This window comes from Eulemur rufifrons, chromosome 16, assembly GCF_041146395.1.
Source record: "Eulemur rufifrons isolate Redbay chromosome 16, OSU_ERuf_1, whole genome shotgun sequence".
NCBI classification, from domain to species: domain Eukaryota; kingdom Metazoa; phylum Chordata; class Mammalia; order Primates; family Lemuridae; genus Eulemur; species Eulemur rufifrons.
The window spans coordinates 7138138-7258599 of NC_090998.1; the positions used below are offsets into that span (position 1 = coordinate 7138138).

The 120462-nt window shown below is 52.3% G+C and overlaps 10 protein-coding genes across 20 annotated transcripts; 8 read left to right on the plus strand and 2 right to left on the minus strand.

Annotated features, from left to right (window-relative positions):
* The first annotated feature begins 1313 nt into the window (after positions 1-1313).
* PTMS (parathymosin) lies at positions 1314-5872 on the plus strand. The gene is made up of 5 exons (XM_069490245.1): positions 1314-1692; positions 4592-4663; positions 4873-4951; positions 5108-5169; positions 5341-5872. Exons 1-5 carry the CDS (start codon positions 1648-1650, stop codon positions 5389-5391), a joined length of 309 nt encoding a protein of 102 aa, XP_069346346.1. The 5' UTR covers positions 1314-1647; the 3' UTR covers positions 5392-5872.
* A 2110-nt stretch (positions 5873-7982) lies between these two features.
* Positions 7983-13487, plus strand: LAG3 (lymphocyte activating 3). Of its 2 annotated transcripts, XM_069491048.1 has the most exons (8): positions 7983-8040; positions 8514-8661; positions 9034-9293; positions 9894-10157; positions 10547-10822; positions 12393-12635; positions 12904-13034; positions 13324-13487. In XM_069491048.1, the coding sequence occupies exons 1-8, from the start codon at positions 7983-7985 to the stop codon at positions 13480-13482; spliced, it is 1539 nt and encodes a 512-aa protein (XP_069347149.1). In that variant the 3' UTR covers positions 13483-13487. The 2 variants fall into 2 exon arrangements, with proteins under 2 accessions (XP_069347149.1, XP_069347150.1); XM_069491049.1 differs by lacking the exon at positions 12393-12635.
* A 14393-nt stretch (positions 13488-27880) lies between these two features.
* CD4 (CD4 molecule) lies at positions 27881-52090 on the plus strand. Its single transcript, XM_069491717.1, has 9 exons — positions 27881-27929; positions 28038-28214; positions 46520-46675; positions 47127-47360; positions 48382-48717; positions 50398-50598; positions 51179-51291; positions 51604-51671; positions 52060-52090. The coding sequence occupies exons 1-9, from the start codon at positions 27881-27883 to the stop codon at positions 52088-52090; spliced, it is 1365 nt and encodes a 454-aa protein (XP_069347818.1).
* A 2444-nt stretch (positions 52091-54534) lies between these two features.
* On the plus strand, positions 54535-60007 carry GPR162 (G protein-coupled receptor 162). 2 transcript variants are annotated; one of them, XM_069489521.1, is made up of 5 exons: positions 54535-54606; positions 56141-57417; positions 58065-58254; positions 58809-58966; positions 59249-60007. In XM_069489521.1, the coding sequence occupies exons 2-5, from the start codon at positions 56551-56553 to the stop codon at positions 59786-59788; spliced, it is 1755 nt and encodes a 584-aa protein (XP_069345622.1). In that variant the 5' UTR covers positions 54535-54606; positions 56141-56550; the 3' UTR covers positions 59789-60007. The 2 variants fall into 2 exon arrangements, with proteins under 2 accessions (XP_069345622.1, XP_069345623.1); XM_069489522.1 differs by having other exon boundaries at positions 56141-56416.
* An 808-nt stretch (positions 60008-60815) lies between these two features.
* P3H3 (prolyl 3-hydroxylase 3) lies at positions 60816-72030 on the plus strand. The gene is made up of 15 exons (XM_069489520.1): positions 60816-61355; positions 62199-62351; positions 62713-62917; positions 63007-63138; positions 63623-63759; positions 64231-64320; positions 65404-65456; positions 65554-65621; positions 65736-65860; positions 69002-69103; positions 69405-69555; positions 69813-69930; positions 70034-70109; positions 71182-71322; positions 71483-72030. The coding sequence occupies exons 1-15, from the start codon at positions 60849-60851 to the stop codon at positions 71648-71650; spliced, it is 2226 nt and encodes a 741-aa protein (XP_069345621.1). The 5' UTR covers positions 60816-60848; the 3' UTR covers positions 71651-72030.
* A 1057-nt stretch (positions 72031-73087) lies between these two features.
* Positions 73088-78827, plus strand: GNB3 (G protein subunit beta 3). The gene is made up of 10 exons (XM_069489836.1): positions 73088-73203; positions 73448-73533; positions 73794-73832; positions 75043-75149; positions 75228-75291; positions 75423-75585; positions 75689-75755; positions 75850-76051; positions 77119-77335; positions 78240-78827. The coding sequence occupies exons 2-10, from the start codon at positions 73477-73479 to the stop codon at positions 78344-78346; spliced, it is 1023 nt and encodes a 340-aa protein (XP_069345937.1). The 5' UTR covers positions 73088-73203; positions 73448-73476; the 3' UTR covers positions 78347-78827.
* Positions 78828-79871: 1044 nt separating this feature from the next.
* On the minus strand, positions 79872-82073 carry CDCA3 (cell division cycle associated 3). 2 transcript variants are annotated; one of them, XM_069489839.1, is made up of 6 exons: positions 81759-82073; positions 81412-81541; positions 81047-81066; positions 80526-80727; positions 80288-80391; positions 79872-80169 (listed from the first exon to the last, which is right to left on the minus strand). In XM_069489839.1, exons 1-6 carry the CDS (start codon positions 81876-81878, stop codon positions 80014-80016), a joined length of 732 nt encoding a protein of 243 aa, XP_069345940.1. In that variant the 5' UTR covers positions 81879-82073; the 3' UTR covers positions 79872-80013. The 2 variants fall into 2 exon arrangements, with proteins under 2 accessions (XP_069345940.1, XP_069345938.1); XM_069489837.1 differs by having other exon boundaries at positions 81047-81141.
* Positions 82074-83030: 957 nt separating this feature from the next.
* On the plus strand, positions 83031-96498 carry USP5 (ubiquitin specific peptidase 5). Of its 7 annotated transcripts, none has more exons than XR_011235690.1 (20): positions 83032-83204; positions 86300-86425; positions 86678-86744; positions 86941-87074; positions 87222-87367; positions 87630-87814; positions 88261-88355; positions 89074-89267; positions 89935-90006; positions 90313-90400; positions 90529-90654; positions 91129-91282; positions 91624-91798; positions 92750-92838; positions 93458-93649; positions 94109-94252; positions 94361-94472; positions 94678-94831; positions 95111-95195; positions 95840-96498. XR_011235690.1 is itself a non-coding variant. In XM_069489477.1 (20 exons), exons 1-20 carry the CDS (start codon positions 83094-83096, stop codon positions 95931-95933), a joined length of 2577 nt encoding a protein of 858 aa, XP_069345578.1. In that variant the 5' UTR covers positions 83032-83093; the 3' UTR covers positions 95934-96498. The 7 variants fall into 7 exon arrangements, 5 of the variants coding, with proteins under 5 accessions (XP_069345580.1, XP_069345578.1, XP_069345582.1 ...); XM_069489477.1 differs by having other exon boundaries at positions 94327-94472; XR_011235691.1 differs by having other exon boundaries at positions 83033-83204; positions 93458-93580.
* A 790-nt stretch (positions 96499-97288) lies between these two features.
* Positions 97289-100717, plus strand: TPI1 (triosephosphate isomerase 1). 2 transcript variants are annotated; one of them, XM_069489738.1, is made up of 7 exons: positions 97289-97517; positions 98682-98805; positions 98918-99002; positions 99077-99209; positions 99454-99539; positions 99811-99898; positions 100026-100717. In XM_069489738.1, the coding sequence occupies exons 1-7, from the start codon at positions 97292-97294 to the stop codon at positions 100142-100144; spliced, it is 861 nt and encodes a 286-aa protein (XP_069345839.1). In that variant the 5' UTR covers positions 97289-97291; the 3' UTR covers positions 100145-100717. The 2 variants fall into 2 exon arrangements, with proteins under 2 accessions (XP_069345839.1, XP_069345838.1); XM_069489737.1 differs by having other exon boundaries at positions 97370-97463; positions 98736-98805; positions 100026-100367.
* Positions 100718-100736: 19 nt separating this feature from the next.
* SPSB2 (splA/ryanodine receptor domain and SOCS box containing 2) lies at positions 100737-103077 on the minus strand. The gene is made up of 3 exons (XM_069489736.1): positions 103018-103077; positions 102022-102767; positions 100737-101072 (listed from the first exon to the last, which is right to left on the minus strand). Exons 2-3 carry the CDS (start codon positions 102683-102685, stop codon positions 100945-100947), a joined length of 792 nt encoding a protein of 263 aa, XP_069345837.1. The 5' UTR covers positions 102686-102767; positions 103018-103077; the 3' UTR covers positions 100737-100944.
* Between the last annotated feature and the right edge of the window lie 17385 nt (positions 103078-120462).

Sequence of the window (120462 nt, forward strand, 5' to 3'; positions counted from 1 at the left end):
AATGATCAATCAACGTGTGTTTTTATTCATGAAATTTATAAAACAGATGAAGAATAATGACAATGACAAATATGGGAGTGTACACACACCAAGGATACCTTTTTCGCAACCCCAGCCTTCCACCCCATTCACTTTCCTGACCTTTAATCCACACTCCAGCCCCTGTTCCCTCCTGAAATCCCAAGCTTCTCAAAATGACTCAAGATAGGGAGGTGGAGGGCAAAGAGCTGAGGATGTGTGGAATAGGGTGGGGCTGGAACTCCAGACCTGGACCTGTGTTATATATTTGCAAAGGAGGCAAAAATAATACAGAAAGGCTGGGGAAGATGGCAGCAGAGGAAAGAGAAAAGCAAAGAGAGGGAAACTGTAAAAAATGAGGACATCAAGAGGAGTTGAGGAACACCAGCTAAGAATATAGGGCCAGGTGACTGACTCAGATAAGACAAGAACAGTGTTGTCCGGGAGAGACAGGGAAAGAGACCAGAGGTGGAAACCCGAGAAGAGGGTGTAGGAGAAGTGATAGAAGAATGAGAGAGATGCGAGATATAAATGGTTGTGAGGGAGGGGTCTGGGTAAGATGACTGAGGAGGGAAGAAGAGAAATAGAAGGACAGAAGAAAGGTCGAAAGTGGGGAGAGGTGGAAGAGAACCAAAGGAGACCAGAGGGCCTCTGACTACCCTCCCATCACAGCAAAGAGCCAGGAAGGGAGGGACCCAGCAAGGGTCACAAATGTCAGTCTCGGCAGGAGACAAGCTGGGCTGCCCTTTCTGCCCTCCCATCCCTTCTGGAGGCCACCCAGAGACTGGATGGAGGATGAGGGGAAATCCAGCGTGATGTGGAAGTAGCTCCCCAACCCTCTTCCTCTTCTTTAAGCTTTTGGTTTCCCAAATACCTGCCCTGCCTTTCCATCTGCTCCCCCCGCCCCACCACTTGGCAAAATCTCAGCGCTTTTTTTGGGGTCAGTAGGATTCTGGCCGCCTCTCCTGTCCGCCCCCGAAAGACACACTCCACATTCGCAGGCAGTGGGTTAGGCTTTGGAGAGGTGCCTCCGCGCAGGAACCCCACCCCTTCCCACCTCCTCGCCCCACTCCTCTTTCTCCGTGGCCGTCAGTCTCTCCATTTCCCCCTCCGGGTCTAGTCCTCCCGCCCGACTCTCGCTCTCCCTCCCCTTGCTTTCATCCTCCTATCCCCACCTCTCCAACCTCCTCTTTCATCCCCCTCCCCTCTCCTCTCCTCCCCGCTCCCGCCTGCCCCACCCCTGGGAAGCCCCTCCCGTCGGACAGCGCCGCCTTATAAGCGGGTTCCCTTCCCGGGGGCGGCAGCGGCTGGTCGGCGGCAGCTCTGCTGGTGCGGGGGCGGCAAGCCCGGGACCCAAAGACCGCTGCCCAGCGAGCCGGCCACCGCCTGCACCGCCCTTCCGCCCGCCCTCCGGACGGCCGCAGCCCTGCGGGTCTCCGCTCCAGACCCACCCCCGCCCCACCCCGCGCGCCTCAGCCGCCTCTTCCAGAGACCCAGCTGCCGAGCGGCCGCCGCCGCCGCCGCCGCCGCCACCGCGCCAGGTTCCGGCTGCGGCCACCCTCCGCCGTCCAGGGCCCCTCCGTCTCGGCCCCGGGACCCCGGCTACCCGCCAGCCCCGGCCCCGGCACCATGTCGGAGAAAAGCGTGGAGGCAGCGGCCGAGTTGAGCGCCAAGGTACGGGCGGGGGCGGCGGGGGCCGGACCCCTCGCAGGCCGGGGGCCCACCGCGGTCCTCCGCCCCCGACTGCCCCGCGCGGCCCTCGCACCCGGGTCCCGGCGGACCCCACTCCGCCCTCCCCCCACTCCCCAGCCTGGCGCTGCCTACCCCGCTTCGCGCGGCTACCGCCAGCGCCCTCTAGCTTCTCTGCGCGCACCGCGCCGCGGCTCCCGGCCTGGCGGCTCGGGTAGGCGCCCGGCCCCCGCCGTGGTCCCCACCCCGCCCCGGCCCCACCTCGCCTGCCTCTATCCCGGCCGCTTTCCCGTCGGAGCGCTCTGCGTCTCACTTTACCGGGCCCCGTCCCCGCGGCCCGTTCCCCTGTCTCGACTTCCAGTCTGACCTCACCTTTCCTCTGCTAAGCGGTTTGAGATCCTCAAGTGTAAACAGGACTCTCCCGGGAGGCTACTCCTCCCGGCCCCTCCCCTCGCGGCCCGATCGTCTCTTGCTTCTCTCCCCGGACGGCTACTGCTCCTCTTTTCTCATTCTCTTCTTTCGGTCCATCTACATCCATTTCCTCTGCTCTACTGGCTTTCAGCTTTCTTTTCTCTTCATCGCCCCCCCCCCCACATACACATTTAAAGAATCTCGAATTCCTAAAAATCAGAAGAGGGGTGCGGGTATAGCCTTAGTAAAAGCTGAGGCTGGGCATTGCCTGGCATTGCATGGAGCTGTCCTTGCCCTCGTCAGCTCCCTTCCTGGGCCTCATCCCTTCGCCCTTGCCTCTCTTCCAGCCTTTCTCTAATTTCCCTGGGGAACCTGCAGAGTGTCGCTTTGGGAAATTAATGCGGCCAGGGTTTGGGGGCTGGGAGCCCAATCTTGGGGGGGGGCTGCTGAGGAGCCGTCATACAGGTCTCCCGGAGGCCTGCGAAGGGAAAGCAGGGAGCCAATGGGATTAAAGGCAGTGGGAGAAGGGATGTGTGTGAGATCCGGCAAGGTGTGCCTGTGTGGCCCTCCGGTGGGCTGTGCGGTGGCATGTGACTTCACTGAGTAGGTGTCTTTGTATGTCTCAAATCCAGCGAGCATGTGGGACTGCCCGTGTCAGTTACATGTGTGCGTGTGGAGACGTAGATGTTCTGGAGCCATGTTGTCGTTTGTGAGTGCTCAGTGGCTCCACTGTGCTCTTGTGCTGTCTCAAGAGTGTGTACCAGAATGGCCAAACACCAGGCCGTGTGTCTCCAATCTCGTGGGTGCTCCTCTGTAGCTGTCTGTGTGAATTGGTGTCAGCCTGTGTCAGTGCATGTGCCTGTGTTGAGTAAATGAGGCCAGAGGGCTGCTTAGCACAAGACCCAGAGCCTAGGTCACATACCCTCCTGGAAAAGGGATCATGGAAGGACAGTGACCAGAAGGACAGAAGAGGGGAGGAGAGGGCCCGGCCCCTTGGACTTTGGTCCCTGGTATTTTCCCTCCCTCCCTCCCTCCCTCCCTGCAACAGCCCAGATGGGAAATTCAGGCCATACAGACCTGGTGCTGGGGCCCCCAGAAAAGCTGACAAGCCCCTGGCTCTCCTGGCCCAGGATGTAGGGAAAGGCCCACCAGGTAGTAGAAATGCCATGCCAACCTTGTGGCCAAGAAATGAAGACAGTGCGGTGAGATGAAAAAGAAACCTAGCTGGAGCAAGAGGGCCTAGTGTTCTGTGCTCCCTTTAAAGGGAAAAAGGAATTGAGTGCCTCCCCTCACTAGGCCTGCCATTTTGCACCAAGCCCCTCTCCTATCCCCAATCCTGTTCTAGAAAGGACACCCCCTACTCACACAGAAAACTTTCATCTGCATGGAGTCAGATACACAGAGTTGCACACCAATGCCAGATCCAATCACACAAGGACACCTACAGTGCTGCTCCATGCCTGCCAAGGGGTGGGATAGGGGGAGGACTGGAATCTGAATTGGAAGGCTGGTGTAGTGGTGTCCAGAGGGGACTCCCACATGAGCATGTCAGAATAGGACATCATGGGCATGCCTGCCGGGATCCTGGGGTGAAGGAGATAAGGGGTAGTGTGGCAGCAGAGTCCCCAAGACAGGTGCCTCCCCCATCTACATTCCCATCCCACCCCAGACACAGACCTTGTGTGTGGCTCTCTCTTCATCTGCCATGTCTGATACTCTTTCCCTTCCATGTTCCCTTTTTCCTACTTTACCTACATTTCACTGGAAATGGCTACTTTTACTCCATTACACCAATGCATGCACCACAGGAGGTAGGGAGGAAGAAACTACTTGAACTGTTTTGGGGTCGGGAAGGGGGTGCTGGGAATATGTCAAGGTGCTCTCCCTATCCTGTGGTATTTGGCCAAGCGGAGCATGGGGATTGGGGAGACACAGACCGGGAGAAACAAAGGCCCTAGAAGCTGAAGGGGAAGCTGGGAGGGATGCCCAGGAGAGAGAGTACTCAGGAAAAGGCCCTAGAGGTAGACAAAAGGCAGAGCTGGCGGGCAGTGGGGGGGGGGGGGGGGGGCAGGCAGAATAGGCGGAGGGACATGGAGAGGGGGTGGGGCACTGAGCTGCCAGCAGATGGAGGGGATTTGCTTTGCTGAGCTGAACTCTCCAGCCAGTGAGGTTTGGGAGAACTTGGAGGGGGTGGGGATCAGTCCCCCCCCCCCCCCCCCCCCCCGCCTGCTGCTCCCCTTTCTCATCACTCCCCCACCCTGCTTGGGTCTTGGGGAAGGTGTGTCTGGTCTCAGCCCCTTTGTGGCCCTAATGTAAGGACCCTGACACCTCTGTTCGGTCTCTAAGCTGTGGCCACCTTCTCCATTTCACACTCCTCAAAGCTCACCACAGTGGGGGAGAAGCAGGGCTGAGGGGACTTAAGAGCTGCACACAATTTGTGGTGAGAGAAGGATGACCTCTTTCTCCCTTACAGGACCTGAAGGAGAAGAAGGAGAAGGTGGAGGAGAAGGCAAGCCGGAAAGAGCGGAAGAAAGAAGTGGTGGAGGTGTGGAGGGGTCAGGCGGGAGAGGAACCCCACCTGCCCTAGCACTTTCCCCTCCAGTTACCTTCCTGGGGGCCTCAGCCCTGCCCTTCCCTGACCCCTTCCCTGACCCCTGCCGTCCTCACTGCCCTACCCTGGGGCCCTCCCAAGTCCTCTGGTGGTGCTGCCAGGGAGCTGCGGCCTGATGGTGCTTCCTCTCCTGGTCCCCACAGGAGGAGGAGAACGGAGCTGAGGAGGAAGAAGAAGAAACTGCCGAGGATGGAGAGGAGGAAGATGAAGGGGAGGAAGAAGGTGGGGAGGGGCAGGGAGGCTGGGCTGGAAAAGTACAGGCTTAAAGGCTCAGAGTCAGGGTGGGTTCAAAGACCAGAAGCCAGGCTGAGGGCGACCACAGGGGGTCTCTGCGGGAGCTTCCTGCCCTTCCCCAATCACCCATTTCTGGCTCCTCAGATGAGGAAGAAGAAGAAGAGGATGACGAAGGGCCCGCGCTGAAGAGAGCTGCTGAAGAGGAGGTTTGGGCTGGGTTGCGGGGCCTGAGGGGCTGTCAGGGATGCTGCAGGGGCTGGGAGCCCTTTGGATTTGGACCCAGATCCCTGTGGTGGCACGGGCGGTGGCTGGCAGGGGCGGGACAGGGGACAGTCTCCTCCCCATTTTACACTACCAGACTCTTTTCCTCTCCACAGGATGAAGCGGATCCCAAGCGGCAGAAGACAGAAAACGGGGCATCGGCATGAGCCCCCTGCCAACGGGCTGGGGGTGGGAGGCCCCTCAGGGCCTGGAGGTGGGGGTGGGAACAGACAAGTGCAGCCACTCTTCACCTGGCTCCTGCCCTGGGCCCTCGCCAGCGGTGCCACCCTCTTCTTCCTCCCCAGCCTTCTCATTTCCGCCTCTCCACCCTCACTCTGCCGTGGTCCACCTCCTGACCTGCTCCATCTGACCCCCCAGCTGGTCCCTGTTGCTCCTCTCTCTCTTTTGCTCTCTTCCTCCCTCCCCCACCAGTCCCACCCCTCCTCCAGAGGCCTCTTCCCTAACCTCTGCATCCCCCAGCCTCATGCCCTGCCCCATCCTCTCCTGCCTGATCCCGGGTCTCCCTCAGATCCCCTCCTCTCAGACAGCGCCAGGCCGGGGTAGGGCCGGGGTTGGGGCCGAGCCCCACAGCTGCCCCCCTCCCCTCCCCTTTTTGTATAATTTAATAAAGAAACGGTCGCGCTTCTGTTTTTAACCTGTCTCCTGCTTTCCCGGGGTCCAGTCAGTGCAACAAAAGGGTGGTTGACCTCACACTCTGTCCGGACCCTTCCCATCGGAACAAAAGTAGCAGCACACTCTACCACTGGCGACTCCACGAAGACAAGATCAGTCCTCCAGGGAGAGCCCAGCTCTTATGAGAGCTGACATATGTCCTGTTTTGGATTCTCTGGGATGCTCCTCCCCAGCAATACACACTTCCCTGCTAACCCACACAAGACCTAGACACTGCTGAGCCCAGTGGAAAGCCACCAGCTCTATTGTGCTGAACCAGGCACACAGAAACAGGAAGTCCCGCCCCTGGACTGGGAGAGGGCTGGTAGGCCCGGGTCTCGGCCTCTGTCTGGCAAGGAGGACACGAGCTCTGGTCACGGTCACGGTCGTGTAGGGGAGAACTCCAGGGCCTGTTGTGATTCCCGGGTCTGCTGCATGTTCTTGTCACCTGCCCTCCAACCCTCCCAGGGTGGCTGGGCTGGGCTGGGCTAGGGCAAGAGTTATCTGCCTCTGTCAGTCTTCCCTAGTCCCTCTGCTTCAGTTTTCCTTGAGTTCGATTTGCATTGCACGATTCCTGCATTTCTCCATCCACATATGATCCTTGTGCTACCCTCTTAGTTCAGAACCTCTGGATTGGGGGAAGCACAGGGGTCTGAGCTGAGAGGGAGTGGGGTTGACTCACTGACAATACCATTCTTCCCAGGAGACACCTGAGACTCACCCAAGGTCAGGACTACAGACACACACAGTTTTTATCTTCACATTCCCTAACCTTGGCAAATTATTTCATCTCTTTGAGCCTCAGTTTCCACATCTGTACAATGGGGGAATATACTAGATTTCATGAGTTACTATACGCGAAGCATCCAATACAGTGCCTAATGCATAATGAAGGCTCCATACGATATAGCTATTCTTCCCTCGCACCCACTTGGCATGCTTTTCCCCAGACCTGCCATCTTTTTTCTTTCTTTTTCTTTTCTTTTTTTTTTTTTTTTGACAGAGTCTCACTCTGTTGCCTGGGCTAGAGTGGCATCAGCCTAGCTCACAGCAGTCTCAAACTCCCAGGCTCAAGCAATCCTTCTGCCTCAGCTTCCCGAGTAGGTGGGACTACAGGCATGCGCCACCATACCCGGCTAATTTTTTCTATATATATTTTTTAGTTGTCCAGCTAATTTCTTTCTACTTTTAGTAAAGACGGGGTCTTGCTCTTGCTCAGGCTGGTCTCGAAATCCTGAGCTCAAGTGATCCTCCCGCCTCGGCCTCCCAAAGTGCTAGGATTACAGGCGTTAGCCACTTTGGCAGCCCAGACCTACCATGTTCTAGGATGCAGTGAAGCTTCCTGTCCACCTTGTTGCCCGGAGACATTGTACAGATGGATGGGTGGGGAACAAGTCTGCCAGGGTGATGGAGTTCTGAGAGATTAAGTGCAGGAGATAAATACCAAGGAAAGAGCATGCGGAGAAAAAAGTGTGACTACAAAAAAGTGTGACCACGGGGACTGAGAGGCAGCTTAGAGATGGGCAAGGGGGTTGCTCCAGGAGAGCTGGTTGGTGGAGGAGGGCAGAAGGAGCGTGGGGGAGGGGGTGGTGGGGAGACCCAGGGCTGAGGAAGTAAACAAGGGGAGCGCCACCACAGAGGTGGAGGGTGATGCTGCTGGGAATCAACCCCCTCAGACTTTCCACTGCGAAGCGAAACCGTGAGCCCTGGGGTGTGGGGGGCGGCGACAAGGAGGGGAAGTGGGGAAGGTGGAAGGAAAGCAGAAGGACAGGGCAAGGGCCCAGGAGCAGCAGAACGGCAGGCGTCGCACCTTACAGCCACCCTGACAGCCACTGTGCCTCCATTCTGCTCTCTGCCACTGCCCTGCCCATTCCCTGGGACACCCCATCCCCCCAGGCTGCCTGGTCTGACCAGCTTTGCCCTGAATTCCAGCCTCTGATCATTGTCCCTCCCCACCCTCTCTCCAGGCCTCCCCCTGTCCCCCTTCCTCCACCTCCCTCTCTGCAGAACTTCTCTTTTGTCCCCCTCCTTCCTTTTCTGACCTCCTCATTTTGGAGGGCTCAGCGTTGCCCAGGCCATAGGAGAAATGTGGGAGGCTCAGTTCCTGGGCTTGCTGCTTCTGCAACTGCTGTGGGTGGCTCCAGGTAAGGTGGGGATGGTGGGAGGAGGGTTGACCTCCAGACCTGTAGGAGGGGGCAGCAGGGATCTCTCTATGGCCTCAAAGATCCTGAGGTCCTTACTTGGGCGTGGTAGCATGCACCTGAGTCCCAGCTACTCAGGAGGCTGAGGTGGGAGGATGGCTTGAGCCCAAGCAGTGAGCTATGATGGTGCCACTGCACTCTAGCCTGGGCAACAGACTGAGACTTTCTCTCTAAAAAAAACAGAAACAAACAAACAAAAAACACCTCCCAAGGTCTTTAGCTCTGTGGTGGCTCCTTCTAACTCCTTTCTTGGGGGCAGTCCTTCCACCCTGAAAGCCTCTCTTGGGTTTCCTCCTTGGCAGAAAAGGGATAGAAACCCAAGCTCTTCCTCCACCCTGTCCCTCTCTCAGGAAACACTCAGGCTCCTTCTCTAATCCTAAAGGCCCCTCCTCTTGGCCTCTCTTTTGCCCCCCCAGTGGAAGCTCCAGGGCCTGGGGCAGAGGTCCCTGTGGTGTGGGCACAGGAGGGGGCTCCTGCCCAGCTCCCCTGCAGCCCTACACCCCCCCTCCAGGATGTCAGCCTTCTGCGAAGAGGAGGGGTCACTTGGCAGCATCAACCGAACAGGTATGTGCCCCAAACTTGAGCAATGCAGCACCAATGGCAACCAGACTCAACCCAACACCCAAGCCAGCCTTCTGTCCCCTCCCCTCAGGTGTCAGTCCCTTTGAAGCCAGTGACTCAGCCACCCCCCCCCCAGAACCCTCCTGCCCTTCCTCCGCAGACTGCCCCCACCTGCACCCCACATATGCCCGACTCTCCAGTAATGGATGGAGCGGGCCCCAGCCCAACGGGAGAGCGTCAGGGGTGAGGGGACGGTTGGGGGTGGGTCAAGAGGTCTCTTGGTGGGGGCGTCCTCAACCTCAGAGTGTGACTGACTGCATCTTCTGGGGCTTCTTCCCCCTCGAGCTTCTCAATTCCATTCTGTCTCCCGCGCAGCGGCCCGCCGGCCCCGGGCTCTCGCCCGGCAGCTCCCTCCCGCTACACGGTGCTGAGCGTGGCTCCCGGAGGCCTGCGCAGCGGGCGGCTGCCCCTGCAGCCCCGCATCCAGCTGGAGGAGCGCGGCCTCCAGCGCGGGGACTTCTCGCTGTGGCTGCGCCCAGCGCTGCGCGCCGACGCCGGCGAGTACCACGCCGCCGTGCGCCTCGGGGACCGCACCCTCGCCTGCCGCCTCCGTCTGCGCGTGGGCCAGGCCTCGAGTAGGTGGGGCGGGACGAGGGGCGAGGGGCTGGGAGGAGGGCCCCCCCGTTCCCCGTCGCCCTGAGGCAGGAAGGGCTGGGGCAGACGCTGCCAAGGCCCCCAGAAGGGTAGAGGAAGAGGGTGGGGAGCCTGATTGAGGGGAAGGTGCCCCCAAGCACGAAGAATGCGTATGCGAGGAGGGCCCTGTGGAGAGATTGTGTCACCCCTTGAGCTCCCCTTCCCCCTGCCCCCACTGCGGGAGTGCCCTGGTGGAGGCCCGGAGGCACTTCTGCGGGGGCGGGCAGTGCGTGCGGGACTAGAGTGATTCATTTCAGACATCTGTAGCTCAGGGGTGGGCTCAGTGGGGATCCTCATGCTAGGCCTGGAGAAGGGGGAGGGTAGATGATGCCAAGTGAAATTGAGGTAGGGGCAGAGGAAAGTAGTCCGGGGTCTCTGGGGATCCACTTTAAGCACCTCCAGGTGTCAAGCACTGAGCTAGGTGGGGGGGAGACAAATCTAAAGTAAGGTCCCTGTTTCCAGGAGCTTCCAGCTTGGTTGGCTTGCTGTATTGGGAAAGTGTTTCCAGTAGGGCTGATCAAGTCCTCTTTATCCTTGCACAGTGACTGCCAGCCCCCCAGGGTCCCTCAGGACCTCCAACTGGGTCATTTTAAACTGCTCCTTCAGCCGCCCTGACCGCCCAGCCTCTGTGCACTGGTTCCGGGGCCAGGACCGAGTTCCTATCCAGAAGTCCGGGCATCACCACTTAGCCGAAAGCTTCCTCTTCCTGCCCCAAGTCAGCCCCCTGGACTCTGGGCCCTGGGGCTGCATCCTCACCTACAGAGATGGCTTCAATGTCTCCATCATGTACAACCTCACTGTTCTGGGTAACTCCTCCAGTCTGCCTTCACACTTGACCACAACCCCTTCCTGCCCCCTGTCACCTCCCCTGACTTCTGGGTCCCCAAACCAGATTCTCAGCAGCTAGTGCTGCCTGTCATTGATTACTCTGGGCCTGTCTGACCCCTTTCAGCTGCCCTCTCCCCTTCCAGCTTTTCCCCTGGCCTCCCAGCCTCACTTTCTCCTGCACCCACTGGCCCAGCCCACTTTCTGGGTTTCTGAGCATCTTTGGTTCATCCACCTTATTCTGCTCCGTAGCACTCTTCAGAGCCAGACCACCTCTTTCACTCTTCTGCCTCCCTCCCCTGCAGTCCCAGGCTCCAACCCCACTGCACCCCCACCCCAGCTTTAACTTTGGATTCCCTTTTCTCTCCAGGCCTGGAGCCCCTGGCCCCCTTGACAGTGTACGCTGCAGCAGGTTCCACAGTGGAGCTGCCCTGCCGCCTGCCTCCTGGTGTGGGGACCCAGGCTTCCCTCACTGCCAAGTGGGCCCCTCCTGGGGGAGGCCCTGACCTCCTGGTGGCTGGAGACAATGGCAACTTTAGCCTTCGACTGGAGGCTGTGAGCCAGGCCCAGGCTGGGACCTACAACTGCTGCATCCACCTGCAGGGGCAGCAGCTCACTGCCAGCGTGACTTTGGCAGTCATTACAGGTCAGCTCCAGGTGGGGAAGGAGTGGCTCCCATCCCAGGGGAGCAAGGTCAGGGAGGGACGACTGGCTGGGCAGTGACTGGGCAAATCCACTCCATGATGCCAGGCCACTGGGCACAAGTTCCAGAGGCTGCCCATTGCGTTCTCCTCTTTCTCACCCCCATTATAAACAACTGAAACTGAAAATCTCCCCTTGAGTCACAACATAAATGTTCCACTGTTCTCTCTGGGACTCCCCTGCTCTGAATTGGCTGGAAGGTCTGGAAAGTTAGAAGGAGAGGTGACAAAAGTTTGACTGGTTCAAGAAAGATGGAATGTATTTGTAGAATCCTGTCTACTTTGGGTCCAGGGCTTGGGTTAAAGTTGCAGGAAATGGCCTGGATTTGGGAGGAGTTAAAAATCAGTCCCTTGGTCAGCAAATATTTACTGAGCAAGGGTTTTCCAAGACAATATAAAACAAATACGGAAAAAAGAACAGTCAGAAAGTATGTGTTGACTCATTGGTAACTGTCAGCCATGACGGATCAGCCACGTCTGCAGCACTCACCTGTGGCCACTAATAGTAACACCACATGGTAGGTGCTTAATAATGTATACGGAATGAATAAATGAACATGCTAACAAATAATACGTCTCCTGAGGGCCAATCCTGAATTTCCACCCGCTTTCTGGAAAGCTCTACCTAGATATTATACCACCCCTCAGCCTCACCCTGGACCCTGTCTTTTCCTCACACCAATCCTGTCAGAAAGTGACTCCACAGGTACCCCACCCACCCTGAAACCTGGCCTCCCCCCTCACATCAGGTCAGTCACCACAACCCACCAGTTCTCTCAGTCCAGTGACTTCTTGAGGGTCAACTGCTCTGTGTACAGCAACTCTACGGAAGAGATGTTGTTACCCTGTTTTAGGGAGAAGCAACTTTCTCAAAGTCACACACAGCTGGGCACGGCCAGACTCACGGTCTGCACTCGGGTATCTCTGTCACCAAATCTTCACTCTCCCTGTACACCACTCTCAGTCAGATCAAGGCCCTGCACCCTTTGTCTCCTCTCACCCACCTATCTCTCACTCTACAACTTCGAGAATGCTCTGTGTCCACACCAGTGGGTCAGTTCACTGATCTCTATACTTTCGGAAAGGGGGATAAGTTCATTCAGGGGGCCCCACAAGGCCGGGGCACTGGTGTGAGCCATGTGATGGGAATGGGAAAATTGTAAGGTAGATTGGGGGTCAACTCGTCTGACTGATATTAAGGGTTCTGGGCATTTGCATGGAAAGTAAGGTAAAAGAAGCTGAAATGGTATTTCTTATGTGGTCCTTCGGGGCGAGTTTGAGTGTGAACAATGCCCTAAAGGCAATAGGGAGCCCAGAAAATTTTTGATCGGGGGAGGGAGCTGACCAGAGCATTGTCTTGATAAGATTAATTTGGCCATGACCCCTGATCCCCTCCCCTAACCCTACCCAATCAGAACCCAAGTGAGTGCAGGGTGATTGAGACTAGGGATTGAACCTGTGCCACCAAGCAAGGGGGCAGGAACCCGAAAAATCTCTTCCTTCTAATTTTTTCAGTGACTCCCAAATCCCTTGGGCCACCTGGCTCCCCGGGGAAGCTGCTTTGTGAGGTGACTCCAGCATCTGGACAAGAGCGCTTTGTGTGGCACCCCCTGGACAACCCGTCCTGGGGGAGCTCCTCAGGACCCTGGCTGGAGGTGCAGGAGGCCGGGCTCCATTCCCAGTCCTGGCAATGCCAGCTGTACCAGGGGGAGAGGCTCCTAGGAGCACCGGTGTACTTGCCAGAGCTGTCTAGCACAGGTCTGAGGCCCCAGTGTGTCACAGCCCCAACTCCAGAGCAATCATCTTGATCCCCTTTCCAGAACACCCCCCCCCCCCCCCGCCCCTATCCCAGTGCCTGTCTTTCCAGTCAGGGACCTGACCTTGAGCCCTTGTCTAGGACTGACCCAGTTCTGCCACTAATTAGCTGAATGACCCCGGACAAGTCCCTTAAACTCTCTGGACCCCACTGCATCTGTGAGGGGATAGCAGCCCTGACCCTGTGCCTAATCCTGTACTTTCTTCACAGGTGCCCAGCACGCTGGCAGAGCCCCAGGTAGCCCCTCCACAGGTCACCTCCCTCTCTTTCTCATCCTGGGTATCCTGTGTCTACTCCTTTTGGTGACTGGAGCCTTTGGCTTTCACCTTCGGCGAAGACCGGTGAGCCAGGGACACGTGCTTGCTCGCTGGCTGCCCCTCTCCTCAATCTTCAGAGTGCTGTCTGGCACCCTTCCTCGGGAAGATGACCAGCAGGGACCCTGGACTTGCCTTCAGAGCCTCCCTCTTCATAAGCCTCTCACTCCAGGGACCCCTTGTGCCTGGGGGAGGCTTGAAGGGGCTGAGAGAAGGCTGGGACCAGATGGGGAGGGCAGGGGGGCTGAGAAAAAACAGATGGACTCCGCGTCCTTCCTCCTCCCACCTCCATCTCTGTCTCCATTTCTTCCCACAGTGGCGACCAAGAAGGTTTTCTGCCTTAGAGGATGGGATTCACCCTCCTCACGCTGAGAGCAAGTTAGAGGGGCTGGAGCAAGAACCGGAGCCAGAGGCTGAGCCCGGGGCCGAGGCGGAGCCGGAGCCAGAGCTGGAGCTGGAGCCGGAGCAGCTCTGACCTGAAGCTTGAACAGCCAGCAGATCTCAGCAGCTCAGTCCAAATAAACTCCCTGTCAGCAGCAAGCCTGAGTCTGACTCCTTCTTGTCCAGTGAAGGTTCCTGTCTCTCCCCAGCCTCTGGGGGCTCCCTTCTCCCACTCTAGCCTCCTAACCTACTTTCCCCAGCCAGTCTCCCTCATCTTCCCCTTTTCTGTTTCTGGTCGCTTTGTTTCTTCCGTGGTGTGTGTGTGTGTGTGTGTGTGTGTGTGTGTCTGTCTGTCTGTGTGTCTCCCCTGGGTAATCATTTTTCTGAAGCTCCAAAAATCCCTCGCCCCTTACCTCCTCAGCCCCCTCCTCTGTCTCCACCCACGGCGTGCTGGCTGCCCTGGTTTCCTTTATATTTTTGTCCTTCTGGCCCACCCCATTCCATGCTCAGCTGCACTTCAGCACTTGCCCGGAGCCCCCTGGCTGCAGCAGGTGTGCACACATGCCCGCACGCACGTGTGCACACTCACACACATGCACACACAGCATACGGAGGAGCCCTGCCGCGGTAAGTCCTCCAGGAGATCCGGCAGCCAGCTGAGGTACCTACCTCTGCCCCACCCCCCACGTTCCTCAGTCCTTGGTGACTTTTCTGGTCCCAGGCATGAGAACACACTGCCACCCAGTGGTCACTGCTTGTCACACCCCAGCGGAGGTCACTGGGCTAGCTGTGCCAGGCCCAAGGAAATTTAACACTGTAGTGGACAAGGTGGAGCACAGAGTGCGGTGTGTGTGGGCAGTGCCTCGGCACACTCTGTGTGCAGCATATAAGTGTGCACCCTTCAGGAGAGGGACTGACCGATGCATGCCTCAGGAGACACAGCCCTGGCCCTGGCAAGGTTATGATCCAAATGTGGCAAAGGGGAGGGCTGTGAACAAAGGCCTAGGCGAGAACAGCCAGCCTGGCCGTTGCTGCAGCTATGGGAGCCAGGAGCCCTGACTTATTCCATCTCTGCTGATGCAACCATAGCCAATCTCCCCGAGCCTCAGTTTTCTCACCTGTCTAGTGGGATAATGATGATAACCCACTAAAAGGTGTTGTTGCACATATCGGATAATGAAAAGGCTTTGGAAACGTGTGGCGTACTGGTCTGATTACCCATTAGTGAAGGAGGAAGCAGCCTAATAACAATACTGTCGGCCGGGCGTGGTGGCTCACGCCTGTAATCCTAGCACTCTGGGAGGCCGAGGCGGGTGGATCGCTCGAGGTCAGGAGTTCGAGACCAGCCTGAGCAAAAGCGAGACCCCGTCTCTACTAAAAATAGAAATTATATGGACAACTAAAATATATATACACAAAAAATTAGCCGGGCATGGTGGCGCATGCCTGTAGTCCCAGCTACTCGGGAGGCTGAGGCAGTAGGATCGCTTAAGCCCAGGAGTTTGAGGTTGCTGTGACATAGGCTGAAGCCACGGCACTCACTCTAGCCCGGGCAACAGAGTGAGACTCTGTCTCAAAAAAAAAAAAAAAAACAATACTGCTAATAACGATACTGAAGACCCCAGAGCCCGCCTGTGCCCCTCTCTGTTTGCCTCTCTTGGAGTGGGGATCCACCTGGGCCATGGTGATGGCCCTTTCAGCAGAGCACACATGGCCTCAGCAGCACCCTCAAGTCCGGCAGAGGGACAGAGACCTCCACCTGCAATGGTATGGGTCCCTGTACTTTGGCCACAGACAGCTCTGCCAGGGAACCTCGACCCTGTACAGGAGGACATAATCCTAAAGCAAGTGGCGAAAAGCCTGTTGAACAGGAGGCATGTGCACATGGTGTCCCACTGGGCCTGTGTGCTGTGCGCAAAGCCACACAGAGAGACAGACCATGAGGCTGAAGACCTGTCCCTGTGGAGACCAATGGCCAGGGCTTGGGGACAGAGAATGGAGAGGGGACACCTTTGCTCTGTGCAGAGCCTTAGGAAGAGAGGGCCACCTTCTGAAACCTGCGTAGTGAACCATTTAAGGCTATCTGAGATTCTGAGCCTTAGGATGTGACTCTTGCTTTGTCACAGGTAGAAAAACAGTAGCACCAGAAAGAGGAAGCTCTGGCACTTGCTAGGGACGATCACACTGTCAAGTGAAGTCCTGAAGTCCCCTTAGAAGCCTCCAAAGCATCACTCCCACCCTTCACCGTGGGTGGGGACAGCTGCTGAGGAGACTCCTCGGCTACCCCTCAGGACCCCCCTCTCCACAGCCTTAGTGAAGGTCCCCATGTTTTAGGAGGGCAGGGATTTCCTGGAAAGTTCTGTGGGCGGCATTTTTCCTTCTACTAGATAACATCCTATGCCCTTTGGGCTTATGAGAGTAGTCACTGAAGAGTCACTAGGGCCTGTGCAGGGACTTCCCCGTGCTCTTTCATGGAGGGGACAAGGAGGGGACAGAGGCAAAGTGAAGCACCACCTTGTTCCTCCACCCCCTAGAGAAGCGAAGAGCAAAGGCAAGAGGAAGAGGGGCATGAGGGCTGGTGCATAGAGTGCTTCTCTGTGGGATCTCTCCTGGGGTGACACTCCTGCTCCCAGGCCTCTTCCCGCAGAGCCCCACTTCCCACCCAGCAAGATGACCTCCAGCCCTTTTCCTGTCCTTTAAAGGTCCCCAGGAGGCTTGGTTAATTTGCTGGGTGACTCCAAGTTTATCTGCACACCAGCGATCCAGGCTGGGGTCCTGGCAGGGAAGGGACATCAGGGGGCAGGAGCTCAGGGAGCTTCAGGGAGTGGGTGGGTGCGTGGGTGGGGTCCTTGAGAAGGAAGGGGAGTATAGGAGTTATCTACTGCTGCATAACAAATCACCCCCAAATTAGTAATTTAATGGGGGAGGGGGAAAATTAGTAATTTAAAATAATAAACATATTGTCTCACGTGGTCAGGAATCCAGGAGCACAGCTTAGCTGAGCAGTTCTGGGACCTCTCGAAAGGTTGCTGCCAAGATGTGGACCAGTGCTGCAGGCATCTGAAGGCTGGGCTGGGGCGGAGGATCTGCCTCCAAGACAGCTCACTCAGCTGGCTGCTGGCCAAGGCCTTAGCTCCTGCCAATGTGGGGGTGTCCATCTTGCAGCCTGATCTGAAATAAAGGCCAAGAGAGGGGAGGGGCATCTCTGAGGATCCCCAGCCCTACCAGGGGGGCCTGAAAGCCCCCTACTGTTGGCTACCCAGAAGTTCCGGAGGCCAAATGAGGTCTAGGGCCTTGGCAAGTCAAGTGTGCCAGGCAAGAGGCCATACTGTGCCCTCAAGATCTGTGGTCGCATTTGCCAGGGCTTCCCACCCTGACCTGGTCTTCTCAGCTCCACAGGGCAGGGCAGGGGCCTGTGTAAGCCCAGAAAGTTCCCTGACCCACCGCCTCTACCAGGCAGAGGTGCTGGGGTTCAGGCCTGAGCCCCTGCTGCTACCCCGCCATCAAAGGAGGCAAGCAAGGAGCTTAGGGTTCCCCGCACAGGCCCAGCCCAAGGTGGAGTTCCTCCTTTGAAGAGAACGGGGTTGGGGTGGGGAAAGGTTCTATCTGCTCTGCTATGTGGCTGACAGTTTCTCCAAGGGGCTGCAGGTGTCAGCTGGCTGAGCTCAGGCTGGGCTCTGAAATGTACCGACTCAAACCTCCCATAGAGTGGGGGAAGCCCAGGGACCACCCTCTGAGAGTGATAGAAAGTGGTCCTGGAGCCAGGGGAAATGAGGCTGGGGTAGAGATGGGGTCTGCCCTCCTGGACTCTGCTTCCCAGAGAACAACCCCAGAGACCCCTCTCCAATTCCCCACCCCAAGCCCTGCCCCCAGTCCCCTTGGCAGAGGGTGTCAGTGCAGCCAAAGTTGCTTCTGGTAAGGAGGCCACCACAAGGTTGCACCTGGGTCTTTCAACTTTCCTACAACACTGGCTGCCCTAGAATAACCTGGTCTCCAGTGCTCTGCCAGGAGCCCCTGAAGCTAGCTTCCCCCTGTGCCCCAACCCTTTTTCTCCCCTCTCGGCCACCTCCCCCTCCTCCAGCCTGGAGACCCAGCATTCATGCAGCAAAAATAGCTCTCGATCAGGAACCAGGAGACCTCTGGAAACCCCGTGGTCCATGCTTCCAGTCATGTGGTGGGGCAGATGGCTTCATCTCAGTTTCTTCTTCTGTAAAATGCCTACCAGAAAGGTCTGGCATGTGCAAGTGCTCTGAAAATGCACAATCATCCTGGGGGTGCTAAGCCTCATGGCCCCTCCCTTGCTGTGGGAGAAGACCCCTCTGAGCCGTTGCAATGGCCCTTCTTAATGCAGAGGACAGGCAGTGCCAAGAGGGGGACAATCCGGGCAATGGGGTCCAAGCGGGTAAATTCAAATCCCAGTTCCACCAGTTATGGTTACTCACTCTGCGACCTTTAGCAATTTTTAAAAACTCTTCAAACTTCTGTTTCCTCATCTGTATGGTCTGGAGAACACGACCTATGCCCTATCATTCGTGTGAGGCTTAAACAAAAGACACAACCATGTAAAGCATGCAGCAATTCTAAATGGTGGCTATAAACGCGCGCTCTCTCTTCCTCTTTTCTTTTCCTATTTGGAAAGCCAGAGGAAGCGCCAGGTTCTGGGGGCTGCTGACTCCCAGGGGCCCATCTCCACAGGCAGCACAGGCCACAGCCCCCAGAGAGCTGGGCAGCCTCGCACGGTCCATCTGGTCCATAGGTTGCAAACCGGTGGGCCTGAAGGTAGAGCCAGCCCTTCGTGTGCTTTGTTTGATCTACCCAATGTTAAACAAAATCATTGCCAACATTAAAATTAGGAGATATTACATAAATGTCTGGTTTTCCACCTTCTCTCAAAATTTTGGCACAGCTGGCAACTCTGCATTCGCGTGCTGGTACAAGCTCTACCGTCAACTCGGCCGGAGCCGCCCTTACAGGATGCTGCTGTACTCACCAGTCCACCTGAGCCCCCACCCTGCCCTGCTGCTCACAGCCCACCTGCTTTTCTATCACATTACCTGGCAGGCTCCGGTTTAAATCCGTGGCCCTGTCCTCTTGCTCTAGTCCAAACCTCTTCATTCAAAAAGTGTTCAGTAGCAGGGGCTGGGGGGAAGGCGGAATGAGGAGTTAGTGTTTTGCGGGTACAGAGTTTCAGCTGGGGAAGATGAAAACCTTTCAGATGGTCGCACAACCATGCGAATGTGCTTAATCCCACAGAGAGCTGTACATTTAAAAATGGTTAGGCTGGGACACGGTGGCTCAGGCCTGTCAACCCAGCACTCTGAGAGGCCTAGGCAGGCAGGATTGCTTGAGGCCGGGAGTTTGAGATCAGCCCAGGCAACACAGTGAGACCCCTTCCCTACAGAAACCAAAAATACTAGCCAGGCGTGGTGCTGTGCATCTGTATACCCACCTACTCTGGAAGCTCAGGCGGGAGGATTGCTTGAGCCCAGGAGTTCAAGGTTACAGGGAGGAGCTAAGATCACACCACTGTGCTCCAGCCTGGGTGATAAGACCCTGTCTCTAAAAATAAATAAGTAAATAAAAATGGTTAAAATGAAAAATGTTATGTTGTGTATATTTTGTCACAATTCATTTAATATCAATAAAACGTAATATATAAAAAAAGTATTTAACCAGCATTAAGGGTCTACCAGGGCCAAGGCGCTCTGCTAGGGTGCTGGGGGTAGAGTGCTAAGAAGACAGACGCGGTCACAGCTCTAGCCTGTGAGCTAGACACTAAACAATGACTAACTTCATTACAATTGGACCCGTGCTACAAAGGAAGAAGTGCAGGGTACTGGGAGATCTTATCATGAGGGAAATTTACTTTGACTGGGGAACCTGAGTAGCCTTCTCAGACTATCGGGAGGAAGTCACGCACGGGCAGATGGTCGGGCAACAAGATACAAATAGCCCCAACTGGGGAACAGTGGGGCGCTCCCTCGCCCCTGAACCACCCACCTCCAGACTGTCTTCCTTTGCTTGCTTGCTTTTGTTCTTTCTTTTCTTTCTTTCGTCTTTCTTTCTTTCTTCTCTAACCCCGTCACAGATTATCGGACTTCTTTCATGTGAGCAATAACTTCCATCTTCCTTAAGCCTCTGTTTTTTGGGCTTTCTTTCCCTTGCAGCACAACCCAAGGCTCCCAGATACACACTGCTCCCCATTAACAGAAGGCTCCCTTGTGCTGAGATCTCGCGGCACTCTGCGCGTCTCCCTCTGTAGCGCTTGCCCAAGTGCAATGAAATGATTCACGGTCTAGTGTCTGTATCACAAGCTAGAGCAGTGACCGTATCTGTCTCCCTCAACGTCACGTCCCTAGCACCTAGCAGGGTGCTGTGCGCTGGTGGACAATTAACACTTGTTGAATATATGAATGAATGAATGGAGAGGTTTGGACTAGAGCAGGGCTCCAAGTGCCTGCAGGAGCCTTCTTGGGACTGTACACAGGAAAAGCAGGCTGGCTGTGAACAAGAGGGAGGATGTTTGCTTTCCAGCGCACCAGAAAAGAAGGGTTGTGGAAGGGCACACGCCCTCCCTTTAAGGAGCAACCCAGAGGTTGCACCTACCACTTACACTTATAACCATTAATCAAAATTGAGTCACTTGAGGCAGGCTGGGAAGTGTATCTTAACTCTGGGTAGCTATGAGCTCAGTAAAAAGTTGAAGGTTCTATTACTCAGAAGAAGGAGATAATAGATTTTGGGGACAACCAAAGAAAAAGCTAAGATCTTGACGAATGAACAAAAATTATCTAGATCAGTGGTTCTCAAAGCTAAGTGTGGCCCGCAGACCCTTGGGAGTCCCTGAGACCCTTTCAGGGGGTCTTCAAGGTCAAGCTATTTTCGTACAAACAACAGGGTGTTTTTGCCTTTGTAACTATGTTGACATTGCAATAATGTTGCAAGAGCCATCTGGGGAAAACTGCTGCCTTAGCACAAATGAAGGCAGTGGCGCCAAAATACACTATAGTCTTTGCATTCTTCACTGCCAGGTATTTGCAGTAAAAAAAAAAAAAGAAAAAAAATTAATGCCAGTTTCACTTAAGAATGCCCTTGACGAAGCAGTAAATATTAATTTTATTACATCTCAAATTTGAGTACAGCGTGTCATGAAATGAGAAGCGGCACACAGCACTTCGGCTGCAAAGGAAGTGCAATGATTGTCTCAAATAGAAGCACTTGTGTTAATTGTTGGCGTTGCAGGCTGAACTAGCTACTTTTTTCAGACTGGGGAATGGCATGCTCCCATGTGCATCTTTAAATGATCACCCAGCTGCGGTGTGGAGGACCGCCCAGAGGAAGGCGGATGGAGGGCGGACCAGCAAGGGGGCAGGAGCCGTAGTCCAGGCAAAGGATGATGTTGGCATCTTGGATTGGAATGGGGGCAGTGGTGCAGTGACCTAGATAGATTTGGGAACCATTTAGAGGTACTATCCACAGGAATTGGTAAATAAATGCATGGGAGTGGTTGGGTGGAGGGGGAGTCAAAGGTTACACCCAGTTTACTTGGCTTGGGCAACTTGGTGGATGGTGAAGCCCTCACCAATTGGGAAACGTGGAGAAGTAGTTTTGGAGGGTCATCATAGGAAGATGGTAAGTTAGCTGGGGATGTGTTGAGTCTGCTGTGTCTGGTGAACATCCAAATGGAGATGTCCAATGAGCAGACGGTTACCTACATCTGGAGCTTGTGTGAGATACAGGCTAGAGAAGAACATCTGAGGCTTGGCCAGGACTGAGTCCTAGAGGAACAGAGTCTGGTTCATGACCACTCTGGTGTCTCAGGTGTCCTCCTAGGCCCTGGGTGCCCCGGAGGCACCCGCTGAACAAATGCCCTCAGAGCCCTGGCGCACAGCACTCTTTGGGAGCAGACCACAGCTGCTCTCACGCCCCCACCTGCCTCCCACTCCTTTCCCTGCAGCCCAGCCAGATCTGGCGGTATCACTGATGCAGTCTTTTTCCTGCCACCCAGCAGTGGCAGTGACGCTCTGGGCTCCCGCCTGGTTCTACTTCACTTTTTCCCTTAACTTTGGCATTTTCACTTTGACATCTTCCCTGAGAGACAGGGGGGTGGGGACCCCAGCCCCACATGGTGACGTTGGGGGCCGGCCCAGGCCTAGGGTGTGGAGGAGCCTCCCTTCGGGCTTCCTGTCTCTCTCATTTAAGCACCTCTCTGCAGAAGTCACAAAGCCCTCTCCCCAGTGGGCTCCCGGTTGCAGAGTTCCAAGGCCTCACATAGACACACCTGTGCGAGAAGCAGAGTGGAAGAAAGACAGGAGGTAAGATAGTCAGCCTGGGCTTCATTCCTTTCCAGGAGCTGGGAAGGGGAGGGAGCGTGGCAGATGCGCGGGAATGTGCTGGACTCTCAGTTCTCTGCCCACAGCTCTGGCTGCCTTCTGTTGCATTTCTCTTGGAACTGGTCATAAACAGTAATCTCCTGCTGGAGCCGTGAGCTTCCAGAGGCCAGGGGCAACGCCATACTCCTCTCTGCGTCCCCACCATGCACAGCTCGGCGCCCAGAGCAGCGGGTGCTGCTCGGAGGAGTTTGGACCTGAACTGCAAGACCAGAAAGGGATGGGGACTGGAGAGGGTCCCCCAGGCTGAGAAAGGCAGTGGGAGGCAGCTGGTCATGGGGCAGTGGAGGACAGAAGACTCGAAGAGGGGAAAAGAGGAGAAAAAGAGGGAAGGAAGGAAGGAAGGGAACAAATTAGAAAGAATAAATAAATATTAAGGTGGGAGGAGATCTATTAAAAAAATGAAAAGAGGAAAAAAGTAAAAGCAAGAAAAAGCGAAAGAATAGAATCCATCTAGAGATAATTCTCCCAAAATCAATTTTCCTCATAATGCAATCACCAAAAATTCACACCAAAAATTATACCTGCAAGCATTTCATAAGCCACTGGATCTATGCAGCTTATTTTAGCTGTCTTTTGCATTTATGTGTATTTTTAAATTTTTGTCTTCTTTTGTGCTTTTTTAGGATTTTTGAACAATATGTCCAAAGGCACTTCTACTCTAGTTATCTTTAAAATGATGAATAAAGAGGGAGAGCTAAAATTCTCAGAAAGTGTTGACACTGAGCTCTTACCTATAAAATACTGTAAAAGTGATAGATACATATTTTTAGGTAAATATGTCATTAGAAAAATTGATTCCAAGAGAATTGATTTCAGGCGTCTCAGAAGGCCGGGCGAGTTAGAAGAGGATTTGCAGACCCTCCTGGGCCTGGCGGAGTGTGGGGGAGACCGAGGACTCAATGTCCCTCCCGATGGGAGGCCTGGTACAGTGCCGGCCTCCTGCCTCCACACCCTCAGTCCTTTCCCCACTCTGAAGACCTTGTGGCCTTGAAGCCATGCTGTCCCCCCGTGTCCTCGGCCTTCCCTTCATAGACTTATTCTGGGGGAGAGGTCTCCTGGGGTACTGTCTGATCCCTCAAAAGAGACAGGCTCCATTCTTGAGAATTCAAAGATTTCACTCTGAGTGTGATAGCTATTCCAGAATGTCCTGCTCTTGTTGGGCAAATTTTTAGGGGTGCAAGCATGAGAGTAGGACCCGATGGGGGAGATCGCGGCTACTTCACGTTTTGAGGGACAATTTCTTGTGCTGTGTCAGATTCTGTAGGCTGATACAAAATGGCCGCCCTCAACAGCAGATGAGCGCGCCGCTGAGGAGTGTCGGCGATACTCAGGAGATGTTTCCCCCTTCCACTGCGAGGGCACTTACGCAGAAGGGGTCTACCTCTAAGTAAAAAGTCCCCCCCCACCCGGTTCCAGGCAAAGTCTCGAAGCAGCCTTAGGCCCTGACCGTAATGTAGGGGTGGCGTTGAGGGGAGGTGGGTAGGCCAAGGGTCTTGAACACTGTTGACACCCAATAAATGCTGAATGAAATAACTTTGATGAGGGTGGGGGACCAGATACCTGGGTGCTGGGAGGGGGTAAATGGGTGGGGGTCGGTGTTCACGAGACTCCAAAGTTGAGCTCCGTTCTGCATCTTTGGGGGGACGGGGGAGGGACCGAGGGCACAGCCACCCCCGTGTGGGCGTCTGAGGCAAAGGAGAGGAGGTAGAGGTTGCAGCCGCCGAACCACAAGGGTTCTTAGAGGGGTCATGGTCTCTAGGAAGTTCGTGGGAAGCCAGTCAGCAGTAGACGGGGTGTGCTGGGGGTGCACATCCCGCAGCTTGCTTGAGTGGGCTGCTTGGAGGCTACGGGGAGAAGATAAAAGTGCCCGTGGGACCACAGACTGTCGCTGTGGTGGGGCTGTGCCCTCTTCCTCTCCCCAGCCTCGCTCCTGTTCCATCCCTGGGGGCCAGGGTGAGAGCGGCAGGAACCTCAAGGGCTTTGAGAGAACATGGGGTGCGCAGTGCCGGTTCGCCCTCATCTCTTTCTCGTCTCTTTGTCTCTCTTTGGGCCTATTGCTCTGTGCATCTGTCTCGCCTCCCAGAATTTCTTCGTTTCTTTTCCTCTTTTTTGTGCTACCCTGCACTTTGTGTATGACTGTGGAGTGTGCTCTTGTGTAGCTGTTGTTTTAAGGAGCTGCTCCAGGTCTGTCCCTCCCCTCCTCCCCTCCTCCCTGGAGGCCTCTGTGCCTTCTTGGGAAATCTGTCCATTTCCTTTTGTCCACGGTGTCCCTCCCACCCTGCAGCGTCCCCCTCACATTCTCCCTCAGCTGCGGGCCGGGCCGAGCTCTGCGGGCTCCCTTCACATCAAAGCTTGTCCAAAGCCTGCGTTGCTGCCAGAGGCCAGGATGCCTGTGTCCGGGCCAGAGCAGAGCTTAGTGGCAGCTGGAGTGGGGAAGGATGAAAAAGGAGAAGAGACACCGGTGTTCCAGGCACCCGGGAGAGGCAGCATGGCCTCCTGGCGTGTGAGGCAAAGCGGAAGAGAGACACAGACATGGGCAGCTGGAGGCTGGAGCACAAGCGTGGGGAAGCACAGACGCAGAAATGCACAGATATGAGCAGAGAGACAGGCAGAGGGTGGGGGGAGAGAGGGAGGGAGGGAGGAGGGAGGAAAAGGCGCCAGGATCTCCTCAAGGGATCAGCGAGCCCTCCCGTCTCTGGGTCCCTTGGGGCCTTGGGGTGATGGTATTCAGGATGGTACTGTACTGGGGCAGAGCATCTCTGGGGTCGCTGAGGATGTGGGAACCAAAGGCCAGCTCTCTGGGGTGGCACCGGAAGCCCAAAGCACCAAAGGAAGCAGCAGCTGGAAACCCACAGCCTCCTCCCCTAAGCTGCGCCCTGGGGTGAGAAGGGCGGTGCAGGGAGCTGGAGACAGGGAGGTGGCTCTCTGCTCCAACTGCAGGACTTGGGGTGTGGGGACTCAAAGTGGCCACCATATGGGGAAGGGGCAAGATGTCCCCAGCCTTCCGCAGGCATCTCACCAGGGTGAGCTGAATCAGAATATCCCAGAGAAGGGTGATCCTGTATGGAGACTTTGTCCTGTCCTCACTGCTCATCCAGTTCAGGCAGTCTGGGATGGGGACAGTGGCAGTCACCTTGAGTGGAAGTGGAAGGCTGCCCTTGCCCCACTCTTCTCACCCAGCCTTCCCCTGAGCGCTTCCCGTGCCCCAGGCTAACTTGTAAACAACCTCACTGTGACTAGGACTGGTCTCCCTCCCTCCTGTCCTGGAAACCCCCTTCCTGACCTCTTATGTTCCTACTTGCCGGGTTTAAACAAAATCTATCAGTCAGGCACGGTGGCTCACACCTATAATCCCAGCACTTTGAGAAGCTGAGGCAGGAAGATCACTTGAGGCCAGGAGTTTGAGCCCAGACTGGGCAACATAGTGAGACCCTGTCTCTACAAAAAATAGAAAGATTAGGCAGGAGGAACACTTGAGCCCAGGAGTTGAGTCTGCAGTGAGCTAGCATGATGCCACTACACTCAGCCTGGGTGACAGACCAAGACCCTGTCTCAAAAAAAAAAAAAAAAAAAATCTGTCTGTCCGTCTATCTATCTATCTCAAGCACCTACCACGTGTTAGGCTGTGGGTAATTCCTCTTCCAAGCAGATGGAGTAACTGGAGGGGCTTTTTTAATCTTCTCCCAAACCTCAGTAGGAGGACCAAGCCCCCAGCACGTCCCGTGAGTGCTACATCCCTATCATGGGTTGTGTATTAGTGAGTATCAAAAGAGGAAATCAGTGATTTAAGTCAACTTGGTTTAAGTTAACACGAGTCATTTCTCTGTGCTCCAGCTGGGGTCAGGCCTGCAGTGGCCTCTCAGCCGGCTGGACCATCATCTCTGTCCTCAAGGGGCTTGAGCTGGTGGGAGAGACACGGGAACTCAAGTCATCGCAGAAGGCAAGGCATGCCCAGGGAGAGGGTGCAGTGGGAGTTCAGAGTGGGCAGGTCACTGCTCAGACGGCAAAGGTGCCACTAGGGGAAAGAAAGACCCGGGTTGGGAGAGAGAATCAGAAATCTGGAGGCAGGATCTCATCTCAGCAGCTCAGGACCAGGTGCTTGGGGAACCTTCCCCGGACAGTCGTCTCTCTGAGGTCCTCTAATGGCCTGGGTCTGGACTTCAAAGACACTTGAGCCATGCACCTGCTTTTTTTTTTTTTTTTTTGAGACAGGGTCTTGCTCTGTCACCTGCGCTAGAGTGCGGTGGCATCACCCTAGCTCACTGCAGCCTCAAGCTCTTGGGGCTCAAATGATCCTCCTGCCTCAGCCTCATGAGTAGCTGGGATGATACAGGCGTGAGCCACCCTGCCTGGCTAATTTTTCTATTTTTTTGTAGAGATGAGTTCTCACTATGTTGCTCAGGTTGGTCTTGAACTCCTGGCCTCAAGTGATCCTTCCACCTTGGGCTCCCAAAGTGCTGGGATTACAGACGTGAGCCACTGCCCTGGCCTCCTGCCTGCCTTCGAGGTGCTTTCTGGGTGGCCTCCCTTCAGACCCTACTCTAGTCCCATGTCATCTGGTTCCCAGTTACCACATCAAGCTTCCAGAACTCTATATAGACATGTCACATCTCTGCTCAAAGATCAGCAGTGGCTCCTCGTCACCTCCATGACAGCACTCCGATCTGCCTGTCAGGATTAACAGTCAGACCCCAAAGGCCTGTCCCACCCCAGCTCCCCAACCTCCTCCCTGGAGCCCTCTCTCCTCCCCAGCCTCCCTGCACATCCCCACCGCCTTTGCACGCCAGAGAGTGGCAATGCTTTCCTTTCCATCTAACTTTGGTTTTTGGTTTTTTGTTTTTGTTTTTTGAGACAGTCTCGCTCTATCACCTGGGCTAGAGTGCAGTGGCGTCAGCCTAGCTCAGAGCAGCCTCAAACTCCTGGGCTCAAGTGATCCTCCTGCCTCAGCCTCCTGAGTAGCTGGGACTACAGGTGTGCACCACCATGCCTGGCTAATTTTCCTATTTTTAGTAGAGACAGGGTCTCACTCTTGCTCAGGCTGGTCTCAAACTCCTGAGCTCAAGAGTGCTAAGATTACTAACTCGGGTTTTTAAACTTGAGTATGATCAGTCACCTGGAGGCTTGTGAAAACACAGATGACTAGACCAACCCCCAGTGTCTGATTCAGCAGGTCTAGAGCGGGACTGAGAATCTGCATTCCTCACAAGTTCCTAGGGGATGCTGCTGCCTGACCCGGGACCACACTTTGAGAATCACTCCTCCAGCATTGCTGCCCATGCCTCTCGGTCCATTCAGAGCCTTTCTGCACTCTCCCTCCCCACCCCCAGCCTTGACTGTCTTCCAAGCCCACAGAAACCGTGCCTTGCTGTAAACTCTGGAATAGCATTTTCTGCTTGGTCTGCTCAGAGGCCTAATAGGGTTGGGTGGATGTTGGGCAGGGAAATGACCCTCTGCTCTTTCTCTCCCTGATCCCTCTCTCCCTGAAGCTTGCACCAGGCCCAGTTTCCTGGGAGCTTTACTTCAGCACCGTCCACTGTCCTTCAACTCTTTTCCCACATCCCTGCAGCCACGACCTTAGCTCAGGCCTCATTTTTTCTCACTGAGATAGTTGCAGTCCTGCCTTTGGTGCTTCACCGCCTCCAGTTCATCTTCCATACAACAGTGGAAGGGATCTACTTTGCAGATCTAGTCATCGGCCCTACGTAAACTCCTCCACTGGCTCCTAGTACCCAGGATCAAGTCCCAGCATCTCAGCACGGCATTCCAGCGACTTCACGTCCTAGCCTGGCTCCATGGTTTCAGTCCCCGCCAATTTGCCGCCACCTTCTCCGTGAATCCTCTTGTGATCCCACCTGGCAAAGAGCCCACTCCTTGCCTGGGCACAGCACTTTGTGGCATGTCCCGCAGGGTGTCTGGTTAGTGGTATGCAAGTGCAGTTCACTGGGCTGGCTGTAAGTGTCCTGAGGGGAGACTGTCCCCGCATGCCCCGGGCCCAGTAATGCCTGCTGACTCACGATCAGTATCTCCCTCAGGCCCTGCCATTTCTGCAGGCTGGGGTCCCTGATGGCCCAGGCCCCTGCCTACCTCAACAAGGCCACAATGAACCGGGGAAGCTCTTTTAGGCACCTGCTCCTGGTGCTGCAGCTGGGTAAGTTCTCAGACCCGGGGTCACAGTGCAGATGGCATGGGAGGGAAATGCAAAGGGGGGGGTGGACAGTGGCAGCGCTGAGGCCTGACTCCCTTCTTGTCCACCCAGCACTGCTGGTGACCCCGGCAGTCACTCAGGGAAAGGAAGTGGTGCTGGGGAGAAAAGGGGATACCGTGGAGCTGCCCTGTAAAGCTTCGCAGAAGAAGGCCATACCCTTCGCCTGGAAACACTCGAACCAGACCAGGATTCTGGGAAAACAGGGCTCCAGCTCCTTCTGGACTACAGGTAGGGTTGCCTGGCTCCCCGTCCAGGGAGGAAAACATAGTATGGATCAAACATCCCTGGTGCCGGAGACCTGCTTCTAGTACATTCTGGGATCCCAAAGGGCTTGGGTTGACAGAAACCCAGTAACACTCTTGCTGGAGGCCCAGGGAGTGGCTTTCAGTGGTGTATTAATTTGAATATTTTAATAGTCATGAATTATTTTAATGAGTTTTGATTAATTAGTTTATATATATATGTGTGTGTGTATATATATATATATATTTTTTTTGAGACCGAGTCTCCCTCTGTTGCCTGGGCTAGAGTGCCATGGCGTCAGCCTAGCTCACAGCAGCCTCAAACTCCTGGATTCAAGCAATCCTTCTGCCTCAGCCTCCCAGAGTGCTAGGATTACAGGCGTGAACCACCTGTCTGGCCTTAATGAGTTTTAGAAAAATAACTATCACATAAAACCTATGATTTCTCAAATATTATTACTACAGATCCATGTAGGCAATCCATTAAAACCAACAGAATGATATTTTTTCTAGCTTTTTTTTTAAGTTTTTTTAAAAGAGGTCTTGCTATATTGCCCAGCCTGGAGTGCCGTAACTACTCACAGGTGTAAACATAGCATACTGCAGCCTCCAATTCCAGGTCGTAAGTGATCCTCCCGCCTCAGTCTCCCAGAAGCTGGGGACTACAGTCTTGTGCCACCATGCCTGGTTAATGTTTCTATTTTTAGCAGAGATGGCTACTTTTCTATTTTTAGTAGAAATGGGGGTCTCCCTCTTGCTCAGGCTGGTCTTGAACTCCTGACCTCAAGCAATCCTCCCAGAGTGCTAGGATTACAGGCATGGGCCACCACACGCAGCCAACATTCTTTTTTTTTTTTTTGAGACAGTCTCACTCTGTTGCCCGGGCTAGAGTGCAGTGGCGTCAGCCTAGCTCACAGCAACCTCAAACTCCTGGGCTCAAGCAATCCTTCTGCCTCAGACTCCCAAGTAGCTGGGATTACAGGCGTGCCCTACCATGCCTGGCTAATTTTTTCTATATATTTTTAGTTGTCAAGCTAATTTCTTTCCATTTTTAGTAGAGACTGAGTCTAGCTCTTGCTGATCTCGAAATCCTGACCTCGAGCGATACTCCCACCTCTGCCTCCCAGAATGCTAGTATTACAAGTGTGAGCCACCGCGCCTGGCCCGACATATTCTTTTAATTATGAAAACTTCCAACATATATATGAGTAAAATACTTATGTAATGAACCTCCATGCATCATCACACCCAGCTTTGACAATTATCAATTTGTGGCCAATTTTTTTCATCTATATCCCCAAACCCCACCTACCATCACCATATTATTTTGTAGGAAATACCAGATGTTGTATAATTTAACCTATAAATACTTCAGTATGTATCTCTAAAATGTAATGACTCCTTTATAAAACATATCCACAGTATCATTATCACCCCTTAAAAATTAAAAACGCAGAGGCGTGGTGGCCTATGCCTGTAGTCCTAGCTACTGGAGAGGCTGAGGTGGGAATGATCACTCAAGCCCAGGGGTTCGAGGCTCCAGTGATCTATGATCAGGTCTCTGTACTCCAGCCTGGGCCACAGAGTGACGCCCTGTCTCTGATAAAAAATAAAGAGAGTTAAAAATAATTCCTTTAATACAATAACTACCCAGTCACTATTCAAATTTCCCCAGTTGTCTCATAACATTATTTTTACATTTGGTTTATTTGAATCAGTATCCAAATGAAAATTCATGCATTGTATTTGGTTGATATGTCACTTAAATCTCTTTGAATTTATTCTTTTACTCTCCTTTTTTATTCCTCTTGTAGTTGATTGCTCAAGAAACCAGGTGATTGTCCTGTTAGGTTTTGCATGTTCTGATTAGGAGCTGGCTGCATTCCCATGGTGTCATTTAACAAGTTCCACTGTCCTTTGAATCTCCTATAGATTGATGGTTCGATATAGAGACTTAAGTTTACATTCAATTTTTTTGCCAAAACATTTCGTAGGTGGTTTTTGTTTTGTTTTCTTTTCTCTTAAGAGAATTTCTTTTGCCAAAGGTAATGTTTTACTTCCAGTTTTATCATAGCAGAAGTCATAGAAGGACTGGCACTCTTTTTGTACTATTAAGATTAATCAGAGGGTTCAGCTGTTAGTTTTAAGAGAAAATTACAATAACATTGTTTTCAGGTTTTTTGTGGCTAATCTTTGTGTTTGGTTTGTTTGTTTTATAGTGGCTTTCCTTTTATTGCAAGTAATACTGACTTTCTATTCATCATAGTGATACAAAATTTCTTTTTAAAATAAACTTATTTAATTTTAAAAAGTGAATCCATCTAAAGATGTTAAATAAACAAGACAGGTAGATTTAGCTAAAACCACGGATGAACTCTATGAACGGTTGAATTCTGGAAGATAAGCCTCCAGTCCAATCCTCTGCTTTTACTGGTGAGAAAGCTGAGGCACAGGGTGAGAAAGTTCCTGTCCCAAGCTTTTGTGCCCACTGAGAGGCAGAGTTAGGGCCAGAGTTTGGTCTTTTGACTTTCAGGGAGATATTAGACAGATATTTTGAAGACTGTTCTATATTCATACATATATGAAAAAATATATACATATATCCTACCTCATTTCTTTTCAGTAACTGCATAGTTTCTTTGTATAATTACATACTATGACTTATTTGAATATTGTTGGACATTTAGGCTTTTTAAAAATTTATTTATATATTTTTTGCTATCACTAGAAATTCTGTAGTAAATAACCTTTGGACACATGTGCAAATGTCTTTGTAGGATAAATTCATAAAGGTGAAATTGGTGAACCAGGTCAGCTTGATCTTTATTTTTTTTGATTGTCAAATAATAATTATACATATTCATGGGATATTCAGTGATGTTTCAATACCTGTAATATATGGTGATCAGATCAGTGTAATTAGCATATCCATCATCTCAAACATTTATCATTTCTTTTTATTGGGGACATTCAGTATCCTCCTTCTATCTATTAGAAACTATCTGTCATATTATTGTTAACTATAGTCATCCTTCAGTGGCATAGAACACTAGAACTAGTCCTCCTATCTAGATGCAATTTTGTATCCTTTAACAAATCTCTCGCTATCCCTCCCTTCTTCCTACTTTTCCCAGCCTCTAGTATCCTCTGGTCTACTTTTTACTTCTATCACATCAATATTTTTATCTTCCACATATGAGTGAGAACATGTGGTGTTTAATTTTCTGTTCCTGGCTTATTTCACGTAACATAATGTCTTCCAGTTCTGCCCATGTTGCCACGAATGACAGGATTTCATTTTTAATGGCCAAATAGTATTCCATGGTATATATATACCACCTTTCCTTTCCTTCCCTTTCCTTTCAAGACAGGGTCTAGACTCTGTCTCCCAGGCTAGAGTGCAGTGATGTGATCACAGTTCACTGTAGCCTCTATCTCCTGGGCTCAAGCAAGCCTCCTGTCTCAGTCTCCCAAGTAGCTGGGACTACAGGCATGTGCCACCATGCCCAGCTAATTTTTAAATTTTTTTTGTCGAGATGAAGTCTTGCTATGTTGCCCAGGCTGGTCTTGAACTCCTGGCCTCAAGCGATCCTCCTGCTTCAGCCTCCCATGCTGTTAGGAACGTAGGTGTGGGCCACTGGGCCTGGCCCCACATTTTCTTTATCCACTCATCTGTTGTTGGACACCTAGGTTGGTTCCATATCTTGGCTATTGTGAACAGTGCTGCAGTACACGTGAGGGTGCAGATATCTGCTCAATATAATGATTTCCTTTACATTGGATAAATTCTCAGTAATGGGATTGCTGGATCATATGGTAGTTCTATTTGTAAGTTCTTGAGGGATCTCCATAATGTCTGTACTAGTTTGCATTCCCACCAGTGTATAGGACTTCCCTTTTCTCCACGTTCTCACCAGCATTTGTTACTCTTGTGCCTTTTTGATAACAGCCATCCTAACTGGGATGATATGATACCTTATTGTGATTTTGATGTGCATTTCCCTCATTATTGTGATGTTGAACATTTTTTCATATATTTGTTGGCCATTTGTATGTCTTGAAAAATGTCTGTTCAGATCATTTCCTCATTTTTCAGTTGGATTGTTTGTTTGCTGTTGAGATGTTTCAGTTTCTTGTATATTCTGGATATTAATCCCCTGTCAGGTGAGTAGTTTGCAAATATTTTCTCTAATTCTAGAGGCTTTTTTTTTTTCTTTCTTCCTTTTTTTCTTGGAGACAGGGTCTTGCTCTGTCATCCAAGCTAGATTGCCGTGGTGTGATCATAGTTCCCTGTAACCTCGAACTCCTGGGCTCAAGTGATCCTCCCACCTTTACCCCCAGAGCATCTGGGACTACAGGTGTGCACCACCATGCCCAGCTAATTAAAAAACATTTTTTTATTAGAGATGGGCTCTCACTATGTTGCCCCGGCTGGTCTCAAACTCCTGGCCTCAAGCAATCCTCCTGCCTCAGCCTTTCGAATAACTGGTATTACAGATGTGAGCTACTGCACCCAGCTGAGCTTTTATTCATACCCAAACCAATGTCCTGAAGTATTTCTCCTATATTTTCTTCTAGTAGTTTTATTGTTTCAGGTCTTACATTTAGGTCTTTGATCCATTTTGAGTTCATTATTGTATAGATTGAGAGCTGGGGGTCTAGTTTCATTCTTGTGCATGCAGATATCCAGTGTTTCCAGCACCATTTATTGAAGAAACTATCCTTCCCCCAATGAGTGTTCTTGGCACCTTTGTCAAAAATCAGTTAGCTGTAGATATATGGATTAATTTTTGGGTTCTCCATTCTGTTCTATTGGTCTATGCGTCTGTTTTTATACCAGTACCATGCTGTTTTGGTTACTACACCTTTATTGTATATTTTGAGGTCTGGTAGTGTGATCTTTTTACTCAAGATCACTTTGGCTATTTGAGGTCTTTTGTGGTTCCATACACATTTTAGGATTTTATTTTCTATTTCTGTGAAGAATGCCATTGGTATTTTGATAAGGAGTGCATTGAATCTGTAGATTGCTTTGGGTAGTATTGTCATTTTAACAATATTAATTCTTCTGATCCATGGGCGTGGGATGTCTTTCTATTTGTTTGTAGCCTCTTCAATTTCTTTCATCAGTGTTTTGTAGTTTTCTTTTACCTCCTTGGTTAAATTTATTCCTAGGTGGGTTTTTTTTTTTTTGTAGTTGTTGTAAAGTAATTGCCTTCTTGATTTCTTTTTTAGCTACTTCATTGCTTATGTATAGAAACACTACTGATTTTTGCATATTAATTTTGCATCTTGCAACTTTACTGAATTTGTTTATCAGTGCTAAGAGTCTTTTGGTAGAATCTTTAGGTGTTTCTACATATAAGATCATGTCATTAGGTTTGGAATGTGTTGCTGTAAAAAAAAATCATGTCATCTGCAAAGAGAGACACTTTGACTTCCTCCTTTCCAATTTGGGTGCCCTTTATTTCTTTCTCTTGCCTAATTGCTCTGGCTAGGACTTCTAGCTTGATCTTCAGATATCTTTTTGTTACACAAACTTTGCTAAAATAGCATCTTCTATAATAAGGTTTGACTCTATATTAATCTACATTTCCCAATATATTACTTCCTTTATAAAAATTTTATTGATGTTACTGTTTTTTCTCATGATTTAAAAACTATTAGTCAGACATGATGGCTCACACCTTAATTCTAGCACTTTGGGAGGCTGAGGCGGGAGGATCACTTGAGATCACGAGTTCAAGACCAGCCTGAGCAAGAGCGAGACCCATCTCTACAAAAAATAGAAAAATTAATTGGGCGTGGTGGCATACACCTGTAGTCCCAGCTACTCAGGAGGCTGAGGCAGGAGGATCGCTTAAGTCCAGGAGTTTGAAGTTGCAGTGAGCTATAATAATGCCACTGCACTCCAGCTCCAGCAACAGAGCAAGACCCTGTCTCAATAAAATAAAATAAAATAAAAAAGTATTACATGGTCATTACAGATATTTGGTATGTGAGAAAAAAATAAGGAAGAAAATAAATGTATGAATACTTCTATTGTTCAGAGATATCCTCTGCTAACATTTTGATTTATTTCCTTCCAATCTTGTTCAGTGTGGAAAATATAATATATATTATAACATAAATGATGTCATATTGTAAATACCTTTTATCCTACTTCCCCATTACATTATAATGGGATTATCAATTATTAGAATAACTTTTTAAAGTAATCTGGCAATATTTGAAGTAGGTGCTCCATCAGTTTCCCTGTTTTTTTTTTTTGTTGTTGTTGTTGAGACAGAGTGTCATTCAGGGTTCCTGGGTAGAGTGTGGTGACTGTAGTCACTGGAAGCTCCAGGTCCCGGGCTGTGAGGGATCCTTCTGCCTCAGCCTCCTGGGTAGCTGGGGCTACAGGCGCGACTACAGGCGCACACCACAATGCCTGGCTGGGTTTTGTGGTTTTGTATATTTTTTTGTTTGTTTCTTTTCTCTAGAGACGGGGTCTCACTGTACTCAGGCTGATATCGAACCCCTGAGCTGCAGCTATCCTCTCACCTTGGCCTCCCAGAAAGCTAGGATGACAGGCATGAGCCACCATGCCTGGCCAATCTGGCAATATTTAATAAATACAAACTTAAAAACCCTTGATCTATTAATAGTTATTCTGGAAAATATATTTCACAGAAATAAAATTGTGAATACTTAGTAATATCTGTGGAAGGACATTGTTGTAAGAAATGCTTTGCAAGTTGATTAAGAAGTTGAATAAGAATTTTTTGTGGCCGGGCGCGGTGGCTCACGCCTGTAATCCTAGCACTCTGGGAGGCCGAGGTGGGCGGATCCTTTGAGCTCAGGAGTTCAAGACCAGCCTCAGCAAGAGCGAGACCCCACCTCTACTAAAAATAGAAAGAAATTATATGGACAGCTAAAAATATATATAGAAAAAATTAGCCGGGCATGGTGGCGCATGCCTGTAGTCCCAGCTACTCGGGAGGCTGAGACAGGAGGATCGCTTGAGCTCAGGAGTTTGAGGTTGCTGTGAGCTAGGCTGACGCCACGGCACTCACTCTAGCCTGGGCAACAGAGTGAGACTCTGTCTCAAAAAAAAAAAAAAAAAAAAAAAGAATTTTTTGTAATATCAGAAATAGAATTCAACCTAATGTCTATCAATGAGGGAAGATTTGAACTATGGTACAACTGTGCGAAATTCAAGAAAATGGAGTGGATATATGTATCAGTCTTCTAGCCATGCCATAGCAAAATATTAAATACCATAGACTGGGTGGCTTACACAACAGAAATTTATCTAGGCCGGGCGCGGTGGCTCACGCCTGTAATCCTAGCACTCTGGGAGGCCGAGGCGGGTGGATCGCTCAAGGTCAGGAGTTCGAGACCAGCCTGAGCAAGAGCGAGACCCCGTCTCTACTAAAAATAGAAAAAAATTATATGGACAACTAAAAATATATATATAGAAAAATTAGCCGGGCATAGTGGCGCATGCCTGTAGTCCCAGCTACTCAGGAGGCTGAGGCAGGAGGATCGCTTGAGCCCAGGAGTTTGAGGTTGCTGTGAGCTAGGCTGACGCCACGGCACTCACTCTAGCCTGGGCAACAAAGTGAGACTCTGTCTCAAAAAAAAAAAAAAAAAAAAAAGAAATTTATCTATTATAGTTCTGGAGGCTAGAAGTCTGATTTCAGAGTGTTAGCATGGTCAGGTTCTGGCGAGGGATCTCTTCTTGGCTTGCAGACAGTTGCCTTCATGCTGTGTCCTCACATGGCAGAGAGAGAGAAAGCAAATTCTCTCGTATCTCTTCTCATAAGGGCACTGATCCCATTATAAAAGTCCCATACTCATAACCTCTATCTAAACTTAATAATCTCCCAAAGGTCACATGTCAAAATACCATCACATCAGGGGTTAAGGCTTCAACACATGAATTTGAAGGGGGACACAATTCAGTCCATAGTATTCTGCCACTGCCCACCCCCCAATTTATGTCCTTCAAACATGCAAAATACATTCATTCCATCCCAACATCCCCCAAAGTCTTAACTCATTCCAGCATCAACTCTAAAGTCTAATGTCCAAAGTCTCATCTAAACATTACCTAAATTAGATATGGGTGAGACTCAAGGGACAATTCATCCTGAGGCAAAATTTCTTTCTAGTTGCAAATCTGTGAAATCAGGCAAGTTATGTGTTTCCATATGTGGATAGGCATGGGGCAGACATTCCCATTGCCAAAGGGAGAAATCAAATAGGAAGAAGGGGTGATGGGTTCCAAGCAAGTCCAAACCTTAGAAAGGCAAAGTCCATTAGATCTTAAGACTCAAGAAGAATACTCTTTGGTTTGCTGCTCTGCCCTCCAGGCCCACCAGACTGGCAGCATTACCCCCACAGCTCTCTGTACCATTGTCACAATTTTTCTGTAAATATAAAACTATTCTTACAAAGTTTGTTACAAAAAAAAAAATGTTCAAGTAACCCCTATAGGCCAGGAACGGTGGCTCATGCCTGTAATCCTAGCACTCTGGGAGGCCAAGGCGGGTAGATCGTTTGAGCTCAGGAGTTCGAGACCAGCCTGAGCAAGAGCAAGACCCCGTCTCTACTAAAAATAGAAAGAAATTATCTGGACAACTAAAAATATATATAGAAAAAATTAGTCGGGCATGGTGGAGCATGCCTGTAGTCCCAGCTACTCAAGAGGCTGAGGCAGGAGGATTGCTTGAGCCCAGGAGTTTGAGGTTGCTGTGAGCTAGGCTGATGCCACTGCACTCTAGCCCAGGCAACAGAGTGAGGCTCTGTCTCAAAACAAAAGTAACCCCTATGAAAGCAGGAAAAAAGAAAAGAGAAAAAACAGAAAACAAAAATAAAATGGCACCCTTAAGCCCTAACATATCAATAATTACATTAAATGTAAATGGTCTAAATACATCTATTAAAAGACAGAGATTGAGAAAGTGGATTAAAAAGCATAACTCAACAATATGCAGTCTACAGAAACTCACTTCAAATATAATGATATAGGCAGGTTGAAGGTAAAAGGATGGAGTAAAATATACCATGCACGTATTAATCAAAGGAAACCAGGAGTGGATATTAATATTAAAGTCAACTTCAGTGCAAAAAAAAAAAAAACTGTCAGAGACAGAGAAGGATGTGATATAATGATGAGAAGATCAATCCACCAAGAACACATAGTAATCCTAAATGTGTACGCACCAAACAACAGGGCAGCAAAATATGTGAAGGAAAAAGTGATAGAACCTTTTCCTTTTAGAAAATAGATAAATCCACATTGACAATTGGAGTCACCAACAATCCTCTCACAGCAATTGATAGAAAAACTACACAGAAAATCAATAAGGATATAGAAGAACTCAACACCACCATCAACCAATAGGATCTAATTGACATTTATGGAACACTCTGCCTACCAACAGCAAAATACACATTCTTTTCAAGTGTCCACAAAACATACACCATGATGGCCCATATTTTGAGCCATAAAACAAACATCAGTAAATTTAAAAGAATTGAAAGCATACAGGCCGGGCGCGGTGGCTCACGCCTGTAATCCTAGCACTCTGGGAGGCCGAGGCGGGTGGATCGCTCGAGGTCAGGAGTTCGAGACCAGCCTGAGCAAGAGTGAGACCCCGTCTCTACTAAAAATAGAAAGAAATTATATGGACAACTAAAATATATATATACAAAAAATTAGCTGGGCATGGTGGTGCATGCCTGTAATCCCAGCTACTTGGGAGGCTGAGGCAGGAGGATTGCTGGAGCCCAGGAGTTTGAGGTTGCTGTGAGCTAAGCTGACGCCACGGCACTCACTCTAGCCCGGGCAACAGAGTGAGACTCTGTCTCAAAAAAAAAAAAAAGAAAAAAGAAAAAAAAAAAAAAAGAAAGCATACAGAGTGTGTTCTCTGGCTACACAGAATAAAATAAAACAGAAAGAAATACTGGAAAGATAACAGGAAAATCTCCAAACACTTGGAAACAACAACTTTTAAGTATTCCATGCTCAAAGATGAAGTCTTAAGAGAAATAAAAAAAAATACACTGAGCTGAGTGAAAATTTAAAAAGCATCTAAAAATCAAAAAATACAACTAACATTACACTTAATGGTGAAAGACTGAATACTTTCCTCCTGAGATCAAGAACAAGACAAAGATGTCTGATCTCACAACTCTTATTCAACATAATACTGCAATCCCTAACCAGTGCAATTAGGCAAGAAAAGGAATACTGATCAGAAAGGAAGGAATAAAACTGTTCCTATTTGTAGATGACATGATTAGTTATGTAGAAAATCTCAAAGAATCTACAAAAAATCCTCTTAGAATTAATAAGTAAGTTCATCAAGATTACAAAATATAAGATAAATATACAAAAAATCTATTGTATTTCTATATATTAGCAATGAGCATGAGTACATAGAAATTAAAAATACAATATCATTTATAATTGCTCAAACTAAAAAGAAATACTTAGGTATAAATCTAACAAATATGCATAGAATTCATATGCTAAAAACTACACAATGCTGACTTGAGAAGATCTAAATAAATGGAGAGGCATACCATGCTCATGGATTAGAAGACTTAATGTAATAAAGATGTCAATTCTCCCCAAATTAATAAACAGGTTTAACATAATTCCTGTCAAAATAGCAGAAGGATTTTTTGTATATATAAATAAGTCTATTCTAAAATTTATTTGGAAAACTACAGGAACTAGAAGTGCTAAAATAATTTCAAAAAAGAAGAATACAATAGTAGAAATGAGTCTGTTGGATTTCAAGACATTATATAGCTAGAGTAATCAAGACTGTGTGGTATTGACAGAGGGGGATAGACAAGTAGATCAGTGGATCAAAACAGAGAACACAGAAAGGCTTCCACATAAATATGTCCAACTGTTTTTTTTTAAACAAAGATGCAAAAGTAATTCAGTGGAGGAAAGATAGACTTTTCAATAAATGGTGGCTCTAGCACTTGCATATCCATAGGTAAAAACAAGAAGAACATAAAAGACAAACGTTAAGTCCTATATCTTACTTTAAAATTAAGTCAAAATGCATTTTGAACTTTAAAAATGTAAAATGTATAAATATAACACATAGGAGAAAATCTTCAGGATTTAGTCTTGGCAAAGAATTCTTAGACTTAACATCAAAAGCACCATCCATAAAAGGAAAAATCAACAAATTGGTCTTCATCAAAAGTAAAAACTTTTGCTCTGCAAAGACCCTATTAAGAAGAAAAAAAGATGATTTATAGAATAAGGAAAACATATCCAAAAACCACATATCCAACAAAGGACTAGTATCTAGAATATACTAGAATATACAGACAACTCTCAAGACTCAACACCAACACAAACAAACAAACAAACAATTCAATTAGAAAATGGGCAAAAGACATAAACAGACATATCACCGAAGAGAATATGCAGGTGGAAAATAAGCACATGAAAAGGTGTTCAACATCATTAGTCATTAGGGAAATGTAAATTAGAACCACAGTAAGAGATCACTGCACCTATCAGAATGGCTAAAATAAAAAATAGTGACAACACCAAATGCTGGTGAGGATGTAGAGAAACTGGGTCACTCTTTCATTGTTGGTGGGAATGTAAAATGATACAACCACTCTGAAAAAGTTTGACAGTTTCGTAAAAAATGAAACATGCAACAACCCAACAATTGCATTCTTAGGTATTTATCCTAGAGCAATGAAGACTTACATTCACACAGGAATCTGCACACAAATGTTTATAGCAGCTTTATTCATAATATCCAGCAACTAGGCAACCTAGATGTCCTTCAGCTGGTGAATGATTATATCCATACCATGGAATACTTTTCAGCAATGAAAAGGAATGAATTAAAGTACACACAACAGACTGTCCCCTGCCCAGGCAACAGTGCACAGGGAGCTGTGCAAGCACTGAGTTGCCACATGAAGAAGCCAGTTGTATCGCTGAGCCATGGCACAAGGACTTCTGCCTACACAGTCACCCAGACCCGCAGCAGACTTTGTATGAGCAAGAAATAAATTTTGAGGTGTTGGCCCACTGAGGACTAGAGCTCCCTTGTTACCACGGTGTAACCCAGCCTATTCCGACTGATGCAGGTAGATGTTATTTTCATGCCCACAAGGACTCTAGGATCCAGAGAGGTAGGGTTCCTTGCCCCAAATCACACAGCTGGTAGGTGTCAAATTCAAGATTTGATCCTAAGAAGGCTGGCTTTGTATAATAGCTCACACTTTTTTTTGAGACAGAGTCTCACTTTGTCTTCTGGGCTAGAGTGCAGTGGCATCATCATAGCTCACTGTGACCTCAAACTCCTGGGCACAAGTGATCCTCCTGTCTCAGGTTCTTGAGCAGCTGGGACTACAGGCATGCACCACTACACCTGGCTAATTTTTCTTTTTTTTACAGAGACAGGGTCTCTGTCTTGTTCAGGCTGGTCTTGAACTCCTGGCCTTAAGCAATCCTCCAGTCTAGGCCTCTCAAAGTGCTATGATTACAGGCATAAGCCACCACGTTTGGCCTGTGGCTCACAATTTTTTTGTTTTTTTTGAGACAGAGTCTCACTCTGTCACCAGGCTAGAGTGCAAGTGTGCAGTGGCATTATCATAGTTCACTGCAACCTCAAACTCTTGGGCTCAAGTGATCCTCCTGCCTCAGCCTCGTGAGTAGCTGGGACTGTAGGCATGTGTCACCACACCCAGCTAATTTTTTCCTATTTTTAGTAGAGATGGGGTCTCTTGCTCAGGCTGGTCTCGAACTCCTGACCTCAAGGGATCCTCCCACCTCAGGCTTCCAGAGCGCTAGGATTACAGGCGTGAACCACCATGCCTGGCCAAGCTCACATTTTTAATCCTCGCAATTTGTTGCCTCAATGACATTAATGTTATAGTGGTTTTAATCAATAAATTCCCAATAGTCATAACTAACCCTAACCTTGCTAGTGCCACTCGACGGCTCAGTGGGACCAGGCTGGGTGACTGCGTGGTGGGCATAGCTTGCCAAGGCTTTTTATAACCCTCTGAAAAAGGAACTAACACGAGAGGAAGTGGATGTTCAGAGAGGTGGAGTCATTTGTCCGAGGCCACGCAGTGGATGGGAGAGCCAGGTTTGAACCTAAGCATGGCTGAAGCCAAATTGTCATGTGATTACTAATCCAGATACCTGTTCCTCCCCGGCGCTCCCTTCAGCAGGTCTGAGCCACTGCTGTTCCCTCTGCTCTCACCAGGCTCCCTTACCGCCAGGCTCTTGCATGGGCTGTGACTCTGCAAAATCACCTCTCGCACTATTTTTGCTTTGGAGTTAAGCACCTGAACAAAAGTCTGTGGTTGGCCAAACCTTACTCAGCCTTCTGGATCTTCTGCTAGGCGCATCTGTGTACTTCCTTGTAAAATCCAATTTTAGCAAAGAACCCTGCTAAGTCAGTTTGGTAAGAACCCCCGTCCTCCATATCTGACCATCCTTGATATCTGGTCAGGTTCCTCATTCTCCACCACATCCCCCAGGTGGTGTCTGGTCACCCTGCCTGTCTTCAGCGAGAATCCCATTAGGTCGGTTTAACTAGAATCCCCCTCACCCCTGATGTTTCCTCTTACTGATTTTCCTTCCACTGACCCCCACCCTGCTCCTTGGCTGTAAATTCCTACTTGCTCGTGTTGTATGCTGAGTTGAGCCCGATCTCAACGCAAGCCCTTATTGCAGCGGTCCCTATACCTGCAGTGGTCCTGAATAAAGCCTTCCTTACTGTGAAAAATAAATAAAAAATAAAAATAAAGCACACACAACAACCTGGATGAATCTCCAGAGAATTGGGCTGAGTGAAAAAAAAGCAATCTCAAATATACTATATTAATCCATTTATGTAACATTTCTGAAATGACAAATTTGCCAGGAGTTAAGGGGGAGAGGGTCCAGGAGGGAAGAGAGTATGGCCCTAAAAGGGCAATATATTAATACTTACGATGCTGGAAGTGTTCTGTATCCTGACTGTGTCAATGTCAGTATCCTGGTTGCGATATTGTGCTATAATTTTGCAAGATGTTACCACTGGGGCATACTGGGCAAAGGGTGCAGAGGAACTCTCTGTATTATTTTTTACAATTACATGTGAATCTCAAATTATATCAAAATAAAAAGTTTAACTTAAAAAATCAGGTGCATGCCTACCGGCCCAGATACTCTGAGGCTGAGGTGGGAGGATTGCTTCAGCCCAGGAGTTCGAGACCAGCCTGGGCAATGTAGCAAGACCTTGTCTCTTAAAAAAAAACAACCACCCCAAATAAAGATCAGTTTTCATAATTTCAAAACCAACCAACCAAACAAAAAGAATGAAGAAGCTCCACATATATATGCTTAGAATGATGTCAAGGATTTTTTAAGTGAAAAGAGTATGCTATATATGTAACATAATCCCATTTAAATTTAAAAATTCAATGTGTGTAAGTATATGTTTGCATGAGCAAAGAAAAAGCATCAAGGGAGACACATCAAACCGTTTATAGTAGCTGGGTGCAGCGGCCGGTGCCTGTAAGCCCAGCACTTTGGGAGGTTGAGGTGGGAGGATCACTTGAGGCCAGGAGTTTGAGATCAGCCTGAGGAACATAGTGAGACCCCATCTCTACAAAAAATAAGAAAAATTAGCCAGGCGTGGTGGCGCATGCCTGTAGCCCCAGCTACTTGGGAGGCTGAGGTTGGAGGATCACTTGAGCCCAGGAGTTGGAGGTTGCAGTGAGCTGTGATCACACCACTGCACTCCAGCCTGGGTGACTGAGCAACACCCTTTCTCTAAATTAAAAAATATGTATATATACACATATATATATGTATGTACAGCAGTATTAGAAGGGTGAGCAAGGGAAGAGGAAAGTGTTGAGTCTGTGTAATTTTTGTAGTTCCAATGACTAACCTAAAAAGCAAAGATTATCTGAAAACAACTTTTAAAATATATATTACTACTATTTTCCATTTCATTAAATATTATTTGTAAATATCATTTTTGGTGCCAATCTAATATTTCATCAAATTAATGTCCTCTAATAGCCATTATCCGTTGTCTAACATTGTGCCCTGTTAACACCACTATTATTTTTCTATATTGATATTGGTATGCATTTTTTAATTATTGTTTTAAGGATAAAGTTCTAGAAATGAAATTAAGGATATGACTTTTAGAAATAGTTGGTACATACTGCAAGATTGCTCCCACAAAGATTGTCTGTCTATGCCAACTCTAGGTAACGTCACTGTGTGCCTCTCTCATGAGCACACCTTGCCAGCACTGAGTACCATTATTTAAAACTTTCTTTTTGCTAATTTTATAGTTGAAAAATATATCATTGTTTTAATTTGCATATCGTTGATCACCTGAGAGATTAAAACAATGTGCTACTTTCTAAAAATTCTGAAGTCTTTTGTGTGGATGCTTTTGTTCTGTCTCTAAGGCTCTGCTCTGCCTCTGGAGCAGCTCCTTTCCCAACTCCTGACTCTAGCAATGGTATCTCTCTCCTCGTAGCCCCAATTTCTGAACCACAGAGTCAGATTTTTTTTTCCCTGCTTCAGTCCCTGATTTCCCATCAGTCACCAACTGTGCCCATTCCTTTCTTTGAAAGTGTTTGGTTTCGTCCTCTTCTCTGTTCCCATGGGAATGCCACCTTCACAGGCCGAGGCCCACATTCCTCCCACTGGCATTACAGTGAGCTTCCTGGTGATTGTCTCTGCTACCAGCGTCTCCAGCCTGGATTTCTCTTCCTGCTGCTGCAGCGCTGACTTCCGCAAAGCAATGCTTAGCACACGGCTCCCTAGCCCACTGGACTAAACCGAGACCCTCTGCCGGACACTTGCCCTCTCAGCACCACTGCTCACAGCTGCCCAGCCAGAAACCTGCAGCCTGCGGTCCGCAGCTTGCCTGTGCTGTCCACCTGGCGCTTTCTCCCCTTCCTGGAAGGCCCTTGCTGCCCCCCTCTCCTCTCGTCCATGGCCTATAATTTCTTTTAAGGCTTCGTTCAATACTGGTCACCCTGAATTTGTCCCAGACTCACCCACGTGGTTAGATCTTTCACACTGTCTTGCCGTCGCTATTCCAAAGGATGAGGCAACACAGACAAGTGGCCCGTGGTTTTCTTCCTAAGAGAAAAAGAGAAGCAAGGAGGCAGAGTCATTTCAGGAGGGGCCAATGCATTCGTTTTGAACCAGCTGTGTTTGGGGTGCTGGCAGGCTGTGCCAATAGCCTTGTGCTCCGGGCCACTGGGAGCTGGGCAGAACTGAGGGGAGGCCACAGAGCTGACAGGGATGCAGAGGGGTTTAGAATGTCTGTGGAGCCGGGCGCGGTGGCTCACGCCTGTAATCCTAACACTCTGGGAGGCCGAGGCGGGTGGATCACTCAAGGTCAGGAGTTCGAGACCAGCCTGAGCAAGAGTGAGACCCCCGTCTCTACTAAAAATAGAAAGAAATTATCAGGCCAACTAAAATATATATAGAAAAAGTTAGCCGGACATGGTGGCGCATGCCTGTAGTCCCAGCTACTCGGGAGGCTGAGGCGGTAGGATTGCTTAAGCCCAGGAGTTTGAGGTTGCTGTGAGCTAGGCTGATGCCACGGCACTCACTCTAGCCCGGGCAACAGAGCAACACTCTGTCTCAAAAAAAAAAAAAAAAAAAGAATGTCTGTGGAAACGGGCAGAGACCCAGACACAGTCTGGGGCAACACCTACCTCTAGATGTCAGAACAGGAGTCCAAGGTGAAGAAAAAAGAATGATGCTTAGACGCAGAGGAGAGAATCAGAGGAGGTGGAAAAGGAGGCAAAGCCAGAGTAGGCTACTCTTCCAAGAAGTTTGGTAAAGGAATTGTGAAAGGAATGCAGCGAGATTTCAGAAAAAACTGGGGTGCTAAACCAGTGCGGAGATCCAGGGAAAAGAGCAAGCAGGGTAGGAACTATTTAAGGGACAAATGAAAGGGGAGACTGGGCGAGTTCAGGGTGGGGAGCAGGGAAACCGGGAGCAGGTGTGCCCAGGCTGCCAGCGAGGCTGGACGGGGGGAGCCTGCAGTGGGGAAGAGGAGAGAAGGGAGAGTGTGGCTGGCCGTGTGGCTGGCGTGGCATCCAGTCTCCTGCACCAGCGCGACGCCCAGAGAGGCCTGGGGGTGCTCAGGGAGGAGTAGGCAGCGCCTGTGCTGGGGCGGGGCTTTAATCTCAGCCACCTTTGCCCCATCCCTCCAAATATACATTCTAAGTAAAAAAAAAAAAAAAAAAAAACCCTCCGTGTTTGTGAACTCAGCCCCTAGCACTTCCTCCACAGGGATTCTGGAGCTGCCACTGCACCCAGAAAATGGCTCTCTGAAGAGAAGAACTTCCTTGTGGTGATGGTTGTTAGATACTAAAGGAAGAGAGCAGAGTAGGCCACACATCCATGCCAGAGGAACTTGCCAGAGATGGCATTACCTAGTGTACCCAGCTGGCCTAGGTTTTAACCCCAGCTCCACCTCTCAGTGGAGTCAAAATTCAACAGGGTGAAAAGTCTTCCTCCTGCACCTGCTTCCTGTGTATTCACTTCCTCTCCCCAGAGGCAGCCACGGTTATCATTTTCTTATGTTTACTTCCAGAAACACTTTTTTAATATAGAAGGCATATATTTTTTCTCTTTTTAAACAAATAGTAGACAGTTTAATCTCTTGCTTTCTTCAGTTGGTGATGTTTTTTAGATACTGTTCTATATCAGTATATAAAGAGCTTTCTTATGCTTATGGCTGCATGGCATTCTACTGAATGAGTGAACTGTAATTTATTTAACCTATCCTTTCTGGTGGACATTTAGCTTTGTATGTGCATTTGTAATTCTGATAGATACTACAAATTGCCCCCCAAAGAAGTTGTACTGGTTTCTACTCCTACCAACAACGTGTCAGAGTTTGGGCAGTTACTTAATGTCCCCGAGTCTCAGTTTCCTCATCTGTAAAATAAGCAAAACAGTACCCATTTCTCAGAATCACTGTGGAGATTACTTGAGATGATGCACGTAAAGTGTTCGGCACGTAGGAGCTGGCGCTCTCCAAATAAGGACATTATTTTATTTCGGGTCAGAGAGATACTGTCCCAGACAGGTAAATGGCTATGGTGGGATCTCCTCGCCAGCCTGGGGCTCTCTGATGAGGACAAGGGGCAGATTCTGCAGGATATTAGCAGCTCAGGTCAGAGGAGTTGCGCACATGCTCCTGCCAGGGGCGCCTTGCCTCCCGGGGACCTCGACCTCACCCTTACGGCTTCTACTCCCAGGTCCTTCCATGATGAAAAACCGCGTTGAATCAAAAAAAAACCTGTGGGACCAAGGATCCTTTCCCCTGATCATCAAGAATCTCGAGATGAAAGACTCAGGGACTTACATCTGTGAAGTGGAGGACAAGAAGGAGGTGGAACTGCTGGTGTTCGGACGTGAGTGGGGCCTGCCAGAATGAGCATGCCCGGTTCCCGCCCCTCCTCCCACCCCACACGCAAACCAGCCTGAGCTGGCCACGCTTCGCCAGCCCAGAGAGGAATTGACTGGCCAAGTGTTCCCTCAAACCCTCCTTGGGCCTTGGGTTAGGCAGGGGAGGGAGGAAAAGGCCTGGAGAGAGGGAAAGAAAAGGGAAGGAACCAGAGGAAGGAGGAAGAGGCCCTAGGGAAGGGGGGAAGTGGGGAGAGGAGGAAAAAGACAGAACGGAGGAGGAGGAGGAGGAGGAGGAGAGAGGGTGGCCCTGCCTTGGCTGGGGTAGGCAGCTGGGAGCTGGAAGGAAAGGCAAGGTTGGTTCAGGGGATAATGCAGAGACACTCTTGGTTTCCTGTCCTTTTCCCTTCTCTGTGGAGATGGTGTGTGTGTGACACAGGTGGCCTGTTCCCTCCACAGTGACTGCCAACTCGGGCACCCAAGTGCTGCATGGGCAGAGCCTGACCCTGACCTTGGAGAGCCCCCATGGTAGCAGCCCCTCAATGCAATGCAAGAGTCCAAGGAATAAAAACATAAATGGGGTCAGTGTCCTCTCAGTGTCCCAGCTGGGGCTCCAGGACAGCGGCACGTGGACATGCACTGTCTCCCAGGACCGGCAGACACTGGCATTCAAAATACACATCTCAGTGCTGGGTAAGAAGGGCCCCTCCCCCTGCAGCCTCCTCCCTACCTCAGGGCTGGCAGCCCCTCTTCTCTCTCACTGCCCTCGTCCGGGTCTGGTGCTGGGGGACCAGGAGGCTGGATCCGGACCCCCCAAGGGCTGAGGTCTCTCCCGAGGGATACACTGGGCCCCTTCATCCTCAGCATGGTGGACGTGGCCATAGGGAGGGTTGGCGAAGGTAAGGAGGGATGTGCAAGGCCCCAGAGACCCCTGGGGGAGGCCCCCGAGGAGGAGTGGCAAGGGTGTCTATTTTCTTTGCTGTCTCGGCTCCCCGCCCCACCAAGTTGGCAAATCCACTTACTCAGGGACACTAACACCAGCACGCCAGATCTGAGGAAATTCTACACTGTACCTCCATAGCCCTGAGCGAGGCACTGTGGGGAGACCAAGGTCCCACCCCAGGTCCTGTCCTCTAGGTGCCTACGTGCTAGTTTAGTGCACGGACTATGAAATCCTGGCTCTGCCACAACCATGTGGCCTTGGGCAAGTTACTGAACCTCTCTGTGCTTGGTTTCTGCATCTGTAAGATGAGGATAATGCTAATTGCGATAGTACCTACCCTGTAGGTGCGAACTGACTTCTGTAACACACTTAGAACAGTGCCTGGTGCACAGAAAGCCCTGTTGAAGTGTTGGCTCCTATTTTGTGAAGGGTGAGAAATGCTGCTTCTAAGGAGTGGAGGCAAAGTGGCGCCCTGCACTCCGGGGATCTTGAGGAGGGGGAGGTCCCCCAACCCCCCCTGCCCTGTGGCTGGGCTGTTCTGTGAAGGTTTCTGGAGGAGGGAGGTGGGCTGCCCAGGAATATGCTTGATGGAGAGATGGAGAGAAGATTGAAGAAGTAGGAGTGAGTTTAAGTACCTGAAGTGACAAGCTAGGACTAAGTTTCTGGTCCCCTTTCCATCTCTTTGCTGCCCCTGCCACAAGCCTACGCTCCCTGTACACCCTCATCTTCTTAACTCCTTCTCACCCAGGGTCTCTCTCTTCCCACCTCCAGCGTTCCAGAAGGCCCCAAGCACCATCTACAAGAAAGAGGGGGAGCAGGCAGAGTTCTCCTTCCCACTCACCTTCGAAGAGGAAGACCTGGATGGCGAGCTGAGGTGGCAGGCGGAGAGGGCTTCCTCCCCCAAGTCCTGGATCACCTTCTCCTTGAAGAACAAGAAGGTGACTATACAAGGGGTGACACAGGACCCCAAGCTCCAGCTGCATGAGACGCTCCCGCTCCGGATCACCCTGCTCCAGGCCCTGCCCCGGTATGCTGGTTCTGGAAACCTGACCCTGGTTCTTGCCAAGGGACAGCTGCACCAGGAAGTGAAGCTCGTGGTGATGAGAGGTGAGGGGCTAGGCTGAGGAGGGGAGGGCAGGGGAAGGAGGTGGAGAGACCAGGCCGCTGGGAGGATGCTGAGGCCCTGGCTGCGGGATTGAAGTGATCAAGGGCCGTCTGGGTTTGGCGCTGGTTTTTTTTTGGTGGTTTTTCTTTTCCTGTTTCAGCTCATTATGGGGGTACAAAAGTTCAGGTTATATGTATTGCCCATGCCTCCCCATCCCCCCAAGTCTGAGCTTCAAGTGTGTCCATTCCCTAGACAGTGCACATTGCACTCATCATGTAGGTATGCACCCAGCCCCTCACCCCACCCTCATGCCCCCCAGTCAGAACTTCAAGCGTGTCCATTCCCCAGGCAGTGCGCATGGCACTCATCAAGTAGGTATACACCCATCCCTTCCCCCCAGCCCCCACCTCTGTCCGATTGGCGCTGGTTTTGAACTGACTCATCCATAAGCCCGCCTAGGGCTGCTCCACTGAGACTCCCCAAAGCACCTGGGCTAAGAACCAGGGTTCTTTTTTTTTTTTTTTTTTGAGACAGAGTCTCACTCTGTTGCCCAGGCTAGAGTGAGTGCCGTGGCGTCAGCCTAGCTCACAGCAACCTCAAACTCCTGAGCTCAAGCGATCCTCCTGCCTCAGCCTCCCGAGTAGCTGGGACTACAGGCATGCGCCACCATGCCCGGCTAATTTTTTCTATATATATTTTTAGCTGTCCATATAATTTCTTTCTATTTTTAGTAGAGATGGGGTCTCGCTCTTGCTCAGGCTGGTCTCGAACTCCTGAGCTCAAACGATCCGCCCACCTCGGCCTCCCAGAGTGCTAGGATTACAGGCGTGAGCCACTGCGCCCGGTCAGAACCAGGGTTCTAGTTCTGCCTGTGCCCAACAATCTGTGATCCTGGCGCAGCCCCTACCCACTGTGGGCCTACTTTCTCACCTGTCTACTAAGGATAACAAAATCTGCTCTTTGCTTGCTAGTAATGACGACAATGTCAAACTCTGCTGAGTTCTATGCTTCCTTATCTCCTTACCGTCATAACAACTCCACAAATAATAATGGCTGACACCTGATGCTTAGCACACGCCAGACCCCAAACACTTTACATGTGTTTGTGCATTTAATTATTGTCCAGGGCACAGGTCATTAAGGGAACTTGCCCAGGGACACACAGCTAGTAAGCAGTAGAGCTGGGAGTCAGATCCAAGACCACTGGACCCCAAAAGCTGTTTTCTCTCTTATGATTGCATGAAAGCATGCCCTGACAGGCTAAAAGAAGGCCGTCCATGTAGAGTATTATTTTGTGGGTTTTTTGTTTTTTGTTTTCTTGAGACCGGGTCTCACTCTGTCACCCAGGCTAGAGTGCAGTGGCGTCATCATAGCTTAATGAGGCCTCAAACTCCTGGGCTCAAGCCATTCTCCTGCCTCAGCCTCATGAGTACCTGGGAATACAGGTCCACACCACCATGCCTGGCTCATTTTTCTATTTTTTGTAGAGACAGGGTCTTGCTCTTGCTCAGGCTGGTGTCGAACTCCTGTCATCATTGATCCTCCCGCCTCAGCCTCCCAAAGTGCTAGGATTACAGGTGTGAGCCACCACCAGGTCTAGAGTATCGTTTTGATTGAGAGCTTGAGGCTGCTGGGGACCCGGAGTCCCAGGCTCCCAGTCTCAGCCTCTCGTTCCCCTGCAGTGACTCAGTTCCAGAACAATTTGACCTGTGAGGTGCTGGGACCCACCTCTCCTGAGCTGGTTCTGAGCTTGAAGCAGGAGAACAAGGAGGCAAAGGTCTCAAAGCAGGAGAAGGCCGTGTGGGTGCTGGACCCTGAGGAAGGGCTGTGGCAGTGTCTACTGAGTGACGCGGACCAGGTCCTGCTGGAATCCAAGCAGGAGGGTAAGGATCCAGTTCCATGGCCTGACCCCAAGCCTCTGCCTCCTCCCTGTGGGAACTTCCTGTGGTTGGCAGAGACCACCCAGGGTCCCAGCCCCCCAACTCCTCTGAGATGGAGGGGCTATGGGCATGGTGGCGCGGAGACGCAAGGTGGAAAGGTGAGATGGGGCATGGTTCTGGGCTCTAGCCCGTTTGCAGTCCTGCAAGTTCCCAACTCCCTAAGGTCTACAGCCAAGGAACAGGGCCCAGCTGACCAAGGCCCCCCTCCCTGGCTCCCCTCCGAACCCAGTCTCTCACGCGCGCACGTGCGCGTGCACACACACACACACACACACACGTGCACATACGTGCTCACACGGGGCCCAGGGTCTGGAATGTGGACTGCTGCTTCTGGCTCTCCAGAGTGCCCTGGAGTCTCTAAAACACAAAACCCCTTCCCCAGGTCTGCCCTGCTCAAGCCCTGGCTGGCCTTGGAGAGCCCCGTGAACCATGCCCCCCTCCCAGCCCTGGGACCAGGCCGCTGTGGTGGGCCCTGTGCCCCCAGTGGAGGACAGCGGGCCAAGCACCCCTCTCTCTCTTGCAGTTTCGCTGCCACGGTTCCCCCAGGTGCAGCCAATGCTCCCGATTGTGCTGGGTGGCTCTGCAGGCCTGCTTTCCATTGGGCTCGGCATCTTCTACTGTGTCAGGCACCGAAGGGTGAGTGAACCTGCCCAGACCCCACCACCCGGTCCCCAGGGCCCTCAAGCACCTGAGTCCTGTACCAGGGTGTCCTGCATGTGGGGCTGCTTCTGGTCCAGCTCCCTCCGCCCACCCCAAGTGCCCTGCTGCCCTATCTAGACCCCACACGGAGGGAGAGACAGGAAGGAGCAGAGAGTTCATTCCACGACAGATGGCCTCAGCCACAGTAACTGCTTCTCCTCTCCCAGCTGCCCCCACTCCCTCCTCCAAGGGGCACCTCCCTTCTGGAGGCCTGGGACCCTTATGACTCCCTTCCTTGTCCCTGGACAGCGCCAGGCACAGCGGAAGTCTCAGATCAGGAGACTCCTCAGTGAGAAGAAGACCTGCCAGTGTCCCCAGTAAGGATCTGGGTGGAGGGGGTAGAAGAGGGGAGAAAGGGAAGGGGAAGGAAGGGGGATGGAGGAGAGGAAAGGGGAGGAGGAGAAGGGGAAAGAGTTGACAAGAGAGGGGGGAGGGGAAAGAGGGAGGGGGAGGGAAGAGGGATGGAGGTGAGGGGATGGGGCTAAAGAGGCGGAGGAGAGGGGTGGAAGGGGAGGGCAAGGAGCAAGGAAGGAGGCAGAAGGAAGAGGGCGGAGGGGAAGGGGCAGCAGGTAGAGGTCTCTTGGAGGGCACTGCAGCTGTGGCCCAGAGGCTGGCACTGCACTGGCAGAGAAAAGCCACAGAGGTCCTGGAACACACAGGGGTTGCAGTGGGTGGACTTGCTCCCCTTATATTTTGTTCCTCCAGCCGGTTCCAGAAGACACGTAACCTCATTTGAGGTCCGAGGCCAGAGGGGCTGCCTACTTGCAGCCTCCCCAGCTGTCTGCCCTGCGTTTTCCTGTCGGGCTCAGGGCCTGTGGACCAGATGAATGTAGCAGATCCCAGGCCTCTGGCCTCTGGCTCCCCCTCTACAATTCATCATTGTTTCTCCCCTTCTGTTCCCAACCCCTGGGTGAGGCCCCAAAGCCACTGGCTGAATCTTGCTCCAGAGCCTTTATCATACGATTCCTTTTCCATTTCCTTTTCCTCCAAGCCCTACCCCTTCTCTGATTATTTCTCTTTGACCCTGTCCTCCACTGCCCACTCGGATCCCAGGGAGTGCACAGGGCCAGCCCCGCCTGGCACGGAGGGTGAGGCTGGGCGTCTGGAAGCATGGAGCACAGGGCTATCATTTTACAGGAGAGGGCACTGCGAGCAAAGAGGGCAGGAACTTGCCCAAGATCACACAGCTGGTCAAGGAAGGATGCAGTTCCAAAGGCTCCTGACTGCCAGCCCCCGCTGCCCCACGCTGCCTGCTCCGCAGCCTGACTTGGCAGGGCCACAGCCTCACGTCCTGACCTTGCACAAACGGGCCTCCCAGCCACACCCCATGCACACAGCCACACACTTGTCACACACACAATTCCTTATCACCCAAGCAGCACATCTCAGTATATAAACCCGTTTCCTATCCTCTGTCTATTCAAACCTTACAAAAATCCTACAAGGCTGGCAATGGTAGAACCGAGATTATCACCTGCAGGCCACAGGCCAGAAAGGGAGCTGTGGCTCGTCACAGGACCCAGTATGCACCTCTGGCTTCACAGGAGCGCCCCACCCACGGGGGGGCCTGTATCAGAGAACTCACGCATGGAAGAAGGCCTGCCTGCCTGAAACCACTCTTTCATCACCTGCTGGTGGCAGAATCCTGTTACCAGAGTACAAAGCTCTCAGTTCTCCTAATCAGAGCACAGGCTGAGAGCAGAGGCCCTGAGGGAGAGAATGCCCAGTGACCAGCCACTCACCCTGTGCAGAACTTTCTGGAAGTGACTTTGCTGGAGGAGGTGGGGAGCTAGCCTAAGACTGAACCTCTGAGGGACCCCTGTGATACCTGGGACTCAGTGCCCCTGGCCTGTACCCTCCTCCAAACCACTAGGGCCACAGGGCAGTCAGGGATACAAGTTGTCTTCTTCCTCCTCTCTTTATGTTTCTCTCAGCACCCTCCAGCCTCCTCTGCCTCTCTCTCCTTTCTCTTCTTCACCACCTCCCTCAGTCCCAACGCCTTTTCCCATTTCCTTTCTCCCTCTTTCTTCCCAGCTTGCCTCTTCCAGAAAGACCACCCAGTGCTGCAAGGCCCCCCCCCATTGCTCACTTTGCAATTCTGCCCACTCCCCACCCCTGCTTCCCTGAGCTGAAAGAAAGATACAATAAACTTACTATAAAGAAGATGCTCTTTATTTGTGTGTGTGTGTGTGAGTGTGTGAGAAACAGAGAGAGGTGTGGAGCCTTCTCTGGAGACCAGAATCTTCTGGTCTTTGGGGTCTGGGGTCAGATCCAAAGGAGGGGTCAGGAGGCCTGTCCCAGGAAGGAGATGAAGTTTTTCTGGGGAGGGAAAACCTCCCTGGAGGCTGAGTGCCCACCTGGACACCCCAAAGGGCTCTGTGTGGGCCCCGTGAGTGTGAGGCTAAGACTATGTAATTACACTGTGTGACACACGGGGAAGGGGAGACTGCAGGAGAGGTGTGGGCTCTCTGGTGTGTATGTGTGCCGTGGGGAGGGCTAAGAGAAACTGTGTAATGTGTGTGCAAATTGTCTGTATCCCCAACATAAGTGTGTTTGTGTTCCAGGGAGAGGGAGCAGTCTGTCTGTGTGTGTGTGTGCGCGCTGGTGCATGCACCCACATCCTTTTAGATCCCTGCACACCCATCCCAACTCCACGAGCAGCCCGGGTTGGCATCGCAAGCCCCCTCACCTCCAGCACGCCGCCAGCAGTGGCCCTCAGAGCTACACCCAAGGCACAGCCCTCACACACATACACACAGTGACACACGCTTCCTCCTCCCCGAACAGCTAGCTCCTCAGTACCAAACAACACCAGCTGCCTCCTGGAGCTTGTGTTCGTGTTGAAAACCGGGATGGGGTGGGGGCAGGACACGAGCCATTTCACCAATGAAGCCCGTCCCCGCCAGCCTCCTCGCCCCCTCCCTCTCGGCGCCTTTCTTGCCCCTCCTCCTCCAAGTCACCACCGTCCAGTTCCCCGCCCTACACTCGTCCCCCCACCCCCCAAAGCTGTCCCTCGGTCCCCCAACCCCGGCTCGCAGGCGGGATGAGCCCGGGAGAGAGGGGCGCGGACTGACCGAGCGGGGCAGAGACCGAGAGAGCCGGGCGGAGCCGGAGGCCGGGACTGCGGGGGAGGAGGGAGGCCCGGAGGGAGAAGGAGGGAGGAGGGCGGGCGAGCCCGAGCGGCGGCGGCGGGAGCCCGAGAGAGCGGCGTCCGGAGCGCGGTCTCCATGGCAGTGCCGGGCACAGCCAGAGGTAAGACGACCCCTGCCCCGTCCTCGCGTGGCCTCCCCTCTTCCCCCCAGCTGCCTCCTCTCCCCTCCGGCCGCCCCTCCTCCCCAGCCACCTGCTGTTTCTGCCCTGGCGAACCCGGTGGGGGACAGGAGGGAGGAGCCGCCTGACCTTACACCTTCGCCCCGAAGGGCGACGGACCCTGTAGGCCACGGAGCGCCCCCAGGTCCCCCTCCCACGTTCTTCTGATCCCTCTCTGTCCTTCACCTCCTTCTTTCTGTCCTTCACATCCTTCCTGCCTCCCTCCCTCTCTCTGACTCCCCATCTCTTTCTTCCTCAGCCCACCAGCTGGGCCTGGGTGGGTGGGGAGGGGTCCAAGGCTGCAGGGGAGGGTAGTGGGGGGTGCTCCTGACCAATTCTCTCCACCTCCCTCAGACTGGCCATTGCCATGGCAACTAAGGTGCACTGGGCTGTGGAGGGAAGACAAAAGTGGGGGTGGACTAGGACCTCTTGGGGAAGGCAAGGGTCTGAGGTTCTTCCACGGGGAAATAGCCCCTCTCCCTGCAGGGCCTCATCTTTGCCCAATTTATCCTAAAGCCATTATGCCCCTCCTTGCAGCCTCCGCTCTGTTCAAGGTTTCACAGATTTCCTCTTAACCCCCTCCCCAGGGCTCACTGGAGCTCAGCATCACTAAAATGAGGACTATCCTTCCTTCCATCAGAGGGAAACTGAGGCTCTGGGCCAGGGGAGGAAAGAATCAAGGTCTCCCAGTGGGAGTCAGACCCTTAGTGAGCATTTGGCTTTTCTCCTGGCCTCCCTATTCCCTGCTCCCTACCTCCTCCAACCCCTCCTCCCTCCAAAGCCTCTCCAGGGGGTTCTGAGCTTTTCCTTCTATTTTCAGATACTACCACTTTGCCCCCTCTTTCTCTTCTGCTCAAACTCTCCTCCTTCTCCCTAGTTCCCCCTCTTTCCATTTCTGGATGTTTCTGATGTCAGCGGTTTCCCCGCCTTCAGATTCCCTAGCCCCCCCTCCCTTCGGTCCCAGCCTCCTTTCTCCCATTTTCCCAGATCTGGGCAGGCTTGGGGGAACAGGGCTGAGCTCCAACACCACTGGATCCAGGAGACTGGCAGGTAGGGGTGGGGGCTGTAATACCATATTCCCGTTTACTGTGACCCTCAAGAAGAAACAAGTCATGAGTCTGGCATCAGTAGCTCTGAAGAAACATTTAGGGACAGGAAGATAGGGTGGAGCAGTACTGAGCAGGGGACATTCTAAGGAGGAACCTGGGAGTTCCAGAGAGAGGAGAAAGGGCCAAAGGAGACAGGGAGGTAAGAATACCTTCTTTCCTGGAGGTCTGGAAGAGCGGGAGCTCTTTCTTATCTGTGCGGGGTGTTTGGGGATCTGATTTAAGGCAGAGGAAAGTTCTGAATGACCCCCGGCCCCTAATACTCAGTCATTTCTATATTTCCAAGAGAAGAGGGCACAAGAAGCCATTTGGAGACCAGCCTAGGCCCTACCTTTGGCCTCCCCCTCCCACATCTCATCTTTCCCTTGCAGCTGGTCCAGAGGGCTGAGTCCCACCTCCAAATCCTTGGGGCATCCAGAAGATTCCCGACTGGTCAAGAACCAGAGGAAAAAGAGACCCAGAAGTCCCAGCATGGGGACCAGAGCCCCCCAGCCAGCCTCATAGTTGGGAAAGCAGCCAGCTTGCCTCTGCCATCCATTGCAGGGGTACTAAGGAAGGCCCTGCCCACCATGAAGGCTGAGGACTGCCTCTGCTGACCCTCCACATCTGCCCTCACTGGGGCCAGTCATGCAATGCTGAGCAGCAGCGTAGGCCTGGGGGCAGCCTGCCTCTCTGCAGGGCAAGGACTGTGGGCACCATGGGGGTGTGTGTGAGTGGGGCTCCTGGGTGAGACCTAGCCCCCGCCCCCAGGAATTCAAGGGGGTGGGGGGCTGAGGATAGGATGGCTCGGGGTGGGGTGGGGGCGGAGGAGGCCTCCCTGCGCTCCAGCGCATTGTCCTGGCTGGCCTGCGGGCTCCTGGCGCTGCTGGCCAATGCCTGGATCATCCTCAGCATATCGGCCAAGCAGCAGAAGCACAAGCCGCTGGAGCTGCTACTCTGCTTCCTGGCGGGCACGCACATCCTCATGGCGGCCGTGCCCCTCACCACCTTTGCTGTGGTTCAGCTGCGGCGGCAGGCTTCCTCCGACTATGACTGGAACGAGAGCATCTGCAAGGTCTTTGTGTCCACCTACTACACACTGGCCCTGGCCACCTGCTTCACAGTTGCCTCGCTCTCCTACCACCGCATGTGGATGGTGCGCTGGCCTGTCAACTACCGCCTCAGCAATGCCAAGAAGCAGGCGCTGCATGCTGTCATGGGCATCTGGATGGTCAGCTTCATCCTGTCCACGCTGCCCTCCATTGGCTGGCACAACAACGGCGAGCGCTACTATGCCCGTGGCTGCCAGTTCATAGTCTCCAAGATCGGCCTCGGCTTTGGCGTCTGCTTCAGCCTCTTGCTACTTGGGGGCATCGTCATGGGGCTGGTCTGTGTGGCCATCACCTTCTACCAGACGCTGTGGGCCAGGCCCAGGAGGGCTCGGCAGGCTCGGAGAGCGGGGGGAGTCGGGGGGGCCAAGGGGAGTGGGCCAGGGGGCTTGGGTACCCGGACAGCTTTTGAGGTGCCAGCCATTGTGGTGGAGGATGCCCGAGGGAAGCGGCGGTCCTCACTGGATGGCTCCGAGTCTGCCAAGACGTCCCTGCAGGTCACCAACTTGGTCAGCGCCATCGTCTTTCTCTATGACTCGCTCACAGGGGTGCCTATCTTGGTGAGATCAGGGTCCTCCCACCTATTGTCCCCAATATCCAGGCCCCAGCATCATCACCTGACCTCCAGCTCCATCAGCCATACAGCTCCGTCATCTCTCCTCCAGCTCCATCATCCATCTTCCTCTCCTCTACCCGTCCCCCACTCCATTTGTGAGCCCCCATCTCTGTCACCCATCCTCTAGTCCCACTATCCCATCTCCCCCAGCTCCACCATTGCCCTCCAGTTCCACTACCTGTCCTCCAGCACCCTCATCCATCCTGCAGCTCCTCCGAGTCTCCCCCTAGACCTGTCGCCCAGTTGCTGAGCTCCCTTCTCCATCCCCTCATTCCCTCTGGAGACTGCGTGGTCTCTGAGCACCCTTGGGTGGAAACCCCACAGGGCTCGCCCCATCTAGTCCCTATTCCTGCGTTTCTCTGTCTTCAAGTTTCCTGCTCCACCTCTGTTCCTCTTTCTCCTGACCCCATGGCTTTGTCCCCAGCACTCTCCTGGGGACAACGTCAACCCCCTCCCTCTGCTCACCCTGCCTCCACCTCCCACTTTGCCTCTGTCCCAGTCACAGGGATCAGGCGCTCCTTCCTGACTCCTGGCCCACCAACTGCACCAGGATATCTGGACCCTGACCCGGCCTGTTCCATCCTCCGCCAGGTGGTGAGCTTCTTCTCCCTCAAGTCGGACTCGGCGCCCCCCTGGATGGTGCTGGCTGTGCTGTGGTGCTCCATGGCACAGACCCTGCTGCTACCCTCCTTCATCTGGTCCTGCGAGCGCTACCGTGCCGACGTGCGCACAGTGTGGGAACAGTGCGTGGCCATCATGTCTGAGGAGGATGGCGATGACGGTCAGAGGAGGAACTGGGTTTTGCTTTCCTGGACATTATTCCCTTTTCTGCCCGTTTCCACCGCACCTTCTCTGAGAGGATGGGCTGCCCTGGAGTGCCCCCTGCCGGGCAGAGCCGGCACCACCCGCTCCCCTTTCCCTGTGCAGGCACCCTGCAGCCCACTCCCGGCTGCCTCCTCTGGGCCTAGGCTCCCCTCCAGAAGCCCACACTGCCCAGTGCTGGCCCCCTCCAGGCAGAGTGCCTGAGAAACAGTCCAGAGTCCTAACACAACCCTAAGAAAGGCTGTGGCACTAAAGGAAAGCTGGGCTTCCTGAGAGAGACACCCAGCTATAGGGACAGTTCTCGGGGGAGGGCAGGTAATTGTTTCAATAAATATGTTTGTATGTGTGAAGCACTAGGGATTCAGCACCGAACAGCAAACGCTACCCACTCTCACTGTCCTCGTGGAGCTGACAGATGAATGGGAACCAAAGGGGTCTCTGGGACCTTATAAAAGGGAAGTGGGGGGGCAGGCATTCCCTACCTGTAACCACTCTGCCCCTTTTCTCTTCTAGATGGGGGCTGTGATGACTATGCAGATGGCCGAGTGTGCAAAGTTCGCTTTGATGCTAATGGGGCCACAGGCCCAGGGGGCCGGGACCCCACCCAGGTGAAGCTGCTGCCTGGAAGGCACATGCTCTTTCCCCCTCTTGAGAGAGTCCACTACTTACAGGTATGGGACTGGGGGATACATCTCCTACCCTTGGTGCCCCTTACCACTTCTCTAGAGTGTCCTCCCTAGCCCTGGCCTGCAAGGCAGCATGAGGGTGGGTGAGAGAAAGGCACGGTTTGAGAGGCTCCCCTCTAGACCTCTCAGGACCGGGTCTGCCCTCGGAACAAATGTTCAGAAGAAGGTTGACAGGGTGGAGCCCTCTTGCAGAGTCCCACTGTTGGTTCTGCCTCCACCTCCTTTGTCCCTACAGCACCTCCAGGTGTTACCTGCTCCTCTTCCCAGGTCCCTCTGTCCCGCCGTATGTCCCATGATGAGACCAACATCTTCTCTACCCCTCGGGCACCAAGCTCCTTCCTGCACAAGTGGTCATCCTCTGATGACATCCGGGTCCTCCCAGCCCAGAGCCGGGCTCTTGGGGGCCCTCCTGAGTACCTGGGACAGAGACACAGGCTGGAGGATGAGGAGGAGGCTGAAGGTGGGGGACTGGCCAGCCTTCGCCAATTCCTAGAGAGTGGGGTTCTGGGGTCAGGTGAGGGACCCCCACGGGGTCCTGGCTTCTTCCGAGAGGAGATCACCACCTTCATTGACGAGACACCTCTGCCTTCTCCGACTGCCTCACCAGGGCCCTCTCCTCGCCGGCCCAGGCCACTGGGCCTCTCATCCCGACGACTGTCCCTTGGGTCCCCTGATAGAGCCATTGGACTACCTTTGGGGCTAAGTACAGGGAGACGCTGCTCCCTGACTGGGGGTGAGGGGAGTGCAAGGGCTTGGGGAGGATCCTGGGGCCCCGGCAACCCCATATTCCCTCAGCTCACCCTCTGAGCCCAAGTGGGCCTGCTGGACTCCCAGGAGGGGGCCTGGGTGAGTAACACCTCATTCTGGCCCTGAGCCTGGGACAGCTGCCTCCAGACTCCAGGGAGATGGGCGCTGGATCCGAGGCTCTGGAGGCCCTGCTCTCTCCTACCCAAGTGACCAGATGCCCTGCTCACCTGCCACCATCCTTAGCAAAATTTATTAAAGTCTGAAGTGTTGCCATGGAAACCTCAGTGTCCAGTGTACAGTGATGGCAAAGTGTACCATCAGAGGCTTAGTGGGTGGAGAGGCTCCTAGAGGATAGAGCAGGGGCAGCAGACAGGCAGAGAAAGAGTCCTGGAGAAATGATCACACCCATTAAGGCACAGACATGCTCAGAGACTGGCGGGGAGGTGCATGTTGAGCTGGGGGTGGGCATGGGGACACACTGGAGTTTGTTGGTTGGGGTGTGAAGGATCTTTGTTCAGATTTGTGGAGGCGGTTTGGAGAGAGCGTGGCTCTATTCCCAGTGCCCCAGCTGTCCTAACCCCAAATCTATCCAGGGGCTCACTTTCTGGGCAGCAAAGAGTTTGGGGCTGACTTGGTGTCCCAGGCCTGGAGTTACCCTCCTCCATGCTACATTCTAAAGCTCTTTCTCCAAAGGTGTGTGCCTGCAGATGAGGGGGTGTGGGAGGCGTCTCCTGGATCCAAGAGTGGAGGGGAACACAGCCCCAGTAGTTCTCCGCCCCATCACCACCATAGGCCTCAGGGACTGGAGTCACTTCCCAGGCCTGCTCCAGTTCCCGCCTTTTGCCCTCCTCTCCCCAGTTTCCCTTGCTCAACACACACTAGTCCCGCCGTCTTACAGACGGCTTCCCCCACTCAGCCCCCGCGCTCCCTCTGACTTCTCTCTCCATCGCTCACACCGGCCTCTCCCACTGTCGGTTCTCTCTTCGGCCTTCCTCATTCCTTCTCTCCCTCTTCCTCCGCCTCTCCATCTCTCCTTCCTTCCCCTCCCTCTTCTTCCCCCCTTTCCTCTCCCTCCCTCTCGGCTCCCCATTTGCCTTCGGCAGCCGGCAGCGCTGACACCATGCTCCGGCTCCTCTGGTTGCTGCTGCTACTGCTGCTGCTGCCTCCCCCGGGGTCCCCCGAGTCCCCCGAGCCCCCCGGCCTGGCCCCGGTGTCCCCGGGGGCGCCCCCGCAGGCCCCCGACTTGCTCTACGCCGACGGGCTGCGCGCTTACGCGGCCGGGGCTTGGGCGCCCGCTGTGGCGCTGCTGCGGGAGGCGCTGCGGAGCCAGGCGGCGCTGGGCCGCGCGCGGCGGGACTGCGGGGCGAGCTGTGCGGCCGAGCCGGGCGCCGCGCTCCCCGCCGTGTGGCCTGGCGCCCCGCGGCCCGACTCCGGACCCGGACCCGCGCAGGGGTCCTGGGAGCGGTTGCTTCTCCGCGCCGCGCTCCGCCGCGCCGAGTGCCTGACCCAGTGCGCCGCGCGGAGGCTGGGCCCCGGGGGCGCGGCGCGGCTTCGCGTGGGGAGCGCGCTCCGGGACGCCTTCCGCCGTCGGGAGCCCTACAACTACCTGCAGAGGGCCTACTACCAGGTGGGGAGCGGCCACCCCCGCCCCGCGTGCTGCAGTCCCACTCGGAGCTGACCCGGAGGGGCGGAATGCTAGCGCCCGGGACCGGGCGGGGCCGTGGGGGCGGACCGCGAGCCTGTGCATTGGAGCAGGTCCTGCCATAACGAACGCAAGGACCTGCTGAGATCGCAGAGGGGCAGCCGAGGGAGAGTGGGAGCAAAGTTGGAATGGGTGGGGCGGGAGTAGATCGAAGATGGAGGGAAGGGGTTTTACTGAGACCTACGTGGGGGTGAGCGCTGCTCCTCCTGGGAATGAAGTGGATGGGTGGGGACGGGGAGCGCGTGCGCGTGCGTGTGAGCCTTCGCATGGGGCAGGAGGGAGCTTCGGAAAGGAAAGAGCAGAGGGAGGCAAGGCTGAGGGCCCCGAGGCGCCAGTGGAGAGCAGCTGCTACTGCCACCCTGGCAATTACCAACATAGCTGGGGAGGGGGGTGCCAGATACACACACCTCAGCTCAGGGTCCTAGAGACCTGCGGGTTTTGCTGGTCACTCAGGTCTCCCCCACTTCCCCCCTCACTTAGCCATAACTTCCACCTGCTCCCCCGAACTGAGGCCCTGAGGCCCATGTACCACCGCCTCGGAAGTCTTCAGACCCCTTTCCCTCCTTGCCAGACTCCTGAGAAACCCAACGTCCGGGTTTCTGCAGGTTGGGAGGTGGGCAGTTCTGATTAACCAGTCTTCCATAAGGCTCGTGGGCAGTCCCAGAGCGTGTCTGGAGTGGGGAGTGTGTCTGGAGTGGGGAGGCCCGGGACGGGGCAGAAATCTGACACCCCCACCTCAGGGCTCTGGCCATCCCTCTGCCTCCTCAGTTGAAGAAGCTGGACCTGGCAGCAGCCGCAGCGCACACATTCTTTGTAGCAAACCCCACACACCTGCAGATGCGGGAGGACATGGCCAAGTACAGACGCATGTCTCGGGTTCAGCCCCAGAGCTTCCGGGACCTGGAGACACCCCCACACTGGGTGAGACTCTCAGTACCACCCCTGTCTTGCCCCCAGCCTTTGGCTGGCTGCATAGATACACAGCCCTCCCTGGACTGTGGCCCTGTACGGCTCGGGCATCTGAAGATCTGGGTACTGGTCCCCAGTGACCCTGGGTGGAGAGTCCATCTCTGGGACTTAGTTTCCTTCCTAGAGGATCACTAAAGTCTGATGTTCCAACTCTGGAATTCTGAGGCCCACCCCTGTTCTTCCCCAAGGTGAAGTGGGATCTGTGCCTCAAATGAAACCAACACCCCTCTCCTTCATTCTACCTCCCAGTCTTATTTGGCACCTGCCCCCCCCCCCCAGATCTCACGTGATTGACTGCTCCCTTCCCTAACAGGCAGCCTACGACACTGGCCTGGAGCTACTAGGCCGCCAGGAAGCAGGACTGGCACTGCCCAGGCTAGAGGAGGCCCTGCAGGGGAGCCTGGCCCAGATGGAGAGCTGCCGGGCAGCCTGTGAGGGGCCCGAGGAGCAGCAGGGGGCTGAAGAGGAGGAAGAGGAAGGGGCCAGCAGCCAGGGGGGCCTCTATGAGGCCATTGCAGGTAAGGGGCTGGGAGCTGGGGGGAATTGGCATGGGGGTGGGGGTCAGGGAAACATGCACAAGCTGAATGGCTGTGTGTGTCCTCCACAGGACACTGGATTCGGGTCCTGCAGTGCCGGCAGCGCTGTGTGGGGGAAACAGCCACACGTCCTGGTCGCAGCTTCCCTGTCCCCGATTTCCTTCCCAGCCAGCTGAGGCGGCTGCACGAGGCCCATGCTCAGGGTCAGTTGAGGCAGGTGGGCCCTGCGAGTGCTTGGGGTTGGAAACAGGGAGATTTGTCTCTGATGGCATCCTGAGCCCCATCTCTCTGTCCCTCCCATCTGTCTCTGGATCTATAGTGTCACTGTCAGGGCTCCATAGGGACCATCACTTCAGGAGGACTCTAGTTGGCTCTCCTTGGCACCTGTGAAAGCACAGGAGGTGGGTCCCAGGGTTCCTCTGCCTTGCTGTTTCTCATCTTGCTTTATTTTCTCCTCTCTTCCTCTTCTTCCAACTCTTCAGCTAAGGTATGTTTGCCTCAGCTTTTGAAGGCAGCAGCAGCTGAGTGTGTCTGCCAGCGGGATAGGGCTCTTGGAGTTGGCTGGCTGGCCTCCGGAGACCACCTTCTCCAGCACTGCGTCTGCCCACTGGTCTTGTCTGCCTCTGCCCAAAGACCGTTGTGTTCTCAGTCTCTGTCCCCCACCCCACTCTGTTACTCCCTCTCCAGTGGGCAACCTGTCCCAGGCTGTGGAAAATGTCCTGAGTGTCCTGCTCTTCTATCCAGAAGATGAGGCTGCCAAGAGCGCTCTGAACCAGTACCAGGCCCGGCTGGGAGAGCCGAGACCCGGCCTCGCGCCCAGAGAGGTGACTCCCCACTCCACCCTTCCCCCCACAAGGTAGCCATGAATCAAACACATGTACCTGAGAAACAATCGGGACCCCCGAGCCCCCATTCCAGCCTCTTACCTAAGCACTCCAGTCACCAAAGGGAACCCCAAGTCCAGCCTCTGACTTCTGTCTCAATCCCTGGTCCCCGCATCAAACTGTACTTGTGCGTCCAGCCCCAGCTCCATCTCTTCCCTTTACCTCACTCCTGCCTGCCCCCGCCTTATGCTCGCATGTGCTCACACCACACGAGCACACACACACCCTCACCCCCCCCCCCCCACCGTATGAGCCCCCATGCTCTCAAGCTGCTGAGAGAGGAAAGTTGAACCAGCGAACTGAGCCGGGAGGCACAGTGCTGGGTTTGAGGAACGCACAGGCAGTGCCCTGAGCCCGAGCCCGGCCGCCCTGTGCTCCTCCAGCCTCAGCTCTCTGTGCCTTGTCTCGCAGGACATCCAGCGCTTCATCCTCCGGTCCCTAGGGGAGAAGAGACAGCTCTACTATGCCATGGAGTACCTGGGGACCAGTTTCACGGATCCAGTGAGTCCCGCCGCTCTTCCCCCATCCCACCCTCAGGACTCCCAGGAGGGAGGTGACAGCAATGTCCCACATTTATATGTCACAGTTTCCCATTTTTCTACAACCCGTGAGACTTGAGTCTTCCCTCCCAGGTTTGCAGGGACGGGGGCAGTGTACCTGTAGCTCAGGGCAGCTTTGGGGTCATGCAGGCCTAAGTGGCAGTCCCTCCTCTGCCCCAAACAAGTGCTGGATCTCAATTTGCCTCAGCCTCAATTTCCTTGCCTGTGAATCAGAATAATCACACCTATTTCACAAGGCTGTTGAAACCACATCATTTGGTAGAAAGTACAGAAAGCTCTGTGACTACTGGTTCTGTTACTCTTCTTCTGGTAGTCAGGAGAGGAAACTGAAGGGCAGAGGTCATCCGCAGCCAGCACAATAGCATAAGGAAGGGTTTCTCTGCCTACTTCTTGCCACTAGCGAAGTTTTGGACAGGATAAGTCCTTGTTGTGGGGAAGGAGAGGGGCTGTCCTGTGCATTGTAGGATGTTCCACAGCTTCCCTGGTCTCTGCCCAGTAGAGGTCATTGGCACACTGTCACCCCCTCAGTCATGATGATCAATGATGTTTCCAGACATTGCCTAATGTCCCCTGAGGGCCAAAATCACCCTGGTTGAGAACCACTGGTTAAAAGCGAGGACTGTGAAGCTTTTAAAAGATTAAAACTCAGTTCTGTCACTTACTAGCTATGTGCTTTTGAGCTTGTTACCTTACCTCTCTGTGTCTCTAGACCTTCAATTGCAAAATGAACACAATATTATCTGTTTCCTAAGACTATTGTGAATTTCAAATGAGAAATTCCACTTCCACGTATAAAGAAAGCTCTTAGAATAGCACCTGGCAAATAGGAAGTCTGTGTAAGTTGTCGTTGTCGTTTCTGTTGTTACAGACTTTGGCCCCGTACCCAGGGCTCCTGACACTGAGTCCAGGGCTTTTCCTACCTTCACCCTCCCCTCTGGAAACAGGACCTTAATGTGGTAGTTCAATGTCAGGGATTCTAGGGGCTAGACTTGGCGGGTGATGGCGCTTTTCTTGACTGTCACAGGATCCCTGGACCCCTGCAGCTCTCATCCCTGAGGCACTTAGAGAAAAGCTCAGGTAGGAGATGCCCTGTGGTGGGAGGGGCTTGGCCTGACCTGGGGGGCTAGGTCTGCACGGCCCTGTGCATCCACTGAGCGTGTCTCTCACCCCCGAGAGAGGATCAGGAGAAGAGGCCTTGGGACCGTGAGCCGCCTCAGCCAAAGCCCGTGACCTACTGGAAAGGCAAGTTCCTGGGAAGGAGGAGGCTGGTGCCTGGAGGGTCTGGGGGCTGCCAGCTGTTGCTGGGCCTGCCCTCAGGGAGCCTCAGCCACCTCTGCCCTGTCCCTTCCCCGACAGATGTCCTTCTCCTGGAGGGAGTGACCCTGACCCAGGATGCCAGGGAGCTGAATGGGTCGGAGCGGGCAGTGTTGGACGGGCTGCTCACCCCAGCCGAGTGTGGGGTGCTGCTGCAGCTGGCCAAGGTGGGAAGACCTTCGAGTACAGCAGCTAGTTCGGGACCCTCAGGCACAGCTGCCTGTTCCCTTGCTCTTGGCCTGCCGCTCCCCTGTTGTGCCTGTCCTGATTCTCCAGTGGGAACTGTGCTTACCACTGCTTCTCAGCGGTTGACAAGGTCTCTTTCCTCTTAATTTAGCTGACATGAGACAGACATTCTTTACAAAGGAATGTTGCTAGAAATAGATAGGAAGAACAAAAAAGAAACACAAAGGCACAAAAGTGGATGAGTGTGCAGGTAAGGACCGCTTGGTTGGCTGAGAGTTTAGGTACTGGCCTGGCCAGCGGCTCAGCGGACACACAGGCTTCCTTTCCTGTCCACGCATGCCCTTCACCTTCCCCAGGCTGAGTCTGCCATTCTAGGAAGCTCAATCCTCCTCCTAGGCTGGTGCTCATTCGACACACACTCACTGAGTGCCTGTCATGGACTAGAAGCTGCTGGGTTCCAGGGAGAGGTAGATGAACACAGACTCTGCCCTTTGGGAGCTCATGCACAGGGAAGGAAACAGACATGGAGACACATAATGTGAGCAGGTGGTAAGTTTGATGAAAGTAGTATGACTCATCCAAACAAAGCACCGAAATGCAGAGTTACAGAAGGCTTACCAGAGGGGGCGGCATTTGAGCTGAGTCTTAAGGATGAGTTAAGCAGACAGAGAAGGCGGGACGTCAGTCTAAGAGGGAGAAGGGCACTGTGGGGTCTGCGGTAGAGCACAGTGGTAAGAGCAGGGGGCAGCTCCAACAAACATCACCTGCGTGGCCTTGGGCACTTTATTCCAACATCTCTGAGCCTAGTTTCCTCATCTACACGACGAGCTAACAATAGTGTTTTTGTGGTAGGGTTGTTGTGAGGATTAAATGAGTTAGTACATGGTAAGGCTCTTAGGAGAACAGAGAAGGTGTCATGTTAGGTACGTTATCAAGAGGCGGTATGGGGGGCCGGGTGCGGTGGCTCACGCCTGTAATCCTAGTACTCTGGGAGGCCGAGGCCAGAGGATCGCTTGAGGTCAGAAGTTTGAGACCAGCCTGAGCAAGAGCAAGACCCCGTTTCTACTAAAAATAGGAAAATTAGCCTGGGGTGGTGGCACGCGCCTGTAGTCCCAGGGGGTTGGCTTGAGCCCAGGAGTTTGAGGTTGCAGTGAGCTAGGCTAACAGTTCTCTGGCCCTGCGACAGAGTGGAGAGAGCAAGACTGTCTCAAAAAAATAAAAAGGAGCTATGAGGAAGAGGGAGGGAATTGAGAGGTGAAGACCCAGTGACAGTGCGGGCCTCTGTACCCTCCCAAGGAGTTTGGACTTTATTTGTAAGTGATAGACAGCTACTGAAGGGTTTAGGTGGGGTGTACCAACGTTCTTGCTGTTGCAGAACCTGCAGCGCAGGATCTAGAGTCACCGTCCTGTAGAACCGCTAGGTCCCTCTAGTGGTAGTGTGTAGAATGCAGAGGGAGAGAAAACCGGGCGGGGGGCGGGGGCGGGGGCGGGAGGAGACTTCTGGAGCGATTAAAAAGTGTCACTGCCTTAGGTTAGGTCCTCACTTCAAGGGAATGAAGAGAGGAGAACAGATAAGAAATATTTAGAAAATCAAAAATAGAGAAGTTAAGGACTAAATCTTTGTGAGAGATGATGAGAAGATGGAGGCAAGGATAGCTTCTAAGTATTGGACCTTGTTTCTCTTTCTTGATCACTAAGCTTATTCTGGCCTCAGGACCTTTGCACTTGCTGTTTCCTCTGCCTGGAACATTTCTCCCTCAGATATTCAAGTGGCTCCTTTGCATCAATGTAGACATCACCTCTTCAATTAACTGTCCCTGACCCCTGCCTGAGCACTCTCAAGGTTATAACCCTGTTTTAGTTTTCTTCATAGTTCTTATCTTCGTACCTCTTATCATCATCTGAATTGATCTGGTTTATTTATTTATTTGTTATGTCAGAATATATATTCCATGAGAGGGGCCCATGCAGTGGCTCACAGCCGTAATCCCAGTACTTTGGGAGGCTGAAGCAGGAGGATCACTTGAGGCCAGGAGTTCAGGACCAGCCTGGACAACCTAATGAGACCCTGTCACTACAAAAAAATTTTTTAAAAATTAGCCAGGCATGGTGGCACGCACCTATAGTCCCAGCTACTCGGGAGGCTGAGGCAGGAGTATCGCTTGAGCCCAAGAGTTCGAGGCTGCAGGGAGCTATGATCACACCACTGCATTCCAACGTGGGTGACAGAGCAAGACCCTGTCTCTAAATAATTAATTAAAATAAAATAAAATGAAAATAAAAAATAAATCCCGTGAGCCTGAGAGCAGGGAGTTTTTCTTTAATGTATAAACCATGAACAGACTATGGGACATTTTCTTGTTCACAGTTGTGTCCCCAGTGCCTAGAACAGTGCCTGGCACAGAGTAGGTACTCACTGCAAATTTCTCAAATGAATGAATATGAGAATAGGAGGTTAGATGGCTTGGGTGACTAGATGGTCCTTCAGAGGTGAGGTTTGTATGCAGGGGTAACTAGATAGTGGTACGTAAACTGAGATTTGAAAAGTAGAAAAGTGGGTGTCAGAAAAGGAATGATCCCAGCGTAGACATCCAGATACTGGGAGACCCCAGGTGATGGGAGTCGGCCTCCAGGGGCGGTGGAGCCATGCAGCCCGTAGGTTCTCCAAGAGAACATCCGATGGGAAGAGGTCAGAGAGGATACCCCAGCCGATGCTGCCTCCTGCCTCGAGTCAGCTCCCTGCCAGGACCTGGCCTGCTTGTCGCACTTCCTGTTAGGGTCCTGCTTCCAGAGAGATACCTCAGGGGTTAATGATCAAACCCTTCGTGCCTAGTCCCCAGCTCTGCCCCACTTCCCCAGAGGTCCTGACCCTCTCAGAGCCCCCTCCCTGCTGTAGGAATCTCTCTGCAGGTCTGCGCACAGCCCCCTGGGTCAGTGGGATTCCAGACAGCCATGGCGAGAGTCGTCCTCTGGGAAAGGGCACAGCCCAGGGAAAGGAGGCACAAGAGAACGTGGGAGCTTCTAGCCTCTTCCAGGGAGTCGGGGGCGGGGGAGGGTCTTGTAGCCCTGTGGGCAGTGAGGTGGTCGGGGACGGTGACTCTACCAGTGCCCTCCCTGTGTAGGATGCAGCTGGGGCTGGAGCCAGGTCTGGCTATCGTGGTCGCCGCTCCCCTCACACCCCCCATGAACGCTTCGAGGGGCTCACGGTGCTCAAGGCGGCGCAGGTGAGAGCAGGCGCCTCCTGCCTGGGGCCCGGAACTGGAGAAGGGGCCTTGTCTGTGGAGGAGCTCCCCGGGCAGAGACTGCCTGAGGCCTGCGCCCAGGTTGAGAAAGCGGGTGTTCTGAGACCGGGCCTGGATTGTTTCCGTGGAGCCACGGAAGGAGCAGTTGGGCAGAGGGACAGAACTGGTGGCAGAGAGACTCCAAACCCACGGTGGAGCGCGGCGGAGGTGGGGCAGGGGCCAGGGCTGGGGCCACCCTTCACTTGCCTTCCTCCTTTCCTGCCCTTCCCTTCTCTGCCTGTAGCTGGCCCGGGCAGGGACGGTGGGCAGCCAGGGCGCTAAGCTGCTTCTGGAGGTGAGCGAGCGTGTGCGGACCCTGACCCAGGCCTACTTCTCCCCGGAGCGGCCGCTGCATCTTTCCTTCACCCACCTGGTGTGCCGCAGTGCCATAGAAGGTAACTGCCAGGGGCCCCCGCTGCCGCTCCCCACCCTTGGGCCCCTGTCGGGCACTGCACACCCCAGCACCTCCAGACTGTGTGGGCTTCAGTCTTTACTCCTGAAAGACCCCATTCCCCTTCCCAGGTTGGGGCCTGGCTTCTCTACCCAGCTGTGACCCCAGGAGCGGCCGGGTGGATGTGGGGGGTGTGAGCCCACACGGGGACAGATGGGCACAGGGACGCAGAGGCATTCATCACACCCCTTTGTGCCTTAGGGGAGCAAGAGCAGCGCATGGACCTGAGTCACCCAGTACACGCAGACAACTGTGTCCTGGACCCTGACACCGGAGAATGCTGGCGGGAGCCCCCAGCTTACACCTATCGAGACTACAGGTGGGCAGCCCCTCCGGGGCTCAGGCAGGTGGGCAAAGTCATCCTACAGCAGGCCTAGGCTGAGGTTGGGGTCTCACTCCCTCCTGTCTTCCTCCCTCCTCAGTGGACTCCTCTACCTCAATGATGACTTCCAGGGTGGGGACCTGTTCTTCACAGAGCCCAACGCTCTCACCGTCACGGTACATGGGGTGAGGGTTGTGGGGGTGTGACACAGGGCCCAGCTGTGGAGTCAGGATTCAAAACAGAAGGTTCCCGGAGGCAAATGCAGGGAAATGGCTGGGGCCACCTTATCCCTTTCCCTGCCCGCCTACCCTGCCCTCTTGGCCACTTATGCCACTTATTTGTGGCCCCAGGACACAAAAGTCCTGGGCCGTGGTAGCAGAGGCCGATTTAGCCTCCCTAGCAGGTAGATCTCTAAGTGGCCCAGACCTGCCTTCAGTGTAGGCCTCCCCTCCTCACGGAGGGGTCCCTCCAGGACCCCAGGTCCCTCTCCTAGGGCTTTGGGGAACTTGAAATAGTCCTTCCTCCCCACAGCAAGATGAGCACAGTGGCTAGCAGCACAGATGCTGGGCCGCCGGGACTTGAGTTCTTAACCTTTCTGAGGTTCGGCTTCCTACATGAGGGTGATAACAGTACCTATTGTAGGGCATTACTATAAGAAGTAATTTAGATAATGTGCCTAAAAGAATGAGGCAGTGCCTGGTAATCACGAACAATTAATCAGTGTTAGGTGGTATTATCCTCCCATTCCTGGATCATGGAAATTTCTAGGGAGCCACCAGGGGCAAGAGTTGGGCAGGAAGAGACGCACAGTGATTTCTCATTCTGACGCAGTCACCTTCTTCCCTCCTGCCCACTGAGAATCCAGGCCTTCACTGGGCTGGGAAAGTGCCTGCAAGATCCTTATCTCCCTCCACCCAGAGTGTGGGACTGCGCTCAGGCCCCCAGATTGCTTCACAGCCTGGGTTCAAAGGGCTGGGCAGGAAAACTCAGGGCACCACGAGGAGGGAACCAGCAGGAGACCCTGGGAGGAGGCCTCTTCTCCCTTTGGAGACTCCCTTCCAAGTCTTCTAACTTCAGTCTGGCATTTTTTTTTCCAAGTTGAGGCCAATTTCCCATTTGGCCCAAGCTAGTCCCTGAATTAAGGAGCTGATCCTCTCTGTGTCCCTGCCCCCATCCTGCTCTCAGGAGTGAGGGCCACGTTCTCTGAGCAGGCCGATCCCTGCATCTGAACCTGCCCTCACCCCCCAGGCCCAGGTTCGTCCCCGCTGTGGACGCCTCGTGGCCTTCAGCTCCGGAGGGGAGAATCCCCATGGTGTATGGGCCGTGACACGGGGACGCCGCTGTGCCCTGGCACTGTGGCACACGTGGGCACCTGAGCACAGGGAGCAGGTAAGGAGGCGCCGGGGCGGAAGGGATGTGGCCCTCCTGGTGTGTGAAGCGTGGGCAGGCAGCCATGCAGGAAGCCCTTGGGGGTGAGGGGCAGGGGGCTAAGATGGGCCAGAGAAGGTAGATGCAGGGGATGGGGCCAGACTCTGCCCCCTCACCCCAGGAGTGGATAGAAGCCAAAGAGCTGCTGCAGGAGGAGGAGGAGGAGTCAGAGGAAGAGGAAGATGAAGAAGTGCCCAGCAGAGATCATTCCCCAGAACCCCCCAGCCATGGGCTTCATCGAGTCCAAGACAAGGCTGGAAAGCCAGCTCGGGTCCGGGAGGAGCTGTGAGTGGCTGAACCAGCTCCTTGAGGATGTGGGGATTTGACTTGTGAAAGGGCCATTGCAATGCCAGGACCCACAAGAAGCGCCCATGTGACATCAGGAGCAGAATGTCAAGCTCTGTGTCCCTGTACCCCACCATCTTGGGCGTCCACAAGAGCTGTCCAGCCCTGGACTCAGAGGCCACCGCATAGGCTAGCCTAGAGCTCCCCAGGCCTGGCTCCAGCTGACGGACCTGCAGCCCTAGGACAGACAGAGGACCTGTGCCTCCCTGAAAAGAAATGGTGGGGACGGGGGCTAATGCTTTAAATGAGGAGGATGAGCGGGAAGGATAACCCCACCCCCCTCCCAGCCTGTGCAATAAAGATCATGGAGATCCTTCAGCCAGGGGCCAGGTGGGTGTATCACAGTTTCTGCAGTGGCTGGAGGTGGGGGTGGCTGTGGCTGACCTGGGAGGAGACAAGTATCTTTGGGCCTCCCAGAGGCGGTGCCACTGGAGCCTGTGATTTGTCAGGGAAATCTCAGCCACCTGTTCTCCTCATGCAAATGGACCCAAGCCTCTGACAGCTGCACCTTGGGCCTCCAACTCTAAGCCCTGTCTTCCCTCTCTGAGCCTGGCTGAGACTTAGGGCAGCCTGACCCCTCTGGCTCCTGCTCCCACCACCCCAGCAGGGTGCCGTGAGCCAGGCCAGACCCCAGACTGGGAGCAGGGGGCAGGCAGGGTTGCCCTCCACTTTCAATCCTTCTCTGCCCAAAGCAGGGGCAGGCCTGCGCATCCTACCCGGTGGATCCCCTGTGCCTCTCTCCCCCACCCAGGATCAGACCCAGGGGCAGCTGGTTGGGGTTTGTCGAGAAGAAGGATTATCCAGATCAGTCCCTTCTAATCTCAGCTCCTGCCTGTACCCTCGCATTCACCGTAACCCTCTTCCCCCACCTCCCTGAGCTAGGGACACAATTTGAGGTACTGACAATAGGACCATCTATCACCCTCATGTCCTGGCTCCTGGACTGTTGCTAAGTGGGCCCTGACTGCCAAGATCATCACCACTGGTGGGGGCCAGGGCTGGGGGGCCATTGGAGCTGCGGTTGCTGCTGCTCCTTTGTACCCCTCCTGAACCCCAACCCCTAATCCTCACAGCTTTGCTCTAATCCCATGGGGCCTGATGCTCTTATCTCTGCCTGCGGGGGGACTGACCAGGGAAGCACCCCTTCAGCCCCTCCTCTCTCGGGGCTTGTGGTGGGGGGCTGCTCCCCTCTAGGCCCCACACTCCTGCTCTCACCCCTCCTCCAGGCTGGGCCCAAGTCTCTGGAAGCCACACACCTCCCTCCCTCCCTGTCCTCTCCCCCCACCCCTGCCAGCTGATTTCATTTGCCTGACGTGGAGGTTGGACCTACCCTTCCCTGTCAGCTCCCCCCACCCCACGGCCAGTGGGGGCCAGGCCAGGCCAGCTCCTCTGGCAGCAGAGCCTGGGCAGGTGACGGGCAGGTGTTGCAGCCGAGGGAGTGAGGAGGCGCCTGGGAACCAGAGCCGGAAACCTGGGAGAGGTCCAGCCAGAGCCCAAGTAAGAGGGAGCTGGCCTGGGCTCTGCTCTCCGGGGTTGGGGCTGCAGGGAGGGCTCAGGCCGGGCTGGGGCTGGATGCACAGGACTCCAGGCTTGGAGGGCCTAGCCGGGGGTGGTGCAGGCCCCCAGCCATTTCCCTATTTCCTGGAGTGGGCTCTGGCCCTTAGGAGTCTGCTGTGGGGTGTGAAGGACAGCAGCATGGCCCGGTGAGCATGCCCCCACACCTACCCCATGTTCCTGGCAGGAGCCGGAGCTACCCCTCGACCGTCAGCCATGGGGGAGATGGAGCAGCTGCGGCAGGAAGCGGAGCAGCTCAAGAAGCAGATTGCTGTAACCCCGGAACCCTCCCTCTGGGGACCTCAGCAAACAACTGGGGACCTGAGAGAGTGTGGCCTGGGAGGAGGGGGCTGGGTCCACTCTTGAGTGACACCTTAGAGACCTCTGATCTAGAAGTGACTAGAGACTTTCTGAACTTGGTTGTCATATCTGAGGCCCCCCAAACCCCAGAGCCCCACACCAGCCACCTCAGTAGACCATGACCTGCCACCCCCGCCATGTCCTTCCCTCCCTAATGTCTGCTTTCCCTGCAGGATGCCAGGAAAGCCTGTGCCGACATCACTCTGGCAGAGGTGAGACCTCCTATCCTCCTGAGGGCAGGGCTGGAGGGGAGGAGATGGGAGCTCCCGACCAGCAACGACCCGGTGCCCCGAGCTTTAGTACAGCATGTCCTCTGAGTGAGGAAAGGCATTAACTAATTCATCAGCAAACATTTAGTGAGACCTGCTCTGGGCAGACACTGTATTGGAGGCTAAAGATGCAGACACTGTTCCTATTTGTGTCCACAAAACAGGAGGGATTACGCCCCCTCACAGGGCTGTGAGGGGGAAGAGGGGGCAGTACTTTGTAAGCATAAAGCCCTTGTAGACTCTAGTTGCTAGTTGTCTATATTGCATTTCATCAACTCTAAGATGCACACTTCTTCACGTTTTGACATCTCTAAAATCAATATGCATCCAACAATAGATGATGCTTTACAATTATAATTGGCAGCATTTTTTCTTTCTTAATAATATATACAATAATGCTGCTTCTTAGAGTTGATGACATCTTAGATTGGATTAAATATCTTAATAGTAAGAGTAAATGCTTACCATGAGCCAGACAGTGGGCTAAGTTGCTTAAGTACCTAATTTCATTTAATTTTCATGACAACTCTGTAAGGTAGATGCTGTGATAAACCTCATTTTCCACCTTGAGGAAACAGGCTCAGAGAGGTTAAGTAACTTGCCCGAGATAACAATGTAAGTAATAGCAAATTAAGTCTGTTGACTCTGGGGCCCCAGTCCAAGTCTAGAAGCAGGTTAGAGTTCAAGGGGCATAGGACCACAAATCGCAGGAGGTGCAGTTCAGAGTCAAGGTGATGCCCTGGTACCCAGCCTTAGAGCCGGCCGTGCTGTAGTGGTGGGCGGGCGCGGGCTCCTGCCAACTTGGGAGAGCCAGCTGATGCATCTCTGCTCAGGTCTGTTTCCAGTGACCTCACACTGGCAGCTTGACATTGGTCAAGGTGGGAGTATTTACATCATGGAAATCACCCTCCCACCTCGCCCATCCACCCCGGAGAGGCAGTAGTTAAACACTTAGCCACACACCGCTGGCCATGCATGTATCTGTCTCCCACATTGGTCTAAGCCAGTCAAAGGTAGGGACTCACTTCTCAAAGGCCGGAGGGCCTGACCTAGAGCCTGGCACAGAGCAGAAACTTGTATAGATCAGTGGCTGTGACAGAAATTTGGGTGATGTATCCTCTCACCCCAATATCTGATGCCCCTCTTTCTGCAGCTGGTGTCTGGCCTAGAGGTGGTGGGACGAGTCCAGATGCGGACGCGGCGGACATTAAGGGGGCACCTGGCCAAGATCTATGCCATGCACTGGGCCACTGACTCCAAGTGAGGCTTGAGAAGGGCCCAGGCGGATGGGGAGGCAGGGCAGAGAGGCTTATGTGACATGGGGTGCCCTCTCCCCAGGTTGCTGGTAAGTGCCTCGCAAGACGGGAAGCTGATCGTGTGGGACACCTACACCACCAACAAGGTACCGGCCCTGCCTCCCCGACCCTCCTCCACCGCATCCTTTCCGGGGGCCCTAAGCCTACTCTCCTCTGCCCCTGCCCACCTGGGAGCTCAGCTCAGGTCCTGCCTCTGCCCAAACCACCCTCCCTGCAGGTGCACGCCATCCCGCTGCGCTCCTCCTGGGTCATGACCTGTGCCTACGCCCCATCGGGGAACTTTGTGGCATGCGGGGGGCTGGACAACATGTGTTCCATCTACAGCCTCAAATCCCGTGAGGGTAATGTCAAGGTCAGCCGGGAGCTCTCTGCTCACACAGGTGAGTGGGAGACCCTCTCTTCCTGTCTTGAGGGTCCAGGGAACGCAGGCCCTGGTGGGCTGTGGCTCTGCAGCCAGGGCACTGCCCTTCTAACCACCACCAGGTTATCTCTCCTGCTGCCGCTTCCTGGATGACAACAACATAGTGACCAGCTCTGGGGACACCACATGGTGAGGGCTGAATACTGCATGTGCTGGGGCTTGGAGGTAGTCCTGTCCTGCGCATGTGGCCTTCCTCTGTGACGGCCTTCCTCCCTCCTGGCAGTGCCTTGTGGGACATTGAGACTGGGCAGCAGAAGACTGTGTTTGTGGGACACACGGGTGACTGCATGAGCCTGGCTGTATCTCCCGACTTCAAACTTTTCATTTCGGGGGCCTGTGATGCTAGCGCTAAGCTCTGGGACGTGCGCGAGGGGACCTGCCGTCAGACTTTCACTGGCCATGAGTCGGACATCAACGCCATCTGTGTGAGCACGGGACCCCCTCACCCCCCAGAGACACACTACGCACATCCCCTGCCCCTCTTAGCTTCCCTAGCCCTTCCTATTTTTAACTTTTCACTTTGAAAATAATTTCACTTTACAGAAAAGTTTCAAGACCAGCAGAAAGACTGCCCATATATCCTTCAGCCAGACCCACTGTTAACATTTGACCACATTTGCTTTATCATTTGCTCTGCAGAGAAATAGAGAGTGACAGACACACACACACACTTAGCTATAGATATATATTTTGTTATTTTTCTTCTGGGTCTTTTGAGAGTAGGTTGCAGACATCATGCTTCTTTCCCCTTAAATACTTCCTAAAAAAGAAAGCCCTTTTCTAACATAGCCACAGTATGATTCCAAAATCAGGAAATTTCACATTGACACAGTACTACAATCTAGTCTATAGTCTATATTCAAATTTTACCAATTATCTACAAAAATGTCCCTAATGGCAATGTTTTTGTTTTTCTGTTCAGGATCCAACCCAGAAATGAGCATTACATTTCTTTGCCATATCTTTTTAGTCTCCATTAAACTGGAACCATTTTTCCACCTTTGTCGTTCATGACATTGACATTTGTGACAAGTATGAGCCAGTCTGCTGTACACTCTCCCTCCCTTTGAGCTTATCTGACATTTTCTCACGATGAGATTTAGGTCATGCATTTGTAACTGGCCCTGTTCTTGCACACCCTGATCCAGCCCTGTGAAGTCACGGGAGTCTGGGACAGCCTCCACCCTTCTAGCTGGGTGGCCCTGGGCAAGGCTCTCGAATGCAACATGGAGGCGATGGCTGCCTGCAGGGCTGTGGCGCGGATCGAGCAGGGGTGTGGGGAAGCTGCAGGCATGCCACTGGCACGTGGTGCATGGCAGCAGTGACTAGCCACACCGGGGAGCTGCTTCTCACCCAGGCCAGGGAAGGGGCAGGCAGGGAGGCTGAGAAGCAGCTTGCCCTGGAGCTGGCAAGTGGAAGCCAGGGAGAGGGTGGGGACCCCGTGGGCTGGTGCAGGTCTGGGTCCTGACCCCCTTGCCACCTGTGCCCTCAGTTCTTCCCCAATGGAGAGGCCATCTGCACGGGCTCGGACGATGCCTCCTGCCGCTTGTTTGACCTGCGGGCAGATCAGGAACTGACCGCCTACTCCCATGAGAGCATCATCTGCGGCATCACGTCCGTGGCCTTCTCCCTCAGTGGCCGGCTGCTCTTCGCCGGCTACGACGACTTCAACTGCAATGTCTGGGACTCCATGAAGTGCGAGCGTGTGGGTAAGGGCCAGCTCTGCCTACTGCTTCTTCAGCTAGAAGGACCCTTCCTCACCCTCCCTCCCACTCTGTACCCTCCTGCCAGCTCCCTTGGTTGGGACCGTCTTGCTGCTGTTTCCATCACGGCATCCCTCCGCCCCTGGAATCTAGGACCCCTTGGTTCCCAACCTAAAACCATCTTCCCTCAAAGGAAAATTGCTCTAAGCAGCCCCTCTCCACTGCCCAACGCCATGGCTGCTCCCTGCCCAAGGAGCTCCTCTGGTCATCCCCAGACTTGTGGACCTTTAATGTCTTGTCAGATCCGGATTCCTGACATTTCAGGGGCAGCCACTGAAGGAAAGACAGCCTCAGGACACCATGGAAGGGAAGTGGGGAGAATCAAGGAAATCTGGAGTGGCCTGGGGGTCCTGACCCCAGACTAGGGGCTCATAAAGTTGATCAGATACTGTGGCATCTTCTCTTGGGAGAGGCCAGATGATGAAGGGAAGTAACACTGGCCAGAGTCAGGATCCAATTCCTAATTCTGTTGCTCACTTTCTAAGTACCCTTGCATGAGTCACTGCTCTCTGAGCCCCAGTATCCTCATTTGGAAACAAAGGAATAGGATGAACGAGTTGCTTTTCCTGTTTTCCAGCACCCATCAAGGTGCCCTGGCTTTTTCCGTAGCACACAGATGCTGCCAACCTTTCCCTGTCTGCCCTGCCCCTCCCCCAACCCAAGTTCTTGACAAATTGGCCTCAAGAGAAACCCCTGCCCTTAAGGCTAATCCTCTTTGTCTCTGAGCCTATTCAATCCCAGTCTAGGATTCCTGCACATGCACACAGGCACACGTACCTACACGCACACATGCACACAGCTTTCCAAATCAGCATAGGGAGACAGACTGACTCCTTTCCCTCTTCCTCAGGCATGCTCTCTGGCCATGACAACAGGGTCAGCTGCCTGGGGGTCACAGCTGATGGGATGGCGGTGGCCACTGGTTCCTGGGACAGCTTCCTCAAAATCTGGAACTAAGGAGGCTGGAGGAAGGGAAGTGGAAGGCCATGGAGACACTCAGCTGCCCCCTCCCTCCCCCATCTCTTTCAGGTTCTCTCTTCTATATCCCAGGTGCCATTCCCACTGAGCTTTCTCCTGAGGGCAGTGGGGAGGAAGGGGAGTGTGCCTTTGGGAAGCAGCCTCAGGGACACAGGGGCAAAGAACTGCTCCTTCTCCTCCCATGGCCTCCCCTCCCCACAGTCCTCACAGCACCCCGCTTAATGAATGAGGACAACCAACCCCTCCCCAGCTCTTCCAGGCCCAGCAGGCTTCCAGTTGGAGGCTCTAGGTCCCGGGATCCCTCCCCCAGAGCCACTACCTTTGTCCAGACCTGGGTGGTATAGGGCACTCAGCCCTGTGACTATGGCTCTTGCACCACTAGCGTCCTTGCCCCTTCTCCTTTTTCTACCTTCTTTTTTTCTCTCCTAAAACACTTGCAATAAAGCGTAGCACCCTGTTACATCTGTGATGTTTGGCTTCCACCTGCCCTCTGTTCCAAAAAGACCCAGGTCCCATTTAAGGGCAATAAAGCGTTACAGGTGCTATGTGAATACCGGGTACTGGACAGCTTGTGGGCAGGAAGAAGGGTGTAAGCAGAAGTCCAAGCCTCCTGGGGGCGGCCTGAGATGGGTTGGGAGGAGAAGCTATTCACCAGGCGGCTGGGGGATTGATTGTATGTGCAACAGTTCACTGCAGCCTGCCTAAGGTGCCTATGTGTATGTTTGTACAGGAAGATTATACTGAGAGGGAGTCAGGTTATAAAAGGCCTTGAATGCCAGGCTAAAGAGTCTCTAGACTTTATCCTAAGGACAATGGGAAGTCATTGAGGAGTTCTGAGCAGAGTAGTAACATGATCGGTTATGCTTCTCAGAAAGATCACCCTGGCAGCAGTGTAGGCTGGTGAAATGCAGGCAGGAGAGGCTGGCACTAGGGAAACAAGATGAGAGGCAAGTGGCAAGAAATGCAAGAGCAACAGGACAGAGAGGTAAGGAAGAGGGATTAAGAAGAGATTAAAGAATGGAATCACCAGGCTTTAGTGACCAAGGTTTAGGTTTGGGCAGTAGGGTAGATAATGCGTTATTCACAAGGATAGGGAATAGGAGATGAGGAATAGCTTTGGGGGAAGATCATAAATTCAATTTTAGACAAACTGACTTTGAACTGCTTGTGGGGCAGCTAGATAAAGATCAGGATTAGTGAGAGAGACCTGGAAGTTACCAGAATATAGGAAAGTGATCACTAAAGCCCTAGAAGTAAACACCTAGGGAGAGCAGAGGAAAGGGCCAAGGACAGAGCCCTGGGGACACCATGACTTAAGGGAGGTGCACAAAAAAGGCTCAGAGTATTGGTCAGGGGACACTCAGGCCAGGGAACACAAGCTCTCCAGACTGCCATTCTACAGACAGAAGAGCCAGTGCAAGGATTAAGTATACCTTTTAAAAGCATCATTTAAAACCACTTCCTTTAATATACAAGAAACACAAAATACACAAAGAAATCCCAATAAAGCTCTCAGTCCCAGACTTGTAGGTTAGGAGGAGTCAAAGAAAACAAGCCTTTCCTCAGTCTCCCTGGGAAAAACGGGGTGAGAGGACACAGACTATCCCCAGACCCTGGGTGAATCCAGTGCCAGCGCCATGCAGGGCCTAGCTCTCTACCAAGGGGAAGTTCTGATTTTCCTTGTCATGATCCTGGCCCTGCTCCCACGCTCGTCCTCCAGTTTTCTGAAGTTGTCCAGTTCCAAGAATGGCTCCTTCCTTTAGTTCCCTAACATTTTCACTTAGCAGGGAAGGCCGCTTACCCTGCAAAAGTCAGTGTATGAGTTGGGGGTTGTTCAGGAGGGGGAAGAACTGGGTAAATGGGTCTCCCACCATCTACATTGGATATCCAAGTAATAGCTTTCACCCTCTATCCCTTTACCTGTCGTGGTGTCAGGGTCCCAGGGGAGTTATCATCTTGCAGGATGGTGAGGGGGGATCTCCCTAGTACCTTGCCATTTGGTTTCCGTCTATTTCGCTTAGAACCTAGGATGGGTAAGGAGTTAAAGCAAGGATCCAAACGTAGGGGCTTACAGTTTATGCCTCCCACACTCACCCATGGACTTTATCCTAGAACATCCTAGGTTCTCTTCCCTATACCTTGCCCTTAGATTCTGTACCTGAAGATCGCGGAGTCTCAGGATCTCTTAAAGGCTTGTCCGAGCTATGGCTGGCCACAGGGGTTTCTGTGGGCTGTCTTGCTTCGTCCTTGGAAAACACCTGTTTAGAGGGGAGCTCAGTCTGGTTCCAAACTGGTATCTGATCCTCAAGGGATAACTGGGTACCCAGAGGCAAGTCTAATTCAGAAGATGAACTAGCACTCTGGCAGGCTGAGGCGGGAGGATCCGTTGAGGTCAGGAGTTCAAGACCAGCCTGAGCAAGAGCAAGACCCTGTCTCTACTAAAAAATAGAGAGAAATTATCTGGACAACTAAAAATTTATATAGGAAAAATTAGCCGGGCATGGTGGCACATGCATGTAGTCCCAGAGACTTGGGAGGCTGAGGCAGAAGGATTGCTTGAGCCCAGGAGTTTTAGGTTGCTGTGAGCTAGGCTGATGCCACAGCACTCTAGCCAGGGCAAAAGAGCGAGACTCTGTCTAAAAAAAAAAAAAAAAAAAAAAAAGAAGAAGATGAAGGTACCTCCAGGGGCAGAAGAGGCTCTGGGGGAAGATTTGATTTGGAGGCTTCAGTCTCAAATACTTCACTCAGTTGTTTCACCAGTGGGCTTGGAGGGTCTAGAGGAAAGAAGTGAACAGTGACCTTCTGATACAAATCATTCAGCAAGGACAAAAAGAACACCAGCCACAGGACTCATGCCCAGATGGGTGAGCAAGTGGGAAGAAAGAAACCAAAGTGCAGTGAGCAAAATGTTGAGAAAAGAGATGGGCCCAAAGCAGGAGGATGCAGGCCCCTTTAAGAAGGAGCCCTGAGAGAAAGGCTTCATTGGCCCCATGCAAGAAGAAAAGATGACAGCCTCATCAGCATTCCCTGGGTCCAACACTTGCCTCCATTGCTGGTCTTCATAGGTGTCCGTGCAATGCCAAGGGTAGGAGAGCGGGGATCTGAGTCCTGGGCATGTTTGGGACCCTCCAGCTGTTCCCCTGCTGGTAGGCTTGACTGTGGAGAGCTCTCCACCTGTCAGGACCATAGGCTAGAACAACTCTGGGCTCTGACCTTTCTCTCCTCCCCATATTCCAGGGAGGATTGCCAAGGCCCACCCCACGCAGACTGAGAATGCAGAAAATAAGGGGGGAGTAGGGATGGCGGTGTGAGGGCTTTGTCAGAATCAGATTAGGCAGAAGCCCAAAAATTCAGACAGCTTCTCTGCTTTCCCCACCCTGGCCCAGAGTACCTGGATGGGAGTACGCAGGATGCCAGCACTAGGTGAACGGGGGTCTGCCACTCGAGCCAGATGCTTGTTGTGCGGCGGAGGCCCTGCTGGAGTGACTGGGACGCTCTTGGCTGAGCCCATCTCAACCAGGAATTGTAGGGTGGGGCCAGGGCCCGGCCCGGGGCGAGGAGGGGATGCCTGCGAGAAGTGACTCAGGTCTCAGCCCTTACCGCGACCACGTTAGACCTCCGACCCCAGACCACCCGATCTTTCCAGTTTCCAGCAGAGGAACCTCCTGGCCGCTGGGCCAGAGGCCTCTGCGGGGTTAATGACTGGTGCGGCTGACCAAGCGGCTCATTCTGAGCCTGCTGGGCCCTCTAACTTATTCATTAATTTATTCAAATCACCTACCAGGCCCCAATTCCACCTTCGGGTACACAGCAGCTCGAGGATCAACTCCCGAAGCTACAAGTTTCAAACTTCCCGCCACGCCCCCTGCCCTGACCCTATTGGCTGAGCCGACGGAGGCTCCCATAGGCCCGCTATGTAAGACCCGCCTCCAGCGCAGGAAGTCATTGGTCTGAGAAGCGGTCTATCACGGAGACCTGTGGGCCAATGGACTGAGGTTTGATTTGCCGGGGTGACGCCTCCTCGAGTGGGGGACTTTTGTTTAGTATCGGCCTGCTAGCCGTCCGTGGTGAGACTTTGAGGAGTGCCAGTCTTCGCTTTCGAGACCTCCAGTTTCAAAACCGAATGATTTTATCAAGCAAAATGGAATGATAAGTGATTACGCTATCACGCATAAATCCAGCTGGAGTTGTGATTTTCCTGAGGAGACAGATAGCAGCTTTATTGGTTGACAGAGTTATCAATCACTCCACACCCACCCTGTCAAGCTCCGCCCCACCGGATACCCCCTTTTCAAACACCAAGAAGACAACTACCTCTCTACTTTCCGATTAGACAAGTCTCCAGGAAAGTTTCTGGGACTGAGAGATCTAAACAACAGTCAGTTTCTGCTCTTCAATAGAAGGCGCGCCAAGGGACCTTAGGAGTCCCAGAATCTGAGCAGCGGCCGCTCCGGAGCCCACCTCGCTTCCCTCGTGCGCTCCTGCCCTGGAATGGTGGGATTGGCTCTCTCGACCATCAATTGCACTAGAAGCGCTTTTCATTGGCGTTAGTCAAGAGCCGGCAGAGGGCGGGGCACTCGCAGGCAGGCCGCGGCCAACTGCCATTCTCGCGCGTCTGCCCCTCAGCGCATGCCCCTAACGAGTGGCGCTTATTGGACGGGAGAGTTGGGGGGGGTGAGGCTGGGAACGGTGGGAGCCGCTGTGTGGAGGAGCTGCTGCCGGTGTCATGGCGGAGCTGAGCGAGGAGGCGCTGCTGTCAGTGTTACCGACGATCCGGGTCCCTAAGGCTGGAGACCGGGTCCACAAAGACGAGTGCGCCTTCTCCTTCGACACGCCGGTAAGTCCATTCCCCACGCCCGCAGCGAGCACGACTTCCTTCCATCGCCCTGGTCATTCTGCCGGGGCCTGCAAGGCTTGGGCTGCCGCCCCCCTGCGCTGCACCCTGGGACTTGTAGTCTCCCACGCTCCACTCCGCCGCCGCTGTTGAGGAGCTGTGGCTGTCGTGTGACTACCGCCCCCGGAAGCCGCCGCGCTCGCCTGGCCAGCTCCCCGTCTCGCGGAGCACTGTGGGCATTGTAGTCGCCCACTGCCTTCATGGCCGTTCTAAGCGAGGGGTGCAGCCCGACCGTCGGACTACATCCCCCAAATGGACCCCTGTGAAAGCCTGGGAGTCGGCCTTGTCTGTCGCGCACGGCTCCCTGGGTTTTGTAGTCTTCGTGTGGGAATGATGGGGGCGACTCCCCACTGTTCTCGGCCGGGGTTGGGGTTGCGGGCTGGGGACTGCAGTTCCGAATTGGTTAATAATCTGGAAGTGGGCTCTGAAGAAGTCCGGTTCTGATAAAGGCCGAGTTAGAGAGCCTTACCCATGGTTAATATGGACAGGGGGCGGGGAGGTGGGTCCTGGGTGGTGGTGAGGAGAGGAAAGCTCCAGTCGTTTCTCCTTTGAAGTGAACTATTAGCCACCCCCCTCGCCCCAGCCCATCACAGACAGCGGAGAGAAGCCCTTTTAAAGTATTCCTAGAGATGGTTTCTTTCTCAGAAGATGCTAAGGCCCCTTTCCCATCCTGCTCTCACTCTTGACTAGTTATACAAAGCCGCCACCCACACCATGCTTCACGTTTTGCAAGCTGCACCCGGTACCTCCCTTCCTATTGGTCTGCCTTCCTATGTCACCCTCAAGCAGAGACAGGCCTTCAGGGCCTAAACTGAGACAGCAGCTTGGTTGGGATCCGCCCCCCTCACCACCCCTCCCCTCAAGCTGCTGGGCCCTGCCCAGTGTGTTCAGTCAGACCAGCTCATGGCCTGAAAACTGCAAGTCAGAGTGGAAAGACTTCATTAATGCATCACCAGTGCTGAGTATAGCAGCATGATCTGAGGCCCGGTTCGGGATCATCACTGTGATTTGTGGTTTGCTTGGTTTGCTAGGCTTTGATCTGGGCCTCAGACAATGTGCTGCTTCTCTGAAGTCTGGCTTTGGGGGAAGTAAAAGAAGACTACTCAAAGCAGAGCTCCAGGGTTCCCAATTCTTGGTGAAACCAGCATCTTTTATTTCCAGCAGAGGAGTTTAATCACTTCAGAGCTCCCACGTTCCTGCCAGGAGGGAAAGGTTTTTCTTGATTACCAGCAGATGGTAGAAGTCAGTGGGTCCCTCTTTACACTTATAGTCACTCCTGTCTTTCTCCTTAGTAATTGCTTTGAATAATCCAAAAAGGGGTTGTAGTTTTCTACCACTTCCCCTCTTTCACCTTGAGTCAAGAGATCTCCATCATGGCCTAGCTGCTTTGCTAACCAACTTCCAGCATATTTGATTATCTTCAAATTGGATTCTGGGAAGAAAGAGAGCTAGTTGACCTCCCTGGTGAGAAATGCTCTATTTGTCCATTAACATTGCAATTCTCATTGTTCTAGGGAGTGGTATAGAGCAGTCTATGGACCTAAAACTACATTAGACAGTGCCCTATTTTTAATATCACAGCAGAGAAATTTTCAAGGCCACTGAAGCTTTTATTCCAGGAAGAAGATGCCTGTTGCTCAAAGCCTTAGATCTGAAGGAAGATTCATTGTCTCCAATTTCCTCCTCCACCTTCTTCATCCCTGTTTACAAAGGCAGTGGAAGACTTGCTGAGCTTTGGGGAAGCCCATCCTCTCTCCTAAGCTGTGATTCGGGATGGACATTTGTCTTTCCCTCTTTTCTTCTCAGGCTGTATGTGTTTAGCAATCTCAGCAACTGTTGCTAGATCTTTCTAAGAAGGGGATGGCTTTGAAGTTGGAGGTTGATGGCATTTCAGTGGGGCTCTTACTGGTCAGAGGGGAGGGGGATGGCTGGAGAATGCGGGACTTCACATCATGTCCCTGCCAGACTGGGTCAGCGTTTAGCTGTGAGTCCCAAACAAGGCCTTGTTCCCCTGGAACCAGGCTTCATCAGGAGAGAAAGGAGAAGACTCACAGTGTGGACCACGGTTCAACTACCTAGTAGAGTGTGGTAAAGGAAAGGTCTAGGCTTTCTGGCAAACTCAGGGATTAAATGTACTGTTGAGGTGGTGGAATCTCTGCTCTTCCAGTCTGGAAGGTTTTCTGAATCATGGAGATCAGATGGGGTTTGTCTTAGGGGTCCCTGGTTTGGGTTTAGTGTCTGACATGAAAGTCTTCCCTCTCCCAGGAAAGGACCCTTTTCCCCTCTGAATGTAGTCTTTGGTGCTGGAAGTCTACAGTATTTGATCCCTATTGTCTTTCTGCATCTCAAATCCTAGCCCCAGGAAAACTGTAAAGGGAGTCCTCTGTGATTGATTGAAGGGCTCCAAAGCCCAAAGGAGGAGCAAGAGGGGAGATGAATGGTGAGGGACTGGTGTTGCTCAGCATCCTGTTGTCCTTTTCCGTGGTTATCAAAGTCATAAGAGGGAATAGGGAGAATCTTAGCCATGTGCTAGGTTCTACAAGGGTAAATAACTTGGCAAGGGCCATGCTGTGTTAGAGAACCAGAAACCTGCTTCTAGAAACTAGCTGTTTCTGGCCAGGCGAGGTGGCTCACGCCTGTAATCCTAGCACTCTGGGAGGCCGAGGGGGGTGGATCGTTTGAGCTCAGGAGTTCGAGACAAGCCTGAGCAAGAGCGAGACCACGTCTCTACTAAAAATAGAAAGAAATTAGCTGGACAACTAAAAATATATATAGAAAAAATTAGCCGGGCATGGTGACACATGCCTGTAGTCCTAGCGACTCGGGAGGCTGAGGCAGGAGGATCGCTTGAGCCCAGGAGTTTGAGGTTGCTGTGAGCTAGGCTGATGCCACGGCACTCACTCTAGCCCGGGCAACAGAGTGAGACTCTGTCTCAAGAAAAGAAAGAAAGAAACTAGCTGTTTCTGACTCCAGGTCTTTGGTTTCCTCACCTGGCCAAGCTTCATCCTTGTGTTTCCACTGTTCCTCTTGTTCTGCAGGAGTCTGAGGGTGGCCTCTACATCTGCATGAACACATTCCTAGGCTTCGGGAAACAGTATGTGGAGAGACATTTCAACAAGACAGGCCAGCGAGTGTACCTGCACCTCCGGCGGACCCGGCGCCCGGTAGGGACAGAGGCTGGACCAAGGGCTGGGTACATTCAGACACGTTCCACAGGTTACCCATTTTGAATCTGTCTGTTCCATTTTGACCTTCTATTGGCCTCAATTCTCCCTTTCACTTACTTTTGTTTGTGTCATTAAAACTTGGAAGATGTTTTTTAGCTTTGTTTTATTCTGAGGTGAACCACTCCATCCTACCCATTTGTCCCTTCCCTGGTGCTCGTTGCTGATCCAGCCCTTCCTGCTTCATTGCAGAAAGAGGAGGACGCTACTACAGGCACTGGAGACCCGCCCCGGAAGAAGCCCACGCGGTTGGCTATTGGTAAGCACCACTGCAGTCCTGTTCTCCTCCCTGAGCTGGTCTGTCCTGCACTCAGAGGCACTAGAAAAGTCCCAAAGAATGCACCTGATTGGTGACCCTAGAGATCTGGAGGGGACAAAATGAGGTGCTGTGTCTAAGGAGGGACACTGACCTTTAGTGGTTGCCCTACTCTCCCTCTTCTTCCCTATCCCTCCAGGTGTTGAAGGTGGGTTTGACCTCACCGAAGAGAAGTTTGAATATGACGAGGATGTGAAGATTGTCATTTTGCCAGATTACCTGGAGATTGCCCGAGATGGGTTGGGGGGTCTTCCTGACATTGTCAGAGATCGGGTATGAATCCCTTCCCACCCTACCAGAGGTTCTAGGGCAAGATGGGTCAGGACAGTAATGTCTCGTGCGAGCACTGACAAAGCTGAAGACCAGAGGGGTGTGGGGCGAGGGGCTGGGGGACTGTCTCTGACCCTCTGCTTTCCCTAGGTGACCAGTGCGGTGGAGGCGCTGCTATCAGCTGACTCAGCTTCTCGCAAGCAGGAGGTGCAGGCCTGGGATGGGGAAGTGCGGCAGGTGTCTAAGCATGCCTTCAACCTAAAGCAGTTGGACAACCCTGCTCGAATCCCTCCCTGGTGAGGCCTGGCCCTTCCATCTTGGGGCACAACTCCCGGAGCAAGGGCAAAGAGAACACCCTTCCGGGGGAGATAGTGGGAGAGAGGGTAGGGAGCAGGACAGGGAGAGAGACTTGGGGGGAGATGAACAAAGTGTGGGGACATCCAGAGGAGAGGAGAAGAGAGAGAGCTTGAGCTGGCAGGGGCCTGCAGAGCCCCTCTTTCCACCACTCCCACATACTCCTGACCCACATTTCAGCTAATTTTCTTCTCCTTGGATCAGTGGCTGGAAGTGCTCCAAATGTGACATGAGAGAGAACCTGTGGCTCAACCTAACAGATGGCTCCATCCTCTGTGGCCGACGCTACTTCGATGGCAGTGGGGGCAACAACCATGCTGTGGAGCACTACAGGGAGACAGGCTACCCGTTAGCTGTGAAGCTGGGCACCATCACACCCGATGGCGCTGGTACCCCCTCCCCTGCTCCAGCCACACTCACACTTAACTGTGTTTCATTTGTTAGTAATTTTATGTGACGTGAATAGTACCTGAATGCATTCTCTTGATAAAAAATGAAAATACTGCAGATGAGACCAAATCTTTGATGAACACCCTCCCCTGTCCCCCGATCCTAGTCCCTTACCTACCAAACCTGCCTTATCCTAGTACCTGATCCTGCAGGGGTGCACTCAGAAGCACAATGAATTCCAACCCTCACCCTGTTTCACCCCATCTCCCCTGAATGCCAATCCCAGAAGGGCTTGTGACCTCACTGATATTCAAGGGAAGCACGAGGGTGACACTTGTAGGCTGTCCTCCTATCCCCCCAAAGTCCCTCTGGATGGGGGGTGGGATTGGTGGCCAGCCTCGTCCTGAGCCACTTCCCCTGACATTGTTCCTGCCTCCTGCTCTAGATGTGTACTCATATGATGAGGATGACATGGTCCTGGACCCCAGCCTGGCTGAGCACCTATCCCATTTTGGCATCGACATGCTGAAGATGCAGAAGGTGAGAGCCTTTTCAGGTTCAGATTCTCCTAATTCCTGTCCCTGTGAGGCCCTTCTTCCTTGCCTGAGCCTAAGGTAGGGTATTAGGGAAAGCTTCTATAATTAACCCAGTCCCCAGGCTATGTGGGCTTCCTTTGAAAAGGTTTCTAGCATCATTCATTCAGTCAGCAAATACTACTGAGTATTTACTGTGTGCTATTCATTGCATGAATGAGACCAGTGTGGTCTTTGCTTTCATAGACTTATATTCTAGAGGAAAGGGCAGGGATTAATCACATTCTTATACAAATAAGTGAATCATTGCAAACTGTGATGGGTACTATGAAAGAGAGGTGGAGGGTACTATAATTGTTAGCAGGGAGACCTGGTCTAGTTTAGGTGATTGGGGTGTTTCCCTGGAGAAGTGATGCTCAAGTGACAATCTGAAGGTGGGGCAGGGGTAATTTCAGAATGGGAAAAACATTTCAGGTGTAGAGAATCTCATTCATTTCATTCCCTTATTCAAGCAGAGACCTGATGTGTTACAGGCCTCTGGGACAATAACCTGTAGCCTTCCAGAATGTGGGCTGGGTGATACTCAGTGTGCCTCTCATGTTTGAGCCCGTAATTCCACAAATTCTAGGCTGCAGCTGGGTATCACCCTAGACTCAGTGGGAGATCAAGGTGAAAAATACAAGGCTGAGTTTCTCACCCAGTCTGAAGTGCCCCTTCCCACGCAGACGGACAAGACGATGACCGAGTTGGAGATAGATATGAACCAGCGGATCGGCGAATGGGAGCTGATTCAGGAGTCAGGTGTGCCACTTAAGCCCCTGTTCGGGCCCGGCTACACAGGCATCCGGAACCTGGGTAACAGCTGCTACCTCAACTCTGTGGTCCAGGTGCTCTTCAGCATCCCTGACTTCCAGAGGAAGTGAGTAGTTGCTCGCCCTGGCCCCTCTCCTGGTCACTAGCCTCTGGGCACACTCCTCCTTCCGTGCCCTCCGCACCTCTGTGCTTGATCCCAGTCCTAGAATAGTTCCTGCTGCACTCTGGCTGGTGTGCTGTCCCCAGCACACACAAACCCCGCCAACCGACAGAGCAGAGGGCCAAGTCCCAGGGCTCCGCAGCCTTCTGACAGACTCAAGGGGTAGCAGGTGGTCTTTCAGGCCAGTGACATCAAATGAGCACCTCACATGGATATGTAGCATTCGGGAAGAGGGGGGATGGGACACTAAGAAGAGAGGCAGGTTCTCAGCGTAAATAAGCTTACTGTCTAATTGGAAACAGAATATGAAAGCTCAGAACGTGTCAGTAAGTTCTGTCCAACAGAATATGAACTGTATTTTTCATAATCCCAGGCTGCCTTCTCCCATCCCCTGGCTCTGTCTTGAGGAGGAGGCAGGGAAAGAACCTCCACGCTGGACATAGTTGAGGGGGAGGACAGGCAGGTGCTGGAGAGAAATGGACTGCAAGGTCTGACTGCAGTGACTCCCTGCTCTGGGGCAGCCTGTTCACGGAGTTAGTAGATAATTGTTCCCTTCCCTTTTCCTTGGAGATCAGGCCAGAGCCCCTCCAATTATCCTTCCCTTGACTTCTAGGTATGTGGATAAGCTGGAGAAGATCTTCCAGAATGCCCCGACGGACCCTACCCAGGACTTCAGCACCCAGGTGTATGTAGCCAGGTCCTATGTACAAAGGCCGTTGAGAGCCTCCCAGCATACCCTTCCTCCTGCTCCACGACCACCTGGAGTGCGTAGCAGTTTAGCCCTTGACCCGTTAGAAGCTTTTGGGTGACTGCCTTCTGGGCATGTTGTCTGTCTTGAGCTGGGTTCCTTTGCAACTTAAGTTCTTCACATTTCAGAGAGTTGTCTAAGGAGAGCTGTGAGCAAAGGTTGAGTTGGGAAGGAAAAGACACAGATAGATGTGTGCATAGTTAGTTGACTGAAACAAAACAGTTTTCTTGGATATTAACGCAGGGCCAAGCTGGGCCATGGCCTTCTCTCTGGAGAATATTCCAAGCCAGCACCAGAGTCGGGCGATGGGGAGCAGGTGCCAGAACAAAAGGTGCGTCCTCTGGGACTCTGTCCCTTTTAGGCTTTGGTATTATGGGGAAACGGGTCTGGGAGATGTCTGAAGAAGGCCACTTGATGGCCCTTGAGCCCCAGCTGAGTCTCTGCCCTGGCTCTGCCCAGGAAGTTCAAGATGGCATTGCCCCTCGGATGTTCAAGGCCCTCATCGGCAAGGGCCACCCTGAGTTCTCCACCAACCGGCAGCAGGATGCCCAGGAGTTCTTCCTTCACCTTATCAACATGGTGGAGGTAAGAGCTGGGAAGATGGCACCTCTGTCTGCCTTCAGTTTATTCCCTCTCCCTCCTGCCCACTCCTTCCTCCATCATCCCCACCCCTGTCCCACCCCTGTACCCCAGTAGTCTACATGCACTGAGCCTTCCCTGTGGGTAGTGTTTGCACCTGAGGAGAAGAGTAGAGACAAGCCATGATCCTTACCCTTGGTGGGCTTGCAGCCTAATTAAGGATATGCCCAAAGAAAATGATATGAGAATACTTAATTGCTTATAAAGAGAAATACAAGCACATTGCAACACAGTCCCACAGCGCTAGGATGAGGCCAGAAATGGGGAGGGGATGGTTAATTGGGAAAAGTTTCTGCACTATTGCATCCTCGTACCCCTAAGTGGTAGTCTCCCTTCTCTGCCTGACTCCCCAGTGAATCTTTTAGGTGCCATTCCATTCCCTGGCTGCCCAGACCTCCCTACCCTGCCTCTTTCCCATAGAGGAATTGCCGGAGCTCTGAAAATCCTAATGAAGTGTTCCGCTTCTTGGTGGAGGAAAAGATCAAGTGCCTGGCCACAGAGAAGGTTAAGTATACCCAGCGAGTTGACTACATCATGCAGCTGCCTGTGCCCATGGATGCAGCCCTTAACAAAGGTAGGTTGCCCTGTCAGCAAGGCTTGATGCCTTGGAGGCTAAGGTCTGTGATGGATGCCAGGGCACCTGATAGGCACAGAGCCCACGGTATGCCCTGCCTCACCAGCCAGAGGTCTGAAGCTGGGCCACCAGGGGATGCAGGATTAATTTTGCCCAGTGGAATCTCAGCTTATTAGCAGAGCTTTGTTGAAACAGAGGCAAGATGTAACGGACGTGTGTCAGAGGTACTTTGGGAGGGTGGAGGAACTGAGATAGTTGTGCACAGAGGGCCAGTAGGGCAAGGCCAGGGAGGTAAAGGGGCAGCAGCCTCTGAAGGACCCACCAACCCTTTCTATCACCAGAGGAGCTTCTGGAGTATGAGGAGAAGAAGCGGCAAGCTGAAGAGGAGAAGATGCCACTGCCGGAACTGGTCCGGGCCCAGGTGCCCTTCAGCTCCTGCCTGGAGGCCTATGGAGCCCCTGAGCAGGTGGACGACTTCTGGAGCACGGCCTTGCAGGCCAAGTCGGTCGCTGTCAAGTAAGTCCTTTGAGCCGGGCGCAGTGGCTCATGCCTATAATCCCAGCACTTTGGGAGACTGAGGCAGGAGGACCACTTGAGGCCAGAAGTTCGAGACCAGCCTGAGCAAGATAGTGAAACCCCATCTCTACAAAAAAATAAAAAAATTAGCCAGGTGTGGTAGCAGTCACTAGTCCCAGCTACTTAGGAGGCTGAGACATGAGTTATCACTTAAGCCCAGGAGTTCGAAGCTGCAGTGAGCTAGATCATATCACTGTACTCCAGCCTGGGTGACAGAGCAAGACCCTGTCTCTTAAAAAAAAAAAAAAAAGTATGTCCAGTCCTTTGGTCAGGGCCTAAATAAGGCTGCAGGCGTATGGCAGGGTGATCCAAAAGATGTATCTCTGCCTCTTTCCTATTCTTTCATCCCTGTGTGGTTGGAATCTCAGGATTGAATCACTTGAGGCTGGTAATCTGGCCTTGAGGGACCCAAGAGGCCCTTGCAGGGATAGACATGGCAGTGACTACATCTGTCCCCTTGTCCTGCCCCAACCACTCCCTCTTCTTCCATGGTACAGGGTCTCTTTCTAGTGCAGCCTCTCTCTACTCCTCCCCTGATCATGGCAGAGCACAGGCACGTAGCATCAGCTGTGGACAGTTTGGATTTCCAGCCAGTGGCCCTACTTTCTGCCTAGCCATTGGCACCTGGAACGGGGTGCAATGTGAAGGAGGGCTTTAGTCTCAAGGGAGGCAGCCACCCAGCCCTTCGCTGCTCCTGCCAGTGAAACCCATCCTTCTGGCTTCCGCTGTTCCTTGTTGGCTGAGGACAGACATCAGATGCCTGCCCACCTGCCCAGGGGACAAGAAGAGTGTGGAGTATCTTCTGGGTTATTGGGACTTCTGCCCATGGGTGGGAGTCAGGACGGGAGAAGCCTGGGGATTCTCTGAGCACCAGCACATTCTCTCCCCTAGGACCACACGATTTGCCTCGTTCCCTGACTACCTGGTCATCCAGATCAAGAAGTTCACCTTCGGCTTAGACTGGGTGCCCAAGAAACTGGGTACGGTTGCTGGGATGAGGGAAGTTAAGCAGAACATGCTAGAAAAAGAAGGGGCCTTAACACATGTAAAACTAGTGTTTCTCAAACTTTCCCCTGAAAAGGGAAAAAAATGACCTTAGATATTTCAAAATGTGTCTAATTTGATAAGCACTGACTAAAAATGTTAAAAGACTTCTTTGATTTTATAGGTATGATTTACCACCCAAAGTGATTTTCATAGTTTTATTTTTGTAATTGGCAAGATGTTTTCATTTTGATAGTCTTGAAACAATTAATTCTTACGAGTCTTATAGGCCCCTGGCTATAATTTGAGAAATACTGATTTACCTTCATTTTCTAGATAAGGAAGTTGAGACCCACAGAAGTATAAAATCACCCTGTCTCACGAGTTTTGGGTGCCCTGCCTTGCCTGTACGTCAGCTGTGGTAGATCTAGGACTTGCATCCGGGCTCTTGGGCTCACTGTTATTTTTCTTACAGTGGGACCTGTAAGATTGGTACTGCTCATAACAGCTTCTTGTCAGAGAGCAGTTCTGAGATAGGGGACAGGGGCTTGAGGCCCCCACAGTGCTTTTCTAGGAGGGCCTCAGGGAGCTGCTGAGGTGACTCCTTCCCTGCAGATGTGTCCATCGAGATGCCAGAGGAGCTGGACATCTCCCAGTTGAGGGGTACAGGGCTGCAGCCGGGAGAGGAGGAGCTGCCGGACATTGCCCCACCCCTGGTCACTCCGGATGAGCCCAAAGGTAGCCTTGGTTTCTATGGCAACGAAGACGAAGACTCCTTCTGCTCCCCTCACTTCTCCTCTCCGACATGTTAGTGACTCTTCTTCCTGCCTGTCTCCCTTGCTGATGGGGGCCTCTCTGTCTTGCCTCCCTGACCCTGTCCCTTTGTGTTTCTCCTGTCCTCCCTTTCAAATTTCCTCTGCCCTCTTTCAATGGAGGTGGGGACCGACTGGAGCATTCCAGTCACATTCCCAATGTGGATGGCGGGAGCGTTGGCTGAGTGCCTCTCTGCCTTTGTCACCTCCTTGGTTTGGGCAGGGTGGGAGTATTGTGCTCCAGAAACAGGGCCCGTTCTGTGGGAGCGGGCAGGGATCTGTCTGACCCACATTACGTTGCGTGGTCATTATAGTTCTGGGATAAGGTGCCAGTCTGTGAAGAAAAATGCACGTAATGAGTGATTGGGAGAGGGCTGGGGGAGGCCCTGGGGCAGGGCGGAGGAGCAGTGGGAGGGAGGTGGTCAGTCACCGTGCCCACCTTTCCCCATCGCAGCACCCATGCTGGACGAATCCGTCATCATCCAGCTGGTGGAGATGGGCTTCCCCATGGACGCCTGCCGCAAAGCCGTCTACTACACAGGCAACAGCGGCGCCGAGGCTGCCATGAACTGGGTCATGTCGCACATGGACGATCCAGGTAGGCAGGGGTGGGTAGCGGGTGGGGCAGGGCCTCCAACCTCCCCAAACACTTCAACCTCTTCACATCCACAGATTTTGCAAACCCCCTCATCCTGCCTGGCTCCAGTGGGCCCGGCTCCACGAGTGCAGCAGCTGAGCCCCCGCCAGAGGACTGTGTGACCACCATCGTCTCCATGGGCTTCTCCCGGGACCAGGCCCTGAAAGCTCTGCGGGCCACGGTACGGGCTGCCCCAGCTAAGGGCTTGGGGCCAGTGGGGAAGAATGGGGTGGGAGTGTCAGTCCATCCTCCAGGAGCAAGACCAAGGACAACAAGGGTGGGTGCCACCCCTCTGTGGCTGTGGCGAAGGAGCTGAGGCTTGCTTTCACCGCAGGCTCTCTTGCCCAAGAACTTGTTAGAAAAAGTAACGCTTCCCTCCTCTCCAGAACAATAGTTTAGAACGGGCTGTGGACTGGATCTTCAGTCACATTGATGACCTGGACGCCGAGGCTGCCATGGACATCTCAGAGGGCCGCTCCGCTGCCGACTCCATCTCTGAGTCTGTGCCCGTGGGACCTAAAGTCCGGGATGGTCCTGGAAGTGAGTGTCCCCGGGAACACTCCCTGGTAGAATCTAGCTGATCTGCCACACTAGATCCCTCATCCCAAAGCAGCTCTGCTTTCCTCAGGGGTCAGAGGCTTCTTTCCACCAATGACTTCTGAGGGTGGGACTCTAGGTGGCTGAGAGGGCCATTCGCCCGGTACATGCCCTACAGTCCCTGAAACTCCTGTCCCGAGTTTGAGTTGTTAGATTTATCTCTGGACGGTCACCCAAGGATCTTCTCATCTCCCTCTCTGCCCTGTCTCTCTCCCTCCCTAGAGTATCAGCTCTTTGCCTTCATTAGTCACATGGGCACCTCTACCATGTGTGGTCACTACGTCTGCCATATCAAGAAGGAAGGCAGGTGAGGGGCCGGTGTGTGTGTTTTGCATGGAGAAGTGGAGGTGGGAACTAGTGGGGGTGTCCTCGAAGTCCTTAGAACATTTGTGGGAGAAGGTAAAGGACTGCCTGATGGGGGCATAGACACCCTGGAGCGTGAGAGAATGACAGAATGTCTTACAGCAGGCTGGGCAAACTACAGCCCGAGGGCTGAGGCTGGCCACCTGCTTTTGTGAGAGAGTTTTGCTGGAACACAGCCACACTTGTTTATATATTGTTTGTGGCTGTTTTCACACTGCAACAGGAAAGTTGAGTAGTCGTAATCAGAGACCAGATGGCCTGCAGAACCTTAAACATGTACTATCTGGTCCTTTCCAGAAAAAGTGTGCCAACCTCTTGGCTCACAGGAGTGGGTGGGGGTGGTTGTAAAGACACTGGAGAATCTGAAAGACAGTGAATATGAGAAATGACCTTTGCTGCGAGATCGTGACCCTCTCTTCAGACAGGAAGCAGCTGGACTGTAGGTTTTGGGGGTCCAAGCAGAGACTGTTGGGAGCCTTGGCCCCAGAGTGACCAGCATCACCTCCAGGGGCTATGTCTGAGGCTAAGCTGATGCAACTGGAATGCCCAGTTGTTCACCCTTTCCTGTCCCTTCTCCCACTTCCCCAGATGGGTGATCTACAACGACCAGAAAGTGTGTGCCTCTGAGAAGCCACCCAAGGACCTGGGCTACATCTACTTCTACCAGAGAGTAGCCAGCTAAGAACCTGCCCTCACCCTTACCACCGAGGGCAGGGGACAGCCCACCTGGCATGAGGGATACGAGCTGAGGGATGGACTTCAGCCCCCTGCTCTGTACCCTTTTTCTTTTTGTTCCTGGCAGCAGGGAAGAAGCTGGAGGCCATAGGAGAATGGCCAAGCTATGGCAGAGGGGCTATAGACTCTGGGGATGGAGCAGGAAGGGGACGGGAGGGGGCTGACCGCCTGTCTGTAAGGAGACTTTGTTGCTTCCCCTGTCCCTGGAATCCACAGTGCTCTGCTTCTGTGTAACCCTGCCCAGCCCCCTGGTGTGGAGGGGAGGGGTCTTAGTTGTGTGCGTGCGTGGGTGTAGCTTTGTGCAGCCTCTTCCTGGGGAGGGAGCACCTGTGCCTCCCCTCCCCCTTTGTGTTTGCCCCTGTGTGGTTGGGCAAGGAGGGATATGAGGGAAATGGGGACCCACCCTTGCTCTCCTGCCTCAGTCTTCCCCCTGTCCCCCACCCCCATCTCTTCCCTTTACTTCTCTGGAAAATGCCAAAATACACGATGTGAATAAAAGTACAATGGCTAAACTGTGTCCTGTTTGATACCTTGGGGGAGACGTACCTTCTGGGGTTAGCAGGAGGGCCAGTTTCAGAAAACTGCCAGCTCTGTCCCCTGCCCCTCCCCAGGCAGCTCTCTACTTTTCACTAGTTCGGGAGCTCTTGCAAAACTGGGTGGGCGTTGGGTGGGGACGTGGAGTGGAGTGGCATAAACACAGAGCACAAGGCAAAGGGACGTTGGGGTGAAGAGCCCTTCCTTGCTTCCTGTAGTCACAAAGGTAGGCCCAAGTTTCCCAGATGTCCCTCCTGGGCCTCAGTCCCTGCTCTTGTCAGGCCTCAGCCGGCTGGAGCCCAGTGGGATGCTCGGGCACACGTTATGCCAGTGTGAGCTGCGCCTCCCACTCTGGACCCTGTATTTGCCCAGCGACTGGCCTACGCTGTCCCTGGGTACGTCAAGGGTCCTTGCTCAGCAGTGGGGGAGCAGCTACTCCGATGGGGAAGGGGCTTCTCTTTCTCAGAGTTGGAGCGATGCCCTCAGCGTTCTCGGCCCCAGAGACCCATCTGGGCTACGGCCGGCCAGCATCACTTGGAACCCACTCTGGCCCTCTGGGGGACTAAGGTCGCGCAGCGGGGGCTTCCTGACGCAGAGGGTCCTAGATCTCGTCTTCTCCCGAAAGCCAGACAACTGAGGCAGAAGCGACTGAGCCCTCCCAGACGTTTCGTGTAGAACGTTGCTACAAGAAAGGGGGGAACGTCAGAACATAGCGACAGCGGCGGGCGGCGGGCGGCGGGCGGGGCGGCCTTCGGGCGGGGCGGGCTCACCATGGCTGAGGACGGCGGGGAGGCGGAGTTCTGCTTCACGGCGCTCTATATAAGCGGGCAGTGGCCGCGGCTGCGCGGTGCTACTGACCTTCAGTGTGTCGCCTCCAGCGCCATGGCGCCCTCCAGGAAGTTCTTCGTGGGGGGGAACTGGAAGATGAATGGGCGGAAGAAGGGTCTGGGGGAGCTCATCAGCACTCTGAACGCAGCCAAGGTGCCGGCCGACACCGGTGAGCCCTTGCCGGGGAGGGGTCGGGCCGAGGGCCGGGGGTCGGGCGTGGCAGCGCCCTCTCCCGAGCTCCGAGTGTCTGCCTGCACCTGGATGCATGGCTGGGGGACAAGGGCTTCTGGGTGTCCGAGCAGCGGCCCCGCAGCCGCAGAACCGGAGGTGTGTCGAGCGGGGAAGGCTGGGCATTTAATGGTGCCCGCGCGGACGGTGGGGCGGGAGTGGACTTCTAGGGGTACCAGGAGGAAGATGGCCCCAGGGCGCGGACTGGGGCTGCACCAGCCAAGAGTCGCGGGTAGGAGCGGAGCCTGGGCCTCGTGGGCTATCAGGAAAAGCTGGCTCCTGCCCCCGAGTGTGGGGGAGGAGGCTGAGCTTGCGCGGGTTCCAGGCCACCTGCCCCCTCGGCAGCCGCCTCCGTGCGCCGCCGCACGTAGCCAGAGACTCCTCCCAGTGCCTTGCCGGGCGAGCCGAGTGCCCTCGCCCAGCTGCTCTCGGCCCCTGAGCCACAGCTCTGAACCCTTCCCTTCGTCAGCCTGGGCGACTCCTGCCTTTCACCAAAGGGACTGAGCAGGCTGAGCCACTTGGGAGTGAGGAGCGAGCCTACAGCTTCTTTCAACCTGGAAACGGGAAAGTGCAAGACCTCTATGAGCCAGTCAACTCCCTGCCACCCACGAGCAAAACCGCTATTCCTCCATCCTTCCCCTCCCACCAACCTAGATCACAGAACCATGGGCCTCATCAAGAGGCATCCCCTTCTCGTCTATTCCCCAGAAACCCAATACAAACTCAGGAGTTGGCCCCTTCTTTTGCCAAACATCCTTGCCTTGCTGGGGAAGGTGGGGATGGACTATTTTAGAAGGGAGGCAGAGTTGGCCCCTAGAGAATGCTGAGTCTAGGAGGTGCCCATGCCCAGAATAGCTTGAGGAAATTGGAGCCACAACTGGTAAAAGAGCAGAGGGCAGGGTGAGGGCCATGGCCTCTCAGGGTCACCTGGAAGGCTCTGGGAGTTGGGTGCAGGCCCAGCATGGGCTGGAAAGTAGACAGAGGTCATCTTGCTGGGGTGAAAAGGGTAGAGAGCAGAACCAGGAAAGAGGGTGAAGGCTGTGGGGCTCCAGAGCACTAAGTAGGACGTCTGGAGAATGAAGGCTTTCTTGGATCTCATGCTCAGAGGTGGTTTGTGCACCCCCCACTGCCTACATCGACTTCGCCCGGCAGAAGCTAGATCCCAAGATTGCTGTGGCTGCGCAGAACTGCTACAAAGTGACTAATGGCGCCTTTACTGGGGAGATCAGGTGAGACGGAGGCAGAGAGGGTGCATGGGGACCCTTCCCTCACTTTCCTCATTGTGGAGAAAGCCACAGTGGGGGACTCCCTGCTGAACCTTGGCTCTCTCTCTTCTTTTAGCCCCGGCATGATCAAAGACTGTGGAGCCACATGGGTAGTCCTGGGGCACTCCGAGAGAAGGCATGTCTTTGGGGAGTCAGATGAGGTTAGTAACCAAGAGAGGAAATAAGAGATGCCTTGTTCCAAGAGGGATGTCTCACCATGCCTGTTCTTCAACAGCTGATTGGGCAGAAAGTGGCCCATGCTCTCTCAGAGGGACTCGGAGTAATCGCCTGCATCGGGGAAAAGCTAGATGAGAGGGAAGCTGGCATCACTGAGAAGGTTGTTTTTGAGCAAACCAAGGTCATCGCAGGTATCTCTAGAAAAAAGGACCTTTAAGCCTAGTGGGGCCATGGAGTTCAGAGGGTGGGGGTCAGGTTCCCTGGAGACTTGGTCCTCTCACTTCTGCTCCTGCCCCCGAAGGCATGGATGCCACCTGAAAATCTATCAACATCCACCAGGGGGCAGTAGGCCATTATTCTTCATACTGTGGGGAGTCTGGCTGGATGGCTCCTTCCTGTTCACCCTTCCCTCCATCTGTGATCTCTGTCCTGCAGATAATGTGAAGGACTGGAACAAGGTCGTCCTGGCCTATGAGCCTGTATGGGCCATTGGTACCGGCAAGACTGCAACACCCCAACAGGTAACCAAGCCCCCTGCCCTCATCCTCCTGTCCAGCCGCAGTAGGACTGGACAGAGATCATCTGGGCCAACCCTTCGTTTTAAAGACAAGACACTCCGGAGCCCAGAGGGACTGTGACTTGTCCAAGGGCATCTATTCCACGGCTTGGCTGGGATCAGAGCCCTGTTACTCTGACTCAGATCCCAGGGCTCTTGCTGAGAAACCACACTAACTCTCTTCATTGGTGCCAGTGATTTTTCCTGTCTGAGCTTAGGCTGGCTTCTTGTTCTAGGCCCAGGAAGTACATGAGAAGCTCCGGGGATGGCTTAAGTCCAACGTCTCTGATGCAGTGGCTCAGAGCACCCGTATTATTTATGGAGGTGAGTGGGTTTGGCTCCGCAATGAGGTGGGGTGGGCTGAGAACCAGACTGAGCCTCAGACGTGGAGGGTAGGGATGGCGTGTACTCATCCGATCCCTGACCAAGCCTCTTTCTGCTCCCTTCCCAGGTTCTGTCACAGGGGCAACCTGCAAGGAGCTGGCAAGCCAGCCTGATGTGGATGGCTTCCTCGTGGGTGGCGCCTCCCTCAAGCCTGAATTCGTGGACATCATCAATGCCAAACAATAGGCCCATCCATCTCCCCTACCCTTCCTGCTAAGCCAGGGACTAGGTAGCCCCGAAGTCCAGTAACTGCCCCCGCCCTGCACATGCTTCTGATGGTGTCATCAGCACCCTTTCATGGCCTACTCCAAACTGTACCTTCTTTTGCCATTTATACCTTCCCCCGTAATGGTTGGGACCAGGCCAATCCCTTCTCCACTCACTATGATGGTTGGAACTAAACATGTCACCAAGGTGGCTTTCTTGGCCGGGAGGTGGAAAGGGTAGAGCTTGTCTGTGGGTCCTCCCGGGCCCCAGTGAAGGCAGGAGAAAGAAACCATCCTCCTCTCCCCTCTCACACCCTGAAGCCACGCTCCTCCCCTCAGAGGCCGGGGGTACTCCCCTCTCCCATGGTGCCGATGCCTGTGTGTTATGTATGTGACCCATCCCACATGTGAGGGAAATAAAACACCTGGCACTAAGCCTTGTGGTCTGTCCTCCACTGTCTTTGCCTATATACTCTTTCCTTTTTGAAGCAGCCATAGAACTTTATCCCTTGTGCAAAAAAGAAAAGGCCACGAACAGGTTTCTATAACAACACATCTCTCATTATTTTTACTTGAAAAAAATGTCTTTCGTACCAGGCTGCCACAGCCTTGAATATCACCTCCCTCCTCCACCCTCTGAATGGCTCTGAGCCATCGCCAGAGCATGGATTGGGTAGGGGCCCAGCCTCACTGGCTTTAAGTAGCTGATCTGGGCTAGCAGCGCCTCCCCAGGGCAGGGGTGGTGGCAAGGCCCCAGCACAATCTGTGGTATCACAGGGCTCACTGGTAGAGCAGGTAGCGCTTCATGGCAGGGGGCAAGGGCAGAGCAGATACCTGGCCGAGCCGGGTATCCCCCAGGGTGTGGCGTACACACAGGCGGCTCAGGTGCAGAAGGGAGTGTGGCTCCGCTGGGAGAGAGAAGGAGGGGAAAGTAAGTAGGGGTGCAGCTACCAGCCAGACATCCTAAAACTACAGGGCCTGCCCAGGTGCCCTTCTGCTTTCCTGCCGAGTCTGCCCCCACCTTTGCTGAAAGGGAGATCTAAGGTACCCTGAAGTTCTGTGTCACAGTTAAGATTTCACACATCCCTAGTCAGAGCTGGGGGTGAAGCTCTAGCTAAGGCTGCCCTCTAAGCAGCAGGCCAAGGTGGCTCTGACAGTGCTGGAGCTGGCCTGGCCTTTGATTCCAGAGAGGCCTTGAAGCTGGGGCTAATGAGGCAAGAGGAAGGATGGCCTCCTTCCACTCTACAGTGGCTCACTGCAGCTGATGGGAGGACAGGCACTGCCCACCTCTGAAGGCAGCAACTGCAGAGGGCTGGCCCTATTCGGTTCCCAAGGAGGGTCTTCCCTGCAGCCCCACCCCAAGGCCCTGCCTCCTCACTGCTCTCCTTCCTGGTGCCATCCTGGGGCTTGACTGAAGAAGGAAGTAGGCATGTGGCACAGAGACAGGTCAGGGCCCAGGGAGTCCAGTATACACCCTGGGTGCCTGGCACTGCCAGTCCTCTTCCTTTTGGATCTGCACACCTAGCCCAGTACCCATTTAACCCTTTGTACCTCTTGCTCGGGGGCTATCTCCTGTAAAGCCCTAAGCCCTGGAGTGCCTCCCTCCATTCTGAGGATTCACCACTTACTAGCCAAGAAAACTTAAGCAAGTTTCTTTCCCAAGCCTGTTTTTACCTCTGTTGCTCTTGATTTACATAGATAACAGCTGTGAGGGCCCTTAGCCTTCCTGGCACTAGACTGGCATTGGAGGCAGGTCAGATGCAAGCCCACCCCCTCTGCTCTTGTCCGAAGTTGAGTTTTCATCCCAACCGCTGCCACCAGTAACAATATTCTCCCCACACCTGCCCCAGGCCTCACCTCTCCTTTCGCCCAGGTAACGGATGCGGACCTGGCATTGGCCCCAGACAGCGCTTACTGCCGGATAGAGGGTCCTGCCCTTCAGTCCGTGGAAGGCTGGCCCCAAGTAGGTGCCCCCAATAGCGTAGCCCAGAGTTCCCTCCTCCATGTCCAGAACCACCAGCAGTCTCTCCGGCACCTCCAGCTGCTCACCCTGAGGTCCGGCTGGGTACTGGGGGGCCCCGGGCCCCTTGCTCTGATGGTATAGCCTCCCGCGCCCGATGTCCCAGCCCCACGACTCGCTGTTGCTGCCCAGCAGCGCCGCGTAGTGGTCAGCCTGCAGCGGGGCGAGGGCCGTGGCCACGCCCACCACAGCATGCGTGCCCCTCTGCTCCGGGGGCCAGCTGATCTCCCAGGCGTGCAGGCCCCTCGAGTAGCCCCTCTTACCCCGGGCCCCATCAGTGCTCTGGGCCACGGGCCGCCGCTCAAAGCACAACCCCCCTTCCTTGACCTCGATGTTCTCTGAACAGTCCTTGGGGTTCCAGCCGTGGCGCCGTTGGGCCCCCAGATCAGGAGGGGGAGCAGACAGCAGCTCCTCCAAGCCCTCGGGACAAGAGAGGTCAGGATACAGGGCCTGTGGGGCGGGGGTGCCGCTGCTGCCCCCCGCCAGGGCCGTCTGGCCCATGGAGGTGAGGAGCTGAAGGACTCCCCGAAAGAGTTGCTGGGTCGTCTCTCTTCTGAAAGTAGAACTCCAGTTCGGGACTGACCTGGAGGGGAGGGGAGGGAGAAAGGGGCATGGATCGCGGAATCCTGACGGGAGCTCCGCGGCCAGGCCCCCATTCTTTCACTCGTGTTTGCCGGCCGGCCAGCTCCTCCCTCTGCGCTCCCCCGAGGCTCCCGGGCCCATCGTCCTGCCCTCCCCGGTCCGTGCCCGGCCGCCGAGACTCTGGCGAGTTCGCCCCCTGCGAGCCTCACAATGGGGCCCCCCCGGCCGGCCCCAAGCCCCCGCCCCCGCACCTCGCTGGGCTTCTCAGCCCCGGCGGTCACCCGGCGTCAGAAGGAGCCGGGCGGAGAGAAGCCGAGGCGCGCCGGGCGCTCACAGCCCGGCGCTTCCGCCTCCAGCGCCGCCCCCGGGCCGCGCCCCCGGCCCCGCCCCCGGCCCCCCGGGCGGTTAACCCTCTCGTCGCCGCGCCCGCCCCGAGGCCACGCCCCCGCGGGGACCCCTCGGGCGGTTGACACTGCACCGGGGTCGCGCCCGCGGAGGGCACGCCCCGCCCGAGGCCCCGCCCCCGTGAGCCCACCGGGCGGTTAACCTGTGGTCACCGCTCCCACCGGGAGGCCTGCGGGAAGGTTAACCCTTCCCTCGCTGCTACGGAGTCGGCAGCCAGACCGTCTCACCTCAGAACTGACCCTTTGATGGCATCATCGCCTGGGGGTCCCTGGGGGTGTTCTCCACCGGCAAGACCTTTGAGCTGCCTGAGCAACCAGCTCCTGAGCCCCTGAGGATAAGGGGCACTGGGTCAAGGAGGGGCTTCCATCGTGCTGACGCTGATTTCCATTTCCCTGGGATTCTAGGTCACGCTCCTGGGCTTGTCTCTTTCTGCCCCGGGTTGTGAGTCAGCCTGCGCCACGTCTGAGGTTCTGAACTGTTTCAGGCCGGAGCTGCAGGTGTTACGCCGGTCCAGTCATCATGCTGGATGCCAGTCCAGTCCTGAGTTGCTGGTCTCATGCGCCAGAGTGTAGGGTTAAGACAGGACGTTGGTTTTCAGTGACGCTGTGCCGCCAATTAGCTGTGTGATCTTGGGGAGGTTGCCAACTTTTTCTAAAGTTGTTTTCTCCTATGTAAAATGGGAATAATGACGGTACTTACCTCAGAGCACTGTTGAGTTAAAAAAAAATCCAGGTAAAGCGCGTAGCACGGAGCTCCGTACACAGTACGCGCTCGCTAAGCATAGCTAGTATTGTCTTCTCAACATTCACTGAGCGCTCACTGTGGGGGCAATAAAATAGGGTAGTGAAAGATGCCAGCTGGGGAGCCAGACTGCCTGGGCATGAATACCTGAAGGCCAGCACCTGACCTCGGGCAAGTTACTTATCCTCCCCGCGCCTGTCTCTTCCTCTGTAAAACAGAGGTAATATTAGTATCTGCTGCATAGGGTGCAGTGCGGACTCAATGAGGTTATGTATATGTAAAGCATTTGGAACACTTTCTGGTTCAAATTTAATATTTTGTGCTAAGCACTGGAGATTAAGCAGTGAATCCTCAAGAAGGTTAAAAAGACTTTTATATAGCACAGTTTATCAGGTAGTAAATGAAATTATGGAGCTATAAAGAAAGATAAAAGATATAAAGAAAGGAGTGAAAAGGATAGGACTCCTAACCAAGGTTCTAGCAGTTAGGAAAGGAAAGTGTCCTGGAAGAGGTGATACCTCAAAGCATGACTAGGAATGGGCCTGAGAGGGGCTAATTCCATGCGATGTGGAGGTGGGTTAGGGTTGCTGCAGGCAGACGGCATTCCAGAGGGGTCAGCTTGAAAAAGGCAAGAAGCAGCAGGTGGGTTTGGGCAAGGAAAGAAGCATAAGAGACAAGGCCAGGGCAGTGGGCTCCAGGTCCCGAGGGCTTGCAGGCCAAGTTGAGGAACATACTAAATAACTGTTATCCCATAGGACAAGACAGTGATGAGGGGGCACTCACTGTAGGAGCGAAGCAGGAGAGAGCATGGTCAGATACGTATTTTGGAAAGGCCACTCTCACAGCAAAGTAGAGGAGGCTTCCAGGGAAACAGGACTGGAAGCAAGGAGATCAGTTCCAGCAACCCAGGTGACAGGTGTCAAGAGCTTGAAATAGCGCACTAGAAATAGAATGAGAAGAATTCAAGAAACACTGATGAAATTGCAAATTTTGTGGAACTGGAGAGCATTATCTGAAGTGAAGTATCTCAGGAATGGAAGACCAAACACCATATGTTGTTGTAAGTGGGAGCACATGAGCACAAAGCGATATAAACGACATAAGAAACCAAGAGGGCAGAGGGTGGGTATGGGGTAAATATTTACCTATTGGGTACAATGAACAGTATTCTGGTGGTGGGCACACCAAAAGCCTGACTTAAGCATTATACAAGATATCCATTTAACAAAAACACTTGTATCCCCTTAATTAATATTTTGAAATAAAAATATGTACATACAAAAAAAAAAGGAATTGCAAAATTTGGTGCCTGATGAGATGCTGCATTCAGGGAAAGGAAAGAGAGAAGGGAGCTTTCTAGCCTGGAAAACTTGGTGGAAGGTGGTGCCACCAATCAAGATGGAGCAATTGTGGGCAGCATCAGGAGGGTAGGAGAGAGAGATGGTGAGTTCAGTTTAGGACATATTTTTGAGTTGTTTGAGCAACAATCAGATGGAACCGTCTAGAACACACTAGCAAATGGCAGGTCTGGAAGTAGAGTGAGAGGTAGTTAATCAGAAGTTAAACTACGAGAATCACCCCAGCCTAGCTGGGCATGGTGGCAGGACGCCTGTAGTCCCGGCTACTTGGGAGGCTGACATGGAGGATCACTTGAGCCCAGGAGTTCTGGGCTGTAGAGAGCTATGCTGATCAGGTGTCTGCACTAAGCTTGGCATAAACATGGTGACCTCCCAGAGTGGGGAACCACCAGGTTGCCTAAGGAGGGATGAACCAGCCTTGGTTAGAAACGGAGCAGGTCAAAACTCCCATGCTCATCAGTAGTGGGAATGCCCCTGTGAACAGCCACTGCACTCCAGCCTGGACAACATAGTGAGACCCCATCTCTAAAAAAAAGAAAAAAGAAGTTGAACTATGAAACTTAATGAGGGGATCAGGAGAGAGTGTGTAAAGCGAGAATAGGGTCAAGGAAGATAGAGCATGGCAGAAAATTCAGTTTTGATTACTTACAAGATTTTTTTGGACAGACACCATTGGCAACATTGTTGAGAGAGCACCTGTGGGGAGCAGGAGGCGGAACTCCAGGATGAAGGGGCTGCACTGTCACTTTCTGTGTGCCAAGAAGTGTACTACAAGCTTCACATTTGGGGGGGATAGAGAGTAGGAAGGGGTAAGGTGACAATGATGTCAGATAGTCAAAATTATCCTTGAAAATCTCTTAGTTATCCCATCTATGAGGTACAGTGTATGTTTGTGTGAAAATCAATGTATGGCAGTACATATACAACGATGGACAGAATAAAATTAAAAATTTTTTTTTCTAAAATAGGGTGGCCCAGGCTGGAGTGCAGTGGCACGATCAAGGTTCACTACAGCCTCAAACTCCGGGGGATCCTCCTGCCTCAGCCTCCTGAATTGCTGAGACTACATGCCTGAGTCACTGCACCCAGCTTAGAATAAAATTGTATAACGTTTTAAATTAAAGAGGAGGAAGACAGCATACTAAAAAGGAAGATGTGTTTGGGAGGCCGAGGCGGGAGGATTGCTTGAGCCCAGGAGTTCAAGGTTGCATTGAGCTGTGATTTGTGTCACTGCACTCCAGCCTGGGTGACAGAGTAAGATGCTATTTATAACAAAATAAAGATGTGAACCTGAAACTTGTCATCCACCCAACCGACATATACTTGCCACTATATGACATCAATAATAACGACATCATGACTGTGGATAGTAGCCTAGGATGAACGTTAGTGCAGGACCTTATGATAACCGAGTGGATGAAGGCTTGGGGACAGAGAGTAAACCTAAACCATGGCTGGCTCTAGTTCAGTTTCAGAAGTTAACCACACTTGCTCAGCTGCTGCTAGTTGTTCAAAACAATTCACCAATTGTTGCCACTGACTCTTGAGCTGCTAAAAACATTTGTCGATAAACGCGCAAATATTCCATGATGCTACAAGTAATTTTAACTTTTTACTTAAAAAAATTTTTTTCATTTTATGTATGAGGTCCTGCTATGTTGCCCAGGCTGGATTGGAACTGGCGGGCCACCTCAGCCCTCCAAGTAGCTGAGACCACAGGTACCCAAGCCCAGCCTTTTTATTTTTTTATTGAGATGTAATATATATAAAGTACACTAATCTTAAATTGCTGAATGAACTTTTACATATGTATGTACTTGGGTGACAACCACCAAAAACATCAAGATATACTCATGAGCCTGAGGTAGGAGGATGGCTTGAAGCCTGGAGTTCATGACCAGCCTGGACAATATAGTGAGACCCCATCTCTAAAAAAATAAAAGATCGAGATAAAGAATCCAGCATCCCAAAAGGCTCTTTCCTGCTCCTTCCCTGACAGTGCACCCTCAAAGGTAACTCCTATTTGACCCCTATGAGTATAGATTAGTTTTGCCCGGTTTTCAATTTCATATAAATGAAACCATAAAGCCAGTGTGCGCCTGTAGTCCCAGCTACTGGGAAGGCTGAGGCAGGACGATCGCTTGAGCCCAGGAGTTCGAGGCTATAGGTGTACTATGATCGAGACTGTGAATAGCCACTGCACTCCAGCCTGGGCAACACAGGAAGACCTCATCTTTAAAAAAGAAAAAAAAAAGAAACCATATAGTATGTATTGTTTTGTTTCTGACTTACTCTTTCCGATGATATGTCTGTAAGTCATCCATGCGGTTGCATGAAATAGTAGCTCATAATTCTCACTGTTGTATTCCATCATCTGAATATACCACAATTTATTATACTGTTGATGGATATTTAAGTTGTTTCCAGTTTTTAGCTATTATAAAGAAAGCTACTGTGTATTATTGTACAAATCTGTTAACAAAAGACCATGAGGTCTGCAGAGGATAAACAAAGGAGAGCTTTATTTTCTAAAAGAAACAAAAAACAAAAACAAAAAAAACCCAACAATCTGCAGATCAGGAAACAACCAGTTTGCAAATTGTTCACTGGAATACAGTCTCTTTCCTCTAAATTCCTTTCCTTTTCAGGCTTTTATTCACAAGTCTTTTTTTTTTTTTTTTCACTTTTTAAAATTTCAAAATATTAAGGGGGTAATGTTTTTGTTACATGGGTACTTTGTATAATACTTAAGTTGGGGCTTTTAGTGTGCTCTTCACCAGAATAGTGTTCATCCTATGAGATAGGTAAGTTTTTACCCCTCACACTCTCCCCCCCCCTTCACAAGTTTTTCTGTAGACTGAGGCCAGCATTTTTGTTTGTTGCAAACCTGTGCAGAATTGCTGGGTGATAAGGAATTAACAATGTATAGATTTAACCACATATGACTTTCAGATTTCTCTCCATAGAGAGATTTTATTCAGAAATTAAATCATTCAGGTATTTTGCAGCATGGAACAGTTCAGTAATTTGTGACGATTAGAACTGGTCTTCTCTTCCTGTTCACATCTTTTTCTACTGAAGATGATTTTATAAGTTCCTCAAGCTTTTTATTAATGTTTCTCTTTGGTGCTCAAGAAGTTCTTATATTTCTTCCTCCATGTCATCCACTTGGTAGGCCACTTGAACAATGAGTTTCACTTCTTTGTCAATAGAAACCCTTAAAATCCTAAACTCATTCTTTGGAACATGCACTGTCAGGCTTGATTGCTTCCATTGTCGGTTTAAATGATGCAACTAGCAGAACTGAAGGACTTCCAACTCATTAATTACCACATTAAGATTAGGGTCGGCATACATGGCTGAGAGTCAAGGGAGACTCTCAGCCTCATGTATGTGGCTTTGAAACAGCAAAGCATGCTTAGCTCAGCAGAGGGAAGGATGGAGGGATGTCCTGCGAGGAAAGCTTTGTTCAGTGCCTTTATGAGCACATTCATAAACGGCGTAGTACCTCAGGGTGGTGGTGTTGTGACCCACAGTACTGAAGCCAAGTTTCTTCTCTTTGAGATTCTGCTTGACTTCTAGAATGAAGAGTTTAGAAGTTGAATCAGAGAAAAGTACTACAGTCACCAGGACTTTGCATTTGATTGCTAGAGTACAAGCAGAATTTTTTGTTACCTTAGGGCACCAGCATTTGTAGATCAACAGCCCTGTAGAACTATGCTGCCCACCACACTAGGGGTGGGTATAGTGGGGGAAATGTTCAGGTCACTAACTGCTTTCAAACCAGGGCCTTGTGTTTCTAGTTTGGAAATATAAATGCAATTAGGCATTTCCCCCAGCAAGGTCCCAACCTCATGGTATTCTGAAGACAGCCCTTTCACCAACAATTATTTCTAATAGCTCTGGGTGGGTTTTGCTGCCTGTTCCTCCACAGACACAGTCTCACCAACAGTTTGCATGTTTTTGAGGTTAAATTAGTTTCTAAAACTGTTATGCCATCCTTGGCTGGTTTTGAAATCTTTCCATCCAAAACCTATCTTCTCTGGCAGGAGGTTTGAACTGTGACTCAAGATGAAGAGGGTTTTGTTTGTTTTTTTTTTTTTTTTTTTTTTTTTTTTTTTTTTCCATTTTGCAATGTGTTGCCATTGTTAGGCACATATTTCCGGTTCATGTCTTCTAGTCATAAGCTTAGTGGCCTTTCCATCGCCCTTTAAGATTAATCACATGTACTTTGCTGTTACTGTAGCAGTTATAGGAGAACTTTTTTTTTTTTTTTTTTTTTGAGACAGAGTCTCACTCTGTTGCCCAGGCTAGAGTGAGTGCCGTGGCGTCAGCCTAGCTCACAGCAACCTCAAACTCCTGAGCTCAAGCGATCCTCCTGTCTCAGCCTCCCGAGTAGCTGGGACTACAGGCATGCACCACCATGCCCGGCTAATTTTTTTTCTATATATATTTTTAGCTGTCCATATAATTTCTTTCTATTTTTAGTAGAGATGGGGTCTCGCTCTTGCTCAGGCTGGTCTCGAACTCCTGAGCTCAAACGATCCGCCCACCTCGGCCTCCCAGAGTGCTAGGATTACAGGCGTGAGCCACCGCGCCCGGCCAGTTATAGGAGAACTTGATGACCCGGCTTCATAAATTTCTTGAATCTTGGTTGCACATGCGGCCATCTTGAGGCCGGCCACATTTTTGTGCCACGTTAGAGACAGACGTATCAACCCTCAGTTAGTAAGCTAGTTTTTCTTCCAGCATGGAAACGAATTGCTGTTTCTTTGGTTGGGTGCCAAATGATGTGCCTGGACTGCCTTTCAGATGGGTCATAGTGACATGGAAAGGAAGTCTCTTGAACACTAGAATCTAATATAAAAAACAAAACACTAGAATCGCAGTAAGCCTCACAAGATATACACCGAGGAGCCCAGAACTGGAGCCAAGAGAATAGTTGTCCCCCATCTCATACTGTCACAGAATAGGGGCGGGTCACTTCTGCCCTAGTTTATCCGAGCATTGTTGAGTTCACGTTCAATGTGGCTATGATGAAACGCCACGTCCTTTAATCCTCACAACAAAGATACCCCAATTTTTACAGATTCATAAATCGAGACTTAGAGAATTTAAACACTTTATCGAAGACCACACAGCTGAGAAATGGCAGCCTCAAGATTCAACCCCCAGCCGGGCACGGTAGCGCGCCTGGAGTCCCAGCTACCGGGAAGCTGATGCGGGAAGATCCCTGGAGCCCAGGAGTTCTGGCAGCTGTGACCTATGATCCGTGCCACTGCACTCCAACCTGGGTGCCAAAGAGAGGCCCAAGACCCAGTCTCTTAAAAAAAAAAAAAAAATTATTAAAACGCAGAAAGCCTCAGCCCCAGCCCACCCCCGCCCCGACTGGGGAAGGAAACGGCGACGGACCCCGTGGAAAATTTATAAGCCTGAATTCCCAGCCGCCGCCCCTCCCCACGGCCCAGCGCCACGCCGCCCCGCCCGCCGCCGCCGCCGCCCCGGGGCTGGTTACGTAACCGCGTCCAAGCTCGCGGAAGGGGGCGGGGGCGCTGACTCACGCCCGCTCGGCGGTCACGTGAGCAGCGCGCGGCCAGAGCGGGGCGGGGGGGGGACGGGGGCGGAGCTGTCCAACGGTCTCGCGCGCGCCCCACAGCGGCCGCTCGCGCGGCGGGGGCTCCTCAGCTGCGGGGAAATAGGGGCCCGCCGCCCAGAGTCCTCCCCTGAGCTGCAGCTCCCGCCCCCGCCAATCTCTGCCCCGCCCCCGGCGCTGACGTTTGCGTCTGGAATGTTCCGGCCCGGAACAAAGGCCCCAGGGCGGAAACGAGGCCCTGAGGTTGGAGGACGGTGCTTGGAGGTGAGAGCTGCTAAGCCTCTACCCCAGGCTCCAGAGGGGCGTGGAAGGGACGGACTGCTTGTGAAAAATCTCGTAATTGAGGCTCACCTCCTGATAGTCCTTCTATTCTAAAGAGCGTCATTCCACCATCCTTCAAAAATGTTTCCTTGCTTCCCATCTCTCTCTCCCTTCCCAATCTCAGGGTAGCCTAGGAACCCTCCACAGGGGAGAATCATTGTGTTCGCCCTGAGGAGGGAGGTCAGAAGTAGGAGACACCAGGTGGTGTCAGAAGCTGCTGTATACCTGCGCCCAGTGGTGAGGGCCCAGTCCCAGCTGCAGAGAGACTGAGGCTGGAGGAATGCTTGAGGCCAGGAGTTGGAAGCCGCAGGGTACTATGATCGCGCCTGAATAGCCAGTGCACCCCAGCCTGCCAGCATAGTGAGACCTCACCTATGAAAAAGACACTGCAGTGTAAAGGAGCACAACTATTAGATAACCACTCCCTCTTAAACTGCCAACCCCACCTAGATTAGTCTGTCATCTAAACCTCTTCTTACCAGATCAAATGCTGTTTTGCTTATCCTTGTTATTTTTTAAAAATACTGACTCAGGGCCGGGGCGGTGGCTCACGCCTGTAATCCTAGCACTCTGGGAGGCTGAGGCAGGCGGATCCTTTGAGCTCAAGAGTTCGAGACCAGCCCAAGCAAGAGCCAGACACTGTCTCTACTAAAAATAGAAAGAAATGATCTGGACAGCTAAAATTATATATATAGAAAAAAATTAGCCAGGCATGGTGGCACATGCCTGTAGTCCCAGCTACTTGAGAGGCTGAGGCAGAAGGACTGCTTAAGCCCAGGAGTTTGAGGTTGCTGTGAGTGAGGCTAACGCCGTGGCACTCTAGCCTGGGCAACAGAGTGAGACTCTGTCTCAAAAAAAAAAAAACTGACTCAGCTTTTTGTAGCTTTCCTTCCACCTTTGACATCCTCAGGTCCTGTTTCCTTCTAATGAATCCTAACTGGGGCTATCTTCCAGGCTTGTCATTTGTTCACTCCTCATCAGTGATTCTCAAGGACAAATCCACATTGCGGGGAGAGTGTCCTTGATTACTTTTTTTTTTTTAATTTCAGAGACAGTGTCTCACTCTGTCATCCAGGCTGTAGGTCTGACCTCCAACTCCTGGGCTCAAGCGATCCTCCTGCCTCAGCTTCCTGAATAGCTGGGACTACAGACATAAGCCACCACCCTTGGCTAATCTTTAAAATTTTTTCATAGAGGTGAAGCCTCACTGTATTGCCCAGGCTGGTCTGGAACTCCTGAGCTCAAGCAACCCTCCCACCTTGGGCTCCCAAAGTGTGGAATTACAGGTGTGAGCCAAGATGCCTGGTCCCTTGGTTACTTTTAAAAAGCACAGGCCGGGCGCCGTGGCTCACACCTGTAATCCTAGCACTCTGGGAGGCCGAGGTGGGCAGATCGTTTGAGCTCAGGAGTTCGAGACCAGCCTGAGCAAGAGCGAGACCCCATCTCTACTAAAAAAGTAGAAAGAAATGATATGGACAGCTAAAAATATATATAGAAAAAATTAGCCGGGCATGGTGGTGCATGCCTGTAGTCCCAGCTACTCGGGAGGCTGAGACAGGAGGATCGCTTGAGCTCAGGAGTTTGAGGTTGCTGTGAGCTAGGCTGACGCCACGGCACTCACTCTAGCCTGGGCGACAGAGTGAGACTCTGTCTCAAAAAAAAAATAAAATAAAAAAATAAAAAGCACAATTGGGGCCTGGTGCAGTGTCTCATGCCTGTAATTCTAGCACTCTGAAAATATTCTCCTAGTTTGTGAATTCACTTTGTTTATAGGGTGTTGCCTTACAGAAATTTGACATTTGTATATAGTCCAAACTATCAGTCTCACAAGGCTTCTGAATGGTGTGTCTGGTTTAGAAAAGCCTTTCTCACCCCTAAGGTTAGGAAAATAGTCTCTTGAATATTCTTCTGGTATTTAAATTTAATTTTTTAGGCCAGGCTCGGGTGGCTCATGCTTGTAATCCTAGCACTCTGGGAGGCCAAGGAAGGAGGATTAAAGTCAGGAGTTCAAGTCCAGCCTGAGCAAGATCGAGGGCCTGTCTCTGCTAAAAATAGAAAAAATTAGCTGGGTGTGGTGGCACGTGCCTGTAGCCCCTGTTACTGGAGAGGCTGAGGCAGGAGGATCGCTTGAGCCCAGGAGTTTGAGGTTACTGTGAGCTAGGCTGATGCCTTGGCACTCTAGTCTGGGTGACAGAGATGGTGCCTTGCTATTTTGAGAGAGCAGCAGAAAAGGACTCTCCAGCTGGACGTGAGTAGTTGGTTCCACTTGGGTCTCTGATTGCTACCTGCAGCCGTTGCATGACAGTGGGAAGACTCCACTACAGAAGGCAGAACTGTGGACAGCAGTCCTGGAAGATATGGTGGACCTGAAGGATCAGGCATCCTGAGGCTCAGGGAAGCTCCCTGTCCCCAGTGGTCTCATGGACATCTCTTTGTGGATGTTCCACTACCACCGCAATCTCAATGAGTGACGATAGCAATAAACACAATTTGACTTTACATGTGAATTTATGGATCATCAAATTTGTTCCCTTCTAGATGCCATCAAGATCTGCTGTGTTGCTTCTTCTAACTCCAATAGATCTTGAGTTTCTTTCTGCATCCTACAGCCTGGCACAGTGTCTGGTACATAACAAGTGTTCAGTAAGTGCTTATTAAATGAATACTATCAAATGTGTTTTTTGGGTTTTTGTTTGTTGTTTTTATTTTTGTTTATGTTTTGTTTTTTTGACACAGAGTCTCACTCTGTCACCCAGGCTAGAGTGCCAAGGCATCAGGCTAGTTCACAGCAACCTCAAACTCCTGGGCTCAAGCAATCCTCCTGCCTCAGCCTCCTGAGTAGCTGGGACTACAGGCATGTGCTAGCACACCCGGGTAATTTTTCTTATTTTTAGCTGCTCGGCTAATTTCTTTCTATTTTTAGTAGAGACAGGGTCTCGCTCTTGCTCAGGCTGGTCTCAAACTCCTGACCTCAAGCAATCCTCCCTCCTTGGCCTCCCAGAGTGCTAAGATTACAAGCATGAGCCACCTGAGCCTGGCCTAAAAAATTAAATTTAAATACCAGAAGAATATTCAAGAGACTATTTTCCTAACCTTAGGGGTGAGAAAGGCTTTTCTAAACCAGACACACCATTCAGAAGCCTTGTGGAAGAGACTGATAGTTTGGACTATATACAAATGTCATATTTCTGTAAGGCAACACCCTATAAGCAAAGTGAATTCACAAACTAGGAGAATATTTTCAGCATGTGTAAAAGACAAGAAGTTAATGTATTTGTATGGTGGTTTTAAAATATACCCACAAATTCTGTGATGCTCTTCAAAGGGTGAGCCTGATTCCCCTCCACTGAATGTGGGCTGGACTTGGTGGCTGGCTTCTAAAGAATAGAATAGTCTGGACACAGTGGCTTACACCTGTAATCCCAGCACTTTGGGAGGCTGAGGTGGGAGGATCACTTAAGCTCCAGAGTTCAAGGTTGCAGTGAGCTATGATCAGGCCACTGCACTCCAGCCTGGACAACAGAGACAGACCTTGTCTCTGGGGGAAAAAAATAGAATAAAGTGGAAGTAATGGTGTATGACTTTGGAGACTAAATTAAAGGCAAAATGGCTTCCATCTTGGTCTCTTTCTCTCTTGGATCACTTGCTCTGGGGAAGCCAGCTGCCATGTTATGAGGACGCTCGGGTCCTATGGAGAAGCCCAGATGGCAAGGAACTGCCGTGCCAACGGCCATGTGAGTGAGCTATCTTGGAAACAAATCCTCCAGCCCCAGCCAAGCCTTCAGATAGCTGTAGCCCCAGCCAACTGTTTGACTGCCGCCCAGCTCAGCCACTCTTGGATTTCTGACCAACAGAAATGAAGATAATAAATATTTGTTGTTTTAAGCAGCTACGTTTTCAGATAATTTGTTACACATGCTATAATCAGTTAAGAATTGCATTTGACTATATCAGAGATCCCCCAAACCCAGTGGCTTAACCAGATTTTCTTTCTTATGTAAAACAAGGTTGGAGGTAGACAGTTCAGGGTTGGTATTGTAGCTGGACCCCTTGAGATTTTAGTACCGCTGCATTTTATGACTGAAATAATGTAAAATTTGAGTAGGCCTTTGCCTGCATGCACATGTTAACTCCTGGCTTCCTGCCCAGCCCCCCTTGTCCTCATAGTAACTATTAATTCCTGAGGTACTGGGGTTTTTTTTTGTCAAGCAGAAGGAGATAATTTTAGGGTTGTGAAGAAAATCTATGAGTTTGATTTGCAGAAGGAGTGAATGCCCTTGAGAAAGCTGTGCCTAGGTCCTGCTGCCCAGAACTCTGCTTACTCAAGGTATCATTAGAGAATAAAAGCAACACGGACACCCCCCACCCCTGCTGCCTTATTTCCTAGCCGCTTAAAAGCTGTCCGCTTTGATTCCTTAGGAAGATGGATTTGAGAGATTTTCATCTATCTTTTTTCTTTGGCCAAATAGAATAAACCCTTCTCTGTCTCTAAGCACTGGTGTGACAGTGTTTGACATTAGCTGTGCATCAGGTACACAAGCCTGAATTTGGGAGTGTACAACAGTGTGACATCTTCGTGTCTTCCTCAGTAACCCATGCAGCTCTCCGTTTTTGTTCTGGCATCTTAGCATGTGGCTTACATTCTCTGGGGCATCTCAGAGCCGCATGGAGTTCCTGGAACTCCAGGCATCACATTTCTCTTTCAGACAGGAAGTAAGAGGAAAGGGGGGAGGGGCTTTCAGGAAGTTTCACCCAGTGACTTTCATTAATATGTCATTGACATATTATGTGGAGTATACACATATGAGAATATAAACATATGAGAAATATTTTTTAGCTGGATACAATGTTGCCCCAATAATATAAAAGTTCTGTTAGCTCAATAAAGGAAGACAAATAACCCAAATTTAAAAATAAGCAAAGGATCTGGGCCAGGCGCGGTGGCTCACGCCTGTAATCCTAGCTCTCTGGGAGGCCGAGGTGGGCGGATCGTTTGAGCTCAGGAGTTCGAGACCAGCCTGAGTAAGAGCGAGACCCCATCTCTACTAAAAATAGAAAGAAATTATATGGACAGCTAAAAATATATATAGAAAAAATTAGCCGGGCATGGTGGTGCATGCCTGTAGTCCCAGCTACTTGGGAGGCTGAGACAGGAGGATCGCTTGAGCCCAGGAGTTTGAGGTTGCTGTGAGCTAGGCTGACGCCACGGCACTCACTCTAGCCCGGGCAACAGAGTGAAACTCTGTCTCAAAAAAAAAAAAAAAAAAGCAAAGGATCTGAATAGACCAGTTTTCCAAAGAAGATATATGAATGGTCAATAAGCACATAAAAAGATCCTCAAGCCAGATGTGGTGGCTCACCCCTGTAATCCCAGCACTTTGGGAGGCTGAGGCAAGACGATTGCTTGAGACCAGGAGTTCAAGATCAGCCTGAGCAACATAGTGTGACCCCCATCTCTACAAAAAATAAAAAATAAAAAAATGAGCAGGGCCTGGTGGCGCATGCCTGTAGTCCCAGCTGCTTGGGAGGCTGAGCCAGGAGGATCGCTTGGGCCCAGGTGCTTGAGGTTGCAGTGAGCTATGATGGTGGCACTCTAGCCTCGGTGAAGAGTGAGACCCTGTCTCAAAAAAAAAAAAAAAAGAAAGAAAAGAAAAGAGGGCCAGGCACGGTGGCTCATGCCTGTAATCCTAGCACTGTATGAGGCCGAGGCAGGCGGATCAATCACTTGAAGTCAGGAGTTTGAGGTTGCAGTAAGCTATGATGACACCACTGCACTCCAGCCTGGGCGACAGAGCAAGACCCTATCTCTAATAAAAAGAAAAAAAAAAAAAAAAAAGATGTTCAACATCTTTAGCCATCAAGGAAATGCAAATCAAAACCACAGTGATAAACCACTTCATACCTAACTAGGATGGCTATAACCAAAAAGATAATAACAAATGTTGGAGAGGATATGGAGAAATAGGAACCCTCAAACACTGCTGGTGGAAATGTAAATGGTACAGCTGCTTTGGAAAGCGGTGGGTGTGATAGTTCCTGAAAAGTTTAAATATGGAGTTATATAATCTACCAATTCTACTCCTGGATATATAACCAAGAGAAATGAAAACATGGCCATGTTTCATATGTACATGCATGTTCATAGCAGCATTATTCATAATAGCCAAAAAATGGAAACAAGCCAAATGTCCATCAACTAAGGAATAGATAAGATGTGGTATGGCCATACAATAGAATATTGTTCAGCAATAAAAACAGATGAAATACTGATGATACATGCTATAAAACCTTGAAAACATTATACTCAATATTAACAAAGTACCTTGTGTAAAAAAAAAAAAAAAAAAGAAAGAAAAGAAAACATTATACTCAGTGAAAGAAGCCAGTAACAAAAGAATATAATCCATTTATATTAAATGTATACAATAGGCAAATTTATAGAGACAGAAAGTAGAATAGTGGTTGCCTAGGGCTGAGGTGTGTGGGGCATTGAGAGGTGTTGGGTAAGGGGTTCACGGTTTCTTTTTGTGTTAATAAAAATGTTTGATGGTGCTGAACCAGAGTTGTGGTTGCACAACTCTGATTGCACTAAAAACCATTGAACTGTACATTTTGAATGGGTTGAATTATAAAATGTGTATGTGAATTGTATGTTAATAAAGCTGTTCAAAAATAGTTGTTGGGCCAGGCGCGGTGGCTCACGCTTGTAATCCTAGCACTCTGGGAGGCCGAGGTGGGTGGATCATTTGAGCTCAGGAGTTTGAGACCAGCTTGAGCAAGAGCAAGACCCTGTCTCTACTAAAAAAAAAAAAAAAAAAAAGGAAAGAAAAAAAAAGAAAGAAATTAGCTGGACAACTAAAAATATATACAGAAAAAATTAGCCGGGCTTGGTGGCGCATGCCTGTAGTCCCAGCTACTTGGGAGGCTGAGGCAGAAGGATCGCTTGAGCCCAGGAGTTGAAGTTGCTGTGAGCTAGGCTGAAGCCACAGCACTCTAGCCTGGGCAACAGAGTGACACTCTGTCTCAAAAAAAAAAAAAAAAAAAAAAAAAAGTTGTTGCGTGGGTGCAGTGGCTCATGGCTTGTAATCCCAGCTACTCTGGAGGCTGTGGTGAGAGAATTGCTTGAGGCCAGGAGTTGGACACCAGCCTAGGCAACATAGTGTGACCTCATCTCTAAAAAAGAAAAAGAACAGGCCGGGTGCGGTGGCTCACGCCTGTAATCCTAGCACTCTGGGAGGCCAAGGCGGGAAGATCGCTGGAGGTCAGGAGTTCGAGACCAGCCTGAGCAAGAGCGAGACCCCCGTCTCTACTAAAAATAGAAAGAAATTATCTGGACAACTGAAAATAGATAGAGAAAAAATTAGCCGGACATGGTGGTGCATGCCTGTAGTTCCAGCTACTCGGGAGGCTGAGGCAGGAGGATTGCTTGAGCCCAGGAGTTTGAGGTTGCTGTGAGTGAGGCTGACGCCATGGCACTCTAGCCTGGGCAACAGAGTGAGACTCTGTCTCAAAAAAAAAAAAAAAAAAAAATTAACGTCTTAAAACAATTACGTTGTATCCCATGAATATATACAATTATGACTTGTCAATCAAAAAATCAATAATAAAAAAATTAGGCTGAGCGTGGTGACTCATGCCTATAATCCCATCACTTTGGGAGGCCAAGGCAGGAGGATTGCTTGAGGCCAAGAGTATGAGACTAGCCTGGGCAACATTGTGTGACCCCGTCCCTACAAAAAATAAGAAAAATTAGCTGGGTGTGGTGGAGGGTACCTGTAGTCCCAGCTACTTGGGAGGCTGACGTGGGAGGGTTGCTTAAGCCCAGGAGTTGGAGGTGAGTTATGTGAGCTATACAGTGAGCTATGATCCTGCCACCGCACCAGCCTGAGCGACACAGTGAGATCGTGTCTCTAAAAAATAATCCACTTGATGAACTGTATTCATAATTGATGTCATTTCTGTTTTTTATAAATTTTTATCTTTATTAATAAATGTGAGTGGGGCTGAAGGGGTTCATGGACTTCTATGTTCCCCTCTATATACTTCTCTATTATTTTCATTTTATTTTTATTTATTTATTTATTTATTTTGAGACAGAGTCTCACTCTGTTGCCCGGGCTGGAGTGCCGTGGCATCAGCCTAGCTCACAGCAACCTCAAACTCCTGGGCTCAAGCAATCCTTCTGCCTCAGCCTCCCAAGTAGCTGGGACTACAGGCATGGGCCACCATGCCTGACTAATTTTTTCTGTGTATATTTTTAGTTGTCCAGATCATTTCTTTCTATTTTTAGTAGAGACAGGGTCTCGCTCTTGCTCAGGCTGGTCTTGAACTCCTGAACTCAAATGATCCTCCCGCCTTGGCCTCCAGAGTGCTAGGATTACAGGCGTGAGCCACTGTGCCCGGCCCCTATTTTCATTTTCTTTTTATTTATTTATTTATTTATTTTTTTGTTGAGACAGAGTCTCGCTCTGTTGCCCAGGCTAGAGTGCCGTGGCGTCAGCCTAGCTCACAGCAACCTCAAACTCCTGGGTTCAAGCGATCCTCCTGCCTCAGCCTCCCGAGTAGCTGGGACTACAGGCATGCACCACCATGCCCAGCTAATTTTTTCTGTATATATTTTTAGCTGTCCATATAATTTCTTTCTATTTTTAGTAGAGGCAAGGGTCTCACTCTTGCTCAGGCTGGTCTCGAACTCCTGACCTCGAGCAATCCACCTGCCTCGGCTTCCCAGAGTGCTAGGACTACAGGCGTGAGCCACCGCGCCCGGCCTTCATTTTATTTTTAAATGAAATACTTTTTTTCTGAGTCCACTTGCTCAAGGTTTCTTGGGCGTGGCTCCGTGCAAAAAAAAAAACAAAACCAAATATTACTTTTCTAATTGAAGGAGATTCTATCTAGACCAGCCATGGGGGAAGGATATCAAGAATGTCCTGGAGTATCTGGCTCACGTTACACAGTGTAGATTCAGTCCTGGACAACTAAATACACAATAAAACCTTCAGTGGCTCCCACAGCTTTCAGGATGAAGTCCAGATTCCTCAGTGTGATCAACTCTGTTACTGCTTCTACCTCACCCCCCATCCCCACCCCCCACTGCACCTACTGTTCTAGCCAGCAGAACCACCTGCTTTCCTCCTTGCACAGGCTTTGAGCTCTTTCTTTTCGGGGCCTTACCATGGGTGCTGCCTTTGTCTGGAATCTCTGCCCTGAATATATGATATTAGGTATATACATGCACTATAAAATTATCCCCAGGCACTTAGTAAAAGCTTTGTAAG

Bases quoted from the DNA above. Each gene is read 5' to 3' on its own strand.
- PTMS (XM_069490245.1), top strand. From the start codon at position 1,648: ATGTCGGAGAAAAGCGTGGAGGCAGCGGCCGAGTTGAGCGCCAAG. The intron at 4,664-4,872 runs GTGTGGAGGGGT...TGGTCCCCACAG, and splicing joins GGAAGAAAGAAGTGGTGGAG to GAGGAGGAGAACGGAGCTGA. The intron at 4,952-5,107 runs GTGGGGAGGGGC...CTGGCTCCTCAG, and splicing joins AGATGAAGGGGAGGAAGAAG to ATGAGGAAGAAGAAGAAGAG.
- LAG3 (XM_069491048.1), top strand. From the start codon at position 7,983: ATGTGGGAGGCTCAGTTCCTGGGCTTGCTGCTTCTGCAACTGCTGTGG. The intron at 9,294-9,893 runs GTAGGTGGGGCG...ATCCTTGCACAG, and splicing joins GCGCGTGGGCCAGGCCTCGA to TGACTGCCAGCCCCCCAGGG. The intron at 10,823-12,392 runs GTCAGCTCCAGG...TAATTTTTTCAG, and splicing joins GACTTTGGCAGTCATTACAG to TGACTCCCAAATCCCTTGGG.
- CD4 (XM_069491717.1), top strand. From the start codon at position 27,881: ATGAACCGGGGAAGCTCTTTTAGGCACCTGCTCCTGGTGCTGCAGCTG. The intron at 27,930-28,037 runs GTAAGTTCTCAG...TTGTCCACCCAG, and splicing joins GCTCCTGGTGCTGCAGCTGG to CACTGCTGGTGACCCCGGCA. The intron at 47,361-48,381 runs GTAAGAAGGGCC...TCCCACCTCCAG, and splicing joins AATACACATCTCAGTGCTGG to CGTTCCAGAAGGCCCCAAGC.
- GPR162 (XM_069489521.1), top strand. From the start codon at position 56,551: ATGGCTCGGGGTGGGGTGGGGGCGGAGGAGGCCTCCCTGCGCTCCAGC. The intron at 57,418-58,064 runs GTGAGATCAGGG...ATCCTCCGCCAG, and splicing joins TCACAGGGGTGCCTATCTTG to GTGGTGAGCTTCTTCTCCCT. The intron at 58,255-58,808 runs GTCAGAGGAGGA...TTTCTCTTCTAG, and splicing joins TGAGGAGGATGGCGATGACG to ATGGGGGCTGTGATGACTAT.
- P3H3 (XM_069489520.1), top strand. From the start codon at position 60,849: ATGCTCCGGCTCCTCTGGTTGCTGCTGCTACTGCTGCTGCTGCCTCCC. The intron at 61,356-62,198 runs GTGGGGAGCGGC...CTGCCTCCTCAG, and splicing joins TGCAGAGGGCCTACTACCAG to TTGAAGAAGCTGGACCTGGC. The intron at 62,352-62,712 runs GTGAGACTCTCA...CTTCCCTAACAG, and splicing joins TGGAGACACCCCCACACTGG to GCAGCCTACGACACTGGCCT.
- GNB3 (XM_069489836.1), top strand. From the start codon at position 73,477: ATGGGGGAGATGGAGCAGCTGCGGCAGGAAGCGGAGCAGCTCAAGAAG. The intron at 73,833-75,042 runs GTGAGACCTCCT...CTCTTTCTGCAG, and splicing joins CCGACATCACTCTGGCAGAG to CTGGTGTCTGGCCTAGAGGT. The intron at 75,586-75,688 runs GTGAGTGGGAGA...AACCACCACCAG, and splicing joins GGAGCTCTCTGCTCACACAG to GTTATCTCTCCTGCTGCCGC.
- CDCA3 (XM_069489837.1), bottom strand. From the start codon at position 81,878: ATGGGCTCAGCCAAGAGCGTCCCAGTCACTCCAGCAGGGCCTCCGCCG. The intron at 81,542-81,758 runs GTACTCTGGGCC...TGGTCCTGACAG, and splicing joins TCCTGCGTACTCCCATCCAG to GTGGAGAGCTCTCCACAGTC. The intron at 80,170-80,287 runs GTAAAGGGATAG...TGACTTTTGCAG, and splicing joins GGACCCTGACACCACGACAG to GGTAAGCGGCCTTCCCTGCT.
- USP5 (XM_069489477.1), top strand. From the start codon at position 83,094: ATGGCGGAGCTGAGCGAGGAGGCGCTGCTGTCAGTGTTACCGACGATC. The intron at 87,075-87,221 runs GTATGAATCCCT...TGCTTTCCCTAG, and splicing joins CTGACATTGTCAGAGATCGG to GTGACCAGTGCGGTGGAGGC. The intron at 91,799-92,749 runs GTAAGTCCTTTG...TCTCTCCCCTAG, and splicing joins GCCAAGTCGGTCGCTGTCAA to GACCACACGATTTGCCTCGT.
- TPI1 (XM_069489738.1), top strand. From the start codon at position 97,292: ATGGCTGAGGACGGCGGGGAGGCGGAGTTCTGCTTCACGGCGCTCTAT. The intron at 98,806-98,917 runs GTGAGACGGAGG...CTCTTCTTTTAG, and splicing joins GCCTTTACTGGGGAGATCAG to CCCCGGCATGATCAAAGACT. The intron at 99,210-99,453 runs GTATCTCTAGAA...TCTGTCCTGCAG, and splicing joins GCAAACCAAGGTCATCGCAG to ATAATGTGAAGGACTGGAAC.
- SPSB2 (XM_069489736.1), bottom strand. From the start codon at position 102,685: ATGGGCCAGACGGCCCTGGCGGGGGGCAGCAGCGGCACCCCCGCCCCA. The intron at 101,073-102,021 runs GTGAGGCCTGGG...TCTCTCTCCCAG, and splicing joins TTACCTGGGCGAAAGGAGAG to CGGAGCCACACTCCCTTCTG.